General features: G+C 43.8%; 1 protein-coding gene and 1 pseudogene across 1 annotated transcript; both read right to left on the bottom strand.

Annotated features, from left to right (window-relative positions):
* Positions 1–73,146: 73,146 nt before the first annotated feature.
* Positions 73,147–73,938, bottom strand: LOC114702804 (annotated as a pseudogene).
* Positions 73,939–96,076: 22,138 nt separating this feature from the next.
* Positions 96,077–142,298, bottom strand: Zcchc2 (zinc finger CCHC-type containing 2). The gene is given in 15 exon segments (XM_028883382.2): positions 96,077–98,045; positions 98,977–100,464; positions 102,761–102,889; positions 106,389–106,483; positions 106,881–106,945; positions 108,439–108,571; positions 110,523–110,580; positions 112,016–112,099; positions 114,516–114,610; positions 119,258–119,370; positions 125,483–125,554; positions 127,364–127,440; positions 130,702–130,810; positions 141,239–141,976; positions 141,979–142,298. Coding segments are annotated over 15 exon segments (3,519 nt in total). The 5' UTR covers positions 142,174–142,298; the 3' UTR covers positions 96,077–97,977.
* Positions 142,299–144,179: the final 1,881 nt, after the last annotated feature.

Below are 144,179 nucleotides of genomic sequence, written 5' to 3'. Positions count from 1 at the left end.
ACTTTATTGATAGTATTCAAGAGAGGAGGCATACCTAAGTTACTCTGCTTCTTTTGGGGAGGTCTGGAGTAGAAATTGTGAAGGATGATGCTCAGGGTTGGGTGCTGAGTTGGGATAAGAGATTCCTCAACAGCCATCAGTCTCTCTCTTCCTCTTGTGTTCTTGCTGGAGTGGATGGTCCAGGACTTCTTACTCCTTGAAGGCCATGTCAGCCATGATCTCTACCATCTTGTTGCTGCAGTCAGCCATTTTCATACCAGAAAGTGAGCTTTACACAGTTGCCATTGAGAACAATGTCAGCCCCAACATTAAAGGTGGAAGAGTGGACATCATTGTTAAAGTTTCAGGAGACAACTTGGTCCTCAGTGTATCCTAGGATACCCTTTAGTGGGCCCTCTGAGTCTGCTTCACGTTCTTGACATCATTGTACTTGATGACTTTCTTCAGGCAGCATATATGATCCACAGCAGACACAATAGGGATAGGAACATAGGACAGGTCATGCCAGTGAGCTTCCCATTTATTTATGTGATGGATGACCTTGCCCACAGTCTTGGTAGCACCTTTGGGTACAGTAATGATGTTTAGGGCAGTCCCACAGCTACCACATCACAGCTTCCCAGAGGAGCCATCCATAGTCTTCTGGGTGACAGTAATGACATGGATCATGGTTGAGTCCCTCCATGATGCCCAAGTTGTCATGGATGATGTTGACCAGGAGGCATCAACAGTTGGCAGTGCAGGAAGCATTGCTGACAATCTTGAGTGAGATGTATTACTTCTCATGGTTCAGGCTTATCACAAAGTGGGAGTATTAGCATAAGGGGCAGAGATGATGACCCTTTGGTTCTATCCTTTAAGTGGTCTCTGGTGGTAAAGACACCAGTAGACTCCATAACATACTTAGCACCAACATTTTCTCCATTTGATGTTGGCATGATTTCACTCCTGGAAGATGGAGATGGCATTCCCGTTGACAAATTTCCCATTCTTAGCCTCAACTGTGCTGTGGAACTTGATGCAGGTAGAGTCATATTGAAACATGTAGATCTTGTAGTTGAGGTTAATGAAGGGGTCTTTGATGGCAACAATATCTACTTTGCCAGAGTTGAAGACAGTCTGTTGCCAAAGGTGCCTATGGTGGTATTTTATTTGTACTGAAATGTGATTTTATTTGTATGTTAATAAATAAAGTTGCCCGGGGGTCAGAGCTAATAGCAAGCCGTAGCAGAGCTGGGCTTTGTGGCACACGCCTTTAATCCCAGCACTTGGTAGAAGAGCTAGGTAGATCTCTGTGTGGTTAAGGATACAGCCAGCATTGGAGACACACGCCTTTAATCTCAATACCAGAGAAGACCTGGAGGGCTGTACAAACAGGCAGTGACGAGGCAGTCATGTGTTTGGGTTTATAACCAATGAGAAGGAAGAACAGAAAGACTATATAAAGACAAACACACAGGAAGTAGGCCTCTTTCGGAGAGGCTTGGCTTAAGAGGCTAGCTGCAGCAGGTGGTAAGGCTCTTAGCTCTGATCTCTTGATTTTCTTCTTTGCATTGGTTCTGTGTTTCTTATTTAATAAGACGGTTGGTTACATCTACAGGTGCTCAATACAGCCAAATTCAGTTTCTTCAAACCTTCACCATTGTGTCTCAGGGACCAGGCTAGTACTGCATGAGATGATGTGGCTGTCTGTAGAATGGTAGAAACACAGAGCCAAGAAAATACTTTTGATAAAATCAAAGAAGAAAATTTCCCAACTTAAAGAAGGAGGTGCCTATCAAGGTACAAAAAGCATACAGGACACCAAGTAGACAGGACCAGATATATAATAATCAAACCATTAATTGTACAGAAAAAAAAGATATTTAAACTGCAAGAGAAAGTGACCAAGTAACATTTAAAGGCAGATCCATTAGAATAACACTTAACTTCTCAATAGAGGTTCTAAAAGATAGAATGGCCTGGACAGGTGTGCTACAAACTCAGAGACCACTGATGCCATGCCAGACTACTTCTATACCCAGCAAAACTATCAATCACGGTAGACATAGAAAGGTATAAGTGGAGTCACTAAATAATAAGGGAGAGAATGCCCCAACAAATATCTCATGTCAACGACTAAAACCTCTAGTGCCAGGAATGGGTTACATCTTGTTGAGTCTTTGGCCAAAGGGGCCCAGGAAACCTCTCAAACATCACAAGCTACTGCTGCCCTCCTCAATCTGAGGGTAAGGCCCAATTGCTGAAGATAACACTTAGTAATGTCATCAAACATAGAGAAGTCAAGATGGTGCCTAACTAGAAGCTCTGCCCCTGCTGATGAACATTCTTGGTGCTGGAAGATGCCCTGTGTGTTACTGGAGGAGAAAGGTAACCATCAATATTGCCCAGCTACAAACCCTGCCTCCCACAAACATACTGGTGTGATATTGGCACAAACAGTGTGAGAGTAACAACCCTCAGGTTTGTTTTTAATTATCATCATTATTGACTTTAAAGCGCCATTCCATGAGATAGAGGCCATGCCTGACACTGCTAAAGTGACCAAGAGCCTGAAACAAGATATGCCACGGGCCTAGGAGAAAACCTACTATTGTGGTTCTTAAGGAACATAGCAAGAAAATGATTCCTAATGACATTGTCTGCTGCATCCATAGATCAGTGTCTCATTCAGCCACCACCAGAAGTTTCTTCTTGCAGAAAATGGGAACTAATACAGAAACCTACAGCTAAGCAATGTGCACAGAGTGAGGAGAGACTTTGAAGCATGCCATCTTTCTTTTTCCCCCTTTTTTTTGACACAGACTTTCACTGTGTAGCCCTGGCTGTCCTGGAACTCACTCTGCAGACCAGGCTGGCCTAGAGCTCAGAGATTCAAATATTTTTAAAGGTTATTGCATTCAAAAATTTCAGTTAAAAATGAACTTGGAATGGTCCAATGAGTTAGAATTAAACAACAAACAGAATCCAGACACTGAGCACAAGGGGGGAGCGTGGTGGGGGGCGGGAGTGGGAGATCCTCCATCAGGAAGTGGATGTTTTGGGTACTTCCTGGAACATGGGCATGGCCTTGTAGCTTGTTCAGAGCACTGAGCATCAGCAAATGTAAAGAGTGTAAATGCAGCATCCTCTTAGTGCAGGTGCCCCAGAGGCATTATGGGAAGTTAATGCAGTGAGAGGCCTTCCCATCCCAGACAAGGTCCCCACTAGAGAGGGAAGGCCCTTCAACACTGTCCAGCACAAACTGATCAGGACCAGTCCAGTAGAAACACCTGATAGCACCTGCCAGGAGTTGGTGTTTGCATAAGTCACCAGGCCTTGGGGTATATCATATAGCAAAACTACTAGATTCAGATAAAAACACAGAAGGAACACAACTTAGAGAAATGATGTGTAGATTTAAGGACATCAAAAGTGAAGCTTTCTGTTTAATAAGGTCCCTAACAGGAGAAGAGCTAGAAGATGCTCTGTAACACTGGGCAGATATAAAATACCCAAGGATCTCTTATAAACTAGGGAGAAAGCAGCTAAATGCATGGCTGAAACATTTGTTGATGCAAAACTGGAATGGCTAAAATAAGATGAGACTCAAACTCATTGTAAGCAGAGAAATGCAGATCGTGTTAAAAATGAGCAACTGCTTTATGGTACTGGACTAGTAAGAAATAATAGTTGCATGATGTGGAGGACAGGGTTCATTGCAGCACCACACACAGGCAGGACTGCCCTGCTGCTGTTTTGAGAGACTCGGGAAGTAGTGGAAACACACACTGGTATATCCACGGTCCAGCAACCCTGATTCTCGGGGGCACCTAGGTGATCTTTGTGATAGACCGCCAGAGACGCAGGTCAGCACGTGCACAGTGGCATCAACCGACACTGTGCACAAATGAGACCAAGTTGCTTTCTTATTATTCTCGACTTTCTGCGGAGAGAGGGTCTCATGTGGCCCAGGCTGGTCTCAGACTCACGACCTAGAAGAAGAAGATCATGAACTCCTGATCCTACTTCCGTCCCAGAAGTGCTACGATCACAAGTGTGCACTGGGACACCTCCCAGGCTCTGGATGGAGTGTCGTTAGTAGAGTTCTTCCACAGCAGGTATGAAGTCCGGGGTTCGATCACACATATGCACAAGCTTGGCTCAGTAACTGCCGCACTGGAGAGAAGTCAGGAGAAATGGAAGTTCAAAGTCATCCTTGTCTACAGAGCAGATTTGGGGCTAACTTGGGATTAGAGAGAGAAAAAGATAGAGAGGGAGAAATAGAGATAGGGATGGGTGAGAGGGGGGGCAGAGGGAGAGGAGAAAATCAAGGAGGCAGGAGGCAATTATGGCTGACAGGCTGGTGAGCGCCATAGCTGGTGAAATCTGTTTTATGTTCTAGCAACATAAGGAAGACTCTCCTGTTGCTCATGCTTTTTTTCTATTTGGCTTTTAGAATCACAACTCCATCAGTAAAGACTCTTGAGTTCATAAGCAGAAGGTATACTTGCAAAACTATTTTCCACAATGATTGTCCCTTAGCTACCCATCCAAGCTTATTCTCTTCTCCCATGAGTACCAATCTAGTTGACTTGAGATGCTGTCTCATGAAGCAAAAATACCAGCAGAACAGCAAGTAGCACCATGGGCATGCTTCTTCATCATTCAGGAAGAATCTGGGTGGTGACCACTCCCAGGGGTTTGGTGCTTAAATTGCCCATAACACTAAAGCATAATTCATTTCATCTGGTTTATATCCAAATATAAAATCCAAACTTCTTAAGTGTGTGTGTGTGTGTGTGTGTGTGTGTGTGTGTGTGTTCTCATCTAAAAAAGTTATTCATGCAAGAACCAATTATCCTTTCAGGGTTTCCCTGGCTGAAGCCTGGTCTTGTTACATGAGTTGGTGCATGCAGAGTAGCCCATAAAGAGATTATCAGTGTGAGTACAGTGAGTCTGGATGGGTGGGGCATCATCAGAGTCGGTGAGTACACCTATGCTAAGCAGGTGTGTGGAAAGAATCCAGAGGACGTCTATGGGGAGTGAGTAGAAGGGGGTGAGCCAGGGTTTATTGCTCTGCTGAAAATTGCTCTGCCTTTGACCTAGGGCTGTGCGGCCCAGGATCCATGACAATGACAATACAAAAATCATGTAAAGGAAGTAGATTTCAGATGTTACAGTTTCCAGTCAACAAAGCTGTTCTCACGAAGGGGGAAATCCCTAGAAAAAGAACCCTCCACCAAGACCAACACCAACACACATCACTTTAAACCACAGTGATTCACTAGAGCCTCGGCTATGTTTCGCAGAATGAGAAATAGTTCCATAGTGGAAAACAAACTCAACAAGGCCTAATTCCTGTGACAAGAATTCACAGGTAAAATGTGGTGCCAGGTTAAATCATGGATCCCTAAAGAAATCTCAGAGCAATGAGTAGGGAGAGAAGTGGGGTCCCTCACTCTGACAGGGTGGCAGGAGTCAGGCTCAGGACTCCCCAACCCCACTTAGCGTTTCTAACACTGCCATCATGAAAGGCAGTCACACATAACCTTTTCTGAATGAGGGTTTTCCTTAGAGAATGCAAGGAACAAGCTCTTCTTTCCTCTCCATCACACATCAAAGAAGCGTGACAGATTTCCCGTGCAACCACGATGAAGCCACTTTTGTCCAGACCATAGTAAGGCTAACTACAGACAAACAAGGACAAGAAATATAATCAGATCCACAAAAGATCTGAGTAGGTAGAAACAGAATTCTGGGGTTAGAAGGAATCTTGCAACTGTCTTTTGTTCTTGCTCGCAGGTCCTGAGCCACGCCCACACTCTCGAGGCCCTTGGGAATTCCTTGTACTGAAGACCTTCAAGGACAATGCCCGATCTGTCTCGGAGATTCATTCTGGTGTCTAAGAATACACACTGCCAGGAAATTTGGCTTTGTGAGTAAATTCGGACTCCTCGCACACCCATTTCCTCTGACTCTGATCTCTGGGGGAGATGGAGCACACCCAGGGAACACACGTGAAGGTCGTCACTAAAATAGGCCCTGTCTATGCGGCCACAGCGTCTCTGCTCCAGGATCAATGCTCTCAGCTCTTTTCATCTCTGCTTGAGCCTCACTCTCTGAACCCAGACCCACCCACGCCTTACCTTTAAACTGTCTCTTGGTTCTAAGCTGACCAACGGTTCCAGTTTGCCATCAACTTCCTGGCTTAGATGCCAGAATGTGGGACGTTCAGTGGGGAAGTCGGGGACGTCTCGGGCGAATGGGTGTGTGTTGGCTTTACTGACTGTTTCTAGAAAAGAAATGCTCCAGGGGACAAAGGACTACCCTGAGATAGGAGGGGCTATCTCAAGGAATACTGTGGTACTAATCTGGGTCTGGAGGCAAGGAAACTGATCTTGATCACTGTTTGTGGTTCTCTTTTCAGCCCAGACCTCCATCTGGGGAGGATAGGCAGAACATCCATCCCACCTCACTCAGCACACATGTCTTCTGACGTCATCGGAGGGAGTCAGGAAGAGGAGCAAGACCATCAACAGACCTGAAGTATTTGAGAGGGATGGGAAACAGCACAGCAAGAGGAAGGAGTGTGCCAGAAAAGAGAAGAGAGCCCGATGCAAAAACAAGGAAGTGAGTAAGGGGCTGGGATCGTGGCTGGGTTGGTAGAGTGCTTGCCTGGCATGAACAAACCCAGCACCAAATAAACAAGACAGGGTGGCACACACCTCTAGCCCCAGAACTCAGGAGCTAGAGGCAGGAGGATCAGAAGTTCAAAGACATCCTCACCTACTTAGGGAATTTGGAATGAGTTTTGGCTACATAAGTTCCTATAGAGGGACTGGGGAAGTAATTTTAGAAACATATGCAAAGGAAGGGAGAAACTGACGTTGACTAAGGACCAAATATATATGAGATTGGACAACACAGACAATATGAAGAGAAGTAGAGGATCTACCCAAGTTTATATCCTGGAACAGAAATAGCCCTAACCACTTCTGCTTGTATTTTTGCACATCCTTGAGGAGAATGGACCCTGGACTTTAAAAAAAAATTCAAGGTCTAATTTAAGGCTGCAAATGGCATGAAGTGTAAAGTCCTTCCTGTCAAGATCATCCTTTTTAAATGCAAAGCACATTGTATGTCATCGAAGAAAGCAAGTTGCTTCCCCAGAAACCCAGAAACAGCCTGCACCTTTGCACTGTGGAGTGGTCTGCATTTCTCCCAGTCTGCCGAGTGGTGTGATAGAATCCAGTTTGTCTCCTCCAAAGCTCATCTGAAATTCCACTTACATTGTGCAAAGCTGAGAAGCAGAGCCCGAGGGCTGGTTAGGGCACTAAGAGGGCATCAATGCCTTTCCTAACAGAATGAGTTCATATTCTCCAAGAGTGATTTGTTCTCGGGGCTGAATAGATGGCTCAGCAGGTAAGAGTGTGTGCTGTGCAAGCATAAGGACCCAAGTTCAGTTCCCCGGCATCTATGTAAAGAGACAGGAATGATGGCACAGGTCTGTAACCTCAGTGCTGTAGGGGAGAAAAGATGGATGGCTGCTGAGCTTGCAGCACAGCTGGGGTCAGTGAGAGACCCTGGCTCAAAGAATAAGTGATGCAACAGGATGCCTGGTTGACACCTCCTCTGGTCTCCGCACTCATGCAAGGGTGTACATACACAACACACGCATGCACACACACAAATAACAGTACGTTTAAGACAAAAGTGGGTGTTTGAGAAGGACCCTTCACGCCTTGCCACTTCTCCTTCGTCCTTACTTCCACCGTGCTCAGGAGCAGCAGGAGACCCTCACCACACGTGCCCCTCTCTTCCCAATCTTGGATTTCCGAGCCTCTAGAATCACACATCTAAGTAAATTGTTTCGACTTGTAAGTTATCCACACTCAAGTATTCTATTTCAGGCTCAGAATGTGTCAGCCACTGTCCTAACTTACCTATGTAGTGGTTTGAATAGGAATGGCAACCGTAGACTCGTGTGTTTGAATGCTTGGTCCATAGGGAGAGGCACCATTAGAAGGTGTGGCTTTGTTAGAGGAAGTGTGTCACTGAGGGAGGGCTTTAGGGATTCAGATGCCCAAGTCACACCCAGTGGGACCATCACTTCCTGCTGCCTGCAGATCCAGACATAGAAGTTTCAACTACCTCTCTAGTGCCACATCTGCCTGTATATTGCCATGCCTCCTACCCTGATGATAACAGATAAAACCATTGAATTGTAAGGCAGCATCAATTAAATGTTTCCTTTGTGAGAGTTGTTTTGGTCATGGTGTGTCTTCACGGCATTAAAACCCTAAGACAATCTCAAGACCCTAATTAGGTTACCATCTTCCAGGTTTAACCAAGGCTCAGGGATGGGCATGTAGCTCCATCGGTAGAGTGCTTGCTTAGTATTCACCAAACCCTGAGCTCATCATAAACCAGATGTGGTAGCACAGGCCTATAATCCTAGCACTCAGAAGTTGGAGGCAGGAGGATCAGAAGTTCAAGGCATCCTTTGCTACTGAATTGAGTTTAAGACTAGTCTGTGATATATGAGATTTGTCTAAAAAAAAAAAAAATCAAATAAGGCTCAGAGATGTTAGGGAGCCTCCCCATGACTGAGGGTAAAGGAAGATTTTAGTACAAATCTCATGGCTCTGGGGCCAGGGTTTATACTTTTTATAAACTTGCTTCTTGACATATGGAACCCAGATGTTCTGGATCTAGAATCTAGACAATTTGGAAATGGTTTCATCAGACTCTCCGTGGGTTTTTGGTATACCACCAACTGAAAAAACACGAGGGTTACCTCAAGACTCTCCTTCATTGTGTGTGTGGCAGGGGTATGAGTGTGAATGCACGTGGAGACCAGAGGTTGACATCGGATGTCTTTCTTAAATGTTCTGGGACAGGCTGTCTCCCTCGAGGCCAGAGCTTGTATATCAGACTGCTATAGTTAGCCAGCTTCCTCCAGGGTTCCCCTGTCTCTGCCTCCTAAGTGCCTAGATTTCTAAGCAGGTCACCATACTCACCTAGCATTTACGTAGGTTCTGGGGGTTTCAACTCTGGTCCTTGTGTTTTCGGGGGAAGTATTTCAGTTCCGAGCCAACACCCTCCCAAGCCCTAGGACTATCTTTCTTTCTTTCTTTGGTGCCTGTCCTGGATCTTGCTCTGTAGCCCAGGCTGGCCTCGAACTCACAGAGATCCACCTGGCTCTGCCTCCCGAGTGCTGGGATTAAAGGCGTGCGCCACCACTGCCCGGGTGGACCACCTTTCTTGAAACAAAAATGCTGAAGTGAATCAAATGCCCTGATCACTGGCTCCTCTGCAGTGGTCCCGCTGGGTCTACTCTGGGGTTCGATGCTTGTGTCTTGTATCCTGGCTCCCTGTCAGCTCCTCCTTTACACCCAGGGTGGAGGTCTGTTCTCTCAGCTGCTATTCATATCTATATTTGTTCAGGGGCTTCCTTCCTGGTTCCCCTTTCGCTTCAAGATCTCCTCTCAGTGGCTTTGGCTTGGATATCTAACTCCGAGTGTAACTCGAAATCCAAACCACAGATAATGCCAAGCAGAAGTTTGTTTCTCATTTTTCTTCACTGGGGACTTGGCCCTCATAGGATGAAGGCACAGTCAAAAGTTAATGCTCCTCAGTCACCCACAGGGGAGTAAGTGACAGGTAAAAAAGAAACTGGGCTTTCTCTCTCTTTGAACCAAGTGAACAGTATGTTACTGTTTTATCTATTTACTTCTTGTTGGTTGTGTTTTATTAACAATCTAGCAGTGAAGGAAGCTCCCATCATGTCTCGTTTATAGGTGTGAGGGACACAGTGTCTGTGTTCGTGCGAAGTGCTTGTGGGAGCCTGGGTGTGAGATCCTGGCCACAAGCTTAAAGTCGTCAGCTAAAACTCTCTCTCAGTCAGCTATTTTAGTTTGTCCAGTGCTTGATAACTCATTGTTCTGACATTCTCTTCCTTTAATACTAATCCTTTCTGGTGTGCTTTCCAAAGAAAAGGGCTCCTCTAGCCCAGTCTGCTGCTGAACTCAGTATTAGCCAAGAATGACCTTGTATTCCTGACCCCCCTGCCTCTGACTGGGAATACAGGCATGTGCCACCAGAGATGGCTTCTGTAGCACTGGAATAAAACCCAGTGCCTTACGCATGCTGGACAAGCACACTACCCACTGAACCACGTCCCTAGCCCTCTGCTACAGTTTTAATTGTTTTTTTTTTATGGGTTCCCTCAGCTGAATCAAAGAATCCATCACTGTGCTACTTTTTAGTAAATAGGAAGGATTATGTGTTAGATATATTCTGAAAAGACTGAGTGGGTTAGAATAAGGGTTAAGTATTAGATCAACTTTGCTGGGCATAGTGGCACATGCCTTTAATTCCAGTACTTGGGACGCAGAGGCAGTCAGATTGCTGATTTTGAGACCAACCCAGTCTACATAATGAGATCTTAAACAGCCAGAGCTACACAGTGAGACTGTCCTGAACCCCATCCCCAAAGTATTAGATCAACTTTGAACAAAAGAAAATCAAGACGAATAAAGTATCTAAGAAGAGAAAGTTGGAATACTGTTAGGGTCTACATATTCTAGGGCTTGTTAAGCTGTAGAAGGTTATAATTAAGAGACTTAAGGAGGAGGGTTAAGGATGAAAGAAAGAAGAAAAGATGCAGGAAAAAGGAGAATGCGTGAGATGCTGAAAAGCATAGAGAGGATGATGTCTTATGGTAAACAGGGTGGAGAAACACAAACAGTCCCCAAATCTGACTGGGTGACATCCGAACAAGAGTCACCACGAGACACAAATGCAAGAGTGAACACTAGACACTGGAAGGTAAGAGGAGAGAGAATACTTTTGGAGTGAATCCTGCTACCACTGCAGGGTCAAAAGGAGAAGTTCTCAGACCCTCCTGGCTCTACTGGGTCCCATGAAGTGGGGTGTAGTGGAGAGGAGGAGGGGACCATTGGTCTCTGGAGTCTGCGTCCTCAGGTCTGTGGGACTTTGGGGCTGGAGGCCTCCTTCCCAGATGTTCTCTGTGCTTTTCTCTCTGTTACTTAATGAAAACCCCACACCTGAAGAAGAAAGCTGCTTTTTTTTTTTTTTTTTGCCATTTTCCAACCCTTAGATACTACCCTTTCTGTTTTCTTTTTGAACACTCCTAGAATTAGAAAGAACACCACCTGTATCCAGCTCAGTAGTTTCAGACTTGAGAGTCAACATGAAGCCCTTTGGTGTCTTAGAGAGTGGGCTCCAGGGTGGGCAGTCTGAACAAGCTGGTGCTCTCCCCCGGTTCCCCGGGTGTCCTCGACTCTATCTAGTTCCTTCTCCCCTCTCCTGTGACTTGCAGATGGAGCAAGTCTAACAGGCACTCACCGCATCCTGAGCAAGGCCTTCCCCTGCGGCTGCCCACCAGTCATAAGAATTCCTTACGACTCCTTAGGCTGAAGCAAAGTTGACCGACTTGACATTCCCATCAACTACAGCAGCCACGGCCTCCAGTGCCGCAGTGGTGGTGATTCTCTCTGCAGCGTTTGCTTCGTGGTTTTGTTGTTTGTTTCGTTGGTTGGTTAGTTAGCTTGGGTTTTTTGAGACATGGTTTTGGGGCGCACTAGAATTTGCTTATGTACACCAGGCTAGTGTTAAAATGGCAGTTCTTCTCACACCTCGGTGTCCCAAATGCTAGGCTCACAAGCATGTGCCACCACATCCACCTGGTTTTTGTTTTATGAGACAGGGTCTCACTCTGCAGCTAGCCTGGATCTTTTGACATCCTTCCTGCCTCAGTTATCCAAATGCTGAGAGTGAAGGAATGGACCACCATTCCCAGCTGTCTTTCTCCTCACTAGCATTTCTCAGTCCTGTGACACACAAATTGTGTTTGCAGGAAAAACAAAGACAGAATAAAAAGTTTCTTTCTCCAGCGATTGTCACCTACATTGTGAGAACACATATCCAGTTGTCCAGAAGCTCTGGTTTAGCCATTGAAAATTAATAGAAAATACCTTAAAATACTTGTTAAAAGATCTAGTTCAAAGTCAATGTGGATCAGAACAATCCAGAAGGCTTATACACTAGATAGTGAGGTCTGCCCTCAGAGTACTGACTCAGAAGGGCTGGGTGGAGCCTGGGAACTTGGTTTTTTAATTAATACCCAGGTGACGGAGATGCTTCTGCTGGCCGTGACCCCACACACCCCACACTGAGTGCCCCTGCACTAATTAATGCATGCTCTGGGCGGTACTTCTTAGCTGTGGCGGGAGAACTTGCCCATCAGAGCCGACTGGGGAAGCTCTCAGCAGCTTGCACACTTTCCTACAAACCTGCCACGGCATCGGCATGACTGAGGTTTACTGACGTCTGTGAACTGACTGACGATGCTTTTCATTCTCTAAAGGCATTCAGATAGGCCAGTGGTTCCCAGAGCACCAGCACTGTGCAGGACATGGTTGAAAATGCCATCATGTTTTAACAAGCCCCCCACCCCAAGGGATTCCGCTGAGTGGCAAGGTTTGGGAACCCCTGGCAGAGACTAAGCTCAGAAAGGTGCCAACTGTCCCCACACCCCACCTCCTTATTTGGGTTCGCTTTCCCCCTGGAGAACATATTTATTTATTCTCTGGCATTTTCTAAACTTCAAGGCCTTAGCATACTAGGTGGAGAAGAGAGACTGGATAAACTTCTTTTATTTTTTTAGAGATCTCTCTGCCTCTGTCTCTCTCTGTATCTCTCCCCCATCTCTGTCACTCCCTCTGTCTTCCTCTCTCTCCCCATCTCTCTCTGTCTCTCTCTCTCTGAGTGTGTGGGGTGGTGGTGGTGGTGTGCTCACAGAAGTCCCTGGAGCGTACAGGTGGCTGTAAGGTGCCCGATGTGGGTGCTAGGAACCAAACCCAGTCCTGCTGTAAGAGCAGTGCTCATTCTTAACCACTCACCTATCTTCTCAGACCCCAAAATTCCGCTTTCAAAAGAACATTACTTGAAGAGTTATGTTTTAAAACATTTTCTAAAATATTGCTAAAAGAAGCCTAACAGAAAATTTACGACTTTCATGTTTTTGTAGATCTATGATATTGAGTATATTCACATTACTGTGATCATCAACCTCACTCACAATTTTCCCAAACGGAACCTGCACATGAGACATTAGCTCCCCCTTCAGTTCAGGGTGATTAGGGCACCCACTGCCATGGCCTTGCTCCGGGTTCTTCAGAAACTCTGTAGCTGTTTCTTCTCCTGTGTTTCTATGACATTTACTTCTTCAGGCACATCATATCTGTGGGACCATGTAGTTCTTTTGTGACTGGCTTCTTTCACTCAGAATGGTTTCTATTTTAAGTAAGATGGGTCTGCTCCTTCAGTTTGGAGACCCTCCTGGTGTCCCAGAGCCCACCTTTTTCTCTACTCAGGTCAGATATTTTGCCTGGTCCTGATGCCTTGCTTTTCTTCCACGCTGATGGCCAGCTGCAGGCTCAGTCATGTGTGTGCATGTGTGCATGCTTGCGTACGTGTGTGTGTGTGTGTGTGTATTGTACATATTATGTATCTTCCTTCTAGGACTTTGTCAATTCATATTCCTCACCTCCAGCTTCAACGCCAGTGGAGTTCTTAGCTGGGGACAGCGGCTTGCAGTCAGCCCTGAGCAAGCTGTCAGGCTTGGAGCTGGTGTCCTCTTGATCTGCAGCTTTGTGTTCTGTGTGCAGAGAAGTATTGCTGACGCCAGGCAGCAGCAGCGGCAAGCTTCAGAATGTCAACTCTTCAAGGCTTACACAGCTCTGGCCTGGGCCCACTGTGACAGAGACGGGAGGGGGGGGAGGGTGCGGGGGGGGGGGTGAGGAGGGGTGGGGTGCGGAAGAGAACACTGCCCAGGAATCACACTGCCCAGGAATCACACTGCCCAGGAATCACACTAGCGGTCCTGGGATTCCACGCCCCCCCCCCCCCCCCGCGATGAGGGGGGTTTCCCTTTGGAGGATATTCCCTCACTGGTGCTAAATTTGATTTTCAAATTACTTAGTGGTAGGAGGGGGCCCAGTGGGGACAGTGAGACAGCTCTGTGGGTCAAGTCCCTTGTTCCCAAGCCTGATGACCTGAGTTCCAGCCCCAGGACCCATAGGCTAGAAGGGAAAAAACCAACTCTTGCAAGTGACCTCCAGCACAAGTAACCCCGAACACAAGGGACCCCCAACACACAGAAAAATAACCAGACGTAATTTTTAAATATTACTAATATGTTAATGAAAAACAGTTCTTGCCAAATGAAACCTAGTATTCTGTAAGGAAGATGCCCCCTAGTGTTGGCACTTACCCATCAAGAGAGTTTGGTTTGATAGCAAAAACTTGATTTTTAGCGTTAGCTGGAGGGGGCTCTGGTCTCTAGCTCATTGGCAATTGTGCCGTTTCACTCAGCAAGACTGGCTCCTGGAGAGTCGGGAGGAAGAGGAGGGACCGAGGAGAAAACGATCAGGACTGGGGGCTTTGATGAAGTTAGTGGAATGTAAAGAATTTAGACTCAAAACATCAGCTGAAATTCTTTCTGATACCTGGAGGGTGTGCCTCATGGATGGGCCGGGCTGGACACAGTCTTTAAAATTATTCTCATCTTCACATTGCTGTGCTTCACACCACTGCACAGAAGCTTTTTATACGGCTGACTCGTGCAGCTGTCGTCAGTCATGGCCATGCCAACTTTAGTTTGTGTACTGAGTGAAAGAACAGAAACTGGTGAGTTTTAAGCCCCACCCTTTGGTTGCTGATAGGAGAAGGAAGTGTTCAGAAGAATTCATTTGACAGGCATCTTTTGCTGGACATATTACATCTAGTTTCTGTAGTGTCGCATAAACACATTAAGAAGGCTGTATTCTTGGAACCCATTTTCACACACACAGAGCTTGGAAGAGTGAAAAGGTTCGAGTGCTATTTTAGGGTCTGTATTTTACAGAGCAGCAACTCTCAGTAACAAAGAGAAGCAGAACCGATTTTGTAATTAAAGGATGGTGTGATGAAGAACGATGAATAAGATGTAGCCTTTTCTCCTAATAACCTTGCAGCCATTATGGATGAGACCAATGTGCCACAATAGTAGTGACCATACTTGGAGGACACACAGCCCCCAAAGAACGGGTGCACTTTACGGGGGACACCATGTTTGCAGTCTCAGCAGATGTCAGACATGGGGACGCCTCACTTAGCACAGGGCACAGAGGAAGGCAAGCTCCTTAAGGAGGTGTGTCTGGATTCTATGTAGCTTCCCAGGACAATACTTTATGAGTTCATACCTCAATACTCCCAAGATGGGTGACATTCAGCACTGTCTGCCCTTTAAAATAGTGACTATGATAAATGTCAGGACACGACACACACACACACACACACACACACACACACACAGCTTACCTTTTTCCCTCAATGCTGGGGATGGAGCCCAGGATCTCTTGCATTCCAGGCATGCCCTCTGTCCACTCTTCTTTTTTGGCCGGTCACGTATGTGCATCTATGAACTGGCTGGCCGGTCACGTATGTGCATCTATGAACTGGCTGTCTAGAGTTGAGTCTCGAAGAAACCTCCCTCTTTGGGTTCAGTTACTTAGGCAGGGAAGCTGTTGAGGCAAAGAGTCTCTGACACTTTGACATATCAGAAGCATACATTTATTTTTAAAATACATTTAGAATTTATTTGTATGTGTTATGAGTATTGTGTGTTCTGTCTGCATGTACACCTGTACAGCAGAAGAGGGCGCCAGATCCCATCATAGATGGTTGTGAGATATCATGTGGTTGCTGGGAATTGAACTCAGGACCTCTGAAAGAGCAGCCAGTGCTCTTAATTGCTGCGCCATCTCTCCAGCCCCTATTTTTCAAATTTTAAAATAAATTGTACACTTACTTATTTGCTTACTCATTTTTTTATGGTGGGCATGGTGTCTAATTGTATATCAACTTGACACAGGCTGAACTAGTCGTCTGAGAGGAGGGAATTCCCCTTGAGAAAATACATACATAAGACTGAGCTGTAGACAAGCCCATAGATCTCTTTCTTAACTAGTGATTGATGTGGAAGGTCCCAGCCTGTTGTGAGTGGAACCATCCCTGAGATGCTGGTCCTGGCTTCTATAAGAAAGCAGGTGGAGCAAGCCAGTGAACAACACTCCTCCATGTCCTCTGCATCAGCTCCTGCTTCCAGGTTCCTGCCATACTTGAGTTCTTGCCCTGATTCCCTTCAGCAATGGACTATGAATGTAGAAGCATAAGCCAAAGAAACCTTTTCCTCCTCAACTTGCTTTTGGCCATTGTATTTCATCCAGCAATAGAAACCCTAAGACTGTGGGAAGGGTATGTGTGTGTCATGATGCACATGTAGAAGCCAGAGGACAACTAGCAGGAACCGGTTTTCTCCTTTCATTAGGTGGGCTCAAACTCAGGTTGTCCGACTTAGTGGTGAGTGCCCTTATCCACTGAAACAACTTGCTAACCCAGAAGCACAAATGTAAACACAAATATAAAACAGTTCTTTAGGGACTGGGGATAGTTTACTAGTACAATACATGATTGGCATGCACATGGGCTCAATCTCCAGTGTAAACACACACACACCACCACCACCACCACCACCACCACCACCACCACCACCACCACCACACTGCACACACACCCTTCTTTACAGTAAGTACGCACCTATGAAACTGAGAAGAAAAGAAAGTATATGTTAAGCTGAGGGAGAGTGGTTACTTATATGTTGTTAGCCATACTAAAAATAAGTTTGCCTTTTAGAAAAGTAATCTGGTAAAATTTGACAAGGCATCAAATCTCTTGTATCCTTTGATCAAGTAGTTTTACTTTGGGAGACTGTACCTCAGAATAGAAATGACTGTATTAAAAGGAAATGACGGCAGCACTATTTATAAGATGAGAAGCTCCTCTGCACCTCATGTGCACCCCCACACTACAGGAGAGTGAGGGAGCTCCAAAGCAGCTGCCCCTGGGAGTGTCCTGTGATGCAACCACATGGCACTTGCCTTCCTAGGAAAGCTCTCTCTAAAAGCCAACTGTCAGGCTGAAAGGGGGTCCCCAGGGCAGCCACCCCACCCCATAAGAGAGCTGCAGGAGCCTGGAAGGGAGATGGCGGCCACCCAAAGGCCTTCTGCGGTACCTCCCCAGGACTGAGTCTTCCCTGAGGTCAGAGGCTGGCTGAAACTGCCCTGGATTATTGTGACCCGAGTTTGAATAGACTGGTCCCCCAGCCATGAGCAGGTCCCAAGAGTGACCGTGGCAGAGGCAGACAACTCAGCTCCCCAGCTCTGCTTCTGTGTCCAGTTGTACCTAAGGGCTTCTCACTGCTGGTGAGGAAGTGGAAGCTCCCCCTGGGCTTCCTGTGCTGATTCTGCACCAGGAGGAAAGACATGCATCCGCTTCTCCCTCAGAGCTGGTCTTTGTGAGGTGGGATCGGAATGGCCACAGTGGCATGTGCTCATGTCCCCAGCACTTAGGAAGAGGAAGGAAGAAGACTCGTTTGTGTTGTCGAGTGAGTCAGAGGGTTTCCTGGACTGCGTAGCTAGACCTTGTCTCAAAACTAAGTAGGCAAATGAATAGAATGTCCTGGTGGTGCTGTTGGGAAGGAGTACCCTGATCAGGAAAGAGAGTGGGAGGGGGGAGAAAAGCAGGAATCACAGCCCGTGGCTGGGGTGGAAGCATGGACCCAGGGCAGTGCTGGCCCAGGACAGCACGTCAGTCTCAGTCACAGGCTGTCCTGGAACCCCAAGGAAGAGCAAGAGTCATGTTTCCCATGAGTGTGAACATGGATAGGCCACCACAGCGCGGGCCAGCTGGAAAGTGGCTGTCATTTCTCACCTTGGTCTATAAATGAAAGCCTAGCCTAGCTGTTGGGGATGAAAGGGACCACAAGGGTAGTCGTCTGCAGTGTGCTGGGTCGGGGATATGTCCAAGATTCCTTGCTCAAAGGCAGTGGCCACCTATACAGTTCTGACCAGCAATATGGCCAGAAAAATTGAAGATCTCAGATAGGGATTGACTTGGGCAATCAGCCCCTCGGCCAAGCACCTTATTCTTCTGTCTTCTGTGTGTTCGTGTGTGTGTGTGTGTGTGTGTGTGTGTGTGTGTGTGTGTGTGTGTATGTGTGCGCGTGCGCACGGGCGCGTGTGTGTGTGTACCTGCTTGTGCTGTGTACATGTATGCATGTGTGTGGAGGACAGAGGTTGATGTGGAGTGTCCTCTATCACTCTCCACCTTGTTTTTTGAGGCAAGGTGTCTCATTAAACCTGGAGCTCACTGATTCAGCTAGACTTGAAAGCCCCAAGTGCTCCCCTGCCCCGTTCCTGGCTCCCTAGGTCTGGCTTTTTACACTGCTAAAGATCCAAACTCAAGCACTTCCCCAGCTGAGCCACCTCTCAGCCCCATCCGTCTTCTCTTCTGGTTTTCCTTCTGGGGCTCACGGCTTTCCACGTCACCGTTCCTTTCCTGTCTGTCTTTTTCCTCCTCACATCTCTGCTCTCTCCCCCTCCTGTTTCTCAGTGCAGAGAACTCCTGGTTATAACTAAACATGTGGTGCTTGGAGCCTAATGATGTCCAGGCAAAACACAAAGCAGACAGAGAAACCCACCCGCCCCTGCACCCACCCTCACCCTCAGACCCCCACAGCTGTGCTCCCAGGCTGCTGCTGCCCAGAACAGCTGCTTCCGATCTGTCTCAGCTCCCTCTTCTCCAATATGACATCTCCCAATATCAAAGACACTGCCAGCTGTCAAAATAAGGTCTCATATTTTCATATATAGGACAATTACTGCCAAAAACAGATTATGCAAACATAAACAGGCCAAGGAAGGAAGGGAGGTTGGTGGGCTGCCTCTCTCTAAATCCATCCCTTCTACTAAAACAGGGGCTGAAATGACCCAGAGTCTTCAGAGCAGCAGCTGGAAAAGCACATTCTCCCAGACAAGCTTGCATCAAAGGGAAACAGAGAAGAGCGTCGTGAGGAGTTTGATCTCTTGGCACAGTGCTTGAGACAAAGGACTGGCAGAGCCTGAAGTTAATTATTCATCTCCTCCTCCCTCCTGCCTCCAGCATAACAATATATAATGAGCACACAAGAAAGCAAAGTGAATTCCTAACCAGATAGGATGAGACAGTCAGGGGCCCAGGGAACCTGAGGATTAATCAGGGTGACCTTCTTAGGCATTTATGAGTGTCCTCCTCTCCTGGAAAAATAACACACACATACATGTTAGAATTGTGCTAGACATCGAACTAGAGGGTCTGAATAGAGTTTGAAGTTAGGAAACAAGGTTGTTAGTCTTGCCCTGCAACCCTAAACTAACCAGAGAAATGTTTTCTCTGCCCCTGTTTGCCTATTATTAGGTGAAGATCCTAAAATCAGACTGGAGGCTTGTTCTGAGGATGGGATCACGGTTGGGAAACCGGGTGAGACCAGAGGGGGCTCTCAGTGGGAGGTGTGTCACCAGGAGGAAATGTCAGTCCTTCCCAGCTTGCTGAAGTGCCCAGGTTTATTTTTAAATGTCATGGAATTTCCTACAACAGTGTATTCACAGGGTCTGCCCCACTCACAATTGTTATGGTTAAACCTCCTAGCCCACAGTCACACAGTAATGTCAGTATCTGATCAAGGAGGAAAAACCCACAGCTGGCCATCAAGGATGCCCTACCAGCAGGGAGGCCAGTCTGTATTGCTCAGCAGTGAAGGCCTTGGGACATGGAGCTTTGGGGCTCCAGTGTTGATCTAAGAGCTCATATTTTGAAAGAGTGTGATAACCCGGATACACAGGGAAGCAAACAGTGTTCAGCAGGAGACACGAGAATGGGAGCAGAGATCCTGTAGGATCATTATTAAAGTCTACAGCCTAATAAGAAAGGGTAGGTCACACTAATCGAAAGTTGCAAGGACAGTTGGTCCTTTAATTAATGACAAAACCTGAACAGAGCTGTAAAGCCAGCTTGCTCTCCTTGTGAAGTGGGCACAAGATGACATGTGGCACAACTTCCCAGCAGGTACAAGCTCCAGAAGTCACACTGAGCACAGAATTCATGTGACATCACGTGAGAACTTCCAAATTCTGCCACCATCTGTAGGAGGCAGTTTAATAATGGTGGCAGTCCATACTGTGAGCCTAGGGCGGTGTCTAAAAGAGTCCGAACTGGCTGGTGACATGTCAACAGGAATGATGCTGTCCCCAGCACTGCTGGACCTGATGGAGAGGGTGGGTCTTTTCTGCTCAGGCAGAGATTCTGTTCTTGTTTCACTATTGTAGAAAATCTGTATGGGCTGTGGTCACATCACTCAGTGTGTGAGTGCAGAATGGACAGAAATATCTGGAAGGGATTTTACCACAACAAGGGGAGAAAGATTTTGTGATGAGCAACTGGATTGAAATGTCTTGCTTTTCTACTGCATCTGGCCGAGAACTTAAGGGGGTTTTGAACAGAGGTTTCCAGCCTTGTGTTTCCACCTCAGGTGGGAGCGTATTTGAAACGTGTGCTCGGAAGCGTGCTCACAGAGACTCTCAGATCCACGTCTTTGCTGAGTGAGCAAGCTGTCCCTGCATTTAGCCAAGTCACCTCATCCATGAAACACCCTCCTGACAGCTGATTAGAACAGTTGGCTGGCACAGAAGTGACCCGATCCAGACAGCAGGCAAGATGATCACTGGGTCATATGAACTGTAACACCAACACCCCCTCCCACCCCATGCTGAAGCTGTAATCCATAAAGTCTGTGAGCAGGACTTCATCTGAAAATGGGAAAGATTCCTCTACAGCTCTCAAAGGGAGTTTGCCCAGGGTGATCCTTTATCTCGGACCTCCAGCCTCCAAAACTGAGGGACTTTACAATTGTTTTTTAGTAAAATAAAGATCATTTAATAAATGGTGTTGTAGCAATGGGGTACGACAAGGAGCTACGTAGAAGATTCTATATGTACCAAACTAAATGCCAGACAACTAAGTTAACATTCAAGAATGCCACCTTGGAAAACTTTAAAGTTTTTTTTTAATTAATTAATTTATTTTACATCCTGGTCATAGTTTCCCCTCCTTCCTCTCTTCCCAATTCCTCCCCCTACTCTCCCATTATTCCCACCCCCCACTCCACTCCTCCTCCATTTCTGTTCAGGAAAGGGAAGGTCTCCTGTATCAATACAACAGGGCATATCAAGTTGTAGTAAGGCTAAGCACCTTCCCTTATATTAAGGCTGGGCAAGGCAACCCAGTTATGAGAAGTAGGGTCCCAAAAGCCAGTAAAGGAGTCACAGACAGCCTCTGCTCCCACTGTTAGGAGTCCCACAAGAGGACCAGGCTACACAACTGTCACATATATGCAGAGGGTCTGGGTCAGTCCCACGTGGGCTCCCTAGTTGTCAGTTCAGTCTCTGTGAGCCCTATGAGCCCAGGTTAGTTATTCTGTGGGTTTTCTTGTAGTGTCCTTGACCCGTCTGGCTCTTACAATCCTTTCTCCCCTTCTTTAAACAAACCAAACCAAAACAAAACTAAACAAAAAACCAAAACTTTTTATTGATTGATTCTTTTTGGATTTCACATCATGCATCCTGATTCCACTCATCTCCCGTTCCCTCACTTCTGCCCTCTGCCATTGCAAGCTCCCCAGACAGTAAAAACAAAATTTAAAAATAAAACCAAAACAAACAAAAGTTTCTCAGCATGGAAGGTGTAGTGTGGCCTACTGAGTTCCACAGTGTACCCTTTAGTCCATACTTCTTAGCTTGTGAGTGCTCGTTGCCATGAGTCATTGGTCTGGTTCAAGGCCTCTGGCTTCTGCTACACTGTCGATGCTGGGTGCTCACTGGGACTCCTCTTGGATATCCTGTTGTTGCCCTGTGTTGTGGAGATCCTGCAGCTTTGGGTCTGCAGGACCAGTCCCTTCATGTACCCCAGCAGATCACAGATGGGGTGGATGTTGAGGTGGGCCAACACATAACCCTGATTCTGGGCCTGGGTAGTTGCAGGGTTGGTCAGCCTGTCCTTGTCCTCACCATGAAGGTGAATTCTCCTGCATTGTCCTGGTGAGTTCACCCCTTGCAGCAGTCCTCAGGGTGGGATCTCGAACACCTACACCTTCAGGGTCAGCTCTACTGTGTTGCCCAGGCGTGGCATAGGGGCCACTCTCCCGAGCGCTGCAGCTGATGAGGGCCAGAACTAACTTTCTTGCTCTCATGACCTCAGGACCAGCTCTCCCACCTTCCTCGGGCATTGATGGGATGGTGGGGAGCTCTTTCTCCTGCCTGTGCCGCCACATGACAGATGAATAATAGGAACAGCTCTCTTATGCTCACAACTTCAGGGCTGGCTCTGCCAATGGGATTGGCTCTGTTGTGCTGCCCATCCAGGTTCAGGGCCTGCTCTCCTGAGTGTTGCAGCTGATGATGGGGTGCAGGGCCTGCTCTCCCGAGTGTTGCAGCTGATGATGGGGTGCAGGCCTGCTCTCCCGAGTGTTGCAGCTGATGATGGGGTGCAGGGCCTACTCTCCTGAGTGTTGCAGCTGATGGGGTGCAAGCCTGCTCTCCCGAGTGTTGCAGCTGATGATGGGGTGCAGGGCCTGCTCTCCCGAGTGTTGCAGCTGATGATGGGGTGCAGGGCCTGCTCTCCCGAGTGTTGCAGCTGATGATGGGGTGCAGGGCCTGCTCTCCCGAGTGTTGCAGCTGATGATGGGGTGCAGGCCTGCTCTCCCGAGTGTTGCAGCTGATGATGGGGTGCAGGGCCTGCTCTCCTGAGCACACTCTTGTTTTGAGCCACTGAGTCTGTTGTGATTTGTTCTGGAAGCCCCGGGGAATAAAAAGAGCCACCCCCCAAATCAAGCTGATTCTAGAAGCCAGGTTAGAACTGTAATGAGTTTAACTGTATTCTACAAGTTCCTACATACATGTTATAACTCCTAAGACCTCAAATATGGCTTATTTGAGGGTTATTACAAGTGCAGTATGAATGTAGTCCTTACAAAAAAGCAAATTTCAACTTGCAGACAGAGGGACAATGGCATAAGAAGAATTCAGCAGTTTAGATTTACAAGGAAAGAATGGGGTAAGATTGTGAACAAATTGTCAAAAACTAGGAAAGAGGCCCAGCATGGAGTCTCCCCTCCACCCTACTGCCATCTTTTTTTCTTATTTATTTATTTATTTATTTAGTATACTGTGTTCTGCCTGTATGTCTGCCTGCAGGCCAGAAGAGGGCACAGGATCTCTTTACAGATGGTTGTGAGCCACCATGTGGTTGTTGGGAATTGAACTCAGGACCTCTGGAAGAGCAGCCAGTGCTCTTAACTGCTGAGCCATCTTGCCAGCCCTCCCCCTCCCCTCCACCCGCCTCCGACACACACACTGCCACCTTGATCTTGGATTTTCCAGCTTCTAAAACTCAGAAACAACACACTCCTTTTGTTTAGCCCATCCTGTGTGTGTAACTCTGCTGTCTGGCTAGAGGAGCCAGGAAATGCCATGAGAATAAAGCAGATCAAGGTGGATGGACAGCCTGTGAGGCTGTGGTATGCAGAGTCTGGAGAGCAGCAGGGGTCTCAGCTGGGCTGAGCAAGAGGATGAGGTGAGCTATTTCCCTGACTACTTGGGGAAAGTGGCTGCCATCAGGCTGCGGAACCCTCAGCATGACCTGACAGTGTGCTGCTCTGGCTGTCAGTCATCATGGGATCCACAAAGTGCACCTCCCTTTTTGGAGTAACTTTATTTGTCGACTTTGAGCTGGGGATGCAGCTCAGTTTATAGTTAATTTCTGCATGAACTGGCAGTGGTGCTGGGTGCTACTATAATCTCAAGAGGGTCAAAGCCATTCTTAACTACATAGCCAGTTTGAGACCAGTCTGGGATATAAGAGACTTTGTCTTAAAAAAGATGCTGACTTCAAAAGGGGTGCAACTGGAGTAAATAATTCTGACTAAGTTGGCATAAAAATGATAATATTCTATGTGGAACAGGAGTCTGGTGATACAGCAACTGCCCAGGAATTGGGCCTTCTGTGTTGTTATAACAGAAGAGGCCTGCAGAATTAGCATATCAGCCTAGGACACGCTGCACAAAGGATTGACATGGGTACTCCTCAGCCTTGTCACTACCAGTAAAATCAGGAAAGCATTTATTGTGGCTTCTATCCAGAGAGTTTCCAAGGTGACAGAGCGAGGAAGAAGAGAAGAATAAAGGTGGCGTGTTTCCTTCTCAGGCAAAGACCAAAGCTGGGAATGAGGGCTGGACCTCACCAGCATAAAATGAAAAGAGCGCCAGGCTTGTGTGAGCCAGAGAAAGGGCACTTCTGCTGGGGGCAAAGTCAAGGCTCTGCTAGCTATCCCCATGGGACGTTTGCTGCAAGGCTTCCCAGAGACCCCTGGGACCTCCTAGAGCCCCACTACCTTGTTCTAGGGAATCTCATCACATAGCAACTCCAGGACCAGGTGCTGTGGAGAAGGACACAGAGCCTACAGCAGATGCTAGTCTGGAAGGGAGGGGGCCCAGTCCTAAGGTCCCCATTTTTAAGCCTTTGGGAAGGTTAGGAATTAGGGGTGACATGAAGAGATCTGAGTTTCCCAGGAGCTCAAGTTGGGTGGTCTGGTGTTTTGACACAGAGTGGAAGTGATAAAACCCTAATGGCACCCATTCTTAAGGGCTAGGCACTCCAGAATGTGCCACATTCCTCTGGAATGAGAAAGAGAACAGGAGGAAAGCAAGATAGAGTCACTGATTGATGGCAACTGCCTGTTGCCATAGTGACAGATAATTGTCCTTGGAGCTCTGGTTCACTTAGACCACTTCCTTTCTTCTCTGTTGGCAGGCCTAAGCAAGCACTAGTATTTGAGAGTGTTTGTGCATGTAGACAGTAGAAAAAGAGCTAAGGAGTCCTTGCTGTGGCCATTCTGTATAAGTTGGGACAGGGCAGAAGTACCAGATCTATCTCAGACCAGGCCTGGGTTTTAGGACTTATGTTAGGTATCTACAGAAGAGGAGCCTGTGGGAGTGTCCCAGACAGAGCTAAATGACTGGATCGATGATGCTCTTCTCAAGGGCTTATTAGCAGGCAAGGAATATGTGCTTTGAGGAGCCCTAAGGAGGAACTGGATAGCACACAGTCAGGCCACATCCTGGCTCCTCTGGGGACCTGGCTCTGATTCGTTTTGCTGCTCTTTCCCTGGTGTGGGAATGCATTGCAGGGTACGAACTGGAGACTCTGCTGCCACCTGCTGAAGTCTGTGCCACTTTGGCAGTGGTGAGAGTCCACAGTGGTGAGGAGGCAAACGCTGGCATCAAAGATGACAAGCTGTCTTGTGAGATAGCAAAACTTTGGTAACACTGTTTTCTGTGATTACTCTAGACCATAGGCCTGCTGAGCAGTGGGGTCCAGGTGGTGAATAGGATGGAAGAAAAAAATAAGAAAAATGTTGTGGTTGTCATAGCAATATTTGACCAGCTGTTACAAGAGCAAGCCGGAGGGATGAGCCTGCCGTACAGGAGCACCCAGGAGGGATGAGCCTGCTCTACAGGAGCACCGAGGAGGGATGAGCCTGCTGTACAGGAGCACCGAGGAGGGATGAGCCTGCCCTACAGGAGCACCCAGGAGGGATGAGCCTGCCGTACAGGAGCACCCAGGAGGGATGAGCCTGCCGTACAGGAGCACCCAGGAGGGATGAGCCTGCCGTACAGGAGCACCCAGGAGGGATGAGCCTGCCCTACAGGAGCACCCAGGAGGGATGAGCCTGCCCTACAGGAACACCCAGGAGGGATGAGCCTGTTATATGCGGAAATGGGAAGAAGAAGCTTGAGAGACTTGGAGCTGTGGCATTAGCCAGGTTGGAAAAGCCTTTGGCTTCTGTATCCAAAGGAGATTTAAATGAGTTTTGATTGGGCCCAGAACTTGGCTCAGTGGTAGGAGTACTTACTCATGGTGTACAAGGTACTGGGCTCCACTCCTGAAAAGAAGGAAAGTTGTGTATAAAAAAATAAATTCGAATGGCAAAGTTCAGGGAGACTTCTTTTTCCAAGACAGGGTTTCTTTGTGTAGCCTTGGTTGTTCTGGAACTAGCTCTGTAGACCAGGCCAGCCTTGAACTCACATAAATCCACCTGCCCCTGCCTTGCAAGTGCTGGGATTACAGGCATGTACTGCCACCACCCGGCTCTCTGGAAGACCTCTTAATTGGGCACTGATGCTGAGCCCTGGCGGCTGGCTATGTAGCTTAGTCGGTAGAGTGCTTACTTAGCATGCTTGAAGCCCTAGGTTGGATCCCAGCACCTTAACTACGTGGTGTTATGATTCCTAGCTCTTCTGGGGTCACATGACTGTGCATGTGCTGTCAGCAGTCAGGCAAAATGCTTAGTCACTCAGGGCCTTTTGTCCTATGTCATCAGTGCACAGCATGGTCACGTAATCTATGAGCATGTGTGGCTTAGCTACGTCAGCCCTTACATGCATGTGCAAGGTAACCTGTGGAGGCAGGTCCACCTGCTCCCACGCTCTCTCCTCTTGCCTGCGGTAGCATGCATCTCTCTCTCTCTCTCTCTGTAGGCCTACCCACCTCTACCTTTTCCCGTCCCTAATAAAAACTCTTATAGTGGGCTCCATTGTACCTCGTGTTTTCTCACGCCCAGTAAATAATGTCACCAAATAAATAACATTGGTACCACGATCAAACAGGTCTGTGCTGGGATCCTGAACCAAGGCTGGTTCATATGCAACTGCCCACTTTCCATCTGCCCAGCTGCCAGATCACTTTGGACAACACTGGCTACCTCGATTGGTGAGTTTTCCCTGTAGCAGTCAGCTTAAACAGTTCCCTGGACCCATGGGGATGACTGTCAATCGTCCAGTGTCCCTCTGGTGTCCTTGGAACTGGGGGTACCCCTGCCCATGGTCTTTAGTGGCTACGGTTGGCATCCATCGCTGACCATCACTCTCAGCCATTCCCCACGACTGTGGTCTGAGGCCTCATTTTCATTCCCTTCTCGTCTCTCAGACCCTCGTCCTCAGGCTACCGCCCCAGCCCTCGCTCTTTGCTCGATGGAACACTGAGCAACTTGTGTCATTATCAATCCTCCCTTAATCTCTGGGGCGCCTGAGATATTATAGCCATTGGATCTCGTTTATTCTATTTTCTTTTTTTTTCTCTGCCACAGCCATGGGCAACAAGGCCTCCAATCCCATAAGCCCCACATGTCCTCTGAGATGCCTTTTAGAAACCCTCAAACCTCTCAGCTTAATGCCCTACTTACAGACTTCTAAGCTTATCCTCCTCTGCACACACACACACACACACACACACACACACACACACACATGCCTAAATATCCCTTAGATAACAATAAAAAATGGCCACCTCGTGGCTCATTGGACCCCTGATACTTTACAGAAGTTATCTAACTTCTGCCAGTGAGTGGACAAACGAAAGAGTTCCCTTATATCCAGGCTTTTTCTGTCTCAGCTCCAAACCCGCTCTCCTTGACTCCTACTCTCCGGCCCACATGCTCCTCACTGTGCAACCGGAACCAGAGGAACCTCTCGCTACTGCTCTAGTCCCTGCTAATGGACCCCCGCCTCTCTGACCTCCCACTCCTCCTCCAGCGACTGTTCCTTTGGCTCCTCCAGCCCCGTCCTCCTCTTCAATACCAGGCTGCTCCAACCGCCCAGCTCTGGCTCCCACCTTCACTCCTCCTGTCACGTGCTCTCCAGCTGCTAAGGAACCCCACCCTAGTCAGACCAACCCGGCGACCATCCTCCCTTTGTGAGAGATAGCTGGGGAGGATGAAGTGGTTAAGGTACACGTCCCTTTCTCACTGGCAGAACTCTCTCAGACAGAAAAGAAACTGGGTTCTTATACATCCAACTCACTTCTTTTATTAAACAATTCCAGTACATCACCTAATCCTATAGTTTTACCTTTCATGATATATACAAGATCCTTACCAACCACCTACTTCCGGAGGAGTACAGATGAGTCTAGGAACAGGCTGGGATACATGCAGATGAGGTTCACCAGACTAATAATGCAGCACATCTTCCTGGAGCTGAGATGGTCCCCAATTGGGATCCATGGTGGGATTATAATACCCCACGTGGCTCTCTAGCTATGGATCAGTTTATGACTTGCCCCCTAGCAGGTCTTCATAAGGCTGCTCTCAAACCAGTAAACTATGAAAAGCTTCAAGACATAGTTCAGGACAGGCAAGAGAATCCATCTCAGTTTCTGGAATGATTTACAAAGGCCCTCTTATGGTATACTAATCCAGGTCCTGAGAGCCCAGAGGGAAGACAGCACCTTATGACCTATTTCTTTTTGCAGAGCTTCCCCAACATTAGGGACAAACTTACGTGTCTGGAGAGAGGGCTCCTGACCCCACAGGCAGAAGTCTTAGCACTGGCTTTTAAGGTGTACCATGGGAGAGTTGAGAAAGTCCATAAACAGGAATACCAAGTGCTGGCCAAGGCTAGCCAACTGGCCGCCCGAGGTTCCCCGGGTCCTTGTTTTAAATGTGGTCAAAAAGGCCATTGGGCTCATACTTGCCCTGCCCCATGTGGGCCACTGGGACCATGTCCAAAGTGCCACCAAGAGGGACATTGGTCAGTTGACTGCCCCCGTGCACCTCATAGCATGGAAACATCAAATGCAGACCACCCTCCAGCCAGCCTTCTAGGCTTGGCCACGGATGATTGAAGGTGCCCAGCCTCTGGCCTGACAACTGTCATCTCCCATAGGGAGCCTCAGGTAGCCATTACAGTATGGGGTGATCCATTTCCTTCCTTGTGGATGACAGGGCCACTTACTCAGTCCTGAGAAAGTTTTGGGGACCCACCTCTCCTTCTCATCTCCCTGTTGTTAGGGTAGAGGGACGACAGCCTTACCTTATTGGAGAAATTATTTTGCCCACTCCACGTAGTTTAAAGGATATTTATTTAATGGCGTAACTCACAAATTAAGTAATGGGTAGGTCGCAGGGTCTGGGGAAGGTGTAACGCAGTCCAGCGGTGTTCTCCGGAGGTCTGCACAGTCCACCTACACCATTCAGCGTCCCGGCACTGAGCGAGTGCACAGAGAGAGCACTGGCCCATCCAGCTCTCGGGTCCCCAGGCGCCTCCCCTGGCCCCACCTCATAGGCGTGACAGTTGCCAGAGTCTCAATGGGGGTTGGAACTTCCAGATCCAAGCTGGAATGGCTACCCACTACATTACCTACCTCATCAGACCCCACCACTTAATTGTATTTTCAGGGGTATCCCTTTTACCCACACATTTTTGGTCATGCTAACTTGCCCTGTGCCCCTAATGGGAAGAGATTTTCTTAGCTGAGATAGGAGCTTCCATTTCATTTGCTCCCCCCATTTTCCTGACCCTAGACATGCCAGCAATTCCTCTTCTCCTCCTCCTAGCCTTTTACCCCATCCCCAACCCAGGGGAATTCCTCCTCATACATAGTTACACAAACAGGTTCCTGCTTTCTTAAGTTTCAGAGGACACTGAGATCAACTGCCTTGTCTCCAATTCCAGAAGAATGAAGTTTCATCCCACAACCATACTCAATCCCACTGGATTGGGAACCCCATATGTTTTTCTTCCTGACTCCTCCTCCAAATTCTCCTCTCTCTACCAACCACATTCTGCTTCATCAATTTCCTTCTGTGTCTCTAACAACATATTCAAATTTTTGATTATCTACTCAGTTAACTGTTACAGGACCACCATCAGCCATAGAGCTGGAGGCCCAAGGACCATCAAATACACCCAGGCGGCAAGAAACAGTAACACTCCAGAGGTGTTCATACCCCCCAGACTCAATAGGGTCTGGACTCTGCAAAAAACAGACTTTAATATAACAGTTTATTACTGTTAAATGCCCTCAGCAATAAATCACCTGCGTCTCCTGGATGCTGAAGTGGTACTGAGATAATAAAAGGAAACAGGTGCTTTAAGTTTTGTCTCTGGTGAAGATAAAAAACCTAATTGATAATAACAGAAAAAAAAGAAAGCATGTTCCAGGTTTCTTTCTCTCTCTCTCTCTCTCTCTCTCTCTCTCTTGCTATATGACTCCATAATTTTAACACTAATCAATAAAATTTTGATAGCAGAGTACTAAACACTACAATATCATAGCTACCAGCTCAGGGTTTTAAATTACCTTTGGTTGCTTCTTAATATGTCTAAAATTTGTCTCCTTCATAAACTTAAAAATTCTTCTGAGCTCCAGGGAGTTGGCTTGGACCCACCTGACAGGTCAGATCCACTTCAGTTCGTCGGGTCCCAGCTGTTAGATGCAAGCAGTGCTGGACGATTCCACAGCCTTCAAAACAGCAGCGAAGACAATCAGCTACCTCAGAACATCTGGCTACCCCAAGAAAAGCCCTTCCCCACCCCGCAAAAAAATTAACTGACACCCACCAAATCAGCTGGAAGCAGTTCTGAGAGACACAGTGCCCCCATTCCTGTTCACCAACACCCCTAACCCCTCACTGTTTATAACAAAAAGGGTAGAATACTATTATTCTTAGCCACTTCTGGAGTCACAAGACCACACATGCACTGTCAGCAGTCAGGCAAAATGCTTAGCCACTCACTCCAGAGCTTACATCCTGTGTAATCCATGCACAGCAATGTTATGCACTTGGCTCACAGCATGGTCATGTAATCTGCATGCAGCATGATCATGTACTCTATGAGCATGCATGGTGTAGCTACATAAGCCCTTATATGCATGTATGAGGTGACCTATAAAAGCAGACTCTACCACTCCCCACTCTCTCTCCCTCTCACCAGAGGTAGCTCACACCTCTCTCTCTCCTTCTCTGTTTCTCTCCCCTCCCCACCCCCACACCTTTCTTTTTGGTAGGCCCACCCACCTCCACCCTTTCCCTTCCCTAATAAAAACTCTTACAGTGGATTCCATTGTACTTTGTGTTATTTTGTGCCCAGGAAATAATGTCAACAAATAAATAACACTTGGTGTGGTAGCATGTGCCTGTAAATATAGCACCAGTTAGGTAGCAACAGGAGGAGCAGGAGTTCAAGATCACACTCAGTCTTGTTTGCAGCCAGGGTAGGCTACATGAGATCTTGTCTTTAAAAATAAACAACTGCCTTTTCAGTAGCTTATATCCTTATAGCCTCAAGGTGTCTCACTGAAGTGAGAGCAGATGATATTCAATGAAAAAATAAAAAAAAATCTACATCTAAAGAAGAATTTTTTTTGTAATATGTATTTATGTGTATGGATGTCAGTCTGAGTACCTGCAGAGCCAAGAGGAGGGCTTCAGGTCCCTTGGAGCTGGAGTTACAGGTGGTTGTGACCTGCCTGATGTGGATGCTGGGAATTGAACTTGGATCTCCTAGAACAGTAAGCTCTCTTAGCCACAGAGCCATCGCTCCAGCTTCTAGTGGAAAATTTGAACATGGCTGGTGGCAAGGAGCCTGGCCAGAAACAAACACACAAGAAACTTAACAAATTTCTGTGAAAATTATTACTGGAGAAACCACAGAGTTGACCTCACCCTCCTCAAATCTTTGAGTGAGTCAGGCTTAACAAGACCCTTTGGATTCAACACCCAGGAAGGAAGTTCACAGACCTAGAATGTGCTAAGGAGAAACTTGTGCCCAGGAAGAGTTCAGAGGAAAACCAAGGCTGTGCAGGAAATTGAGGTGGGGTGCCTGAGGCAGACAGGTCACAGAGAACTTCGGCTGTTGAAAATGTACTGGCAGGAGGAGAGTTTTCTAGAGGTACTGTAAGGATTATGACCTTATTACGTCACCAGCCTGTGATGGCGTCTTAGCCTAAAAAGCAGGTGTCTCCTCTCTTTCTTCCTTCGTATTCTCTCTCTCCTCGTATTCCCTCTGTCCTCCACACGGTCTCTCTCTCTCTCTCTCTCTCTCTCTCTCTCTCTCTCTCCTAATAAAGCTCTAGAAAGGTAACCATAGCTCGTGATTCTTCCGCCACCGCGGCATCCAGTGCTCTCTTCTGTTGGCATGGCTGCCGCAGGTGGCAGCCAGCCATGAGCCCCATTGCTTAACCAACAGGCACCTGTGCCCATAGTCCTTTGATGGTCAGATTCCTGAAACAACAGATCCCAAGGAATGCAAATTTCTCCAAGTATGTCATGCAGGAGAAAGGGAAAGGCTGAATCCCGGCACCAGCCAGAGGAGGAACTTGCCCCTTAAGCCCCAGGAAGAGATTCTTCAGAGTTCTGACAACTTATTAGACCACCTTGTAGGACAGACCAAGGGCAGAAAATGATGAGTCGATGATGGGCAGGGCTACCTGGCCCAGCACTGCTTAGCTTTTTGGTTCTATTTAAACTAAACCTTAACTCTGTTACCCCAGACACAGTTCTCAGGATCACCCCTAGAGCTGCAACAGGACCCCAGCTGTAGCTTCCCTCCCCTTTGCCCATGCCTCCTGTGGATCCCTCAGGCCATTTCCCCCTGGCCTCCCCTCCCCCAGCCTCCAACACCAGCAAGCATTCTTATGAACACACCAGGCCAGTAAAACAGGCAACATTCAGCCAACACACTCTCTGAAAATCCAGAGAGGAAAGAGAAATCAAGGAACAAAACACCCACCTGACCAAGACAAACCCAGAAATCAATACCTAAACTTACAATCACCCAAACCCAGATGCCTAGACACCAGTATAAGAACACAATCAGTAACAGCCAGGGCAATATGTCTCCAGTAGAGTCCAGCTACCCTACCACATCAGGCCGTGAATATTCCAACATAGCTGAAGCACAAGAAAAAGACTATAAAATCAACTATATGAAAATGATAGAGGTCCTTAAAGAAGAAATTAATAAATCCTTAAATAAATCAAGGAAAACATAAACAAACAATTGGAAATGAATAAATCCCTCAAAGAAATGCAGGAAAACAAACAACTGGAGGAATTAAATAAATCCCTTAAAGAAAGCCAAGAAAACAAACAAACAAATATAGAAGGAAGCAAATAAAACTGTTCAAGATCTGAAAATAGAGAGAGAAGCAATAAAAGAAACACAAATGGAGGGAATCCTGGAAATGAAAAATACAGGAATGGGAGCAGGCACTGCAGAGACAGTTTCACCACCAGAACACGGGAGAGGAAAAAGAGGCTCTCAGGCATATGACACGATAGAAGACATGACAGAAGAAATGGATGCATTGGTCAAAGAAAATGTTAAATCTAAAAAATTCCTGACACAAAACATCCAGGAAATCTGAGACACTATGAAAGGACCAAACCTACAATGAATAGGAATGAAGGAAGGTAAATACAAGCTCAAAGGCCTAGAAAATATTTTCAACAAAACCATAGAAGAAAATTTTCTTAGCCTAAAGGAGGACATGCCTATAAAGGTACAAGAAGCTTACAGAACACCAAATAGTTTAGAACAAAAAAGAAAGTCCCCTCACCACATAATACTCAAAACACTAAACATGCACAACAAAGAAAGAAAGCTGCAAGAGAAAAAGACCAAGTAACATATAAAGGCAGACCTATTAGAATTACACCTGACTTCTCAATGGAGACTCTAAAAGCCAGAAGGGCTTGAAGAGATGTGCTGCAGACTCTAAGAGATCACAAATGCCAGCCCAGAATACTATACTCAGCAAAATTTTCAATTACCATAGATGGAGAAAATAAGATATTCCATGATAAAGTCAAATTAGATAGATATTGTTTAATATTGTAGATAGATACTGTAAACAATAAAGTCAAGTTTAAACAATATCTATCTATAAATCTAGCCCTAAGGGAGGTGCTAGAAGGAAAAATCCAAATGAAGGAGGTTAACTACAACCATAAAAACACAGGAAATAAGCCAGGCGGTTGGTGACTATTCCCAAAGAGGCAGGCAGATATCTGAGTTCAAGGCTAGCTTGGTCTACAGAGCAAGTTCCAGGACAGCCAAGGTTACACAGAGAAACTCTGTCTTGAAAAATCAAAACAAACAAACAAACACACAAAAAATGCAGGAAATAAATTTCACATCATCAGAACCAAAAGAAGGGAAGCTCTCTTCTCTCTCTCTCTCTCTCTCTCTCTCTCTCTTTCTTTCTCTCTGTCTTTGCCCCTCTCTCTCTTACACACACACATGCACACCACCACTAGCAACAAAATAACAGGAATTAACAATCACTGGTCATTGATATCTCTCAATATCAATGGCCCCAATCCCCCAATAAAAAGACACAGACTAACACAATGAATATGAAAACAGGACCCATCCTTTTGCTGCATACAAGAAACATACCTTAACATGAAGTATAGATATTACCTCCAGGCAAAGAGCTGGAAAAAGATGTCCCAAGCAAATGGACCTAAGAAGCAAGTTGAAGTAGCCATTTTAATATCTAACAAAATAGACTTCAAATCAAAATTAATCAAAAGAGGTAAAGAAGGACACTATATATTCATTAAAGGAAAAAATCCACCAAGATGACATTTAAATTGTTTACATCTATGCCCCAAACACAAGAGCACCCACTTTTGTAAAAGAAACACTAATATAGCTTAAGTCACATATTGATCCTCACACACTGACAGTGGGAGACTTCAATACCTTACTGTCATCAGTGAATAGGTCATTCAGACAAAAACTAAACAAAAGTGCTGGAGCTAACTGACATTATAAACCAAATAAACCTAAGAGACATCTACAAAACATTTCACCCAAACACAAGAGAATATACCTTCTTCTCAGCACCTCATGGAACTTTCTCCAAAACTGACTACATACTTGGACACAAAGAAATTCTCAGTAGATACAAGAAAATTGAAGTAGTGCCTGGCATCCTATCAGACCACCACAGATTAAACTTGGATTTCAACAATAACAGAAACAACAGAAAGCCCACAAACTCGTGGAAACTGAACAACACTCAACTAAATCACCACTGGGTCAAGGAAGAAATAAAGAAAGAAATTAAATACTTTCTAGAATTTAATGAAAATGAATGCACAACATACCTAAGCTTATGAGACACAATGAAAGCTGTGCTAAGAGGAAAGTTCATAGCACTAAGTGCCTTCATAAACAAATTAAAGAGATTTCATACCAGCTACTTAACAGCACACCTGAAAGCTCTAGAACAAAAAGAAGCAAACACATGCAAGAGGAGTAGACAGCAGGAAATATTCAAATTGAAGGTTAAAATCAATAAAATAGAAACAAAGAACAATACAAAGAATCAATGAAACAAAGAGTTTGTTCTTGGAGAAAACCAACAAGATAGGCAAACCCTTATCCAAACTAACCAAAAGACATAGAGTGAATATCCAAATTAACAAAATCATAAACAAAAAAGGGGACATAACAGCAGACACTGAGGAAATCCAGATAATTATAAGGACATACATTAAAAACCTGTAATCCACCAAAATGAAAAATCTAAAAGAAATAGTAATTTGGTACCACTTACCAAAGTTAAATCAAGATCACATAAACCAATTAATTAGACCTATAATCACTAGTGAAGTAGAAGCAGACATTAAAAGTCTACCAACCAACAAAAGCCCAGGGCCAGATAGTTTTAGTGCAGAATTCTACCAGACTTTCAAAGAAGAGTTAATGCCAAGACTCCTCAAATTATTCCACAAAATAGAAACAGAGGAACATTGTCAAATTCATTTTATGAAACCACAGTTACCCTAATACCCAAACCACACAAAAACTCAACAAAGAAAGAGAGTTACAAGCCAATTTCCCTCATGACCATTGATGCAAAAATACTCAATAAAATGTTCACAAACTGAATCCAAGAACACATCAAAAAGATCACCCCCCATAATCAAGTGGGCTTCATCCCAGAGATGCAGGGATGGTTCAACATATGAAAATATGTCAATGTAATCCACCATATAAACAAACTGAAAAAAAAAAAACACTATCATCTCATTAGATGCTAAAAAAGCCTTTAACAAAATCCACACCCCTTCATGATAAAAGTCTTGGAGAGATCAGGGATACAAGGAACATACCTAAACATAATAAAAAGCAATACACAGCACCCTGATAAACCAACATCAAATTAAATGGAGAGAAACTCAAAGCAGTTCCACTAAAATCAGGAACAAGACAAGGCTGTCCACTCTCTCCACATCTATTCAATATAATACTTGAAGTTCTAGCTAGAGCAATAAGACAACTAAAAGAGATCAAGGGGTTACGAACTGGAAAAGAAGAAGTCAAAGTATTGTTGTTTGCAGATGATATTCTAGTATAGATAAGCAAACCCCAAAATTCTACTAGGGAACTTCTACAGCTGATAGACACCTTCAGAAAAGTGACTCTATACAAGATTAACTAAAAAAAAAAATCAGTAATCCTTCTACCTACAAACAACAAATGGGATAAGAAAGAAATCAGAGAAACAACACCCTTTAAAAAAGCTACAAATAATATAAAATACCTTGATGCAACTCCAACCAAGCAAGTGAAAGACCTGTATGATTAAAAGCTTCAAGTCTTTGAAGAAAGAAATTGTAGAAAATATCAGAAGACGGAAAGATCTCCTATGTTTATGGATTGGTAAGATTAACATGATAAAAATGGCCATCTTACCAAAAGCAATCTATAGATTCATTGCAATCCCTATCAAAATTCCAACACAATTCTTTACAGACCTTGAAATAACAATACTCAATTTCATATGAAATAACAAAAAAACCAGAATGGTTAAAACAATTGTGAACAATAAAAGAACTTTGGAAGGTATCGCTATCCCTGAATTCAAGCTGTATTACAGGGCTATACTGATAAAAACCACATAGTATTGGCATATGCTGATCAATGGAGACCCAGATATAAATCCACACACCTATGGATACTTGAGCTTTTTATAAAAACAAAAACAGAAATACACATTGGAAAAAGAAAGCATCTTCAATAATAATGCTGTTCAAACTGGTTGTCTGCATGTTGAAGAATGCAAATAGATCCATGTCTGTTACCCTGCACAAAACTCAAGTCCAAGTAGATCAAAGATCTCAGTACAAATCCAGGTACACTGAACCTGACAGAAGAGAAAGTGGGAAGTAGCTTTGAGTGGATGGGCACTGGAGACGACTTCCTGAACAGAACACTGATAGCACAAGCACTAAGATCAACAATAACAGATGGGACTTTATGAACTTGAAAGGCTTTGTAAGGCAAAGGAAACCATCAATAGGACAAAGAGCAGCCTACAGAACTCCATATCCAACAGATGGCTAATATCCAAAGTATGGTAAGATCTTAAGAAACTGGACATCAACAAACCAAATAACCTGATTTAAAAAATGGGGTACAGCTCTAAACAGAAAATTCTCAATAGAGGAATTGCAAATGACTGAGACACACTTAAAGAAATGTTCAACATCCTTAGCCATCAGGGAAATGCAAATCAAAATGACTTTGAGATTCCATTTTACACCTGTCAGAATGGCTAAAATCAAACATTCAGGCCCAGCGGCGGCCCGCTGAGGTAAACGGGCCCGGCGGCAGCGGCCGACAGGGACATTCAGGCCCGACGGCAGCCGGCAGAGACATTCAGGCCCAGCGGTGGCCCACAGAGGTAGACAGGCCCGGCGGCGGCAGAGACAAGCAGACGCAGGTAGGCCTGCGGCGGCGGCCCGCGGAGGTAGACAGGCCCAGCAGCAGCCCACTGAGGTAGACGGAACCAGCGGCGGCAGCCGACAGGGACATTCAGGCCCAGCAGCAGCCCACAGAGGTAGACAGGCCCGGCGGCGGAGACAAGCAGATGCAGGTAGGCCTGTGGCGGCGGCCTGTGGAGGTAGACAGGCCCAGCGGCGGCCTGCTGAGGTAAACGGCCCGGCGGCAGCGGTCGACAGGGACATTCAGTCCCCGCTGCAGCCGGCAGAGACATTCAGGCCCGGTGGCGGCCCCCAGAGGCAGATAGACCCAGCGGCAGCTGACAGGGACATACAGGCCCGGTGGCGGACCGCAGAGGTAAACAGGCCCAGGGACGGAGACAAGCAGACGCAGCTTGGAATAGGGACGCCCCTAACCCCAACATCTGGGGAAGAAGCTATCTCCGTGGGTCAGAACCAGAACGAATCTGAACACTCCGTCTGAGGACAACCCAGGGCTCAGCTGCTGATCCTGTGAAACCCAACAACTTGGAGGTGTTGGTGAGACTACCCTGCTCAACTGAAAGCCATCTGGGAGAGGATTCAGATGCCTACAGTTTAAAGACTGAAGAAACAAGATCAGCTGAGGAGTTGACAAATGAACAAAACGTGACCTGGGAACACAGAAGAAGGCGCTACCCAGACACCAAACCAGATCACCAGAATCATAAGTATATAATTCACCGATCGAAATCAGCTGCCCCTGAAGAAATAGCCCAATAGCACCAATTTAACCAAGAACCACTACTAAACCAAGACTAAAAATTAGAACAAGAGAGGCACTCTCAGACACAGACACCACCTGCACCTCACAGAGGAAGAGATGAGTAGACGCCAGTGCAAAAATACAGGCAACAACATAAAGACCTATATGGCAACATCAGAACCTAGTGATTCTACACCTGCAAGACCTAAACATACCATGACAGAAGAAACAGAAGAAATCAACCCTAAAAATGACATTAAGAAGATGATAGAGGCCCTTAAAGAAGAAATAAAACATTCCCTCAATGAGGAAATAAAAACTTTCCTTAAAGAGGAAATGAAAAACTACCTTAAAGAGGAAATAAAAACTTTCCTTAAAGAGGAAATAAAAAACTCCCTTAAAGAGGAAATAAAAACTTCCCTTAAAGAGGAAATGAAAAACTCCATTAAAGAGGAAATAAAAAACTCCCTTAAAGAAATGGAAGAAAAAACGAACAAAAAATGGGAAGAAATCAAATCAAGCCAAGAAAAAGCAATTAAACAGATGAAAGAAACATTCCAAGATCTGAAAAATGAATTTGAGACAATAAAGAAAACACATGCTGAGGGAATGCTGGAAATAGAAATCCTGACAAAACGAACAGGAACTACAGAAACAAGCATAACCAACCAATTGCAAGAGATGGAACAGAGAATCTCTGACGCTGAAGACACGATAGAGAAAATAGATTCGTCAGTCAAAGAAAACAATAAAGACAAAAAAGTCCTAACACAAAACGTCCAGGAAATTTGGGACACCATGAAAAGACCAAACCTAAGAATAATAGGGATAGAAGAAGGAGAAGAATACCAACTCAAAGGCACAGAAAATATATTCAACAAAATCATAGAAGAAAACTTTCCTAACTTAAAGAAAGAAATACCTATGAAGATACAAGAAGCTTACAGAACACCGAATAGGCTGGATCCAAAAAAAAAAGTCCCCTCGCCACATAATAATCAAAACACTAAACACACAGAATAAAGAAAAAATATTAAGAGCTGCAAAGGAAAAGGACCAAGTAACATATAAAGGCAAACCCATCAGAATAACACCAGACTACTCAATAGAGACTATGAAAGCTAGAAGATCGTGGACAAACCTCATGCAGACACTAAGAGACCACGGATGCCAACCCAGACTATTATACCCAGCAAAACTCTCAATCACCATAGGCGGAGTAAACAAAATATTCCAGGATAAAACCAGATTTAATCAATACCTGTCCACAAACCCAGCCCTACAGAAAGCACTAGAAGGGAAAATTCAACCCAAAGAAGCTAAACACATCCATGAAAAATCAAGCAATAGATAATCCTACACCAACATACACCACAGAAGGACAACACAACACAACCAAAAAAATAACAGGAATTAACAATCACTGGTCATTAATATCCATCAATATCAATGGTCTCAACTCACCTATAAAAAGACACAGGCTAACAGAATGGATAAGAAAACAGGACCCATCCATATGCTGCATACAAGAAACACACCTTAACTCCAAAGACAGACACTACCTCCAAGTACAGGGCTGGGAAAAGGTTTTCCAAGCAAATGGACCTAAGAAACAAGCTGGTGTAGCTATCCTAATATCTAATAAAATAGACTTCAAACTAAAATCAATCAAAAGAGACCAGGATGGACATTACATATTCATCACGGGAAAAATCCACCAAGATGAAGTCTCGATTCTAAACATTTATGCTCCAAATACAAAAGCACCCACATTCATAAAAGAAACACTACTAAAGTTTAAAACGCACATCAAACCCCACACATTAGTAGTGGGAGATTTTAACACACCACTCTCACCAAAAGATAGATCTACCAGACTGAAACTTAACAAAGAAATAAAGGACCTAACAGATGTTATGACTCAAATGGACCTAATAGATATCTACAGAATATTCCATCGTAACACAAAAGAATATACCTTCTTCTCAGCACCCCATGGAACCTTCTCAAAAATTGACCACATGCTTGGACACAAAACAAATCTCAACAGATACAAAAAAATTGGAATAACCTCCTGTATCTTATCAGACCACCATGCCTTAAAGTTAGAACTCAATAACAACAAAAATTATAGAAAACCCACAAACTCATGGAAACTGAATAATGCCCACCTGAAACATCAATGGGTCAAGGAAGAAATAAAGACAGAAATTAAAGAGTTCCTAGAATTCAATGAAAATGAAAGTACAACATACCCAAACTTATGGGACACTATGAAAGCAGTGTTAAGAGGAAAATTCATAGCTCTAAATGCACACATAAAGAAGATGGAGCAATCCCATACCAATGAATTAACAGCACAACTGAAAGCTCTAGAACAAAAAGAAACAAACTCACCCAGGAGAAATAGACGCCAGGAAATAATCAAATTGAGGGCTGAAATCAACGAAATAGAAAACAAGAGAACAATACAAAAAATCAATGAAACAAAGAGTTGGTTCTTTGAAAAAATCAACAAGATAGACAAACCACTAGCCAAATTAACCAAAAGGCAAAGAGAGAGCACCCAAATTCACAAAATCAGAAATGAAAAGGGAGACGTAACAACAAACAATGAAGAAATCCAGAGAATCATTAGATCATACTTCAAAAACCTGTACTCCACAAAAATGGTAAACCAGGAAGAAATGGACAATTTTCTGGATAAATACCAAATACCAAAATTAAATCAAGACCAGATAAACCATTTAAATAGACCAATAACCCCTAAAGAAATAGAAACAGTCATCAAAAGTCTCCCAACTAAAAAAAGCCCAGGACCAGATGGTTTCAGTGCAGAATTCTACCAGACTTTCAAAGAAGAACTAATACCAATCCTCTTCAAAGTGTTCCACACAATAGAAACACAAGGAACACTACCAAACTCTTTTTATGAGGCTACAATTACCCTGATACCCAAACCACACAAAGATGCAACAAAGAAAGAGAACTACAGACCAATCTCCCTCATGAACATTGATGCAAAAATACTCAACAAAATATTGGCAAACCGAATCCAAGAATACATCAAAACAATCATCCATCACGACCAAGTAGGATTCATCCCAGGGATGCAAGGATGGTTCAACATACGGAAATCAGTCAATGTAATACACCATATAAACAAACTGGAAGAAAAAAACCACATGATCATCTCCCTAGATGCTGAAAAAGCCTTTGACAAAATCCAACACCCCTTCATGATAAAGGTCTTAGAAAGAATAGGAATACAAGGAACATTTCTAAACATAATAAAAGCAATTTATAGCAAGCCGACAGCAAACATCAAATTAAATGGAGAGAAACTCAAAGCGATACCACTAAATTCAGGAACAAGACAAGGCTGTCCACTCTCCCCATATTTATTCAATATAGTACTAGAAGTTCTAGCTAGAGCAATAAGACAACAAAAGGAGATCAAAGGGATACAAATTGGCAAGGAAGAAGTCAAACTTTCACTATTTGCAGATGATATGATAGTATACATAAGTGACCCCAAAAACTCTACCAGGAACTTCTACAGCTGATAAACTCCTTCAGTAAAGTGGCAGGATACAAGATCAACTCAAAAAAATCAGTAGCCCTCCTATACACAAATGATAAAAGGGCTGAGAAAGAAGTCAGAGAAACATCACCCTTTACAATAGCCACAAATAATATAAAATACCTTGGGATAACACTAACTAAACAAGTGAAAGACCTTTTTGATAAGAACTTTAAATCTCTAAAGAAAGAAATTGAAGAAGATATCAGAAAATGGAAGGATCTCCCATGCTCATGGATAGGTAGGATTAACATAGTAAAAATGGCAATCTTACCAAAAGCAATCTACAGATTCAATGCAATCCCCATCAAAATCCCAACACAATTCTTCACAGACTTGGAAAGAAAAATACTCAACTTTATATGGAAAAACAAAAGACCCAGCATAGCTAAAAGAATCCTATACGATAAAGCAACCCTTGGAGGCATCACCATCCCGGACCTCAAACTCTACTATAGAGCTATAGTAATAAAAACAGCTTGGTACTGGTATAAAAACCGACATACGGACCAATGGAATCGAATTGAAGACCCTGACATTAATCCATGCACATATGAACACCTGGTTTTTGACAAAGGAGCCAAAACTATACAATGGAACAAAGAAAGTATCTTCAACAAATGGTGCTGGCATAACTGGATGTCAATATGTAAAAGATTACAAATAGATCCATATCTGTCACCATGCACAAAACTCAAGTCCAAGTGGATCAAAGACCTAAACATAAATCCAGTTACACTAAACTTAATAGAAAAGAAAATAGGAAGCACTCTTGAATGCATTGGCACCGGAGACCATTTCCTAAATAAAACACCGACAGCACAGACCCTGAGCACAACCATTAATAAATGGGACCTCTCAAAACTGAGAAGCTTTTGCAGGGCAAAAGACACAAGTCAATAAGACAAAAAGACAGCCAACAGATTGGGAAAAGATCTTCACCAACCCCACATCTGACAGAGGATTGATCTCCACAATATATAAAGAACTCAAGAAACTAGACATCAAAGCACTGAACAGTCCAATTAAAAAATGGGCTAAAGAGCTAAACAGAGAATTCACAAAACAAGAACTACAAATGGCTGAAAGACATTTAAAGAAATGCTCAACATCCTTAATCATCAGAGAAATGCAAATCAAAACGACTCTGAGATACCACCTTACACCTGTTAGAATGGCTAAGATCAAAAACACCAATGACAACCAATGTTGGAGAGGATGTGGAGCAAAGGGAACACTCCTCCACTGTTGGTGGGAATGTAAACTTGTACAACCACTGTGGAAATCAGTATGGCGGTTTCTCAGAAAATTAGGAATCGAACTACCTCAAGACCCAGCCATTCCACTCTTGGGCATATACCCAAAGAATGCTGATACATAACATAAAGATACATGCTCAGCTATGTTCATAGCAGCACTATTTGTAATAGCCAGAACCTGGAAACAACCTAGATGCCCATCAACGGGAGAATGGATGAAAAAAATGTGGTACATATACACAATGGAGTACTACTCAGCAGAGGAAAACAATGAAAGCATGAAATTTGCAGGCAAATGGATGGAACTAGAAAAAATCATCCTGAGTGAGGTAACCCAAACCCAGAAAGACAGTTATTGTATGTACTCACTCATTGGTGGATTCTAGATATAAAATGAACAATCAGACCACAACCCATAGAACCATGGAGACTATATATATAGCATGGAGGTCCCTAGGACGACTGTGGCATATAATAAATTTCAGTTTTACTCAATTATTGAAAAAAAATAGCCAAATGAATGGAAACACATGAACTATGAACCAAAGGCTGAGGGGCTCCCAGCTGGATCAGGCCCTCTGAATAGGTGAGACAGTTGATTGGCTTGATCAGTTTGGGAGGCATCTAGGCATTGGGACCAAGTCCTGTGTTCATTGCATGAGTTGGCTGTTTGAAACCAGGAACTTATGCAGGGACACTTGGCTTAGCCTGGGAGGAAGGGACTGGACCTCCCTGGACTGAGTCTACCAAGTTGATCACAGTCCTTGGGGGAGGACTTGTCCTGGAGGAGGTGGGAATGGAGGGTGGGCTGGGGGTAAGGGGAGGGTGTGGGAGGGGGGAGAATAGGGGAACCCATGGCTGATATGTAGAACTGAATGGTATTGTAAAATAAAAAATATATATCACAAAAAAAAAAGAATGGCTAAAATCAAAACCACAAGTGACAGCTCACACTGGGAAGGATGTGGAACAAGGGGAACACTGCTCCAATGCTGGTGGGTGTGCAAACTTGAAGAGCCACTATGGAAACCAATATGGCAGTTCCTCAGAACACTGGGAATTGATCTACCTCAAGACCCAGCCATACCACTCTTGGCCATATACCCAAAGGATGCTCCATCCTATCACAAGGACACGTGCTCAACTCTGTTCATAGCAGCTTTACAGAAACAACCTAGATGCCTCTCAAAATGAAGAATGGATACACAAAATGTGGTACATTTACACAATGGAGTATTACTTATCTGTTGTTGCTTGTTTTTGCTCTTTTTGGGGGGACCCACCTCACTGCTCCCAAATAAATCACACACAGGGACTTATTTTTAATTATGATTGACCAGTCTTTGTTTGGCTTAGTTTCTAGTTAGCTTTCCTTAACATATCCCATCTATTTCTTGCCTCTGGGCTTTTCCCATTCTCTTACTTCTGTGACTCTTACTCTTACTCTGTGGCTTGCTGTGTAGCTTGGTGACTGACCCCTGGAGGCAGCTTCCTTCCCTGGCTACTTCTTTCTTTACTCCATCTCTTTTCTTCCCAGATTTCTCCTTCTATATATTTTATCTGCCTGCCAGCCTCACCTATCCTCTCTCCTGCCTTGCTATTGGACATTTAGTTCTTTATTAGACCATTAGGTATTTTAGACAGGAAAAGTAACACAGCTTCATAGAGTTAAACAAATGCAAGATAAACAAAACTAACACACCTTAAAATAATATTCTACAACATTTCCTCCTTTCTGTCTAAATAAAAGAAAGGTTTTAGCTTTAACATAGCAAAATTACATACAACTAAAACAATTGTCAGGTAGGAATTACATTTACAATATTATGTCCATTTGTAGTTAGCATATTCAAGGAAAATAATGCATTATCTATTCTATTATTTACTTTAAAATAATATTCTACAACACTCGGCTATTAAAAAATGACATCGTGCAATTTACAGGCAAATGGATAGAACTAGAAAAAAATCATCCTGAATGAGCTAACCCACACCCTGAAAGACAAACATGGCATGTACTCACTTATAAGTGGATATTAGCTGTTAACTAAGTGATAATTAAGCTACAATCCACAGACCTGGATTGGTTAGATAAAGAGGAGAGGTCTAGAAAGAACGCATGGACCTTCTTGGGAAGGAGAACTGGAATAGTTTTTGCAGGTGGACTGGGAGCAGGTAGGGATGGAAGTGAGAAGGATTAGCTGAGGGGTGGAGGAAGGGATGGAGGAATACAATGCAAAGAGAGACTGCTGGAATGGGGGAGCATTTTGGGAGTGGTATGGAAACTTCCTGAATTTTATGAGGGTGACCCTAGAGAGGACTCCTAGTAATGAAGGATGCAGAGTCTGAACTGGCCATCTTTTGTACCCAGGCAAGGCTCCCAGGGGTGGGACTGGGTTACATTTCTTTGAGCTGTTGGCTTAGGGGGTCCTGTGGAGAACCCCAAACAATCCAGGCTGATGCTAGGACAAAGGGTCACTCTCTGAAGACTGAAAGTGGGGCCCCATTGCCAAGGATAACATCCACACAGCTCATGGAACAGAGAAGTAGAGCTGGTGCCTGCATGGAGCCTTCACCCCTATGTTCTAGTCTCTTTGGTGTGAGAAGGCACTCCGCAGGCTATGGAAACCTGGACACCAACCCCGCCACAAAACCCTAGACCTACAACAATCTGTCCTGCCTGCAAGATGTGCTGGGACAATGGTGGCACAGAACTTGTAGGCATGGCCAACAAATGTTTTATATAACTTGAGGCCCACACCATGAGAGGGAGGGAGCCCATGCCCTACACTGCCTGAATGGCCAGGAACTGGAGACTGGATAGCTGAGTGACCTAGGATAGGACCAAAATGACTGGTCAAAAAGAAAGGAAGGAAGGAAGGAAGGGAGGGAGGGAGGAAGGGAGGGAGGGAGGAAGGGAGGGAGGGAGGGAGGGAGGGAGGAAGGAAGGCAGGCAGAAAAGAAAGAAAAAATCAATGAAAATGATTCCTAATGATATCCTGCTATACTCATAGATCAGTGCCTTCTCTAGTCATCATTAAAACATTTTCTTCTGACAACAGATGGGAGCAGGTGCAGAGACACACAGCTGGACATTGTTCAGACAAAGAGTCTAAATTGGAAGTCTGCATCAGTTCCCTTCCCTTAGAGATCTGGAAACACCACTGAAGAGGGGGAGGAGAGATTGTAGAAATAAGAGGGGATGTAGGACATCAGCATAATATGACCCATCAAATCAACTAACTAGTCAGGGCTCACGTGGGCTCAGAGACTGAATTCAGCAAGCATGGGGCCTGCACAGGTCTGTACCAGGTCCTCTGCATATATGTTATGGCTGTTAGCTTGGTGTTTTTGTGAGACTCCTAACAGGTGTTTCTCTAACTTTTTGTCTGCTCTGGCACTCTTCCTCCTGTTGGGTTGCTTTGTCCATCCTCAGTAGAAGAGCATTTGCCTAGTCTTATTGTATCTCGTTTTGTCCTGTCTGGCATTGTCTCTTGGAGACCTGCTCTTTTCTCATGGAAGAGGGAGGGGGAATGAATCTGGGGGAGAGATGAGATAATAGGAAGATGAAATGAAGGAGAGCAAACTGTGGTTGGGATGTATTGTATGAGAGAAGATCTATTTTTAATAAAAATAGAATATAACACACCTCATGTCAGGACCCTGAAAACCCACTTGGAAGGTCACTGGTCTTATGTACATCTCTTCCTAATGTGGCTATACAAATACATCTCCTTTCTCTGCTTCCCAGTATTCCAGAGATACACAAATAGCCATGAGCCTATGAAAATATGTCTGACAGCAGTGACCATTAGGGAAATACAAATCAAAGCACAATGTATATTCAGGAAGATGACCATTATTGAGAAACAGACAATAATAATAAAGAATAAAAATTGGCAAAGATGTGAAGAACTTGGAAGCCTTGTGAACTGCTGGTGGAAAAGTAAAATAGAAGAGTAACTACAGAAAAGAGTGTGGCAACTCCTCAAAAGTCACAGGCCAGGTACTGTAGGTGTGTAACTCTGCCTCCTCCAAGAAGCACCCAAAACTGATGGGAGGGTCTTGAAAAAGGTATTTACAGTTCAACATTCACGACAATATTTTACTTCAAGTCAAAAGGCAGAAACAACTCAAATGTCTGTTCTTGGATGAACTGATAAGCAGAATATGAGATATACATGCAGTGGGGTCTAACTTAGTCTCAAAAGAGAAATCCTGACATATATCACATAAATGTACTCTGAGGACATTTCATTTTGCTAAATGAAATAAGCTAGTCTCAAAAAAGTAAATTCTGTGTGATTCTACTAGTCCAGAATCTCATGAGTAGTGAAATTCAGACAGAGCACACAGGTGCTGGGACCAGCAAGATGGCTAGGGGGTAAAGGGCTTACTACATAAGCTTGGCAACCTGATTCAACGCCTGGATCCTGTCTGGCAGAGGGAGAACAGACTCCGGAAGCTGCCCTCTGACCTCCATAAGTGCACTGTGACATGTGGTGCATCTGCCACACTGACAATAAATAAAATATTTTTTAAAAATGAAATGGCCCAGGCATGGTTACCGTTAATCCCTGCACTCAGGAGCTGAGACAGGTAGATCTCTGAGGTGGAAGCCAGTCTGGTCTGCATAGTGAGCTCTCCAGGCAAGCCAAGACTACACAGTGAGACCCTGTTTCAAGAAAACAAACAAAAGAAGCAAATAGTGGTGGTCAGTGGCAGAGTCGGGGAGGGAAAGGTTGGGTGAAGGACACAGTTCCAGAGCTGCAAGGTCAAAGACGTGGAGTACAGCGGTATGGATGTGCTTCACACTACTACACTACACTCCCGACGGTCAAGGCCAAATGTTGTGTTAGATTTATTTTACCATAATTAATTTTTTAATTAAAAAGGTAACATGAACATCATTAAAACATGACAAAGTATAGAGGAAGTTAAAAAATCATCCCCCAGAAGCCCAGTAACATTCTTTGTCACATAGTCAAAGTGGACTTCCATTACAGAGCATTCTCCAGGGCTGGGGCTGGACTTCACTTACTGTTGCTGGAGGACTTTTGTTGTTGGAGGGCTTCTCTCCAGGTTCCCCAAGCCCCGCAGTCCCACAATCCACTTATAAAATAATCACTCAGACGCTTATATCACTTATAAACTGTATGGCCGTGGCAGGCTTCTTGCTAACTGTTCTTATATCTTAAATTAACCCATTTCTATAAATCTATACCTTGCCACGTGGCTGGTGGCTTACCGGCATCTTTACATGCTGCTTCTCCTGGCGGTGGCTGCAGTGTCTCCCCCCTCAGCCTTCCGCTTCCCAGAATTCTCCTCTCTCCTTGTCCCACCTACTTCCTGCCTGGTCACTGGCCATCAGTGTTTTATTTATATAGAACAATATCCACAGCACTTCCCTTTTTTCTTTTTTTTTTTAAAAAGGAAGGTTTTAACTTTAACATGGTAAAATTATATATAACAAAACAATTATCGAGCAAGAATTACAGTTACAATATTAAAGATGTCTTATCTATCTTATATTTGTGAGTTTAAGGTTTTATATCTAACTTATATTTTATCATAACTGAGGAAATTACAACTATCTAGTTTTCAACCACATCAAAGACCTGAGAAGGAACATAATGGTACCTGAGACATGGTAGATGGATGCAAGCAACTTTCGGGAATCTTGCAAAAGTAGACCAAGACAGCTGGCAGCCTGGACAGTCACCTAATGTTTTTCAGCATTGTTGGTGCATTTAAATTGGCTACAGGCCTAGAGTATCTGACAGACCATTTTTAGAAGCAGGAATTCTGAGAGACCGTCTTACCCTGTCTTGGCAGAGTACAGTGGTCGCTTTCCTTGTGTCCCGCTTGTCCAGAAAGGACAGCATTGCATTTGTACTGTCAGTCATCAAGGCAAGGGCAGTTCTTTGCCCAGTAGGCCATTTTGTGCCAAAAAGACAAACTTCCAAATGGAAATGTCTTAGAAGCCCAACATTCTCTCGGGATCAATTGGTACAGCCAGGAGCAATTGTGTCTCACGTCAACAGAATTTTAAGTTATTTAAATGCCATATTCTCTAGGTCTATGAAGTGTTTGAAGATTACCTATCTATCTGAAATATATCTATGTATACCTAGAAAACTTAACTAACATGGCTACAGATATGATTATCATAGATGACTAATTATTAATCTATTTTTTAATTATCCATTACAATTTTAAATGAGTTACACAAACACAACACCTCAAACAAGAATAGAAATACATATATACAGCATAACAAAATTAACTTCAAGCTTGCATCAACAAACTAAAATCCACACCAATGTAAAACATTTTAAACAAGTTGTTCTTTAAAAGTAGATTCATTAATCTACCCTTTTATCCTATCTCTATATCCTCCTATATATTTATATCATATCCCCTTTTCTTTTTTAGAAAGAGATCACATTTATAATCAACCTGTTTTAAATAAAAATATTGGTTTTTCTCTGTCCCACACCAGAGGGCTCTTCTGATTTGGGACACAAGAATCTCTTAACCATTTTTTTTTTTTTAAGCAATATGTCTGGGTTTAGAGGGGGAGTGAGCCAATTCCATCTCTAAAGCCAGCTTGGTATATTTGGGAATTTGGGCGTAGCATCTCTTACTACTTCCTGCTGGAGGGGGGCGCTGTATCTTATGGGGACGCAAAAGAAAATTTTAGGCCTATGGGGTAGTCCTTGAGGCTGTATTGTGGGAGCCAGTTGCCTTGAAACTGATCTGGATGTTGGATCATCTGGGCCATGGTGTCATCGGATATCTTTCAGGGGGTCTTGGCTGGTCAAACCTGATGTATCTTAATCTGGAACAAATCCACAGCCTCTGGCTTTCTGTGGAAACAAAAGCATAACCTCTTTTCCAAAGTAACATATCCTTAAATCCAAATTTTGAAGTCAAGTTACCTTTAAAATATACATATTGGTTTAATTCAACATCTTTTTTGATCAAATGTTTTTTTGCAGTTAAAAATCCCAAAGACAACACAATCCAGATTATCTGTGTAATATTCATCTTTACGTGGCTTTTTACATTAATTTTTTTTGTCTCTTTCAAGCCTACGTATATTTTACACACATTGTAAACGATGTTATCTGAATCAGTCTTTTTGTGAGCCTATTGCTTTAAACTGCATCCTTCTAAGCCTGAAACAGCGCTGTGGCTGCTGGCTCCACCCACTTCAGCTTCCCAACATGGCAGTGGTACGTTTTCCGCCAGCTCTGGGAGTCATCAAGTCTCAGAAATAGTGGGTCTAAGCTTTTATCAAAGCAGCATGTAGCCCAGAAACCTTTTTTTAAAAAATACTAGTAAAGACTAAATCTACTACACAGCATAATGTGCCACTGGCAGACGCCTCATTCTCGCCATACTGCCGGTCAAACGCACACGCCAGGAACCCGCCAGTGTTCAAACCTGCGTTTTGCGGCGTCTAGCTGCTCATATGAGACAAGAAGCAGGAACCTGGTTTTGGCTCTGTTTAGAATTGGTTATTAAATATTCTCAGGTTTAAGGTGGAAACTCGAGCCGTTGGGCGCCATTTGTTGCTGGAGGACTTCTCTCCAGGTTCCCCAAGCCCCGCAGTCCCACAATCCACTTATAAAATAATCACTCAGACGCTTATATCACTTATAAACTGTATGGCCGTGGCAGGCTTCTTGCTAACTGTTCTTATATCTTAAATTAACCCATTTCTATAAATCTATACCTTGCCACGTGGCTGGTGGCTTACGGGCGTCTTCACATGCTGCTTCTCCTGGCGGTGGCTGCGGTGTCTCTCCCTCAGCCTTCCACTTCCCAGAATTCTCCTCTCTCCTTGTCCCACCTACTTCCTGCCTTGTCACTGGCCATCAGTGTTTTATTTATATAGAACAATATCCACAGCAACTTACTACAGTGTTCGCCCAGCATGCATGATGCCTTTGCCTCCCCATCACTGCTGTGTGGTGATTAGTGCTGTAATCCCAAGAGTGGGAGGCTAAGACAAGCGTGTGTACCTTAATGTATGAATGTCACACCTTAATAAATGGAAAATACCCCTTCTCAAAAAAAAAAAAAAAAACATAGGAAAGGGGAGTATGCCCTCCAACCAGGTGCAAGGAATAAACTCCAAGGCCTATGGGGAACAGTTTGGAACAGCAGGAGACCCACACATGGAGTGCAGGGGGTGAGTTATCCCCAGGAGAGAACATTTTAGCACTTTAATATTTAACTCTATTAAAATATTGTTATGAGCATGCCATGTTTTATGTATTACATTTAAAAATAAATAAAGAAGCCATCTGTTTTTCTTTGCAGAAAGTCCTTCCTGCCCTTCCCACCCTGTGTTAAAGGAAATCTAAGAGCTTTGAAGGTCCTTTTCTTGCCTCGAGTAGGAAAAGTGGGTCCACAGATCTATAGATCCCCATAATCCCATCTCATAAGAGATGTGGTTCTCAAACATCCACTAGGAATGAACGCCATTTCATTTTTTAAAATTCTTTTTTAATTTAATTTTATTTTTCAAGACAAGGTTTCTCTGAGTAACCCTGGCTGTCCTGGAACTCATTCTGTAGACCAAGCAGGCCTCAAACTTGAAGATCCACCTGCCTCTGCATCCTGAGTGCTGGGATTATAGGCATGTGCCACCACTTCCTGGCAGCCATTTCATTTTTAAAATATTTATTTAATTATTTTAAATTATATGCATGGGGGGAGGTCTGTGGACATGAGTGCCAATGTCCATAGAGGCTAGAGGCCTTGGATCTCCTGGAGCTGAGTTACAGGTGGTTGTGAACTTACTGATGCAGGTGAGGAGAGCTGAACTCCAGTTCTCCAGAAGAGCAATGCACTCACCTTTTTAAAGACGAGAGGCTAGAGAGGTGCTCAGCAGTTTAGAGCATTGTCTGCTCCTCCAGAAGGCCAGGGTTTGATTCCCAGCACCTTCATGGCAGCTCATAGTCATCTACAGACCTCTGGCATCCACAGATGTTACATGAATACAGTGTGTAGACTGCACACAGGCAAAATACCTATACACATTGTCTTAGGGTTTCTGTTGCTGTGAAGAGACACCACAGCCACAGCAACTCTTCTAAAGGTGACTTACATTTTCAGAGGTTTAGACCATGGTGTCATGCAGGCAGACAGACATGGTACTAGAGAAGTGGCTGAGTGTCCTACATCTTGGCTTGCAGGCAACAAGAAGTGGTCTGAAACACTGGGCATGCTTGAGCACATATGAGACCTCAAGCCCACACCCACAGTGACACACTTCTCCAACAAGGCCACACCTCCTAACAGTGCCACTGCCTTTGGGGGCCGTTTTCTTTCAAACCACCACACCAGCAAAACATTATTTATTTATTTATTTATTTATTTATTTATTTATTTATTTAGTTCACATTCTGGTCACAGTTTCCACCTCCTCCTCTCCTCTCATTCCCTCCCCCACACCTCCCCTCACCCCTGCCACCCACTCCTCCTGCTTCATTTCCCTTCAGAAAATGGATATTAGCCAAGCCATGGCATATCAAGTTACAGTGAGACTAGGCATCTCCTCTCCTATTAAGGCTAGAGGGGGTAACCTGGTAGGAGGACAGGATCCCCAAAGCAAGCAACAGAGTCACAGACAGTCCCTGCTCTCACTGTGGGGAGTCCCACAAGAAGACCAAGTTATACATCTGTAACACATATGCAGAGGGCCTAGGTCTGTCTCATACAGGCTCCCTGGTTGTCAGTTCAGTCTCTGCGAACTCCTATGAGCCCAGGTTAGTTGATTCTGTGGGTTTTCTTGTGCTGTCCTTGACCCCTCTGGCTCCTACAATCCTTTCCCCCTTCTGTAGGATTTTCTGCTCTGCCTAATATTTGGCTCTGGGTCTCTGCATCTGTTCCCATCAGTTGCTGGGTGAAGCCTCTCTGGTGACAATCGGACTAGGCAACAGTCTTTGAGTATAGCAGAATATTATGAGGAATCATTTCATCGACTTTTTTTTGGTCACTCATGTTTGGTTCTATCCTATGTCTCTGGGCTGTCCAGCCTCTGGGTCATGGCCCTCCAAGCAGTGTCAGGGATAGGCTCCATCTCATGATGTGAGCCTCAAGTTGGACCAGTCATTGGATGGCCACTCCCACCATTTCCCCAACACATCTTGTAGGCAGGACAAATTGTAGGTTGAAGGTTTTGTGGCTGTGTTGGTATCCTCATCCTTCCACTGGAAGTCTTGCCTGGTTACAGGAGGTTCTGTACCTCTGGTTACATGTTCTGTACCTCTCATTGCTAGGAGTCTTAGCTAGGGTCACCCTCATAGATTCCTGGGAGTTTCCATTGCACTAGGTTTCTAGCTTGTCTTAGAGATGCTCCTGATTCTAGTTGTCTCTCCCAGTATTCTCTCTCTCCATCTTCCGCCCACCTGACCCCTCCTGTTCCCATTCTCACCCCTCCCCATCCAGGCCCCTCTCCCTGTCCACCTGTGATGTCTGTTCTATTTTCCCTTCACAGTGAGATTCATGTGTCCCCCCTTGAGCCTTCCTTGTTACTTAGCTTCTCTGGGTCTGTTGATTGTAGCACGGTTTTCCTTTACTTTACAGTTAATATCCACTAATAAGTGAGTGCATACCATGTTTGTCTTTCTGGGTCTGGGTTACCTCACTCAGGATGATCTTTTCTAGTTTCATCCATTTGCCAGCAAATTTTATGATGACATTTTTCAGTCATCAGGGAAATGCAAACCAAAAGACTCTGAGATTCCATGTTAGTCAGAATGGCTAAGATCAAAAACACAAGTGACAGGTCATGCTGGTGAGGATGTGGAGCAAGGGAAACACTCCTCCACTGCTGGTGGGAATGCAAATTTGTACAGCTGTTGGGGTCCACAGAGGTTTCCTAGTGAGACCTGAGCTTGCTTTACACAACAGGGCTGCATTAGGGGATGGCTTGAACATGTGCAAGGTCACCAGGTGGCTGGAATGTTCTGCACTTGGCTGTACTGGGGGGAGATATGTTGCTCTACCTCTTTGTATTCATTTAAAAGCCCTTTGGCAGAGACAGTCAGGGCCTGATGGATTAGGATCCAGGCCTTCCTGGGGCTATTCTGTATTTCTCTCTCTCTCTCTCTCTCTCTCTCTCTCTCTCTCTCTCTCTCTCTCTCTCTCATTCTCAATATATATTTCTATCTAATATTTCCTGCTTCTCCTACTCAAGAGCACCCTGGGGAAAAGTGGGGGTGGGATTGCCCCCCACAGATGGCACCTGTGAACAAGGAAAAAGAAAAAGACAAAAAGAAACCAGGTACTAGGCAAAAAAATAGGAGTTAGGCCCTGCCAGAAAGCAGTTGGAGCAGTCCAGTTTTGTAGTGAACAAAAGATAAATGAGGCAGGGGGTTTTATCCTCAGGAGAAAAAGAAAAAGGGCACTGAAAGGATGCCCAAAAGAAGGCTGTAGATTAGAATCTTCTCTATTAAGGTTTCTTTCTTTTTCTCTCTATCTATCTTAAGGACAAAATGTAAGTAGTATAGAAAAAATTAAGAAAAGTAGGATATAGGAATATAGGGTAAGAAAAAATATGGAATAGAATTTCTATAGGGTTAATATAGTATAGAAAAACTGAGAGAAGTAGAATATAGAAATATAACATAAAGAAAACTTAGAATATGATAAGAAACACGACAAAGAAACTATGTCCTTGATTTTCTAACTATGGGGCTGTGAACACAAACTGGAAAAGATCATAGAAAAACTCTCTCAAAAACTGAAAACTTCCTTGGGAAAAACTTAGTATCTCTAAAAATCTAAAAGCCTTTCAGAACTTTCTTTCACAGTTTCTCTTTCTGTAAGAGCAAAATTAGATTCACCTGGACCTCTGTGGGAAAATCACCTGTGGTTCACTCTAAGAAGAAACAACAAATCTCTTGTAACAGGGCAAAAACTCTCTGCTAAGTTCTGTCTTTCAAGCCAGGAAAAACAACAGTCAGAATCCCCTGAGGCTAGCTAGAACTTAGCCATAGAGCTCAAGTGCAGGCAGAAAATGGAGCAGGGACAGATTCCTCCCCAAAAGGTGCAGGACCCGGGGAAAGCTGCTAGAGTGAAGAAAAAAAAAAAAAAAAAAGGCGGGGCTTAAGTTCCAAGTGGTGGCTGCAATGGCAGTGCAGGAAAAGCTGAAGCAGATTCGGGAAGAAAAATCCCTACCTCCAGAAACAGCAGAGGAACAAAGCTGTGGTCTGAGACATCTGAGGCTCTGCATCTGGGGGGTGTTAGTTATTTAGCTGCGTTGTGTTCTCACCCTGCAAGGAAGTGTCACGAAACACGACAGAATCCGCTTATAAGAGTTTATTAGAATTAAAGGGACAGAGTGCGCAGGCCTGTGGGAGAGACACTTGCGTGGAGAAGAGGAAGAGAGAAGAGAGAACCGGGAATATGGCGCTCTGCTTAAAAACCGGCTGGGGGCGTGGCCAGGTCACGTCAGTACTCCACGTGTGTGCATAGATCACATGGTCACGTTGCCCTTACGTGGCCATGTAACATCACGGATCCTGGTTACGCGAGACGCCTTGACCCGGAAATGGCTATCCTGACTGGAATTGGCTAGGCGGAAGTGTCCGCCTGGTATATGCAACCATGGGGGTGTGTTGTGAACCCTTCAGGGGAAGGAACAAGTGGGACAAGATAAAGATCTATCAGGGAAAAAGCCTCTCTGAAAGGGCTGTGAGAAAGCTTTGTTTCAAGTACTTTCATTTTCTCACTAACCCAGTAACAGGGAAGAGCAAGCTCCAAGGGAATTTTGGTTCCAGGGGTACCTGTCTCTATGGGCACTATGGGTGGGTGCAACTCTGATCTGAGGCCAGTATTAGATGAAAGAAAAACTCCTGTTAATGCCAGCTCAGGGAGATCAGAAATCTTTTGACTCAAGAAACCTCCTGTAGTGAAGAAAAAAGCTCCTTTGTTCTTTATTTTCAATACGAGAACAAGCCTGTTAAATGGAACTGGAAGTTGACTCTTTGACCCAAAAAGAATTATGGGAAATGGAGTCCAAAAGGTAGCTCATAACAGTGGGGCAATATGGAAAAGAGAATTATGGGAGATGTAGTTTTCTGCTAGAAATGGCTGTACTGCCCAAAACTCGGTTTTTTGTTTTTTCAGCTCAAAATGAAGTTTCTTTCCTATGCACTTCTAGAAAGCTTAGATTTACTTCCCAAAAAGCTGAGAGCAAACAAACAGCTTGCCTCATAGGAGAGAATAAAAATGCTAATATTATGTATCAACAAGCCACTTTAAAACCTTTAGAGATTACTTCAGATGTTAAAAAAAAAGTGATTTAGATACACTTAAGATTCAAGAGAGAAACATTAACATCATTATAAAAAATGCTCATGGTAAACTTAACACAGTTTAAAAAAAGGAGGGGGGAAATTGTCTGAGAGTTTGGTGATGAGTGTGGAATAAAGGAATATCAGCTCCAATGACAAACTGAAAGGAAATGGAGCTTGGAGCTGTGCGGCTTTTGACCAGCTGGTAGATTGATACAGGCTCCTTTGAGAAAGTGCCTTATATTGCTTAATAGCTGCACAGAGTGTCTTTTACAGAAGCTGGGTGAAGTTAGCAATGGTCACCTGAATTGTGATGATGGTGGAGATGCCATAAGCTTGGTAAAAATGAGTCTCTCACTAAGAAGCCATCTACCACAGGGTACTTCTCTGCTCATTCTGGAATGGCTGAGAGAACCTTGTGGGAAAGGTGACTGGGGAAAAATAGCTTTAACCCAAGGATTACAGCCTTAGCAATGACACTATGCTGTACAAAGGGCAGTGAAGTCACTTAGAAATACATTAAGCTCATAAGGCAAATAGTCAGGCAGGGGAACCAGCTGAATGAGGCAGGTTTGGAACCTCATTCCCACTTAGACAATCATGAGAAATTGACTGTTGTATGCTGTGGGACGGTCTGTATGTCAAATTGCTCTGATTGGTCAATAAATAAAACACTGGTTGGCCAGTGGCCAGGCAGGAAGTAGGTGGGACAAGGAGAGAGGAGAATTCTGGGAAGTGGAAGGCTGACGCAGAGAGACACTGCAGCCGCCGCCATGACCAGCAGCATGTGAAGACGCCGGTAAGCCACCAGCCACGTGGCAAGGTATAGATTTATGGAAATGGATTAATTTAAGCTATAAGAACAGTTAGCAAGAAGCCTGCCACGGCCATACAGTTTATATGCAATATAAGTCTCTGTGTTTACTTGGTTGGGTCTGAGCGGCTGTGGGACTGGCGGGTGACAAAGATTTGTCCTGACTGTGGGCAAGGCAGGAAAACTCTAGCTACAGTTGTAGATTTGCTACCTGAGCAATTCAGAAACAGAATGTTCCTTAGGAGGTTTTTCTTCTCATCCTCTTTTCTTCCTCTTTGGGTTTCGTGTAAGTGGACATAGCTCCTAATAGAGGTTTTTATAAGATATCTGGAATGCATAAAGTACTGCTTAGCAACAGCACTCACTAAATCTCATGGTTGAGGGAGAGTCATTAAAGAATTAGGCTTTTGTTTCCAACTGTCAGGAGGACTTTAAGAATGACTATAAACTCCGAATTTACTATAAATTCTGACCTTTAGACATGATTTTTGTACTTCTTGTCTTGATAATAGTTTAGCTAAGAAATTTCTTGTAGGTGTTAAGAAATATAATATAGATGTTTACTAAGTGAGTTTTTTCTAATGGTAGCTAAGAGATTCTTCCTAGTGTAAGCTAGTTCGGTTAAGAGAGTCTTTCTAATAGTTCTTATAAATATAAATTTGTAAAATAGAAAGTAGATCTATAGAATTTCCTTAAGAATACAAGCTTGTAAGAAGTATAAATAAGTATATGTTGAATGTAAGTTTGTGAACAGTGTAAATGTTGGATGTAGGCTAGCAAAAAGGTATAAATATATATTGAGATAATAGTTCAATTAAGAGAGTTGTAAATATGTATGGTGATGTTTATAACAGAATTATGTTGAGGTTAATGAACCAGAGTTTGGTAAAAAAGCTAAGGGAATCTTTAAGTTGGATGTAGTTTATTAGTTGCAGTTTGCATCAATAATTAAAGTGGAAAAAGGGCTTGGCACAGCTAAAATTGTTATGGACATCTTAAGACCCATTCCAAAAAAGAAATACCATCTCTGTCATCCTCTGTTCCTGTACCAGGAGCTGTGGCAGCTATGGAGATCACTGTGGTGGTTGTAAGCTCAATAGGAACCTAGTCCAGAGCTGAGTTAAGCTCAGTACTCCCTCCTACCAGAGGCTGAGGGTCAATGATGGGCAAATTTCTCTTGATAGCTTCCAGCCTAAAGCCGAGTATGCTTGATGGAAAGCATATCTCCATGATAGGTAATGGAAGAAATAATCATGGAGACGTTTCTTAGATAGACCTCTGTCTATCTGATGGGGCCTGAGGGGCTCTTTAAAAATTTAAGAAGAGGGAATTGTTTGGGTTCACAGAGGTTTCCTAGTGAGATCTGAGCTTGCTTTACACAGCAGGGCTGCATTAGGGGGTGGCTTGACCATATGCAAGGTCACCAGGTGGTTGGAATGGTCTACAGTTGTCTGTGCTGAGGGGAGGCCTTTTGCTCCATCCTTTAGTATTTCTTTAAAAGCCCTTTGGCAGAGACAGTCAGGACCCGATGGATTAGGATCCAGGCACTCCAGAGGCTATTCTGTGTTTCTGTCTGTCTGTCTGTCTGTCTGTCTGTCTCTCTCTCTCTCTCTCTAGATATATTTCTATCTATTATTTCCTGCTGCTCCTACTCAAGAATACCCTGGGGGAAAGTGGGGGTGGGATAGCCCCCCACATACAGCCACTTTCAAAATTAATATGGTAATTCCTCAGAAAACTGGGAACCAACCTACTACAAGACCCAGCTATACCAGTCTTGGGCATGTACCCAAAAGATGCTCCACCACAGCACAGGACACTTGCTCAACTATATTCATAGCAGCATTATTCTTAATAACCAGAATCTGGAAAAAAATACAAAACTTTTTTTACATGTCCCTCAACTGAAGCATGGGTAAAGAAAATGGGGTACATTCACACAATGGAGTATTATTCAGCTGATAAAAACATTTTTAATGAAAAAAATAAGGTGGAGCATTCACAAGATAACTTAAAGAGTAAAGTGCTTGCTGTAAAACCCTGGCAAAACTACGTGAAGTCCTTGGTACCCACTGATGATGGGAAAACACTGGGAAAGTTGTTATCTGGCCTCCGCATGTACATTGAGGCACAAATATGTCCACACTCACATATGCACATCTTACACACACACACACACACACACACACACACACACACACACACACACACACACTAGCAGCAACAACTATAAATTATTTAATTTTTTAAACATTGACCTCTGATCTTCACATACATGTGAACATACATGGATACAGTCATGTACAGACACACACACACATCACAAGGGAGCCGTGGGGTAGAAGGTGCCTCATTCATTAACAATACATTGTCATAGAAGGAAGGTTTGCTAAATACATACCAGAAACCTGGCATCACTTCTTTTGGAGACATTTTCCAATTTTCCAGATCTCTAGTTTGTGATAAAGCAAAACCAAGCCTGCAGCAACTGAAATTAGGTTCTTGGACAGCTGCAGAAAGGGTGAAGGCATCCAGGAGGGAAGGAGTTTCCCTGGGTATAAGGCACTGCCTGATCATCTTGGGCCCAAGGCCTTCCAGATCAGGCCCCAGAGAACCAGATGAAGGAGGCAGACATAGGAGCAATGTGGTGAGCTGCGGTGCCAGAAACATAGACAAAATTGTGTCTTTCCACAGGTTGGCTGTGATTTGTAAATAGTCCCAATTTTCATTTGTAGTTGGCAAATACAGGTTCCTTTTTTCCAATTTTAATTACTAATACAAACTCTTAGGTCACACAGAACACGTCACACAGTAACTGTATTTGTATTTAGATGCACACAGGTCACTTACAAATGGTTAAAGAAGGACCAGAGGCCTTGCTGGAGGCAGAGCAGAGAGTTGGCACAGATGCAAGAAGTCACTGCCATGGTCAGACAGCCTAGCAGACTCAGGTGAGAGAAGCTGGAGACCAAAGCCAGGCTGAAGGGGCAGCAAGATCACAGCAGTCAGTGGTCCAGGCTTCTGGGTTGAGTTGAGCTGAGGACCTTCATAGACAGAGTAGCCTGTGTCACAGTGAGGAGCAAGCTGATTAGAAGCCCTGAGAGTCGGGAGCTCTCTGCCCGTGGTCCTTTCAGGCACACACTGAATATCACATCGGTGGGGCCACTGCCATCTCAGTGCTGGAGCCTTGGGGAGAGTGCTGCCACCCCTCCTCAGTCTGGCGTGGTCACTGAGTTCCTGGAGCTCACATAGATGATCCCCACATATTTTGGTAACGTTGTAGGGTGGCATGGCGGTTAATGTTGACTGTCAACTAGATGGGACAGGAATGAATTGAGAGATGCCTGTGGGTGGGTCTGTGAGGGCATGTCTAGGCAGGATCAACCGAGTGGGGACGACACTCCCCCAGAGTGGGCAGCACCTCTGGTGGCAGCATAAGCAGAAAGAGAGAAAGAATTGCTTGCCTGTCTGCCCTTCTGGCTCGCTTGTGAGTGTGTCCCATTGTGTTGCTGCTGTTATCCTTTGCTGCCATTGGAAGCCACCTCATCACGCCCTTCAGTGTGGACTAAGGCCATAGGCTGTCCAGTAATCTCACTATGTGGAACAAGCTGTCTTTAAACTCACTGTCCTCCCAACTGTGTGTTCCACCATACTTACAAGCCTCTTCTGACAGCGAAATTCCTTTCAGATCTATCATGTTATTGTGGGTTTCATAGCTCATACATGCTATGGGATTCTTTTGTACACTGATTTAATAAAACACCGATTAGCTAGTATCCAGGCAAGAAGTATAGGTGGGATAAGCAGACAAGGAGAATTCTGGGAAGAGGAAGGATGAGTCAGGAGACACCAGCCTGCCGTCCAGGGAGCAGCATGTAAGGGCACACAGGTAAAGCCACAGAAAACATGGCAACATATAGATTAACAGAAATGGGCTGAGTTTAAGTGTAAGAGCTAGTCAGTGGTAGGCCTGAGGTAATGTCTGAGCAGTTTTAATTACTATAAGTCTCTGTGTGTTTACTTGGGTCTGAGTGACTGCAGACTGGGCAAGACACAGAAAAACTTCTGACTACACATACCTTCCACTGTTAAGTAATAATCCACTATTCACCTCCAAATGGAAATTTAAATTGTTTCTGCTTTCTGCCTAATGCAAACAAAGCTATGACAGACATTCCTTGTATTGGCACAATTTTCACATTTTGTGGGTAAACTATTGCCTAAGAGTAGGACAGCTGGATCATGGGTAAGCATATATTTAACTTAAGAAATTACTGGACTTTCCAAAGTGGTCACAGCAGCTTACATTCACACATAAAATAAACCGGTTCTAATTGTCCCACATCCTGGGCAATGTTTTGTGTTGCCATGTCTGCCCTGGTGTAACTGACTGTGGTTTTAATTCTCATGTCCCCAGTGACTGATTCTGTTGATTTGGATGCCTTTTGTATGGCCTTCCTTGCTGACATGTTCAGATCTTTCGCCCACTTTGGTTTATCTTTCCTTCCCTTTCCTCCCCATTCTTCCCTCTCCCTTTCTTCTTCCCTCCCTCCCCCTCTTCCTTCCCCCCACCTTTTTTGGACAGTGTTTGCCCAGGTTGGCTTTGAACTTTGAGCTACTGCCTCTGCCTTCCGAGTGTTATGTTATATGTGTGTACCAACATGCCTAGGAATTATAGGGTTTTTTGTTTTGTTTTGTTTTGCTTTTTGTTTTTGTTTTTGTTTGTTTGTTTGTTTGTTTGTTTTTTGAGACAGGGTTTCCCTGTATAGCCCTGGCTATCCTGGAACTCACTATGTAGACCAGGCTGACCTCAAACTCAGAGATCTGTCTGCCTCTGCCTCCCAAGTGCTAGAATTAAAAGCATACACCACCATGCCTAGAATTGTGTATGTTTTTTAATCACTAAGTTTTTAGGGTACTTTATATATTCGGCACACAAGTCCCTTATGAATGAATGATGTGTCAATATTTTCTCACATGCTACAACCTAAGAAGAGAGCTTTGTGATCAAGTCTAATTCATTCATTCCTTCATTGTCCTGTGGACATGATTCAGTGTGATCTTTAAGACATCTTGGGAACCCTAAGCCACCAAGGTTTTCCCTTATGGAGTTTTGAGGTTTTCTTCCTCCTTTCAGATCTAGAAGCCACCATGAGCTGATTTTTACTCACAGTGAATGGTGTGGTGATGTTTGGTTTTCTTATAATTATTTCCACTTTACAGAAAAGAGCAAAGACATTCAAACATTTGCCCAAAGGTAGCAGGGTCCACATCCAAACTCAGGTTCTTGGTCTCTGATGTTTGCAGGTATTTGCTTTGACTCTTTGTTTTGTTTTTGAGGTCTCATGATGTGGCACAGTTTGTTATTAAACTCCCTATCCTCCCAAGTGTGTGGACTACAGCTGGGCAAATTCGTGCTTTTGACTGAAAGAATGTTAGGTGTCATAAACATCATGCATCTGAGTGCCTGGGCTCTTGTGACGTGTAGTTCAGGCTGTGTAAGAGAGCTGGGCCCCCTCAGAGTCAGTGGATGACATACCCAGACACCAAATTGTTAGCACAAAGGAGATTAACTACCCCAAAGGGGGAGAGGGAGAGCTGCAAAGGAGAGCAGGTGTTTCTGCAGGAGTGGGTTTTTAAAGAGAAAAGGGGGAGTCTATGTTAGGTGAGCTGGTAAGTCCTGATTGGACACATTGGTCAAATAAAATTTTTTGATCGTTGGACCTTGGTGTTTTGTTTCAGGGATGAGTCAGTGGCCCAACAAGGGAATGGGCCTTGGGGGCTAGCTTTAGGAATGTGATCTAATGGTTTTAGCAAGGGAGAGAAGAGTAAGAGGCAAAATCTGTCTGTGCCATGTCTGCCATGGGCTTTTCCTCCCCAACAGACAATAGAAATGTATTGGTTCTGTCCCATTGATAAAAATGGCTTAGTTCTTCCTTTTACTAGTTTTTGTTAGTTCTCTGAGAATTTTGTAGAATGTGTTTTGATCATATTCATATCCATTTTTCCTCCATCAAGGCCACCAAATATTCTTGGATGTGTGACCGTCCACTGGAGTAGTTGACTTGATTGATTTTTGAGACAGGGTCTCACTATGTAGCCCTAACTGTCCTGGAACTTACTATGTAGCCCTGGCTGCCTGAAACTTACAAAGATGCATCCGTTTCTACCTCACAAGTGCTGGGATTAAAGGTGTGAGTCACCACTCCCATCTCCAAACTTTTTCAATCAAGAATCGTTATCATTCTTTTCTGGAGTTGACTCAAAGCTCTTCTTTGTACTAGATGGGAACAGTGATTTAGGAGGCAGCTGCCAGTTAGAACAAGCTGGGCACAGCACTTTCTTTTTAGTGGATTGGAGAAACCTTCCTGCATGTTTTCTAACATACTTCTATCTTAACTGAGCTCTGGAGAAAATGTGACTCCATTCTAAAGGACTGTGACATGAAATAACTTGCCAAGATGTGGGTGGAGTAGAAACCCACAGGAAGAGCCCTGTATGGGATGAACTTCCTTCTCACTGCCACAGAATAATTTTCCATCTTGTGAGACACAGATGAGAGGAACAGTCTCAGACTACTTGTCCCACCAAGGCCTGCCAATATCTGCCTGTGACTCCCAGAAAAGAAACATCTCTGCATGGACAGCATAGGCAAGCCCTACAGCCCTTCATGAAACCAGTGCTTGATGGCTTGCACACTTGGTCTTTTAAGACCCACACCAGTCAAATGTGTCAATTATAAGGTGGGAGAAAACTTAAAGGGGAAGTTCCCACAGGCTCCCTGTCCCTGTTCCCTCTGAGTCATCAGGAGTAAGTGCTGGGTCTGGCCCTGACAGTGCCTGGCTGTCCCTACCAGGAGGAAGCCCCGAGTCTCCGTGTGTTCTGCCAAGTGAGCTGTGCCAGCTCTGGGCAAAGAACTTGGCAACCTTTGAGGAATCTCACTTTTGGCAAGATGCTGCATGCATAAAGTGGCCCTTGTGGAGGCTGCTCACATTTCCTGAGGTAAGAATAAAAATAGGCTGCTTTCTGTCCTGTGGTATTCATGATTTTCTGTTCCATTACAAATTGGTGGGGGGGGAAGCACTGGTACTGAACACTGGGTCACAGGCTGAGGGGAAAACATCTCCAAAATGCATGTCCTAGAGACTGGTTCCAAAATAACATCCAAAGAATTGTTAGAACTCACCAGTAAGAAAATAATTCCCATGCTGGCAAGTGGGTAAATGCACTTGCTAAGCCCAATACCCAACTTTGGTCCCTGGCACATACTTGGTGGAAAAAGAAAAGTAGCTCCCATAGGTTATCCTCTGAATTCCACATATACAGCATGGCATGAGCATATATGTGTGTGCTTACACACATGATAAATATACTAAATAAAAATGAAAGAGAAACAACCCAATAAAAAATCAGCAGAAACCTATCTGGCCTACCTTACCAAACACAGCAAATTAGCATATGAAAAGATGTATAGCTTCATATATCACTGGGGAATCAAAAATTAAGGCAACAGTGGGATGCCACTGCAAACCTGTTACAGAGGTTACACTCTGCACTGACATCGTCTATTGCTAGCATGGATGTGGAGCAACGGGAACTCCCATGCATGACTGGTGTGTACACAGAATGGTACAGCCTCTTTGGAAGATGCTTTAATGGCTTACAGAACCGAGCATATCACATAACCCAGCAGTTATAACCTTTGTACATTTTCAAAGAAGCGGAAAACTTAATGTCAACTCAAAAACCTCTACATCAACATCTATGACAACTTTATTTACCATGCCAAAACTCAAAAGCAATCAAGATGTCCTCCAACAGACATGGATGGAGAATCCTGTATAGCCATACAATGGAATATTACTTGTAAAACATCTATGAAGCTATGAAAACACATGGAGCAATTGCATTTGCCTACTGCTAAGCAAAAGTCAATCTAAAAAGCTACATGTATGTCTCTGACTAGAGGCAGTCCCCATCCTATGATGGTTCCATGTAGATCTTACTCATGGTGTAAGTGGGACAAATTCAGTAGGAAGCACACATTGAATGTCTATTTGATCAGGCTGACACAGTGCAGTATGACACTCTCCTGCCACACTGGACAGGGCAGCATTCCAAAGCTTCCACTGAGCCATCCATTCACAGGAAGCAGTTGATTCTCCATAGTGTGTCACAGTGCTATGCTGTGGTGTTTGGCAGGCTATGTGAGTCAAGTACACTTTAAAATTTATGAAGTGTTTGGTGTATGATGTGTTTACAAAGATGTAGCCTTATGATGAGTGCATGTGATTTTTGTGTGTGTGTGTGTGTGTGTGTGTGTGTGTGTGTGTGTGTGGGTTCTGACAAATTAAGCTTGCTTGGAGTCAGATGGCAGAGCTAGCCACTAGTTAACCATAGAGATCTGGAGGTCTGTACAGAGAGAAAACAGGAAGTGGCAAGGCAAGTTGGAGAGAGGATTTCAGCCTTTTTGGACTGAAGAATGGAAGAGCTAGGAAGTGACTGTGGCTGCTCCCCTGCTTCTCCAATTTTTCAGGTTTCTACCCCGATATCTGACTCCTAGTTTTTATTGATAAGATTAATTAGATTTATGCTTCATCTGGCATCCAACTTGTGGGGCACAAATTCACACAATGACCTTGTTGCCTGTGACTTTGCAGCTACTGGCACTCACTGGAGTTGCATTCGGGAACTACATCTGGCAGAGTCACTGTGCCACCAGCTGGTTTTTCCTTTCTTCCCCAAGGCCTCTGAGTGACTCTGGGGTTTTCTTGTTGCAGTCTCTCTACAGTAATCCCCACAAGACCCACACTCCACAGGTGCCTGGGCTCCAAACGCCTCTGGAGTTAGTCCCTCACCACCAGCCAGCTCTGCCTTCAGGCAGCTCTGTGCTTTCACTTCCTGCTGGTCACATGTGCTGCTTTCCTACATTCCCTGTGTCCACTGTTCATATGGCTGGCTCTTTGGTTCCTTTTCCCTGTGGGTTGCGGGCTTTCCTTGGACCCCCTCCTTGGGCTGGGACCACACTAGGTGGCTGCCTTGACACCAGCTCAGGCTTCTGCTGTTCTGTGCAGCAGCAACCAGCCTCACACTTCACCATCATTGTCAGCATATTTAGTGAGACAATGCAGAATTCTTAAAGGGGGGAATAAGTTTTAAAAAAGAGACATCTCCTTACATTAAAAAATGGGAAACACTATTAGGATGGAGGGCATTAGGTCTCTGTATGATTACACAAAGGATTGTTTAAAAATGGAACAATAAAATAAGGGAATAATTAACTATGATTGACATAATGTTAATTTTAAACATTATTAGTTAGATTTGTTTTATTCCTAAAAAAGTTGGTTGATATGAAAGCCAAAATACAGGCCTTAGAAAAGGTTATACTTTTATATTATATTATATTATATTATATTATATTATATTATATCATATCACATCATATCATATTATATACTAATAATAATATACAAGCTCTATAACTAATTATGAAAGAAAATAATTCAATTTTGACTGATAAGTAGCAAGCTATAGAAAAACTTATTAAAACAGATAATAGAGATATTCAGACACAGACAGGAGAACCAACCTCACCTTTACATTATAAAATTAGAGAGGAACAGCCCAAGGTTTTCAAACAACCAATGTTAATTTATCCAGTCTCCTTATAGGAACAACTGCCAAATGACAGGCATCCCCACGGCTGTGTAAGAGCTGACCGGACCCCTGTGGAAATGTTAGATTGAGGAGATTTAAGGAAGTGATAATCTCAAATGGTGTGCATTCACTTTTTGTGAAGCAGGTGTTAAATTCATGGTCAACTTGAAACAGAATTGTCCCTCAAGACTGTAGAGATTTGGTTACAGCAGTCTTGGAGCCTGGTCCTCAATTACAGTGGAGGACCTGGTGGAAAGATGAGACTAGGACCATTGAACAATGAAGTAGGTCTAGAGGTGTAGAAATCTCCCAAGACCAACCTCTTGGGGAGGGCAATTATGGTGATGTACAAAGACAGTCTCTATATAATGACCACACCCTGGCTCTATGTCATGCAGCAGCTTTGAATGCTTGAGACAGAATCGAAGAAGTTGGAAAGAGAACTGAGTCATTTACCAAAGTTATATAGGACTCAAAAGAAACCTTCACTGATTTTTTACAAAGACTGACTTCAGCTGTAAATAGAATAATACCAAAATCAGAAGCTATACAAATAATAATTGAATCTTGGCTGGGCGGTGGTGGTGCATGCCTTTACTCCCAGCACTCGGGAGGCAGAGGCAGGTGGATCTTTGTGAGTTCGAGGCCAGCCTGGTCTCCAAAGCGAGTTCCAGGAAAGGCACAAAGCTGCACAGAGAAACCCTGTCTTGAAATACAAAAAAAAAAAAACAAAAAAAAATTGAATCTTTGGCTTTTGAAAATGCTAATTCACAATGCAAAATGGTAACTAGGCCTTTAAAGGCAACATCAGTGCCCATAGGGGAATGGATCTGAGATACAGTCAATACTAAATCTCATAATCATGATGATTCTTGGATAGGAGAGATGATTTCCAGAGGCTTGAAAAAAAAATGTCAGGTGTTTTAAATTGTGGAAAACAAGGTCACCAAAACCATATACCCTACTTATTGAGAAAGTGGGCATCATGTTTTTAAAATTACTTCCTGTTGTCTGGAGGGTGATGGTATCTCTAGGGGACCCTGTAAGAACCAAAACAATGGTTAAGTCTTGGGAGAACTAGCTGCATCATTTGTTACTAGTTTATGAGTAATGGAAAAATTCTGACTGGAGTGGTGCTTGAGGTTGGACCATTCTAGCTAGCCACCTTGGAATTGTCCTGAGCAGTTTGTTAGTCCAAAGCTCATCTTTGAGTGGTGTTTATCAGCTTAATGGCATTATAACTATCCAGGTAGAATCATCATTGTGGGGCCCCAACATCTTATTGGAGACTTCAGAGATTTTCTAAGGAAAGCTTAATGTTCACTATGGAAAACTTAAACATTATTAGTTTCAAAACAGAAAGTTTAAATTTTAAGATAGCACTACACCTAAAGAAAAGTTTTAAAGAGTCAAAATAAATTTGAGGGGTAAGACATTTGTGACAATAATAGTACCTAGATTTTAGTTTTCTTTTGTCCCATACCAGGTGGCTCTTCTGATATGAGAAAGAGACTCTGAATTTTCTTTTAACAACATGCTAGGGTTTAGAGGAGAGAGCCACACTCCTCCAAAGCCAGCTTTAGTTTTTTTTGTTGTTGTTTTGTTTGTTAGTTTTTTTTCAAGACAGGGTTTCTCTGTGTAGCTTTGGAACCTATCCTGGACCTCGCTCTGTAGACCAGGCTGGCCTTGAACTCACAGAGATCCACCTGCCTTTGTCTCCCAAGTGCTGGGATTAAAGGTGTGCAACACCATTGCCTGGCCAGCTTTAGTTTTTTTTTTTTTTTTTTTTTTTTTTTTTTTTTTTTTTTTTTTTAAATGCCAACATTGTATCTTTTATTTTCTATCATGTAACTTTAAACCTCAAGACATCGATAGCTAACAGAGTAAGACATTCAGCATGAAAAGACAGTACTATGCTCAAGTCTGCAGATCAGTCCATCGAGGTGACGGAATGCAGTGTGCCATTCTAATATCAACTCCTCTTTTGTTCTTTGTAATGACAGTTCAAGTGTATTTTTAAAATGTTTCACTTGTAAACAACATGAATCAAAATGGACAATGAGGCAATCAACTACAAGATAATTTTAAAATACTAGATAAAACACTGTATTAAAGACATATAGAAATCAGGGTTCACTTTGGTCTTTATATGGCTAGAGTTGTTAACACCACAAAACCACACACACACTAATTAAAGCCAGCTTGGTGGTAGGTGCCTGTGGCTGATAAACAGTGACTGACGAGGTAGTCCACACCATCCTTTTCAAGCTGGGAACTGACAGGGGGTAAGCCACAGGTATATTAAATATTGGAATACTTTCTTACAGTACAGTGCGTTGCTCCAAGCATAAAGATCCACAATGAGCCATAGGTCACCCTCTCACACTAATGAACAACTAGGTCACAACTCACACAGGCACATCTTGAAGAGGCTGTTGACAGTATGTAAGACAGAACTGGATGCTTTCAACAAGTTGTTCTTTTTCTAAAACAAATAAATCTCATTAAGACATCTAGAAAAGTAAAGTCGGCACAGTTGCGCTTGCACATAGTTTCCTGGATTTTATACCAAAGGTGAAACTACATATATATTTTAAGATAAACATTTCTTAGAGAGAACAGATAAATTAATTTAAATTAACTTTAAGACTTAATGAGATTTCCCCACATCCTGGCTAATTCATCTTACAGTGAATGTTACAAAGTCTATTAACACTTGGGGGCTTCTATTCACACACTACATACAACCAGCGGCAACTCAGGCCTGCACTGGTGCAAAATAAATCTGAGCCGGAGTACAAAAATAATTGGCAATAAAAACATCCTATATTTGGGAGGTGGACTGATACTAATAATGTGATGTCTTTATCTTTTCCTTTAGATTGCACACTAAAATTTCCACGTTATAAGCAGATAAAAATCTTCCTAAATCTTTCATTTGTAAAAATACATCCAAAGAATAGAAATGCAAGTATAAAAATGTCTCCACTATGGCCTGCTGTGTAGAGAATGAATAGTTCACAGGCTAAAAGGCTGGTAGTGCACCATTTTCAGGAATTACATTTGTGTTGACATGGGGGGGGGGGTCAGAAGATGGCTCAATTCATAGACCATCGGTGCACTGTTAGGAACCCCTGAAAAAACGGTGCTCCACAGACCCTTCCCTCCTGGCTGTCAGGGGCCCTGCACCCCATGTTCCCTCCATGGCAGCTGGTGCTGGTTAGTTATGTGCCCGGGGATGGAATGCTGCAGTGTGCTTTGCCTTCAAGACAGCAGATACCAGTGGAGGGGTAGGAGTCTTCATTCGCTTGTCAGCAAAATACAACACCACGTTTACTTCTGTTAGCCCTCCTGCCCCCACCTCTGGGCAACAGAGCTATTGTCAAGATTATCTCTGTGTGGTTTTGCTTGGGATAAAGAGTGCCTGTATTTCCTTAAACTCAATACATGATAACTCTAAGGAAATGCTTGGAGACTTTGCTATCTAACATGAGAAGTCCTATTATTCACAGGCATTTCCCAGAAACATGCAGTTGTAAATGCCTATCTATGCTACAGATTAAAAGTGTCTGTACCAGAGAATTACTGGCAGCCTCTAAGGCTGCAGCAGCATCAAGGTGTGCTATGTAGGGGCTAGGAGGTAGCCATGTGCTGTAAACAGAATGTTTCACTCAAGTGAATGAGCAAAGTGCTCACATCAGTGGATTCACATCTGCAAGGAGTGGGAATGTTGCTTTACAAGGCTCTTCACGTGAAATGAAAACAGGAGGACCAACATCTGATATTCAGAATTATGATCAATGTCAAACTCAGAGGTAGTTACCAACAAGTACATGTACATACATAAAGACCTAATTTATTTGGCTTGTTTTGAGTAAGCAGGACTATAGACTAGTCTGTAAAGAAACAATAAAAACATTATATTGTATGTTCCCTGAGCAAAATTCTTTGTCCTGAGCATGTAATAATGACAATATTTTCATATAAAAAATAAACCCCAACTTTTAATCATAAGATAGGTTTGGTATGTGCTCTTAGTAATTCCATCTGGTCAGATGCTGAAAAATGTCAACTGCACCCATAAGGTCTATAGTTCAAGTGTTTCAGAATTTTCTACTTTCATTTTTAAAAATGATCTCAGCTCTGATTTTTATATGTAAACAGAATGTCCAATTTTCAAGTCCATAGTTTCCTATTTTTATAGTCAAGGAACTTTGGTTTGAACTTTCAAAGTGACCTATCATATTTTGCTTGTACAAGTGTTACTTTGTTCATTATACTTGGGTGACACTTTGATTTGTCTACATAATTGAAATCCTCACGTAAGGCAAGGCAGTACTTCTCTATGGCTACATCACATTCAATATCGTCAACAGTAAGCTCTGCATTACAGCACAATGATACATCAATAAAACACTACGGAAATTCTCATAAATACTGTCAAAAGAGTCAAGCTAACCTGGAAAGGACTGGCATACAGGAGGAAGAAATTCCTCAGTAGAATGCATCTCATTTGAGTCATGATGCTTTCTTGTTTGATTATCTGAGCTTATACCAACAGGCCCATATAAAATTATATTTATTGCCAAAATTATTCACTGTAATTCCTTGGTACCTTCTTGGAGATGTTTCAAAAGTTTGCTCATCACATTTAGAACTAGGCTAACTCCATTTTTTTTAAACATGATGGAAAACAGACCTATACTACGATCAGTCCCTAGCCAATCTGTTAGCAAACTGAGACTTCATCTGACAAGATTACTAGTAGCCCTGAATGCTCATCCTGAATCCATAACTTAGGTTACTTCATCCTCTATACTCAAGGTAACTGCCATCAGTGTTATCACATAGAGCATTCCCAGCCACATGGCAGGGAGGGATTTGGTAACTGCTCCCGGCTCGTCATGCTAGCGGCCGGCCACCAGACACTGTTCTTTTCAGTATCAGTCCTGGGCTGTATCTGCTGGGCAGTGTGAGCATCTACTTACTTTTCACTCTAAGCCCCACTATTTTATTCACTTCTATGGTGCTATTGTTTGTTTTAGAAACAGGTCTGAGGACTCTATTGGGGGAATAAAAACAGTCACCAAAATATACCCAAATATTTAGTTTCCTCTAAGGCTTCAGTAGTGAGTAAGGAGACCTTCCCGTTCTAAGTGATAGTTCAGAAGCTGCTTAGTCAAGAGAGGCTTCTGTTGCCATGGTCCCTTAAACAACTCGGAGACATGTAAAAGAGCTGGTACCAGAACACCACTGAAAAGGATCAGACCATGATATTTATACATTACCTTCCCCTTCATTTTTCTTAATAGGCATGTAAATTACAATCAAAACAAAAAACAGTGAAATATCAGCCCAGAAACTTCACATTCGTTGTCTTTTCTGGAGTTGTTACGTAGCTAAAAATGAAAAGCTTACGGCAGTCAGAGGCATTAAAGTTAGGTTACCACCTTCAAACAGGAGAAGGCAGAAAACAGCAATAGCAAAACACTCCATCAGCACCAGGACACAATGATGAATCCAGACTCTGGAGGCACCAAGTATCCCCAAAACCTTTAGTACCATTTGACTGGCAGTCTGAGATCTGAAACATGCTTTGGTTCACATGAAAGGTAACAGTCAGGAGGTTATTTTTAGGTAATATAAAAGAAGTGGTTGCCGGGCGGTGGTGGCGCACGCCTTTAATCCCAGCACTCGGGAGGCAGAGCCAGGCGGATCTCTGTGAGTTCGAGGCCAGCCTGGACTACCAAGTGAGCTCCAGGAAAGGCGCAAAACTACGCAGAGAAACCCTGTCTCGAAAAACCAAATTAAAAAAAAAAAAAAAAAAAAAAAAAAAAAAGAAGTGGTATTTAGGAAAGGGTTAATTCTGAAACCACCTCAAATGCTTCACATGGACTTTCAATGCTTGGAGATGCTCATTATCTGAGGGAGAGTATGTGCTTATATCTCCATACATACATGTATAAAGACAGGCACATACATATATGTATGTATGTGTATATGTATATATGTATATGCCTGCGTTCCTATGTGAAACCCTCACACACACATACAGCCTCAAGTTTCCCCTCTCACTTACACACATACTGTATGTAGTATCTCAGTTCTATAAAACATGACACCCTGCTTCAATGTCATTTGCTTAGGAGTGATTTGTCTGATTAAAAAAATCCACAGTTCCTCAACAGTAGTTAAATGACGTCGGCTGTTCTCTGGAATACTATTCCCTGTGCTTGCGTGAGGTAGACTTCCCAACCGGGTGAAGAAAACGCTGACAAGTACTAAGTCTTTTTCCGTTTCTGAATCGAAGGACCCTTTTTGTTTTGCTCTTCTGGTGCTGCAAAGGCCTTCACAGAAGAAACTTCTTGGGGTGACCTGTCTGGCGGCTCTGCCGTCTCTGACCTCGCCTCCTGAGGAAAGGGTGATGTGCAGCCACGCCCCCCGCCCCCTTCCCTCGGTGAAGCAGAGGTGCATGGCTGGCACTCCGCCTCCTGTCTCCCCTGAGAACTGGGGGGCAACTGGGCGACGATTCTGTGTGGGCAGTTGGCCACCATGTGCATGATGCTCTGACAGTAATGGCACTTCTTTGGCTGCGGAGGTAGACTACATTCTTTAGCATGATGGTCAAGGCCACCACAGTTGTAGCATTTGGTGTACAAATACATCCACTGGGATATCCAAGGGGTTTCCCTCTCGGTTTATCATGGAGATGAATCCGAATCCCATGCGCACATTGAACCACTTACAGTGGCCAGTTCCGTGCAGAACCTGGGATTCCTCCTCGGCCAGCTCAGGCAGCTTTTCTGGCTCTTCACCTTTGCTTGCCCCGCCTGGGGCTGATGAAACCTGGTTGAATGACCTCATCGTCTTCTGAAGTACCTCCGCGGCCTCATGGTCGCGCCGCCCCGGAGCCTGTCACTTCCTGAGGGAGCCCGGCCGCGAGGGCCCGCACATGGCGAGCCGCAGGGCGCGCGGGGTCCGCCCCACCCCCGGGGGGACGAAGGCGGGGTGTGTGAGTGTGTGTGTGGGGGTGTGCCGGGCGGCGTGGGCCCCGGGCGGCCGGAGCCGAGCCCTGCGTCCCGCGGAGGCTCGCACACACACCCCAGCTTTAGTTTTTAATTGAGTTAGGACTACAAACATTTTGAGAGGTATATGAGATTGTACCCTATATAAACTAGTTATACCATCAGGCCAGATTATTTCTTTTCTTGGTAATTTTTTCTGGACAGTTTTCTCTTCTTCTTTAGATGTCTATCTGTCCAAGTGTCTGACTCCTTTAAGATGGATATTTTTATTTTCCTGTAAGAACAAAAATGGAACCCTGCCCCAACCCTAATTTGGTGAGTTCTTCCTTTTGACATGTTGGATCCCCACATCACTTGATGAACTATCACCTCTCATAATCAAGAGGTCTCTCCTGTTCAAATCTAATCTTTATTAATTTTGATGGTATCCATAGCTTTTCTTCTCCCATGGAAACAAAAGCAAAACCTCTTTCCCAATGTAACACATATCCTTGTTTCAATTCTGAGGTCAGCAGATCTTTAAAGTATACAGGCTGATTTAATCCAGTAGTTTTTGTTTTCTACTATCCAATGTCTCTCTGCAGCTTTTGTTCCTTTTTCATTAGCATTTAGAAAATTTAAAGTTAATAAGGCATTATGCAATCTATCTTTGGGTGTCTTTTTACTCCTTTCTGTTTATTTAGCATTTCTTTTAAAATGTGATTTTAAAACTGCTTGTCCTGTGGGATTGTGTGGTATACCTGTAATATGCTTTATGTTGTAACATGCAAAAAATGTTCCATTTTACTAGAGACATATGCTAGAGCATTGTCAGTCTTAATTTGTATAGGTATTCCCATGATGGCCACGACTTCTAATAGATTTGAAATTACAGAATCAGCCTTTTCAGAACTCAAAGTAGTTGCCCATTGAAATCCACAATATGTCTCTATGGTATGGTGTACATATTTTAATTTTCTAAATACTGCTAATGAAACACATTCATTTACCAAATTTCTTTTGTTTGAGTAGGCCTTTGGGTTACTTCCTGCAGGTAGTGGAGTTTGGTTATAAAATGAACAAATAGGACATTTTCTTATAATTTCTTTGGCTTGTTGCCAAATGATGGAAAAATCCTTTTGCAAACTCTTGCTGTTGACATAGTGTTTTTATGAAATACTAAGGCCTCCAGCACATTTCCTACTAATAACTGATCAATTTCATCATTACCTTGTGCTAGAGGACCTGGCAGACCTGTATGGGATCTAGTATGCATTCTATATATGGGATGATTCCTGTTTCTGACTATTTCTTGTAATTGTATAACAAATATGAATCATCAAGAATAAGTTAAGCAGTTTCAATATGTAAAACAACTCTTTCTGCATATTGAGAGTCAGTAACTATATTAAGAGGTTCTGAAAAATTGAATAATACCATGAGAATATCATATAATTCTGACTTTTAGATGGAATAATAAGGGCTTTGAGCCAATGTATTCAAGTTCCCTTATTTATAACCTCCATTTCTGGATTTATTTGCATCAATATAGAATGTAGGGACTCCAGATATTGGTGTTTCCCATACATTGTAAGCAAGAACCCAATTTATTTTTTAAATGAATTGAAGTCTTTTGGGATACTTGTTGCTAATGTCTCCAAAGAAATTGCTATAAGCTCTTTGCCAGTGTTCATTTTCTCCCCATCAAGAAGAAATTTCAGCATTAGTAAAAGATATTACAATTTCTGTTGTGATCGTTCCTGTCAATTGATTAAGTCTTAATTTTCCTTTTACAATCAACTCAGAAACCTTTTCTATATAGTTCTTTAATTTTTACTCTATTTATGTGGTAAAAATATCCATTCTAAGATAGTATCTTCCCTCTGCATTAAAATTTGTGTAGGGAAATGCATAGAGAATAAAATAACCAGAAGGCAATCAAGCTCTGGATCCAAACAATTCACATATGCATCCTGTAATTTCTTTTCTACCAAAGCCAATTCTCACTCAGCTTCTGCTAATAATTATCTTAGACTATTTAAGTCCTTGTCACCTTTTAAGGTTTGAAACAAATCACTCAGTTCTTGAGTTGTTAATCCAATTGTGGGCCATAGCCAATTAATGTTTCTCAGGAATTTTGAAAGTCATTAAGAATCTGAAATTGATCTTACCTGATTTGTACCGTTAGGGGTTGAAATTTTTGTAAATCTTTTTATAGCCTAGGTAATTAATAGAATCTCCTCTTTGTATTTTCTTAGGAGCTATTTGTAATCCCCAACAAGGAAAAAATTTTTCTTTACTTCTTCAAACATTTTCTCTAAACTATCTACATTTGAATCAGCTAATAAAATATCATCCATATAATGGTAAACTATAAATTGAGGAAACTGTACATTTCTAACAGCTGTCATATAAAATATTAGCACAGGGTGGGGTTGTTTAACATCCATTGTAGGAGAACCTTCCATTGATATCTCTTAACAGGCTGAAAATTATAAGTAGGCACTGTGAAGGCAAATTTTTCTTTATCTTTTTCTTGTAAAGGTATAGTGAAGAAAAAAGCTTTTAAATCAATAACTCTAATAGACATCCTTTAGGTATTAGAGAAGGCAGGGGAAATCCAGGCTGTAAAGAGCCCATTGACTGAATCATCTTATTAGTAGTGCTTAGGTCTGTTACCATTCTCCATTTTCCAGATTTCTTTTTAATAATGAATACAGGAGGATTCCAAGGACTGATTGATTCTTCAATATGTTGAGCACTTTGCTACTCCTGTACAAGCTGTTCTAAGGCCTGTAACTTTTCTGATGTGAAAGGCTATTGTTCCACCCAGACAAGTTTGCCAGTTAGCCATTTTAAAGATAGGGTTGTTGGTACCTTTGAAATATCAACAGCTGTTGTGCCCTATTTTTGTACAACTTGAATGATCAGTGACTGTTCTTTATAATATCTTTTAATAGTTTTCCAGAAACACACATTAGTTTATGGTTTGTTTCTGAGATTGGAGGAATGACAATCAGGGTATTCCATTTCTGTAATAAATCACATCCCTATAAATTCATTGCTATATTAACCACATATGGCTTTAATTTTCCTTCTTGTCCTTCTAGAACTATACATTTGACCCCTCTCATGCTTTGTTTTTACCTGAGATAGGGTTCTAGTCCCTAAAAGCTGTACATTTTCCTCCTGAAGAGGCCAATTTAGATGCCATGATTCTGGTGCAAGTATTGTTATATCTGCTCTTGTGTCTAAAGACCTTCAATTACAATGTCATTCATTCATATTTTTAGCTTTGTTCTTTGATCATTATAGAAGTTTGCCAAAATATTTGCTTCATGTTTTCTCCTGAAGTATTTGTTTTATTTTCTAAAACCATTTTACCATCCAGAGCAATATGGTTTTTTACAATAGGCATTAGGTCCTTTAATTGTTCTGGGGAGGAGTTTCCCCATGGTGACAGGGAATGACTGAACCAAAATTGACATGGGGGCCTACAAAAGGCCCCTCAAGGCATTTCCCAATGGTAAAGGGTTGCCTTGCCTGTCCCTTGTTGATTTGCATTCAATGGTCCAATGTCTGCCTTTGCCACATCTTCTGCACAATCCATGAGGCAGGGGCCTTCTCTTTGGATTATTCTGAGAGAAAACATTGTTTCTAGGAAAACCCTGCCTACAATCCCTTTTTAAGTGACCTTGTTCACAACAATTAAAACATTTGACATTTTTATTTTTTCCTTAAGCCATTGGAAATCACCTCTCATATCCATGTATCATCATGGATAATAAAAGACTCCATATTGATTGTGTGTTGGATTCATTCTTCTATAGGTGCTGATCTAATCTTTAAAGGCTCAATTATCCCTCTGCATTGTGAATTAGCATTTTCAAAAGCCAAAGATTGAATTACTATTCATGTAGCTTCTAGATCTGATATCATTATATTTACAGCTGAAGTCAGCCTTTGCAAAAATTCACTGAAGGTTTCTTTTGGGCCTTATATAACTTTAGTAAATGGCTCAGTACTCTTTTCTGATTCTTGAATCTTGTCTCAAGCATTTAATGCCACTGTATGACATAGGGACAAGGTGTGTTCATTAAATGTAGCCTGACTATCCATATCAGAATAATGACCCTCACCAGGGATTTGATCTTGGGAAATTTTATAACCTCAAACCCTACCTTGTTGTTTGAGGGCCTCAGCTTCTTCTTTCAACCAACTGCTCCATTCTAACTGAGGACCATATTCCAATACTGTTGCAACTAAATCTTTCCAGTCCTTTGGAGTAATTTTGTTCTGAGAAGACCATGTATTCAACATCTGCCTCACATAAGCTGAATGCATATCACAGTAAACTATTATTTCCTTAATTCTCTTTAAATCCAACATTTCTATAGGACCCCATTTAAATTTTCTATATTCTTGGGGATACTTATCTATTGGTAGTCTCTCATGATAGTAACTGGATAAATCATGGTTGGTGTTTTAATAACCATAGGCCACTCTTCTCTAATTTCATAAGGTAATGATGAGGGTGGTTCTCCTCTGAATTCTTCTGTGTCTGAACGCTTTCATTATTAGTTTTAATAAATTTTCTAAGGCTTATAATTTACCAGTAGTGTTTTTTTCCCAAGGCTTGTATATTTTGAGTAGTCAGCTGTTCTAAGGCTCACATTTTATCAGTCACTTTCTTGTTCTCTTCATTGATAAATACTTCTAAAGACTTTATCTTATCAGCCAAAACTGTCTTATTCTCCTTACTATTTGTAAGGCATACACACCTTTTTCTAAGGTCTGTATCTTTTCAGTCAATCTCTCATATCTGGCACTGTTATCAAACCATTTTTAAGGATAAGATATGAATTGCCAGACTAATAACAACTATGACAAAAATTGTATTGATCCCAGCTAAGTTGTTTATCTCCTCAGTTAATTTTTCTAGAAACCCATCCACAGTAGCAGTGAGCAGGGTCCTAATTGCCTGCATTGTAATATTTCCAGTCATTGACCTTGGAAAGGTTTTAAAATTGTCCTTTGCCATTATTCTTTACCACCTTTTTATTATTAGTGTACCATTTAAAAGTTGTCAAGTGACTCAAGAGTTGTTGTAGATGTAGTAATGATTTTTGATCAGCAGGTAGAGCAGGTGCTGCAGCTCAGACTCTGGATGTGGATTGAATGCTCAGGAACCAGAACTCACCCAGTGCTTGTGCCCAGGGAGCAGGCTGTTGCAAGGAGCGTCAGAGCTGCCAGCACACATGGGAATTACTAGAGTGTCAGGCTTGGGGATCGCAAAGGCTGAACTTGAGGGTAGTGGCCCACAGCATAAATGTGCAAGGAGACGGACCTGAACCTGCCCAGGAAGACAGTGCCTGTGTGTACCAAGCAGAACCTATCTGGTATGGCAGCTGTGGATTGAGAGTCCTTGCCCAGGGAGGCAGAAACTCAAAGCAGGGTATTCGCCCTGAGAAGATTCTGCTAGACTGCGGAGTGGTTGTGCCTGACTGGGAGTGATCCTGCATTTTTTGGCTATAAGCACCCAGACCAAGGAGCCCCCACAAGCAGGGATTGCTAGAGTGGGGGCATGTAGTGCATCCCTGGGGGATAGGGTGGCCAGGCTGCATGGGTGAGCACAGGCAGCCATTGGACACCAGGTAAAGAAGTAAGTCAAGGGAAGGCATTACCTTTTATTAATAGGCAAAATCCATGCACAATAATTATAAGACAGAAACAAGATTCTGGGCCACATCCCCAGCTGCTGTGCTGTTCCTGCTGGGGATCCAGTTCTCCACTACTGCCACTGCCCCTTTCTCCTCCCCAAGTGGAATGGGGAAGCTCACCAAGCTGTGCTTTTTCCCATGGCTCATTGCCAGCTCCTCCACCTTCTAAGATAATGTGCTTCACCCTGCCTTCACAGTGCCTACTTATAATAATTCTCAGCCTGTTAAGAGATATCAATGGAAGGTTCTCCCACAAGGGATGTTAAACAGCCCCACCCTGTGCTGATATCTTGTATGATATCTGTTGGAAATGATTCATGTACAGTTTCCTCAATTTATAATTTACATTATATAAACGATATTTTATTAGCTGATTGAAATGTAGGTAGGTTTGAGAAAATGTTTGAAGAAGTAAAGAATTTTTTTTTCCTTGTTGGGGATTACAAATTGCTCCCAAGAAAATACAAAGAGGAGATTCTATTAATTACCTAGGATATAAAATAGGTTTACAAAAATTCAACCCCCATATACAAATCAGGTGAGATCAATTTTGGACTCTTAATGACTTTCAAAAATTGCTAGGAGACATTAACTGGGAGACATGGCCCACAAACAACTCAAGAACTGGGTAATTTGTTTCAAACCTTAAAAGGTGACAAGGACTTGAATAGTCCAAGGAAATTATCAGCAGAAGATGAGTGAGAATTGGCTTTAGTAGAAAAGAAATTACAGGATGCACATGTGGATCATTTGGATATAGAGCTTGATTGCATTATGGTTATCATACTTTCTATGCATCCCCTACACAAATTTTAATGCAGAGGAAAGATACTATCTTAGAATGGATATTTTTACCACACAAACAGAGTGAAAAATTAAAGACCTATGTATAAAAGCTTTTTATGTTGATTTCTAAAAGAAAAATTGAGACTTTGTCAATTAGCAGGAATAGACCCAGCAGAAATTATAGTATCTTTTACTAATGCTGAAATTTCTTCTTCATGGGTAGAAAAATGAACGTTAGCAAAGAACTTGTAGTAATTTTTTGGTAGAGATTAACAACAAATATCCCAAAAGCAAGAGACTTCAATTTATAAAGAGAACTAATTGGATCCTTCCTCACATTGTATGGGGAACATCAATTTCTGGAACCCCTACATTCTGTACTGATGTGAACAAATCAGAAAAGGCAGGTTATAAATCAGAAAATTTGAATACAGTGGCTCAAAGTCCATATGATTCTGTCCAAAAGTCAGAATTATATCCTCTTCTCATGGTATCATTAGATTTTCCAGAACCTCTTAATATAGTTACTGACTCCCAACATGCAGAAACAGTTGTTTTACATATTAAAGCTGCTGAATTTATTCCGGATGATACAGAATTGACTTTGTTATTTATTCAGTTCCTAGAAATAATTGAAAATAGAAATCATCCCTTATATATAATACATATTATATCTCATATGGGTCTACCAGGCCCTCTAGCACAAGGTAATGATGAAATTGATCAGTTATTAGTAGGAAAGGTGCTTGAAGCCTCAGAATTTCATAAGAAACACCTTGTAAATAGCAAGGCTTTGAAAAAAGATTTTTCCATCACTTGGCAATAAGCCAAGGAAATTATATGGAAATGTCCTACTTTTTCCTTGTATAACCAAACTCTACTACCTGCAGGAAGTACCCCAAAGGGCTACTCAAAAAATGAAATTTGGCAAATGGATATGTTTCATTTTACAGTTTGAAAAATTAAAATATATACACTACACCATAGATACATATTACAGATTTCAATGGGCAACAGCTTTGAGTTCTGAAAAGGCTAATTCTGTAATCATACATTTGTTAAAAGTTATGGTTGGGGCAGGATTTTGTGTGTGTGTGTGTGTGTGTGTGTGTGTATGTCTTTTCAGGAGAACAAATGCATCCGCTGAGGAATCTGAAGACTAGTGGACAAATGAGACATCTGAAGGAAAAGGATGAATCATTCAGAGAAAATATCCCAAGAAAAAGAGTAAATTATCCTATGGGCATATCATATTTACAAGATAAAATTTCATATCTTCCAAAATGTTTGTTTCTGCTGTTTTCTACAGACACATATTGTAAATGGTCTTTTTGTAGTCCCAATTCAATTAAATAATTAAAGCTGGGTTTGGAGTTGGATTATGGCTCTCTCCTTCTCTAAACCCAAGCATGCTTGTTAAAAGGAAAATCCAAAAATCTCTGTCTTATGTCAGAAAAGTCACCTGATATGGGACAAAAGAAAAAACAAATTAAGATACTATTCTATTGCCACTAATCTCATAATCTTTGGGTTTTATTTTGACTCTTTAAAACCTTTGTTAAAGTATAAATATTATCTCAAAATTCATAAAATATATATATTTTCAACTTTTTATCATCACATTAATGATCATATGGAGTACTAACTGACTCTAGAAAAGGGCTTCATCTAACTTCCTGTATATGATTTCAGGTTTAAATCTTCATCAAGTAACTAGGGATTAGTTTTGGTACTCTAGATGTACATAACAAATATTGATCCTTTGAGCTCTTTGAGATCTACTGCATATGACATATAAAATGTTTAAGTTTTCTGCAGTGACTCATGATCATGCCTAACAGTGACCTCTGAAGTCTCCAAAAGGAGGATGGGGCCCCACAAAGATGATTTTACCAGGACTATGGTATAGCTGAAGTTTTTCTGTGTCCTGCCTGGCCCGTGGTCAGGACAACACTCTCACCCCTCACCCACAGTCCCACAGCCTTTTATAAAATAATCACCACAGAGGCTCATATTAAGAAAAACTGCTTGGCCATTAGCTCAGGCCTACCACTGACTAGCTCTTACACTTAAACTAACCCATTTCTGTTCATCTATATGTCGCCACATGTTTCCTGCCTTTACCTGTGTGCCATTACATTCTGCTCCTTGGACGGTGGGCTGGCATCTCCTGACTCAACCTTCCTTCCCCAGACTTCTCCTTGTTCATGTATCCACCTATACTTCCTGCCTGGCTACTGGCCAATCAGCATTTTATTTACTAACCAATCAGAGCAACACATTCACAGCATACAGAACATCCCACAGCACCTCCCCTTTTTCTATCTAATCAAAAAGGAAGAGTTTAACTTTAACATAGTAAAATTACATATAACAAACATTTATAAAGCAAGAATTAGTTATAATATCTAGTCTATTTGTATTTGGGAAAAATTAAAAAAATATTCTATCCCATATTTGTGAGTCTAAAGTTTTAGATCTAATTTATCTTTTATCATAAACAAAGAAAACCATAATTATAACTATCTAGTCATCAACTACATCAAAGACCCCAGGAGGATATAATATTACCTAAGTAAACAGGAAGAACATTGTAAGTAGCTTCCAGAAATCTAGAATGACAGAGACAGCTGGGTGCCTGGACAATCACCCAAAGTTCCTCTGCAATGTTGGGGCATCCATTCTTCAGCCTACAGGCCTAGAGTCTCTCAGTCACTTTTCTCTGTGTCGTGTAGAATGTCTTGCAGTTTCTTCTGTGAAGTAAGTGCCTGAAGGACCATTTTGTCTTGCAAAGTTCAGTGGTCACCTTCCTATGGGTCTTGCATGTCCACTTTATACAACAAATTATCAAGCAGTTGACACAGGGTACTTTTTTGCCCAGTGGCTAACTTTTGCCACAAAGAAAGCAAACTCCATAAAGAGTTTCTTCAGTGCCCATTATCTTCTCTGAAGTAGACTGGTGCTGCCAGGAGCAGACATGTCTCAATGTCCAAGAAGTCAAAGTTCTTAAAACATTTTAAATACCATATTCTGTAGGTCTTTGAAGTGTTTGAAGATTACCTACCTAATTGAAATATATCTATGTGTATCTAGAAAACTTAACTAACATGACTACAAGTTTGAATATCATAGATGATTAACTATTAATCTGTATTTCTTAATTATCCATTACAATTTAAATGAGTTACATAAACATAATACCTTAAATGAAAGTAGAAATATATATAAAGTATAACAAAATTAACTTTAAATTTGTATCAATAAACTAAAATGTATAGCAATGTAAAATTTTTATTCTATATTTCTATATCATATCTCCCTTTCTTTTTAGAAAGTCATTGACTATGACCAATAACAATTTGTAACCAACAACCTAAATAAAGACAAACATCCATAATCCATTTTTTGGGGAATGTTGGCATAGTTTTTTCTAGACTACTTCCTGCTGATAGAGGGTGCTGGTAATCTTATGGGGGACATAAAGAAAATTTTAGGATTATGGTCAAATCCTGACTGGAGTAGTCTGTAAGGCTATATTCTTTGAGCCAGTTGCCTTGAAGTTAATTTTGGATGTTGGATGATCTGGGCCATGGTGTCATTGGAGACCCTTCAGGGGTTCTTGGCTGGTCAAACCTGATGTATCTTAACCTGGAACAAATCCATAGCCTCTTGCTTCCTATGGAAACATAAGCAGAGCCTCCTTTCCAAAGCAACATATCCTTAGATCAAAATTTTGAAGTCAAGATACTATATATATATATATATATATATATATATATATATATATGCTTAATTTAGCAACCTTTACAACCAAATGTCTTTCTGCAGTTAAAAATATCAAAGACAACACAATCCAGATTCTCTGTGTAATATCCATCTTTACATGGCTTATTTTTTATACTACCTTTACTATCTCTTTAAAGACTTTATTTTTTAAAACTATTTCTTTATATAACGATCTATATTTATTTTCTTCTCTCTTCCAAGCCAACATACATTTTTGCATACATTGTAAACCATTTAAAGTCTTGTTCCATCTGAATCTACCTTGGGAATCTATTGCTTTAAACTGCAGTGGTCAGTACTGAAGCAGCAGTCTTGACTGCTGGCTCCACCCACCTCAGCTTTCCAATATGGCGGTGGTACATTTACCACCAGCTCTGGGAGCCATGTGTATCATCAGCTCTTGGAAGCAGTGGGTCCATGCCTTCATTAAAGTAGTGTGTAGACCAGAGACTTTTTTTTTTATCTGTACTAGCAAAAACTATATCCACCATGCAGCTTACTGCACAGCTTGAAAATGCCTCTGTGTACCATGGTGGAAATCCACCATGATACACTCAAGCCCACATGCCACTGCAAACCCGCCATACTGTAGCTCACAGCTTGCCTGAAAGACACAACTAGGAAGCTGTTTTTAGCTCCCTTTTAGAATCTTTTTTTTTCTTTTTTTATAGCTTTCTCAGGTTTTAGGTGGAAACTCTTCCCCCAGGTTTTGGTGTCATTTATAGGTGAAGTTTTTCTGTGTACCCCCCTGGCCCATGGTCAGGACAAAACTCTCACCCACAGTCCCACAGCCTTTTATAAAATAATCACCACAGAGGCTTATATTAAGAAAAACTGCTTGGCCATTAGCTCAGGCCTACCACTGACTAGCTCTTACACTTAAACTAACCCATTTCTGTTTATCTATATGTCGCCACATGTTTTGTGGCTTTACCTGTGTTCCATTACATGCTGCTCCCTGGATGGCGGTCTGGCATCTCCTGACTCAACCTTCCTTCCCCAGAATTCTTCTTGTTCAAGTATCCTGCCTGTACTTCCTGCCTGGCTACTGGCCGATCAGCATTTTATTTACTAACCAATCAGAGCAATACATTCACAGCATACAGAACATCCCACAGCAGTATAGTAGTGCCACTAAGTTGAGAAACATCACTCAAAGATTGGCTTTGGACTACAAACTGCTCAGGACAATTTCAAGGTGGCTGGATGAGATGGTCCAGCTTCACAGACTATTCTAGCCAGAACTTGATTCAAGCCCTGCACTTTCCCATTACACAGAGGCTGGACAACAAATGATACAGCTAGCTTTTCCTGGACTTGACAATTAAACCAATTTATTTCTGGGTCCCCTAAAGATGCTGTCACCCCTAGACAATGGGAAGTAATTTTAAGAATGTAATGCCAACATTCCCAAGAGGTGGGGTGGGCGTTTTTTTCAGTCATTCAGTGAGTTATGGATATTTGTCATTGTTTAGGCATTTGGTTACAAGTTGTTATTGGTAATGATTAGGTAAAAAAGCTGAACAAAGGAGATTAGATTCAGGGATCTTGTTCCGGAAAAAAAGGGGGGGGGGATATAGTAATGATAGAATAAAAGGGTAGATTATTGAATCTACTTTTAAATTTAAAAAGCAACTCCTTGTCTTAAATATTTTATATTGGTATGGATTGTTGCGTATTGATACAAATTTGAGGTTATTTTTGTTAGAACTTACTGTACATACACTTCTACTCTTGTTCAAGGTATTGTACCTATAAAGCTCATTTAATAGTGTAATGTAAATTTCTGGTTTTTGAAAATTATTATTACAAACTATTTAGGATAATAAAGAAATATAAGTTAATAGTCACCTATTACAATCAAACTTGTAGTTATGTTAGGTATGTTTTCAAAGTCAAACAGATGTATTTTAGATAGACAGGTGGTCTTCAAACACTTCAGAGACCTACAAAATATGGCATTTAAGATGTTTTAATAACATAAGGTTCTTTTTTTATTTTTCATGACAATGAGACATGACTGCTCCTGTCAGCACCAATCTACTTCAGAGAAGATGATGGACATTTTTGTGGCAAAATTTAGCCACTGGGCAAGAAACTGACCTTGCCCTGACTGCTGACAGTGTGCTGCCCAAATTGGACAAGAAGGACACAAAAGAAAATGACTGCTGAACCTTGCCAAGATGGGACAATCCTTCAAAAAACCTGCTTCACAGAAAAGTCTGTCACATATTCTAGGCCTGTGGACTGAAGATGGATGCCCAAACATTACAGAGGAACCTTGAGTGACTGTCCAGGTAGCCAGCAGTTTTTTGCCATTTCTTATTTCTGGAAGTTGTTTGCTCTGCACTTCCTGTTCACTCAGGTAATATTATATCCTTCTCGGGTCTCTGATGGAGTTGAAGACTAGATAGTTATAGTTTTCTTTGTTAACTCAGAAAAGAAACTCACTAAAAATAGGTGTAAAGTGTATAAAATTGAAAAACATAAAAAGATAGTTTTGGTTGGTAATGCAAGTTAGGATAGAAAGTGAATTAGGTACAACACTTTGGACCCACCAAGATAGGATAGTTAAATAAGGAGTATTTTCCCTGAATTTGTCAAATGCTAATGGATTAGACATTGCTAATATAATTATTGCCTGTATATATTTGTATATAGTTATTGCACTTATTGTATAAATTTTTTCTGTGTTAGTTAAAAACTTTGCTTTTTTATTTAGACAAAAAGGGGGAAATGTCTGAGGTTTTGTTTATATTCTGACAGATAAAGCTTGCTTGGAGTCAGAGGGAGGAGCTAGCCACTGGTTAACCATAGAGATCTGGAGGTCTGTACAGAGAGGAGCAGGAAGTGATAAGGTGTGGCAGAGAGAGGATCTCAGCCCTTTTGGACTGAGAAATGGGAAAGGTAGGAGCAACTGTGACTGCTCCCCTGCTTCTCCAGTTTTTCAGGTTCTTACTTGGATATCTGACTCCTATTATCTTTTATTGATAAGATTAATTAGATTTACACTTCGGGATATCCCATGATTCTATAATAGTAATACCCACTATACACCTGTCAATTCCACAGAACTGGAGGGGTGAACCCTAATCATATGGACTTTAGTAAAGATAGTATCAATTGAGTTATCAACTTTAAGGACAGATAATGCCAGTATAGGATGTTTGTATTGAAAATAAAAAGAGCTTACTCCAACAAAAGGACAAAGCACCCACTGCTGGGTGCTGTGGCACATGAACTCTCATGAGGATGAAGCAGGAGGATTGCCATGAGTTCCAAGCCATCTAGGCTGCAGTAAGACCCCCATCTCAGTAAAATAAGATAAAATAGGGCTGGGTGTGTATGTGTGTGGCATGGTTGGTAAGTGGTTGTCACAGAGCATGAGAAGTCAAGTTTGGTGGTAGATCTTGTGTTAAAAACAGCTGGGTTTGATGGATCTGTTTCTAATCCCAGTGCCAACAAGCAGAGACAAGTCAGTCACCCTAGCCTATCTGGTGAGAGAGCAAGAATGAGAGAGAACAAGACATTGTGTAGTTCAAAGAGGGCATTCCTGATTTCTACAGGCCTTAAGATAGGAAATCAGATTTAGAATGTGTCAAAGGGAAGAATAACTATGCCTTAATAATCCTGATATGTTATCTTACTCAACTCGACACACACCTAGGATGTGGATGCTGTCATCATCTTTATTGACAGGCAAGGGAGCTCAGGTAGGTCCTGTGGCCTCCGGATCCTAAGGGAATGTCCCTTTCCTTCTCTGTGGTTTGATATTTGAGTCAATGAGCTAAACTGGCTACTACGCATATCCACTTGCTGTGAGCAAGAGACCACGACTCAAGCAAAGCCCAGCAGACTGCAGGTCTTCTGTGCAGAGAAGAGTAGGGCTGTGAGAGGGTGGAGGCCCGCGAAAGGGGCAAAGGTGAGGAGAGCCCTCAGAGCAACAGGTGACAGGACACTCCATGGTTATCTTAGGGAAGGGGTTCTCAACCAGAAAAGGCAAGAGGAGGGGGCCTTGAAGGAAGCCCGTCTGCAGGACTCACTTCACCAGTATGGCTTAAGAGAGGGGCAGGCTCGCTCCTGTGCCTGAAGTTACCTGGAAGAGCCATCTCGAAAAGATGCTGAGGAGGAAGAGGTACATTTTGGAGCGGCTTATTCTAATTCTCACACCAATAACCCTATGGACTATTGCTTAAAAGAATCACCCCAGACTATGTTCGTTAAGAGGCCTTTGGGAAGCAGCTTATCTTGGGGTTTCACACATTCTCCAGAATTAGATTCTCGGTTCCATGTTTAGGAACCTCCTTGCTGTTCCTTGACCTTCTGGCAGCAGGAGGCCAATTCCATCCATCCTCCATGTTAGCAAAGTTCAAGTGAATTCTGTGACATGTATAGAGTTTAGTGGGTTGCCTGCTGTGTACACTCGGTTTGTCTACACAGAGACAATCCTGAAGGGCCAGGGCCACTCTCCTGCCCACAGTTTGTTTGACTGGTGTGAACTGATAGAGGCTGATCATTAACTAGTAGGGAAGGTTTGAGTCTCCGGAGGTGAGTCTCTTTTCACAGTGCCCTGGAAGCTTGGCCAGGAAGTAGGTCTTGGGCGAGTGAAGCCTGCAGAGGTGGAGGCAGCAGGATCCGGGACAAGGTCTCCGTAGCTGGACATGAAGTGATGAGTCAGCCGTGGTGACAGCAGGAACAGCCCTGGTTCAGCAAAGCATTCTGGAAGGTAAAGGAAGGAGAAAGGGACTTGCTGGCAGAGCAATGGTTGGGGAGCTGGAAGGCCCCAAAGAGGTTGATGACTTCAAAGACTTAAATCAACAGACTGCAGGGAGTCCACAGATCCCTACCCTTAACCTTAAGCCATTGTCCTGCATCGTTAAAGAGAAAAGCAATAAACAAAATCCTTAAAGTGTGCTGTGTGACTGGCCACACCAGTTGACCCTGGGGATAAGGGTGGGGTAGGGTGGGCCTCTTACTAGCTGCTTCTGGGCAGCCAGTTCTGCACAGTAGTAGTTCCAGGCCTGGGACACTAGGGCCACTTCCTCCTACATCACAGGAAAACAGAGGCCATGGGGCCATTTTCCTCCTCCTGCACTGACTCCACTAGCACTGCCGGCCTGACAATGGTCTGCAGGTCTCCTCCAGCTCTGCCTAGTGCCCTTCCCAGCACTCTTCCAGTGACCGCCTTGTTACCAGTGACCTCACGGAACCATCCCTTACCCCCACTGTCCACCATGCTGCTATTTCATACTGTTTACTATGTATTTATTTTGTCTTCAGTGTCTGAATTCTCATTTTCAGTCTTCTTTGAAGACCCTGATTTCTGGACATTTCCTTCCAGTAGGAATGCCTCGTGTGTGTGTGTGTGTGTGTGTGTGTGTGTGTGTGTGTGTGTGTGTGTGTGTGTGTGTCGGGTGGGGGTGGCAATGATGGTTGTGTTGCAGGAGACCAAAGCATCCCACTTTGAGAAACAGCCCTAATGGATGCCACACTGCCACAAACTCAGCATGCACAGGAACCCGTTTCTTACAAAGCTGTGAGGCCTCATGCCTCTCCACCCCAGGGCTGGACTCAGCCTGTCCTTCCAGTTTCTCATCTTCCCCACCCAACACTTCCCAGGGCATTGGAAACCCAACGTTGATTAGTCCACTCTTGATCATCTTCTCAAAGTCTCCACTCGGGAAACCTCCCTTCTTCCTTCCCAGTCCAATTAAAATGTGACTTTTATGAACCTTCCCCAATTCCGTGCTCGTTCTCCAGTCCTGGAGAACCTGGGCCGTTTACTCTAGTGATGATGTGCCCACCCCTGGAAAGAGGCTCCCTGACAGTGTCTGCTGAGAGACAGAACGTGCACAAGCACCATTAAGAAGGGGCACGGATATCTGCTCCAGAACACCAGGCTTTAAAGGCAACGGAAAACACATTTTTATTTTACAAAAGAAAGTCAAGTGTATGCGCAGCTCGGCAAGCTTTCTTTGTAAGGACATAGGCACTGCCTGCTCTAGCTTTAAGGGCCATGGGTGCTCGTGACAATGACTCAGTTACAGTTACAGGTGGCAAACAGGCGTCTGCTCTAACACACTTTACCCTGGACACTGAAATATTAAAGTCTTTGTTTATAGACAGGGTCTCACTATGTAGCTCAGTCTGGTCTTAAACTCAATCCACCTGCATCGGTATTTCTTTTTCAACTATTTAGAGGGTAAACCATCTTAGCTTGCAGAATCATGGCTTTCTGACTTTGGCAATGTATTGCCAATCTTCAAATCACAGGCAATTTCACACCAATCAGCACGAGCCTCACGTTGCCAGCACTCAGCTCTTCTCCCAAATGAAAATTATACTTCTGAGAAAAGCCTAGAGACTGTGACAGAGGAACCTGTCTTGTGCAGTCTGCAGTCTGTCCTGCCATCTGCTGGCGGTCCTTCCTAATGCCAGTCTTTCCTTAGTTCTTGCCTTTTCAAAGCTCGCTCTCAGTGCCTGTCCACTCTCTCAGCCATGGGTATCACTCCTGCAAAGTCATTGAACCAAACACAAACACAGGGGTACAAATGACACCCTCAGCAAATCACTGGAAGGGGCAGTCAAGCTTGAAGCCACACGGCCCTGGAGCTGAAGGGGACTCCTGAGACCATACCGCTCAGTTCCCTCCACCCTCCCTGATCATGTGCACAGCATTCGGCAAGTACTGGCCTAGTGCGCAGGAGGGCCTGGGTTCCATCACTGGCATTGGAGGGAAGAGGGAGGAGGGAGGAGGGAGGAGGGAGGAGGGAGGAGGGAGGAGTAGGCATGGTGGTGCTTGTGACCCTGTCTAATAAAACAAAAGGCCCAGGAAGAACTAGTGCTTAAGATGGCCTGACCAAAACATGCTATTGGCCTGACCCCACAGCAGGCTTGTCTACGTCTCAGTGACTTCTCTGACATGGACACAGATGAGTGGGACAGCACCCCTGACACCCCACTGCCTGGGCTGTCCCTTCACTGCTCTGTGTTTGGGGATCCTTACCCTTAGTGAGTCCATGTCTATAAAACGGAAGCACAGTTCCTACCTGGAAGTGTTGCTGTGAGACTGACGTCCGACCTGTACTGAGCACCCAGGTATTGTGAGTTCAGACTAGGAGTCCACAACGTGTCAGAGATTGAGTGCTTGAGTGAGTGTCGCCACTCCCGTTTGTCACCCTGTCAATCACCTGACAGGGTCAACGTGGCATGGGTGGGCACTCAGAACAAAGCCAGGCTAGCACCGCCTCTGGCAGAGCCGACTTTGTGTCTGCATTTAGGGCACAGTTAAGTTCCACAAAACACATAGGATCTAGCTCCAAGATGCCAGCAAGAATGTGTTGGATAGCTGTAGTTACAACAGTAGGTCACCTGGTGGCACTCTTGCCATTTGGCAGGCCTTTGGGGGTGGGGTGGAGTGATTGCCATCACCATTCCTGGGGCTTCAGATGGTTTGGGGGACATGACAGCCACTTGCTCTTCCTGCTTGTACCACTACTTCACTCTTAAACGTTTGGCTTCTTCGAGATGGTCTTGCTGGCTGGCCTGGGACCATTATGCCAACCAGGCTGGTCTTGAACCTGATCTTGTTGCCCCTTCCTCCTGAGTGCTGGGATTGCAAGGGTGTCGTTATATCTGACCTCATATTTACAATTCTTAACGGAATATTCACTTAATGCTCAAGATGTACAGGTGTTGTTTGCAGCTTAGTGGCTACACCTGCATCCACTGATGTTTTAACTACTGTCTCCAGCCCCATCTTGCTGGTGCCAGCCCTGTCATGGCCACCAAATGCAGTTCTATCTACCATAGTCATAATTCAGATGCTGGAAAGAAAACCTGTTAGATCAGAGAAGCTGAGAAACAGCCAGTTGACTTTCCTTTTCAGCTAGAGGCCCAGCAAGAGAGCGTCTCTCTGTTCTCCCAAATCCTCGAACCTCTAAGTCCCTCTCTACTCCTTCCTATGTCTTCTCTACCCATACTCCTGGCTTCTCTATGGCTAGTTCTTGTCAATTAGTCACTGGCTCCGTCCCGATCCAAGGTTCATTTATTAAGTCTCAGCGTTTCACAGTGAGATCAAGTATCCCACAACACACAGGACAATCAAAACCTTTGTAAAGTTAAGCAGTCCTCTGCTGGTGGAGCTCTGTGGACATTTAAAACCTTCACTTATGGGTAAGCCTTGACGGTGTGGCAACTTAATACAAATGCTTAAAGCCTGGCTGTCAAAATTCTAAGGCTCCTATTTGTGGACATGTTTCCCCATCCCATGTCCTCCAATCCTTCAGCACAAGAGAACAGACTCGGCTTGACTGGGACATGGCCTGTGTGGCATGCCCACCACCAGGCCCGGGCCCCTTACAGGAGCGCCCTACAGATACATACCATTTTGTTTCAGTTCAGTGTTGCAGTGGGGGTGGGCAATGGCGCAGGGGTGAGCACTGAAGTAGAGGCCCGGCCTTCATCACTGATGTGTTTGTGGCACATCACATCCCTGAAGCTCCAATTCCCCACCCTTAAAACAGGAAGACGGCACTCCTCTCGGAGCTAGCACAGAGTAAGCACCTCGAATCACTTTATGGCCAGATGCAATTACAATTTTCTCCAAATTAGGTCAGTAGGAAATGACATGTTTGCTTGCACTGTTTTTGTCTCCCACCAGGTGGCACTGCTTTCCAACGAGCATTTTTTCCTGGTGAGTGATCCCTTTCACAGTGGCTCTGGATCTGAGCTCCAAGAGGAAAACCAATGAAGCACCTTGCACCCTACTGCAACCTCCCTACCCCACCTACCTCCCACCCCACACGACAAACGCTGCAACAGAACTTGGGGATGAAGAGCTTCTGGTGACAATGGCCAGTGGTTGGGCCTGTGACTTGGAGGGAAGGGCAGGCCTTTGGAAGCCGGGTGCTGGGCATCCAGCACTGCACAGAAGAGCTGATACATTCGTCCTTCCACACACCTTGTGCCAGGCATGACATTTTCAATAGGGTGGCACTGGGGGAACTATACACTTCTGAGATTTGGCAAAAAATACTTTTACATGAATAGGCACAGTAGCTGAGATTTATACACAGTAACAACAAAAAATACTGGTGTTAAAGTGACTTTGGGAATCCAAGCTATGCAAACCAGTAATGAAGCTAGACAAGAAAGGATGGGCTGGCTAGCACGGCCTGCTGTCTCTGCTCGAGTTCACAGTGGAAGTCAATAGCAGAGCTCTTCACTCAGGGTCCCCTGGTCACAGCTGCGGCTCCTTTCTGGGACACCAGAACCCTTCTCATTGTAGCTGTCCTTGCTCCCTGAAGAGAAGGAAGACAGAGATGCAGGTCCACATTTCCAGTCAGAGTTCATTTTATCCCATCTCGTGTCTCAACCACTGTTCTGAAAATGAACGGGTGTGCTGTGTGTATACACGCATTTGCATTATCTTGAGAAGAAATTCCTGAAGGGTTATGGGGTTGGATTTCTGTCAAAGCCTGCTTCTATGTGTTTCATTGCCTCAGCCTTAGAATGCTCTCCTCAGCATACAGCACGGAGTAAAGATGTCTCCCAAGCTTAGAAAGCTCTCATAAACATACAGAACTGAGTAAAGATGTCTCCCAAGCTTAGAATGTTCTCATCAGCATACAGAACTGAGTAAAGATGTCTCCCAAGCTTGAGTGGATGAGGATCTTGAGTAACGATGCTATTAAAATTTGAAGTCTTTTAAAAACTGGAACCTTTTCAGAAAAAGAAGAAAGTATATTTTTAGTATATAAAAAGTTGAATGTTAAATTCACCTACTAAGCAGACTTATTTTATGGAGTAATGATGGAATAACAGACATACACCTTGGCTATGTAAAACCTTGCATATCTACCATTAACTGGGAGGTTCCCAACTAGACAAACTCTTCAAGGTAGGTAAATTTTGTTGGCACATGGGGCAGATTTAACCAGCTCTTCCGACGGGTTTCTAGGTCCTCTTCCTCCTGTTGATAGAAAAGTCACTGCCTGAGACCCTCGTGCTATTATGCAGATCCTCCCTTCTTTCTCACTCCATACCTCCCTTCTCCTTGAACTAAGCTGGTTTTTACAGGAAAGGCTTAGTCTAGCCCCTCTGATCAAACGCTGAGCTTCCCGGCTTTCTTTCCTCAGACACCAGAGGCAACATGTTTTTCCTCTTTAAAACCTTCAGTCCACTCCCGTTCTCGCCCCATTCTATTGTGTGCACACCTACCCTCCTTGTTACAGCACCCTTTACCATGAATGTTGGGCTCCTTCTTCCCTGACCGACACCACAGCCATCTGTCTAATTTTCTGTCACATGCTTCCTGTTCCCCCATGCAGTCATGAATCCTGTCACAGCATGAATCTGGGCTCAACTCACCTCTCCCACAGGCCTACAAAACCCCTCTGGGGTCACGTCCTGTGACAGCATCCTGGGAGTCGGGCAGGATAGCATTTCAGGAGCCCTTAGTGCACAGCAGGAGCGCATCACTCGGAAGAAGCTATGGAGAATCTTGGAAAGCCAATGTATCTGCATGCTACAGTATGACTGCACACCTAGTTACATGCTCTGACAAGCTCTGACACACAAACCAGGGCAGCACAAATCAACATTCCTGGCATCACTCACTGTAAGTTGAAAAGAAAAAGAGAAGCCACCAGGATGTCCATCGACAGAACAATGGATCCATTTATCAATACTCATCCTTGTGAGACCATTTCAAGGTGTGAAAATGAGTGTCAGGAGGGCAGCATGGGTCACAAACCACATGAACAGAGCTAGGCCCAGCGGGCTGTGTGAGAAGACTCCCTTTCAGACAGGTCAAGAAGAGCACGAGCAGATGGACTGGTGGCTGAGGGGTGTGAGGCAAGTGGGAGGCCGGTTAATGTAAAAGTTCATCCCTCCTGGGAGGGAAGCTGGTGCCCGTTGTGGCTTGAACAATAATGTCGTCCAGTCTCAGGCACTGGATACTTAGTCCCCAACCGGTGACTAGTGACAGTCTGGGGAGGCTCTGGTGGAGAAGTGTGTGTCACTGGAGGCGGGCCGCGAGAGTTCACACCTCCTGTCGTTCCCAGTTTGCTCTACTTCCCGATTGCAGTTGAAGACATCCCTCAGCATCGCATCCTGTTCTGGCCTCCAGGCCTTCAAGGCTCTACCATTATGGATTCTAACTCTCTGGAATCATAAGTTCAAATAAGTTTTTTCTTCTGTAGGTTGCCATGGCCATGTGTTTTGTCATGACAGTAGTACAGTAACTAACACAGTGCTCTATGACAACCAAACACACATGTGGCCAGACAATGGTGTGATACCCTCCACAGTGTCCTGCCCACGCTGAATACTGGGGGTAGAGGCACTTCAGAAAAACCCTATCAGCACAGCGGGCACACTGGTCTCCAACATGTTAGAAATGCCTGATGGCTTTAAGACTTTGACTTAAACTGGATTATAGAAGAACAAACAATAAGAAAAAAAACTCAATACTGAACACCATGATAGTTGTGTGCCTCCCACAGCCAAAATAAAAAATAAAAAATAAAAATAAAAAAGGAAGAAATCAACAAAATGGAAAAATTGGGTCCTTTGTGCTGTGATTAAGGGGGATCCAAAACCAGATCTAGTTTCTCGGGAGACAGGCTTCACCCTGTTGACGAAGATGGCCATGACATAGTCTTCCCTTCCTTTGGAAGCTGCACTGCTGACCTGCACCAGGGGAAGACTGAGGAACATCCAGGTGGTAAGTCACGCTGGGAGACACTGCCTACGTGAGGAGGGAAATGAACTGTTTCTTTAAAAGACAAATTACCATGAAAATCACTTCCAAGTTTATAAAACTTGCAATAAGGCACGATTCTTAAGCTGTTTTCATTTTTTTATTGCTGTTAATTCAAGGAAAAAGGTTGCATAAAATCCAATCTGTCCTAGAAATATAAGTGGCCTTTCCAGTACATAACATTTCAAATATCAAAGTATATGGTAAACATACAAATAAGGAGAAGGTAACACACCTCCTATGTACAGTACAGTATTTGAAATCATAAAATAAGCCCCATAAAGTACACCTGGCAAGTGAGTCACAACGACCTGTACAAGGCTTACTCTCCCCTGAACAACTCAACCGCAGCTTAACAATTTAATAATGTGGTCCAAAAATATCCGGATCAAATAAAATATATTTAATCAAAATAATTTCCTTTACTTGAACTTTTCCTTTCTAAATTAAAGCTTTCATCTACCCGGTCACGCTCCCCCCTTCTCTCCCTATAGCGCCTCCACAGCGCCTACCCCTGAAAGTTTCAGAATGTACATTGGTGCTATAAATATAAATGCTACTTTTGAAGTGTTGAACTAGCTTCTTTTTCTTCAAGTTTTTTTTCCCTTTGTCTCACAATGTCAGGCTTCTGAACCCAGACCAAACATTTCAGTGCCTCTGCCACAGCCCAAAGGCATTCCCCATTACACCAGCCAATCATTTCCACTCTTTACCAAGGAATGGAAACCTCTTACCCCCTAAGCTTATGACTATGTGGTGGTACTTTCTCACTGCTCCTGAGTGTAGCAGTCAATGAAGATACATCCAATCTCCCAGATAACCTCAGTGCACTTCAGGAAATCAAATTACCTGGAAGCAATTTAGTAAATAGATTGGCTTTTTTAAACAGTCAAAAAAACAAAACAAAACAAAAAAACAGCAGCATTAAACTTAGTTGACACGACACTGACATGATTAAGACCATCTCAACACACTCAGTCTTTCACATTTTAGTCAAGCATAGTGGTCCACGGCTATGAAAGGGACTTGCTTATGGCGAGGGAGCAGACACCTGACTGTAGAAACCCACAGCTTCTGTTCAGCTGTGACAAACCACACACATGGAAACAGTGTGACACTGTGACAGCTGGTGCGGCAGAAGACGACATCTTCACTCAGGTGGTGTCTCATCAGGTCAAGGTGGTAGACAACAAGTAGAACTGGCTGCTGACTGTCGTCACAGACACACGCATACAGAGAACAGCATTCACACCAGTGTGTTCACTGTGTCTCTGAAGCAACAGGCTACAAAAGTATGCTGGGAGGAAAAGCTCTCTCCTCTCAAGGAAACAAGGTTTGTCCAGGTCACATTCTCGGCTTCCTGCAGTCTGACTTCCTCTCTCCCACTTGTTTTCATGGCATTTGGACAAGTGCTGCATATGTGTATTCGCGTGAGGTTTGTGTGACATATGTACACATCTCGGGAATCTGACTTCTACATGTGTGGTGAGACATGTTGCCCTTGGTTCATTTCGTACCCAGAGCAGGTTCCAGAGTGCAGCAAGGACACTGCTGGGCACTTCCGCAGCAGGCCGGGGACAGGGTCGAGCGAGAAGGCCACAAGCAGCACAGCGTTTTCCAGACCATACGACTGTCACCAGTGTCGTGAGAACAAACAAGGTCAACACAGTCTCAAGATTCAGTAAACATTGCACACAGCAAGTATTCAGTGTAAAAAAGCACACATCAATATTGTTTGTTCGAGAGTCTGTCTGAAATTTAAGTTACACATATCATACAAGCCTGCTGTGGAACCAGGGGACCAGAGGCTCAGGAACATCGCATTCTTTCTTATTTTGGACATTGGTACAAGAGAAATGAAAACTCCCAACTGCATAGAAATTTAGGAAATGTACAAAGAAACAAAATACCTTTCCTTTCCTCCCCTCCACACCCCATGACTCCCCACACTTGAGTGCATTAAGTAGGCAAGCTTTACTCGTTCAGTCTGCAGAATCCAACGTATCATTAGAAGGGGGGAGGGGAGGTGCGTATCTCAGTCTGTAAGTGCCTAAAACAGGAAAGACAGACGGCTAAGTCACCGCTCATGACTACACACATCACAAACCACTACACAAGACTGCAAACGGGCATGCTTTCCAAGGCCCTTCCTCAGCACTAACTCTGGTCCAAAATGGCAAGTAAAGCCCTCTCCCAAAGCAACGGCCAGCCTGTGCTTCAAGGATAACCTAAAGCACTCTCCCAAAGCAACGGCCAGCCTGTGCTTCAAGGATAACCTAAAGCTACTGAACTGGATTTTCCTTTGAGGATGCCTAACAGTGTCCTGATCCAAGACGACCTTTTCCAGGTAACATCTGGCACAGAGACAAAGCTGGCCCACACCCAAACCTAGTTAAGGGCATGCTCTTCTTTCTGGTGTTAGCACTTCTCAGCTTCACTCTTGTTTCCTAACTCCTAAACTGGTGTTCAAATGATGCTGTTCCTGTAAAAATTCAATGGACTCTGGGAATTCCTTCTCTTCTGTGTACTGAACTAATGGCAGCATGGGCACGTACGTGAGCCAGCTGGTTGACTAATCAAGACTAAAAACCTTTCATGCCAGATAACTAGCTTACATCGCGTTTTCAGTATTTGAAAACTCTGCTTCCTCTGTGAAAGAGGACTATAACTCTTAAAATACAGCATTGCAAGCAAGGGACGTAACATTTTAGAATTTAGATTTCCATGATATCCCCTGAACCCTTGAAAAGCGCTTCTGGCGTTTAGTCCTTAGTGACAAACTAAACTTCCTCTGACCTTTCTTGTGCTACGTGGATCTACACTAGCATTTCTCTGGTTGCATTTTGATTTGTCACTGAAACTACAACCTCTGTAAACACACACACAAACGGATCTTTCTGCTAAGACAGAATCACATAATCAAGAAGGAAAAAGAAACGGGGGACCTCAGAAACAAGTCCTCTGGGAGTTAGTGTGATTACCTTGTTGACTGGCCTCCATGGATGACTGCTTACAGTCCTGTGCATAATGTCCGCTCACACCACAATTGTAACATGAGACATTCCCATTCTTCTTGGGCCCAGAACCACTGGTGTTGGCAACTACATTAGGTGCTGGATATACAGGGTACAATCTCCCAAATCCTGCCATCTGCTGCATGCCATAGCTGGCTTGGCTCCCCATGACTGGGTCATGCACCAGTCCATTTGCATATGGAGTCTGAGGCAGAAAAAAAGGAAGTTGGTTCCCATTGCTCTGATGTGCTTGGTTGAGGTAGCTGCCATTGCAAATGGATGGCAGAGTAAAGAATGATGGGACTCGGTACACTGGTCCAGGCATTGGATTGGGATAATAGTAACTACTTAGCTGAAGGTTTCCATTGGTCCCACAGCTGCACCTTCGCCCGCACGAACCACAAGGACCTGAGCCCATCTGCTGTGGTGGCACTAGGGTCCCATTAGCGTTCGTGTTCCCCACAGCATTGATGTAAGATGTGCTATCGCTCTGAGCAGTACTGTGTGTCAAGGCGGGGCTGGGACTTGGGGCAGGGCCCGGGGTGTGGGTAGGGACAGCAGGAGGAACCGTGGACTGGGCTTGACTGATGCCTGCACTTGTCGGCTGGGCAGAAGTGGCTGTGTTGAGCACACTAGAATTCTGGGTGGGTAGCACACTGGCAGCAAGGGGTGAGCCTGGAAAGGTGTAGGAAGCTGGTGGCTGTGCAGCTGGGAGGCCAGCTGCTGGAAGAACTACCTTCACATTGGTAGGCTGAGGGACTGTTCCTGGGTTTCCCTCAATCTGAGGCACCATTTGATTTAGTCCTACCAGTTGGGATGCAGATTTTGTGATGGGGTCCGTGGTAGCCACAGGAGATCCCGGGAAACTACCTGGGTTATGGACAGGAATAAAGGCAGTGTTTGGTGATCCAATGCTCAGACTTCCGCTTGGCTGTTGTGGAATATTAACTGTGCAACTCTCAGACGATCCCTGTGGTGGTGGCAATTTTAGCCTCTGCAATGTTAGCTGCAAAGCAGGAGTACTACTGTGTGGAAGAAAGGAGGATGGGATAGGTAAAGGGGAAGCCAACAATTCCAGGTGTTTCTCTGATTCTCCAGAAGCTGCGGGGCCTAGGATTCCAACAGGGCTTGAATTTGTGGACTCCATCACTGTAGAAATCGCCATAGGGTTAGGAACAAGCATCCCTATTGCTTTGCCATCTGCAGATTTGGGTGAAGGAATGACAACTTCTGACTTCTGGGCACCATTGTGCATGACACAGTGTAGAGTTGGCATAAAGGGAATATGCGGATACTTGTGTGAGGTCAGTGGGGCTTCTAAAAGGCTTCCATTCTCGGTCCCCAGGGAGACAATCTGAACAGGTGGCTTGACAGTGACAGTCTGGCTGAGAGAGCCATAGTCTGTAACCCTGGCTGCTGATGGGCTCCCAGAATCTTCAGAATTGCTGTCCGTGTCTAAAGAAAACAGCAAACACAGATTAATCCAGGCTGAATTCCTATTTTCTTACTAGCACTAAAATTTCAGTCTATCTAAAATTAATTCAAGTCTGCTATGCTTTGCTCTGCCACAATTTTCAACTGCCCGAGCTTTCAGTATGCTTTAATCTCTAAAACAACAACAAAGGCCATTGGAGTGTAAGACACAAGAGATATGCATGCACTACTACTTGATTACTGAGAAAAGCATTAAACAACAATTTTAGGTAATCTACTTAATTCTGTACCATCAAAACCTCGAATTTAAATTATCTCATGATTCAATTTAAAGATGATCAGAACAATATTTAACTCAACTACTTAAGGTAGGAAATGGACTACGTACTTGTACTACTATATATTCAACAGGAAGCATTTAAAGCTACCTGTATTCGTCCTACAATGAATATTCTGGAGCACAAAAGGCAGGATAAGAAAGAAAACACCCCCACTGCTCCACAGCGACACAACACTGCTGCCCGTGTCCTCTTGTAGCACACAGGGCACACACACAAGTCACGCCAGCTCCCAGATGGGGCAGAGAGGAGCCGAGGCACTAGCTGGTGCGGTGTTGACACATGGTCAACACTGCACTGCAGTCTGCCCGCTCACTCAGACAGGCACTAACTGTGAAAGTCTTTCTGCTTGTGAATTAAGTAGGATTACACCTGGGACTTAGTGTTCATTAAGTCAAGAACTGGTTACATGTAGCTAGCAACGCTAAACATCCTTGAAACAATTAATTAACCTTCCTACAGAAAAGCTAAACAGAACCCACTTGACACAGAATATCAAGTGTTATTAACTGAATTGTCTCAATTTATATTAGAGGGAGCCGAATTAATGAGTGAATGGTTTTATCAAATATGGCCCCTAACATAAATTATTATACTACTCATTATTAACATTAGAAAGACTCTCCCTAAATTAATAACCTCTTCAAGGCACTGGAGGTGTATTATCCATCAGTGCAGAGTTCAGAACAAAAATCAAGTTCAAAAAGAAAAAAGAAGCCATCTTTCAGATGCTCAGTTAAATTTCCACATGAATTCAAACCTCTAGTCTCAGGCACAGTGATAACTGATTTTTGGAGCACTATAGGGATCAGGGGGAAGGATGTTTGTGTACTAACTTTGGAAAGCAGAAAGTCTCAGAGCATCATTACAACAACAGAAACACACGCTTCTGAAGGCCTTTGTGTGTACTCAGAGCTTTGCATCCCAGTGTGTGCCTGGGAGCACCCTGAGGGACTCTGTCTCTGGGGAAGCCGTCAGGAATAAAGGGCAATGTCCTCCACACAGGCCTATCAACTATAGATCTGAGAACAAGAAGGGATGCTATCAGAGTTACCCACAGATCTGACAACCAGGTGAAATCTGCTCAAGACTCACAGAATTATCTGCACACTCCACAGAACCAAGTACAATGTGCACCACAATACACTGAAAGCCCGTCTACTAGATAAGGAATAAAGATCCTCTCAACGTCCCATAGCTCTGAGGTTATTTTTTCTTTCTGACCGTGAAACAAACAACGCAAGGTAAAGACCGACTCCACTGTCTGCAAAGTCGCAGTGTCCTGACACGCTATGACAGCGACACAGAAGCTCAGGTCCCAGCGAGCTTAAAACTGTGCAGCAAGAAGCCACATCTGGCTGAAATACCACGGGTTAAGAATTTAACAGAAAAACGGTCTGAGACTGCGCTCAGCATGGCACCTTCGCTGTCATGAGGTCAGCCTTCAGCTGTGGTTGGCATATCTGAAGGACAGCACCCTCACTACACACAGACTGTCAGACCAGAACGGTAAGTCTCCAACGAGAATAGCAGAAATGTCAAAATCAACTTTCTCAGAAAGGTGAAAATTAACTAAAAGCCTGGAGCGATCAGAGGGTGTGTAAGAGAAATCGGTCAATCTCTTATGAACAGAGATCCTTGCCCTACCCTCATCCCATCTCCTCCCCAGTCCACAGACAGTAGCTCTGAAGACCACTAACACAAACATCACTAGAGAGATGTAGTGTGGAGTCCCCCCAAACACTACCCCACAAGACCCACCCCCACGTGAGCGGAGTGGCCGCTGTGCGGACCACGCCAGTCCCCATCCATAAGACAACCCTGTCTTGGTACAATCCCTTTCCCTGTCTACTGATTTCATATGCAGTGAGTGGTCTTTAAATACCTTTAATAACAAAGTTTAAGTCAACAGCGGGCTGTTTAAGAGATAACAGTTTCATCTGCCCCCACCTCTTTCTATCCCTCTGCTAAAAGCAAACCTCTGTCCTTTTCTTCTTCACTTTCAAAACTTTCTCTTCCATCATGTCGTGGACTAGACGGAGAACTGTAACTCTCTGAAGATGTTTCTCCACATGTGTCATGTCCAGATCCAATGTCCAAATTCATATCTAAAAACAACAGCTCTAAAGTTATGTTAAACAGTTATATTAATTTTCAAACGGAACCATTAGAAATTTGTCTTTGATCTATGTTAAAATTCATTATTAAGTAGCTGATAAACACATATTTAAAACAAAGGCATAGAACAAGTCAATTTTACTAACTTAATCAGAATTAGTAGTTTCTTGTAGGGACAGTCCAATATCACCACTTTGAGCTATGTTCTAAGTCTACAGAGTCAATCTCCCTAGAGCTTGCTAAAGAAATCCTCTAAGAGTAGGTGGTATATCATATACATGTTCTGTTAAAACCACTAGCCATGCCAGAGTATTTAACACAACAGCATGCTTCTCATCGACCAGACTAGGCAGCCCCTGAACTTCTACCCAGAGGCCATCCCTCTGCCAAGACAAGGAAGGGCTGACTGCAGTACGGGCAAGTATCAACTAGTGGCATTTGTTGTGGGCGTACTAGGACAGAATATTCTTGTGTCCACTATGAGTCATTCATACACCAAGCCAGACTGTCAACTCCACTTCTGTAAACCCCACTGCTAACACAGCTTGTGTTACGACACATTTACTGCACAGATCCATATAAGCAACTATGTCTGTGTGTGTACATGTGTGTGTATGGGCATGTGCCTGGACACATATGCAGAGCCCAGGAGGGCACCATGTGTCTTCGTTCACTGTCCACCTACGTCCCCGAAATGTAGTCTCTCCCTGGTCTGAGGGCTCAGGTTTTCTGTGAGGCTGGATGCCAGAAGCCTCAGCACAGCTGCTCCTGCTCCTACCCCCCATTTCTAGGGTTAAAGGCTCCTGCAAGATCATATCCAGTTCATTTTGTGGGTGCTGCAATAAGAACTTGAATCCTCATGATTGTGCAGCCAGTGTTCCTAACCACTGAGCCATCTGGACAGCCCCCAAAGCATAGGTTCTTAGTAAGTTCTTAATGGTCTCTGTGTGGTAATGATCTATCTCTTAGAACAGAGTTATAAAGTGTGTTTTTTTTTTTTTTTAAGGACATGATTTTACTGAGTAGTCTAGTCTGGCCTTGAATTGATAATATTTGTGCTTCAGCCTATAAAGCCCTGGGATTTCAGGAGTGTGTTACTACCATCGCTACCACTGAGACATCCAAGTTTTCAAAGAAAATACACTGCCAACAGAGATGACTAATAGCGCAGGCTGTTTCCTGGAAGCAGAAAACATAGAAGGGAGCAGTGAAAAATCCTTATTTTGTTCCCTTTCCTATTTCTGAGATGCATGAATATACTGTCAATCAAAGGAGAAATTAAAATTTAAAATAAAATTTAAAAATTAAAAGTAAATGACATCCATCTTGGATGCAACAACGCACTAACCAGAAGGACCACTATCTCAGCTCTCACACACTATCTGCATTTCGTGATAGCAGCTGCTGCTAAGAATCCAGTTTATTGAATTCTTAAAGGCTGTTCTTTCTTGGCACTGTAATCCTTCAGAGGAAAATAAACAGGTTTGTTTTCTTAGGTTCGGGTTGTCATACATCTGAATTACATAAAGACAAGATGCTCAGAGTACACTTTATTCATAGTCCTTCCTGACAAATATGAGTCAATTACACATATCTGTATCTAGATAAACAAACATACTGAAAACAAACAAACAAACAAACAAACAAAAAAAAAACCAAAACAACCCCCAAATAGGACAAGGTTTGACTTACTCAAAAAGTCTGATTATCATAAAACTTGAAAATTAGAGAGATAAAGGGGAAAGGAATTGGAGTTTGAGATGCTTCAAGGCTTGTAATGACTTAAAAATGTGTATTTTCTTCTGCTTTAGTAGCACAAGGAGCAAGAAGTAAATCATTGAGCATCTCTTCAGTCAGTACTCAGTCTGTTCACAGGCTGTTACATGTGACTTACAATTAGGGGAGGAAGACGTTATTCCTGGCTTATACACAACAATGATACAACTTGAGAGGCCACACATCTAAGAAACAAGGACACAGAACCAAACCTAGGGATGGCTCTGACCAAAGTGCTTTCTGGGCCGAAAAAAGATAACAGCTGCATTGCCGCATCTGGGGGAGCCCGAGTTCTAGAAGTGTGTGAAATCAGAGTGGGACCTGGTAAATGGTGGTGCACACAGGACTTGCCCAGGAGAGTACCTCAGCTAAACACGTTCTTTGAAAACAAACATGAAAGCAATATGGAGAATGAGCCAGGGGAACAAGACAGGAAACCCTCCCTGGCAGGAGTGATTTCTAGTCAGCCACCAGCAGATCAACCTTTTTCACCATCTGGAACATCAGACATCAAAGTGCTACCACATGGCATGCTCCTGGACCACATCCTTATGTAGGCAGGAGGGGTTTTTCCAGGTCATCTTTACCCCTTATGGTGGTCTGAATGAGAATGGCCCCGGTAAGCTCATACGTTTGAATGCTTGGTCCCCAGTTAGTGGAACTGTCTGGGAACAATTAATTAAGAAGTGTGGCCTTTTTTGGAGGAGGTGTGTCACTGGAGGTAGGCTTTGAAGTTTCAAAAAGTCTACACCCCTTCAAGCTAGCTCTCTCTGCCTCTGCTTGTGGATCAGGATGTAAACTCTCAGCTCCTGCTCCAGCACCCTGTCTGCTTGCCTGCTGCCATGCTCCCTGCCATGGTGGTCACAACTCACCCTTGGAAAACTTCACACCCTAAATAAAACAGTTTTATAAGTTGCCTTGGCCATGGTGTTTTATCACAGCAACAGAAAAGTGCAGTCACTTACAATTTAGCTAATACAATAAACTGGCATGATCTGAGATTCAAAATATAATCATTTTTCTTTCTATACTATTTAGTCTGTCTCTATGATCTCCTAGCTGCAAATACATCCTAATTTAAAAATATTCTTGCTACTTTTGTTATATCACAAATTAATATGCTGCCAGGACAGTAAGATTTAAAAAACAAAACAAAACAAAAACTAAACCCAAACCAACCATTTATGGAATCAGCTAGTTATTGTCAGGTGCACACACAGAATTTTTTTTCTAGACGTCTATGGCTTTTTCCTCTTTTTCTATTTTTATAATTATTACTACAGGCAAATAAAACACAAAAAGCAACTGATGAACTAGAAAAAGAGGGCTTTTCCATCAGATGAACCTTAACCCTAAACAGAGGGACTTCAAGTCCCTACCTTAAAGATGGTTGGTAAATGGAAACTAAACCACCTAGTCCAACGAAGCTCCGTAAGTTAAGTCATCAAATATAAAAATGTCAGTAACATTCTAAAATTGACTCTGCAAGAGTATGTCTAGATTTCCCTGAGGGTGCTCCACTACGCTGAGAGAAGACTGCCATAATGTCAGAACCAGCCAGCTCTGCAGTAGAGACTGGCTATTGCTGACACGACCTCTAAATTACCGTTTTACCTTCAGGAATATCTAATAATGGCCTGATGACAGCTCAGGGTCCACTAAGATGTTACACTGCAGATGTAGAGAGGACACTGGAGAGGAAGCCTTCCTTACCTTTCCCAGGACTGCCATGAGCGTGCTGAGGAGCAGAGAGTCTAACACCATTTATTCTACTGCTCAATCTGTTCTCCGTCTTCTTAATTTTCTCCCTAATCAAACCGATATATATAGAAAATCAACACTTGTAAGGCCCTCTATCAAAACATTAAATATGGTATTACTAAAATCCTCCAGATATTTGTATCATTAAAAACAAACTCTATGAAAAACCTAGAGTGTCACCATTCAGTGTGCTTTTGAGAGCTCTGCCCTCCACACCAAATGCATTCTTTGATAGAAGCTTTCCTTCCATCATGTGCATGATGATAATTTCAACTACAAATGTTAACCCCAAAACTAAAAGAAAAGTAAAAATCAATGGAATATACTGTACACACACACACACACACACACACACACACACACACACGCTAAATACATCCATAACCAGATGCTAAATGCTTATCTTTCCTAATTTTTATTACTGAAAACATTAAATTGACCTACTTTTCTATCTGTGGCTTCCCTTTCTTCTTATTTACTGAAGACAAGCTCCGTTTTTCAGCACAGTGCTAGTAGAAATAAAAAAAAAATAGACCTCAGCTACACCATACATTACTGTAGGTATCCTTATTCTAGTATCAAACATAACAAAGACCATTCTCCATCACAAACTAACAAATTTTGATTTCCAGCCCACTTCTGAAGTTACCTACAGAAGCACTAAATAAAATGTACACATTCTATGACAAATACTTAACATTGATCATGAGAAAACTGTTCTAAAACAGATCTCGACTTTCCTTTATCTGACTGCAGGTCTCCTTAATTGTACCTTGACTTTCCAAAGTCAAGCAGTCAAAAGCATACTAATGCATACTTCCAGAAGTGAACATGCCCTGTGTCTTACACTCCTGCTCTGAGCAGCGTGGTGAAATCTCACTCTGTTCCACCCTCCTGGGACACAAGCATCCCTTGTCTAGCACATCTATGCCACATTCACTGCTGGCCTGACAGCAGCTAAGCACATGAACACAACCACATAAACCATGATACTCTACTGTTACAACTTATTTTATAATGTTACTGTTGAGAACCTTGTACTAGGCCCACTTATAAAGTTTATCATAGCTTTGCATTCATGTATAGGAAGAGACAGGGTTTTCAGGTACTCTACTGAGTTCTGGAAATGTTACCTCTGTGGACAAGGGAGACTACTGCCCCAAACAGACTATGATCAAGTGACTGGTATTTGCTATGGGTCTTCACATGCAGCTCGGGTCAATAAAACTGACATATTTGTCACACTTAAGAGAAGCCACAGACATTGGAATAGAGGGAAAGAAGAATCAGGTGGCTTTAACAAGGAGACCATTAATTATGACAGTGATAACTTACAATTTCTCAAAATATGCTTTTGTCCATATAAAGAGATATGGATCTATGTATTGGTCAGAAACATAATAAAGTTCACAACTCAGTCTTCCAGACAGAATACACTAGCAACACTGGAGTTTTCTGCCCCAGGATGTGGTGGTGTATTATATGAATGCACCACCAGCATCCTCCTCTCATCCCAGCAGTTCCGAAGAAAGCAAACACTCGCTTACCATATGCAAGGAAGTGGGTGAACCTGCCTAAACACTACAAGGAAAGGTCAGCATTGAGACAGTGATTTAACAGGTCAATAATCCTTTTGAGACCAAAATAATAATAATAATAATAACAAATTGGAACAATTTAATGAACCCCTAGAACTAGAATAAAGACTTGAAGTGTCTTATTAAATTGTGGTAGTCTTACACAAACAATCAAAGTTTGATCCACCTTTTCAGACCTCAGGAATTCAATTACATATACGGGTTAGAGGCTCCCACGGAAACATTTCCTCACTTCTTACCAGAGAAGCAACCTGACCAAGGCTCACAACACTCACTCCTTAGGAAAGAGAGAGCGGCAATGCGCTAGCCAAATGGCACCAAAGCCACCCTGACACATACCTGGTCAGCAGAGGCCACACAGGGCTCCGGGTGCTGGATGGCACCAAAGCCACCCTGACACATACCTGGTCAGCAGAGGCCACACAGGGCTCTGGGTGCTGGATGGTGGCACAGCCTTGGCTCCTCCAATCCACAGTTCCATTCTGTTCTGCATACTGCAAGGTGAGCCCATCCAACGGAGAACAGCTCGTACCACCACTGCTAACACAAGGAAAGACAATGACGGTGTCAAGTCTGTCCCCTAACTCAACCTACTCTCCCACCTCAAGGAAGAAGTTACAGGAGCCTTTCTCTAACTCTCCTTTCTGTTTGTGGAGTGTCTAGTCATCCGCATATAGGCATACGGAAACGAGTACACTCGAAGAAGTAAGTGGCATCTCTTTATAATTTATCAGCAAGAGTCTACTTGCCATCAGTGCCTGTGTGACTGAGGGGTCCCCGCATCACTGTCGGTCAGCTCAACAGAGTGTGATAGGGAACCCCCTCAAAATACAGACAACAGGACAGGCCTAAAGCATCCAGAAAATGAAGTTATTGGGGAAAGACTGGGTGTTGAACACTGTTAACCAATACAGAAGACTGAGGATTCTTCAGTGTCTGAAAAACCAAATGTGAAGTCTTCAACTGCAGAAATGGGGAGAAGAATTCAGTGGATGGGGAGCTGAACAGGAGAACTGAAAGGAGAAGAAAAAACTCACATAAAAACATCAAAGACAAGCAGGATGTGTGAACAGCCCTACTCATAAGGACCTCAGTGACTTTTACAAGATGGCTCAAGAGAACAGAACAGAAGGAATATCTGAAGACATAAGCTGGGAATTTTGTAAAATCAAGACATAAGTTACAGATTCTAGAAACAGAATGCAAAAACAACTACAAAATCTATCACAGACAACTGAGAGAAACCCAAAAGCCCCAGGAGGAAAACACCAAAAGAACAGCAGAGATCATTTCAACAACAGGGTGACGGCTTCAGATCCAAGAGCAGGCTAAGTGACAGCCTTGATTTGAGAGGGACTCTCCGAGAGGAGGACCAACACCATCTATACAAACAGGAAGCAGGCGCCCCCCAGAACCAGCAAGGGCCCTGGTGCAGAAAGCAGGAAGCCTTGTGGCACTCGAGTGAGCAGGGCAGTATTGTTGCTATGTGAGCTCAAAATCACATAATGATTTTATGTGGTCTGCCAGAGATCAGAGGTGGCTGACGGGATTTGTACACAACAGGTGACCAGGAGAAAGTCAAGTATAGACTCAAAGAGCTAACGGCAAATAACTGCCAACCTAGAATCACTATCAAGAAAAAAGACTTAAAAAAAAAAAAAAAAAAAATGAAGGCACATGTTTTGCTGAATCCGTGGGGGGCCTGTCCCTTTCTGAATGGGGACAACAGAGATGGAGGAAGAGTGGATGGGGGGAGGGGAGGCGGAGAGAGGGAATGGGAGGAGAGGAGGGAGGGAAGACTGTGGTTGATAGGTAAAATAAATGAAAAAATTTAATAACGAAATTTTAAAAATGAAGGCAAGCTACATTTTTTTCCTTCAGATTAAAAACAAACTGCACTCAGGGTTAAGTGTAGAGGGCTTGCCTAGATTTGTGAGTAGCTATGTCCAATATCTAGTAATACAACACACACACACACACACACACACACACACACACACACACACACACACCCCTGCATTTACCATATACAGATATATTTCATTTAAAAGGAAAGCCAACATGGGTGGATGCTTAGGGACAAGAAGGAGCAAAAAGGGACCAAATCAGCACTGGAAAAGGGTGTCACAAAATTCAAAACTGTGAAGGGAATGAAAATGCATGATGATTGTGATTTATAACTCAGAAAAAAAATGAAGTCACAGCGCTCCAAGTTCCTCCAATTACCTGAGGAATGCTGCAAGTACAAATTTACACCAGGCTCTACGAGGTGAACGATGCACAATTTGGGGGGGTGACCACCAGAAAACAAAACACATTAACTATGACAGCTGCCACAAAGGAACTTCCTCCAGAAGGCTGCAAGGAAGGGGACAAAAGGAACAGGAGGCGAGACCACGGAACAACCCGTCAAGAGACACCCGGAAGCTTCACTCAGTGCTAGGTTAAGGTGCACGAAGGCATTCTCGCTTTATCGTCAGATACCTACTTCCCAGCGGGGCTCTTCCCAGCGTGTTTCTTGTGGATTATGGTGTGCTGTAACGCATCTAGGGCAGAAAACAGAATTACTTCAGGACACTATACGCTCGCCTAACTGCAGCAGCTCCCCAGTGGTGGTCCCTGCGAGGACTGCCACCCAGTTCCCAGCACGAGGGGAGTTTGTGCTTGTTTCTGTGAGACAGGGGTCTGCTACCCAGTCCAGGCTGACTCAGAGTCCAGCTCTGCCTCACACTCCTGGATGCTGGACTACAGGTGTGCACCACCACACCCAGCTTACAGAAGATACCTTAACACATCTTCAAGTACCTAATACGCTACCAAATAACCTCAAATGTGCATACCAATCTTGCTCAAAATTATGCAAATTTAATATGAGCATGTTACTTCAAACTGTATTTACTTCAGGTAAAACTCTTTATTTCCATTTTAAAAAGGATGCCCATATTTTTTGAGTCTGTAAGAAACACACATCCATGTACCAAACCACTCTCCAGTTGCTTAAAAAAGGAAACAGCCTGTGAGATAAGGGTCCCCCTTCACTCCACTCCTCCCCTCTACAGAGGTTAACTATCTCTAACTTGTTAAGCACTCCAGTGGAAGCTCCACTTTAGCTACTTGCATATGTACGTACATTCATAAACTCATACAGGGCTGTGGAGTGTTGAATATGTTACAAACATCCTTTTACTCCTGCCCAGCACACATATCACTATTTAGCTGAAACACTCAGGCAACTCTCTGCATCTGTGGCAGCCAGCACATGGGCAAGTTTCAGAGATGCAGAATCAGCAGGCAGCAGCCATGATCTCCAGCTTCACTGCATCTTGCCAAATTCTGTGCAAACACGTTGGCAATTTACATCTTGTCTGTAACGTCTGCGCTCTCACTGCCATTGTGTGCGGCGTCAGACTTGAAAATGACTCACAGGCCTCAAGAATGTGCACTGTTGTCTGCCTGTCCTTTCCTTCAATTTCTCAATTACCTGTGAGGCTATATGCCTATCAGCTTGAGGGGTTTGTCATCCATACATTCCTTAGATCTGTCTTTTACTCACATTTCTGTTAGGATGGCTTTTTCACTCATTTCTGTTCAAGGATCCTTCTATTGTCTTCTTCCTGTCAAATCCTCGCTAGTATCTCATCTGTGGACTGTCTTCTAAAATTATCTGGCTCTTTGGTCATATATTAAGTTCTTGCTTAGATTAGTCAAATGTATGCTCAGGATCTGCTTATTTAAAAAAAGCATTCTCTCCCCAGGTTTACACACCAAACTTTAAACTTTACCTTTTACAAAGAGTCAAAGTTTTGTGCATGACAGATGCTGGGGTCTGATTAGCACATAGGTCATACAGAAAGCCTCTTCCCTGCCCGCTGTGCTGCAATGCCGCTAACACACCCCAGGCCCTGTCTGCGACTGAGCTCTGGACTCTCTTCTGACGCGGTGTCAGTGTGTGCAGACTTAGTCTAGTGAGGCTACCATTACCTTCTTCTTGACTTGAAGCTTCTGAGCTGTCTTCTTTTAAGTGTTCTAATATCTTAGAAGTCTTCAGAGAGGACTGTAAGTTATCTGCAGGAAATAATTCAATACTACTAACTCTGGGAAAATTATAATGGTGAGATAAAGAAAGTAAGTATAATGACTATCCCTCTGCCCCAAGAAGAGGAGAGCGAAGGGTCACTGGAGGAAAACCTTCCTTCAAGAGTGCACAGGTCTGCTGGAGTCCTGGAGCAAGGTGCTCCGAGGCTCCACTTGGCTGGAGCAAGCCACCCACACCTGTCAGTCCCAGGACGCTCACTCACCAGAGGAACAAATGGAGAGTGTGCCTCTGCTACCTACTGTCTAAACTTTTTAAGACTTCCAGTTTGTTGTACACTCACTTTTTAAAACCCCGTAACAACACTGTGGTGATACTGAACTGCTACAACACCCCAAATTTCTGTTTTGTTACAGAGCAATGATTGTGGGTCAGCCCTGACGCACGGGACACATTCTAACAGCATTGGATCCCAGACAAGGAAGGCTTAAGTCACTGAAGTGTGGAATACTGTTTGCTCAACAGTTATCTATCAGCATATGGGACACTGTTATCTTCCCCAGGGTAACAAAGGTGGAGGTTTTTTTTTTTTAAGGTGTGCAAATGAACCCTGACAACACTGTTATTCTTCAGCAAAACAACTCACACACGTATTGACTGCTGACAAGTTTCCCCACAATCCAAGATGTATACATTCAACAGTATTTTACATGTTCAATCTTCAGACAAAATCTGCCAGGCTCCTTAGCATTGCTCATGAATTTAAAACCTTGCCAAGCCTCAAGAGACTTTGCCTTATGTATATGCATACTTCCCAAGTGGGTAGCTTTCCTGGGCAGGGTGATAATCTGGGTTAGAAGCTTAACTTTGTTTCAACGCCTTTTTAGAATGAACCAGGTGCTACTGATAAGAGACTATTAAAAAAAAAAAATCTCACACTTTGACTTGGGGGGAGAAGTGTTGACTGTTAAGTCTACAGAGCTCTAGAATAACCATGACTTTAAAAAGCACTGTCACTATTCAGACATAAATTCAGCCATGGAGTCACATAGTTGTACATCTTATTTCAGTCAACTAGTCACAGAATTATACTTTTGATCCTCACCGCTAACTAGGTCCCAAACATTTAAGGCATACACATGCACACCACATGTGCTGTTCCAGCAGTCAGTGGAACTTTGAAAATTAACACACTGTTTAATAATTAGTCACCCTTTTCATCTCTAAAACTGAGGAGGCATGCATTTTCTTTTTCCTTTAGGTATAGGAAAATGACAACTGAAAACAAAAGGAAAGATTTAAAGAAAAAGTGTTCCTCAAAATATTGGCTGTGCTTAAAGTGAGTAGAAAATATTTATGGGACATATCAGCATTACTGGCAAAATATCTGTTTAAAAGTCAGGCTGAGGAGAATTTGTAGGAAACTGAACACAAGACAGGATTGATGAACACTGCAACACGAAAGCAAAACAACACACAGAAGCGAGGTGGAAACTTCCCGAAGAGGTGACGTTTCGGTCTGTACTCCACAGCCGTGGGCTAAGGGCAGTGCAGGGACAGCAGTGGACAGACACCACACCAGTAAGTCGCAGGCTCTCCAAAGAGCTGGGCTTTCAAGCAGCTACAGCCTAAGGGTCCAAGGGAAGCTCAAAGACTTTCACTAACAACTGGGTTTCTTACCAATTTTAGTTTTTAATCACAGAATTAACAAATACAACTTATCCCCAGAATAGTCCTGAGATAAGGCTGCTTTTATGTGAACAGCAGTGGGTTGTGGTTTTTTTCTGTTTTTTGTTGTTTTTTTTTTGGGGGGGGGGGGGTCCCCAGACAGGGTTTCTCTGTGTAGCTTTAGAGCCTGTCCTGGATCTCGCTCTGTAGACCAGGCTGGCCTCAAACTCACAGAGATCCACCTGCCTCTGCCTCCTGAGTGCTGGGATTAAAGACATGTGCCACCACCATCCAGCAGTGTTTTTTAAGTAGTAGTTCATGAACAAAACAAAACCTATCTGAAAACAACAGAAAGGTGGGGAAGGGACAAGAAAGGACAGCATGCGCTGTCTAGCACGGGCTGGTCTTTAAATGTTGACTATCTCGAGTTGCATGAGATGGGTAAGGCTAAGGGACTGAAGTGCCAGCACCGGACAGCACAGAGGAGGAAGGAACACTGCACCCCAGTGCAGCCAGCAGCTCTGCAGCCAGACTGGAGCTCTGCCAGGGAACTGGAGGGCCGACTGTCCTGGTGGTCAGTCTGGTGGTTCACTAAAGAGGCCCAACATTTCTTAACTGCATGTCTCTATCCCTCAACTTTTAACTAAAATTCTTCAAGTCTGAACAACAAGATGGCACAGTAAGACACAAACACCAAGCAGACAAACCCCATAAAAAAACAAAACACAAAACACACAGAAACACTTCCCAGATCACCACGGAGGAACAGAGGGCACTTACTGAGGCTGTGCTGAGACTCCGAGGACATTGACCGGAAAAAGCTGCGTACTTTCTGACTCTGAAGAAAAGCCTGGGATGAAGTTGAAAATAGCTGCCTGTGTAAGAAGAAGAGTTACATGAACTTCCGCGTACATATCTGTGGTCTCCTTCAGGTTACAAAGCCAGCTTAATGACCGCTGCATTCAAGCAGTGTGCTCGCGTGTTCGTGTGTTCGTGTGTGTGTGTGTGTGTGTGTGTGTGTGTGTGTGTGTGAGAGAGAGAGAGAGAGAGAGAGAGGGGGGGGGGGGGAGGGGGAGAGGGAGAGGGAGGGTGGGGTGGTCAAGCACCAGTATATATGGGGGGTTTGGGGGGTAGTAAGCCAAACCTTCCCCCAAAGAAAGCACTATTTTCTGATGTATTTCCATAGGAATGAGGAAACTTTAACAAAACCTATTTGTAAGAATCTACTAAAAAGATTTCTTTTTTATGGGGAAGTTTCAACCTGACCCCAAACCCACCCAAACAAAAGTTTTATTTCAGCTGTTTGCTTAGATGGCCCAAAAGCTACCTTTCTACGCAGAAAGAGGCCTGCCAAGCCTCCCTCTTCCTCATGCATGCTACTGCTCATCATCTGGCTGTTCTATCAAGGAACCTCCTCACATTCTGAGGAGAGGCTGGGAAACCTGGGATGTTAGGGATTCTGGAAGACAGAGCAGTGGCGGGTTACCGCCACATCACAAGGCACGGTAAGTCTGCACCACACCTGACTCTAACTTGCCTTAGCACACAAGGGTCCTGCAGGAGGGCTGGGAACCGGACCTGCAGCCTCAGTCAGGGAAGAATCGGCCACAGACTGTCCCCAGCCCTCTACTTACTTACTTTTCCTAATTCTTTTTTGAGACAGGGTTTCCCTGTGTAGTTTTGGTGCCTGTCCTGGAACTCACTCTGTAGGCCAGGCTGGCCTTGAACTCACAGAGATCCGCCTGGCTCTGCCTCCCGAGTGCTGGGATTAAAGGCGTGTGCCACAGCTGCTTGGCTATTCTTGCTAATCCTTATTTTGAGACAAGGTCTCAATAACAGTCCAGAACTGCCCTGAACTCTTGTAGCTCATGCTAGCCTGGGTGACTGCAGGTCCATGCTGCTGGGCCGGGCTCCTCTTGCTTCTGCTTATTTAGATTCTGTTTTCAATGTCCGACTCGTAGAAGTTAATTAAGAAACAAAACAACAACAAAAAACCATTCTAAGTACTTTTTGGAGATAGGATCTCGTGTTGAACTCCTGAGCTCAAGTAATCTTCCCGTCTCAGGGTCCCAGTGCTGAGGACTATAGGTGCATACCATCCATGTCCAGCTTTTATAATTAACTTTGAAGTAAGAAATGACATAACATTCCATTATGTCCTTTTTCCTACATGGCTACTGAGCTATCCCTGACAGTTAACCAACAACCTGGAAATTATCTTCCAATCTTCAAAGAGATAAATGAGACACAAAAACAGACTGATATACCTAGCATCTGAAATTTCATTTTAACCATCACAGCTAAATAACACAAAGACAAATTGTCACTGTTAATTCCTGTTTCATTAAGAGCTAAGAAAGTCACAAAAATCTAAGCAGATATATAGATTAAAAATTCATGATTCCATAAAAAAGAAACAAAAACTGCTAGCCTTATAGGAAGATAGAGTGAAAGCAAACCTAAGCCATGAGACAATTACCCATCTATGAAACCAGCCAGTTCTTAAAAATGGGGCTCAAAGCTTGCCCAGCTATGGAATGCCCTGCTTTGAGCAGGCACTGCTCTGAACATGACGATCTTACTATCTTAGAAAGTAAGCCAACTTCAAATCACCTCTCCTCAGCAATTAGCCATACATCTGGGAATGTTTTAGGTACAAACACTGGGTTACAAGGCAGATGGGATAGACTTTACAGCCACTCGAAATGGTGTAAAGATGGATGTGCTGGTGCTACATATAGCCTTGGTACTTGAAGAGCACCGGCTAGCGTCTGATGGCCCGCACTGGTCTACACCAGTAAGTTTCAGGCCAGCCAGGATTACACTGTATGACTGTCACAAAACAAAACAAAAACATTTTAAAGAACTAAATAATTTTAATTTGAGAACTAACTTAACTGCAGATCTTAATTAAAGGGCAAAGAATAAATTAAAAGGCCAACAAAAATTATCTGGGCAAGAGGGGTCTTTTTCTTTCTCTTCTGAATTTCCTCATGGTCTTTATTGAGTACCTGGTAGATTTATCATAAACCACAAGACTATCCAAGGACAGAGTCATTGTACATTGAGCACTATGCATTAAGACATACCAAATTGAGATTATGAAGCTGCATCTCTCTCCACTGAGAAGCAAAACAGTGGAGCTTCTGTTGACTACTAGTTAGTATAGATGGTCTAGCGAGGTCCCAAGTACATACTGAGACCAAGACAGACAGGGACCAGTGCACACCGACCTTGTGGTCCATTTAAGGGTCATATTCTGTCACCATTCATACACTAGAGGCTGTCATCTGGCTGGTCCATGCTCAATCCCAGGCAGGCCCCAGGCCCACACCACTAGATACACCCCAGCCCTACAGTTCAGCTGGAAGCAGTGCTCTGAGTACTGTATCAGCCGCAGAGGCCCTCTGTGAACCATCAGCACCTCCTGGAGCTTGCTGGAATCAGAATCCTCTGCCCACCCCCCAGTACTGGAGAATAAGGACCCACACTTTCACAAGGTCCCCCAGAAGTATACAAGCCCTCTGAAGTCTGAAAACACAGGCACTCAAGAATTCAATTATCAGGGGCTGGAGAGATGGCTCAGAGGTGAAGAGCATTGGCTGTTCTTCCAGAGGTCCTGAGTTCAATTCCCAGCAACCACATGGTGGCTCGCAACCATCTGTAATGAGATCTGGTGCCCTCTTCTGATGTGCAGGGATACATACAAGTGGAACACACTGTATACATAATAAATAAATCTTAAAAAAAAAAAAAAAAAAAAGAATTCAATTATCCACCTGCTAAACCTTTCCACGGTGTCATCTGAGACTTCACAAATTAGCTGTAGAGCTTGTATGTCCTTATTCTTAAACTCAAGGCTGTAGCTTTCTTCACAGCTGTCCTGGTGGAAGGTGTACTCATGTGCCTCTAAGCCCTCGACCTGCCAATCAACCTCTCCTTCTCCATTTTACCCAGTCTACAGCCATTAAGTCACCTGCCAACTTTTAGATCCACCTTCCACATTCACATTCAGTTTCGGAACCAGCCTCAGTTTCTCTCCTACCCTAAGTCATGGATCACTTGGTAATGATGTAGGTGTCTGCAAGGGTAATCACTCTGGGATCCATCTCATCCCAGTCATTTTCTCCCAGTCACACTTTGGATTTCGTGATTCAATGGCAATAGGTCCCATCCAGATTCTTGCCTATCTCTATTGGGGAGCAAGCACTCTTGCCTTCCCCCTCTTTGGGGGGTAAGCTGGTAACTGTCACGACCACGCTCTAACCCCCAGCATGTAAGCAACTGCTCCACTCCAGGACGGATGTCTCAGACATCCCATGCTGATACTCGATGTGATTCTTTGTGCTCTATGACCCGGAACATATTCTCAGCACTGTATGTTCCACATAACCGATTCACTTACTCCACTCTTCTCAGTTCAGTTTAGATTTGAATGCTCACTTTTGCAAAACTGAACTACTGTTCTAAAATCACTTGCCTTGTGCTACTGTTCTACCTAGGAAAGCCTCCATTTAGGACAAATGCAACCATCCACTTTCTTTATACTTAGACTGGAATTGCTGAAATGATGTCTTCTCATGAATACAACAGGGAAGCTGATGTCATTACAAACCTACTTACTTGACCTTCAGGTCATCCCCATTCCCGCATAGCTTCTCAGTTTCCTTCACTCAGATATTCTCTTAGCTTTTTTATACATGGTGCATTTTTTTTGTTTTGTGTTAAAGACTAGGTCTTACTATGTACCCTTGGCTGGCCTCAAATTCTCTAAGTAGACAAAGCTCACCTCAAATTCAGAGATCCATGTGTCCAAATTCTGGGATTAAAGGTGTGGGCCACCACATTCTGCCTACAGAATCGTAAGTCCCCTTTCCTCTCCAGCATTTGATCCTTCAGTCTCTCCACTCCTAAGCAAACCTTGTATGCCAATGTAAGACACCTTTCAAATTCCCATCATAAAACACGTTAACTTGTTTGTACCTACACCTGTGCATTTGTGGGGGAAGGGGAGGACCCTGTATCACTATTGCCCTGTCGGCCCCTAACCCTTGGGACACGGCTCTGGGAGTGAACACAGGGAGGGTTTAAACACACCAGCCACCATATTTAACCTTCATCTAGGCGACACATATACTTCCAACGGTGCAGCAGCTTCACAAGAGTAAAGACCTGACCTTAACCAGCACTGGGTTCCAAGAAAGCAATGGCAGGGAACACGTGCTGGGGAGGGTCACTTCCTTTCACTCCCTGGACTACTCAGTCTCTCCCAAGCCTAGCTACTAGACAAGGACATCTTTAATAAAAGTTTATGGAAAAACAACAACAAAAATCGAAGAGGTTTAACTCATAATTCTTCAGATTAAAAGAATCAAACTTATGTTGTTAGAGAAAGAAAGAATACAGTAACAAACAGGGCTGCTACCTTCAACTTTGAGCCCAGGCCTATCCAGAGGAAGGGTCTCTGAGCTCCCTCAACAGCCTGTCCTAAGCACTTGTGGCCAGAGGCTGGTGGCTGTTACCTTAGGATGGGCTCCAGGTCAGGGTGCCGCCGCTCTTCCCTTTTTAAAGAACCCTGATTCAGGGCTCTTAAGATGGTCTTGTCAAAAGTCTCAGAAGACAATTCCTTTGGAAGCTACAAGAGAAAAACACAATATCCAATGCTGAGTTCTTCACTTAAATATATGAACAAACATAAATAAACTTCAAAATAAATGCCTTCTCCTCATTTGCCATCCCAAAGCACTCTTTCCAAGGCATCAGGCTGAAGTGGCAGAAGTCTAGTCTACAGGAAGCAGACCTCATGGGCTTCCCCAGGTGCACAGCATGCCTTCAGTGTGCAGCAGGTGGACCTCACACTCAAGGCCCTCTCCCCCATCGGGGGACATCCACACAGCTGCCAGCTAACCAAGCATTCCACACAGTACAGCTGGCACTTTAACCCTGGAGCACTATTCTGAAAAGTGTTATCTCTGCCTCTACAGTTACCAGTTTTGTGCTTCCTGCTTCTCACACTTTAATCTCAGGCAATGTTGGACAATTAAATGCTACATGCCAAATAAAGAACAAAGTTATGAAAGCTGGGTCAAATTCCTGCAATTTTACTGACATCAAAAACACCCATCAGAGCTCGTGGTGGTTCAGCAGGTAAAGTGTTTATTTGTTGCTCCAGTGTAAAGACTTGAGTTCAATCCTTAGAACCCAGGTGAAGTGACTTCCATGCTGTCCTCTGACCTCTCCATGTACCAGACACTGCACAACCCACACCCACAATTATAAAAACCAAACAAAAAAACATGGCGGTCGTGTCCAATAATCAGCTGTGCTAGACTCTGTAAGAAAGTACCATTTGACCAAGAAAAATATGTAAATGAAACCAAACTCTTATCACATTATTTAATTTGTTTAACTAAAAATATTCCTAGAAACTGAGTTCTAAAACTAATCTTCTAAGTCTGTCAAGAGCTCAGTCTTAGTTTTTGTGATCAACTTCTGAACCACCGTCACTTCCACTAGAATCAAGACAACTGACGGAAGAGCAGAGTGGCCTAAGGAGCCAGAGACACGCATCCGCAGAACTTGGTTTAAAGTAAACATTCTTCTAGGTAACACAGTGCTCAAACAGAGCCAGAGAGGGCAAAGGTGGCGGTACTGAGGTTGGGCACTGCGACTAGGGCACTGGGATGTTTGGACAACGTCTGCTAACCACTATGGGGAAATCACAAAACCAACAGCATCTACACCCTACTATGGAAATCATGTCCTCCAGCCACCAGCCTGAAGAAACAAATTCTGAATTGACACATTTTCCAAATAAAGAAACATTATTAATTTCAAAATTGACACTTTGACCTTAGTATACTAATAGAGATTTTTGACAGTAGGTATTTATAACAAATTTGGAACATTAGTAAAAAACGTTCTTTACTTAGTGTGCACAGTGTATGAGCATGTACGTATGTAAGTGTGTATACACACAGGGACGCCACAAGTTGTGTCTTCCACTATTGCTTCCCACCTCATCTTTTGAGACAGGGTCTCTCTCACTGAATCCAGAGTTCACCAATTAGCTAGACTGTATGGCCAGTGATCTCAGAGTGTTCACCTGTCCTTCAACACTCCAATACTAGGGCCACAGACATGGTTGACTACACTCAGCTTTTACATGGGTGTCCTTGCTTATGTGGCAAACGCATCTATAAGAAAACTATCTCCCCAGTACACTGACAGAGAACATCAGCCGTGGCAGAGAAATCTACTTCAGCTGAGGATTCTATCATGCAAAGTGCCTCTGAGTAACGACAATGTTCACATTACTGGTCTGAGTAATGGACATGCTGTCATTAGTATGCAATCTACTTTATTCTCATGTTGCTTTTGTCTTTTTTTCCAGGGCCCACTCAGTTGGAAGGGAAGTTTATTTGCTAAAAATAAGGCATTAAAGTGTGTCTTTTATAGTCTATTTTATATTGGATTTTTCTCCTCTTTATATCTTAGTTTTTAACAGATCTAGTCCTGCACTGGCCTCTGCACAATCTCAGAGTAATGAAAGGTTTTGTATCTAGATACAAATTTATCTTTGAAAATGCCAAAGCCTAATGTGCAGCCATTTATCATTATTTGATTTTTCTTGTTAACAAAGTTAGCAAGAATAAATGGTTGATTCACATTAGGGAGTTGCAGCCTTCACCTCAAGGAGTCTCCTAAAAGGGTCAGTGGTACAAGTGGGAAAGAAGTGTCCTTATTTGCAACCATCTTAATGTCCCGTTTTGTGGCTTTAGATCTAATCTTGATGACAATTTTCTTGGTCAACACACATCTTTTGATTATAAGCCTCAAGACCATCACTGACATCACAGGCAGGTCACCCATCAACTGACAGTCTTTCTGGGTATGATCCGCTGTCCTCTCCTGTGTATTAGCAGCTTTGCGGGGAACTAGCTCATCATGACTCTGGCATCCAAGGATCTTCAACACAACAACCTAAGCTGACCAGTCTTATCTCCATATTAACGCAAGTCTGTATCTCTTCCCTGACTTCATGAAGTAGTGCACCATAAGGCCGGCCCTCACTGAAGAAGTCCTTTACTCTGAAAAGGGACCATTCAACTTAACTGTGCTATAAATGCCAAACCTGTCTTTCCTACTGATCCATCGCCTACACAATTTAATAGCCTACAACTGTAATGTCAAGACCTTGAACTGAAAGCCAGGTTGCCACCTTTCAACATTTAGAGGAGAGACCTTGGGCTGAGGGCAACACTGTCAGCTGAACCACAGGCTTCTGATTTGGTTTCTAAGCCACACAGTCGGTTAGATCCAGTGCAGCCTTGCCAATCCTATTCTTCAGCTCAGGGGTCGCTCAAGGAGACTCCAGATGCCATGGAGTGGTTTCCTCCTCGTTGGACACGGCTGGGCCCGGTGTGATGAGTCGCCTCAATCCGGGAACTGCTGTACAGCTGAGGAAAACACTGCACGTGCACCAGCAGCTGGTCCGTTCTAATGCCAGGACAGTGAGTTTTGATACTCTTCAAGCACTGCAGTTTGTCTACAACTGTTCCTGTACAGTCATTATAAAACCTCCCTCCAATGCACAGTACATCCCACTCACTCTAGTTAGCAACCATCCAAACTCCTACTCTGTTCTCAGAAACTGTGGATAAGACAGCAAAGGAAGAAATAAAAACTGAGCTACTGTGGTAATATGAAAAACAAAACTGGAAGGGGCCAGGACACGGAGGGCAGAAGCTGCTGTTCCCCGAAGAGAGAACTCAGCACCTCCCAACACCAACCCCACATTTCTGGAAACCAGTGCGGCTCGACAGCAAGCACACCCATTCACAGTACACTACCCAGGGGCTCGGGAGGACAGGTTCCGCTCTGGATTTCTACAAACAATGCTGAAGACGGGAGCAGGCAACTTGAAGATTATCTGACAATATGTGACTATATGAATGGCAATTCATTTCTATAAAGACAGTGAAGATTATCCCGGGTAAGAGTAGTGTTCATACATTTAAGAAAAGCACTTTAAGAAATGCTGGCTAAGCAGAGGGATTAATTATCACAACCCTGAAGAATGAATTAGGCATTTGGGGGTTTTGTTGTTGTTAAGCACTTAGCTTTTAGAAAAACTATGTGACAGAAGAAATGTAATCTGTCAAAACACACCACTGCTGAAGCTTGGGGAGACACAGAAGAAAGGAGACTGCCAGAAGCCAGGCCACAGCCTGGCAGAGGGGCTGTGCTGCTCACTGAACTCTTGCAGGAAGAGACATAGAGAGGTGTCAACCTCACACACAAGCTGGCATCAAGTAACCTGGCCTTGATAGGTGGCAGTGTCTTTAGCCCCGGCTCTGTATCCCGTGGAGCTCACTCTCCAGCACTGGAGTTGTGCCACTGAAGAAGAAAACAGAAGACAGAAGGAAACAAGAGCATCCTGTTGCCAAATCCAACCGGTGGCTGCTCATAATTGCTTATTTAACTTACATTAAACCCTGGTAAATGTATCCTATCAAGACACAAGAGAGCTAGCGATAAGCAGAAGAGGTTCACAGATGTATGCAAAGGAAAGCAGGCCAACCCAAGTCCTCTGCTTAGTCATCAGAAGCCAGCCAGCCGCTCCTCTCCCTGCTGCCGGCTCTCAGCACCCAGCAGGGCCACGGCCATTCGCTTCCCTGACACCTTTCTGACTGTTCCCCTAGGTCTGGCAGGAAGAGGCCAGTGGTCAGAATGCCCACCCTTCTCTCACAGGCTTCTCTCCCACCAAACTGTGTAGGACTGATAAGTCAGAGAGACACAGCCCCGTGACTGGCAATGAATGACGCTCACCCCATCTTTACAAGCCATCAGTAACTTGAATGGGTCAGGGAGTTCTCAGCCATTAACTGAGAGAACCCAGAAACCTACATAAAACTAAGTACTACTGGTCAAAACAAACAAACATATAAACAAACAAAAACAAGAAACAAACAAACACCAACAAAACGACGTCTAAGGGCATTCTGCTATACTCATAGATGAGTGCCTTATACAGTCAGCATCAGAAAAGCTTCCTCCTTTAGCAGATGGGAACTAATACCCACAACCAGACATTATGCACAGAGATCTTGGAATACACAGTTCTAAATGGAATTTCTCTATCTAATCCCTCTCCTCTGGGTTCGGGGAACCTCACAGAAGAGGAGATAGAAAAAAAATTAAGAGCCAGAGGGGGCAGAGGACACAGGCGAGCAAGGCTCACATGAACTCAGAGATGAAGCAGCACACACAGGCCAGCACAGGTCTGCACCAGGTCTTCTGCAGACATGTCACAGCTTTCTGTTTAGGGTCTCTACGGGATTCCCGAGTGTGAGCAATGGGTCTCTGATTCTCCTGCCTTCTCTTGCAAACTCCTTCTGTTGGTTCGCCTTATCCAACTTCAATGTGATGGCTTTTATTTTATTTTATTTTGTTATGTTTGGTTGTTATCTCTTAGAAGCCTGTTCTTTTCTAATGAGAGACAGAAAGGAGTGGATCTGGATGGAAGGGGAGGTGGGGAGGAACTGTACCAAATGGAGGGAAGGGAAACTAATCTGGTTATATAGTATGACGGCAAAAAAATCTTTTGTTTGTTTGTTTGTTTTTTGAGACAGGGTTTCTCCATGTAGTTTTGATGCCTGTCCTGGATCTCGCTCTGTAGACCAGCCTGACCTCGAACTCACAGAGATCTGCCTGCCTCTGCCTCTGAAGTGCTGGGATTAAAGGAGTATGTCACTGCTGCCCAGCCCCCCAAAAATCTATTTTTAATAACGGGAGGAAAAAAAGAGAGAAAATTCAGTTTAAAATAAGCTACAGGAAAAAGAAACTATTCAACTGACTTAATCTAGACACACTAACAAATCCAGCAAACTAACATTTTGACAGTGTATCAGAGAATCAGTCACCAGCATTCTGCTCAAAGCCCTCAGACTGGTGAAAAATCAGTCCCTTGCAGAGTTAAGAACCAACTCACACACATGATCTGAACAGAAGACACACAGAGTGACAAGCACACAGTGTGAAACCCAGCAAAATCCTCAAGTGTCAGGTGCTATCAGTTCAGTAATGACACTCTCACACAAAACTTGGTAACTGAGTTAGGACTATTTCCTGTGTCTGGATTTTTCAGTTTTATCTCCCTGTTAACAAACTGTAAAGTATTTGCTTACTGAGCAATAGTCATTTATTGATTACACAGACCTAGTTCCCCTTTTACTGTTTCTTTCATTTTTCAATTAAATCTAATTAAAGACTTTATTCAATGGAACAGGTAAGGATGTGCACAAAACACATCTGCAGAAGACAATTCCATCATTATCTCTTGTTCTGGATGGGTGGGAGAAGGACAGACTCCAAGGAAGAAAAGGAACAAGATTTAAGAAAAGCCCACAGATGGAGAGCTTCACACAGTTGTTAGGTACCGCAGGAAATAAGCCTCATAAGTCTCACTGCAGACAACTGTCTCAGGGGAAGAGCCCTTACCTTAAGAAGAAACATCTCTGCAGGGAGCCAGGAATAGGGACCCATTTCCTAAAGTGAATCCCTTTGCCATTTATGCTGGCAGAGTAAGGTAGGAGATACACAATGTAACATTTTCTACAACTCACATTCTTTCAGTTTGGAGTCAACCTATGTGTGTTTTCATTTCTTGCTGATTCCTTTGACACTGAAATTTTAGGAATCTTTATATCATATACAAATCTTAACAACAAAATCTATAATTTTACCTTCAGTAGAAATTCCTGTAGCTCTTGGTAGGTTTTTGTTACTGTTGTGACTGAAAGGTCAGACCAATTTACCTGATTTAAGAAAACACACATATTTTATGGTTATTGCTTAGGCAGGAACTGGCTAGGGAAAAAGCCATGTGTAAAATAAAAGGCCTTACTTAAAATTTTAAGATTAGCAATTAGAAATATAAAGTCCATCCAGCATTATCACAGCTTCTATAAATGTACACTGACATTCTACTGAAAAAAGTTTTCCAATCATTTCTTTTAAATTGCACTTTTAAAAAAGCAGTGTTAAAACGTAACTATATTTAGTAACTCTCAGGAACGTTTTGTTTTTCTGGTTAAGTACAAAAATGATACAATGACAGAGTAAAGCCAACAGATAAAATCCTGTCCCTGATGCTCACTAATGTACACTTCCAGGAGAAACAGTCAATGCAGACTGTACCATTTTACAGTTGAGGGAGATTTATCTTCTGAAAAGATATCACTTTGATTTCAGATGTTTTAAATCCTAGCAAGATGCTTTATCAAGTCTGATTACCTCCATTTTCAGATGGAGAAAATGAGCTAAGTGTGATCCTGAATGAACACAGGATCTAAGACTGGGCTCAGCTGTGCTGGCTCCTAGACACTAAGAATTCTGTGGGCTTTAATTTCTACTGTACAACTGTTTGACTTAAGCAACTACCTGAGATATGCTAATATCTAAGTCGTATCACTAATCGTATCACAATTAGATAATGCATACAAAATTCCACCTAGCAACCCTGTTTATTGGCTGGTACATTTCTTAAATGATGATCACCTACATGGATAGGTAGGTACCAGGGTAGACATGACAGCTGAGTCTGAGTTCAGTTTCATGTCAGAGTCACATAAAGCCCAGCAAACATGCAAGAGTTTCTACCAGTCACCATTACTTCAAAGACTGGGACTTGGGCCTGAAACATGAGTAGCTGGGTGTTAAGAAGGCTCTCTAGAGAGGGAGCATTTGAGCCAGATGTTAGCGGTGCTTTGGTCCAGGGTAAGGAGAAAAGTCTTACAGAAAAGCTGTGCACTCCAACAGCTAAAGGAGAAGCCAGCATGCAGAGTTTCAAGGGCAAAGAGCCAAATATGCCAAAAGTGACACAAATGGAAATTGGAAATGGAAACCACAAAGTCAAGGGTTTTTCTCCTTCAAAGTAGAAGTTAAAGTTTTAAAATCCATTCAACAAATGTACTGAGCAAGGCAGACACTGTAGGATGGCAGGAGATGAGGATGAGTGCTTCCAGAAGATGATCTACTCAAGGATGGGTAGGAGCTGTAGTGGTAGCAGTCTGCAGAGGAAAGAGAAAACATTCTACCAGAGGACTAGAAGAGTCTTCAGGAAAGAGGGACAGCCAGAACGTGGAAAGCAGTGTCTGTGGGAAGACCTGAGTGAAGAAACTGCAGAGAACCCTGGCTTCACTCCATGGAGCTGCAGAGTACGTGAGAGCCAATCTCAGAAGGCTCCACAGTGAAGCTGCAGTCCAGAGGGAAGCAGGTGGAAAGTCTGACCCTGGCAGTAACAGAATCTGACCGGACCTGGGGTTCACAGCCAAAGATGACAAAGCCACAAAGCAGGGATGAGAAACTCCACGAGGAACAGGGAAGCGGGGCGGTGATGCCAGGGCAGAGAAGGGCAGTGATCTGCAAATACTTGTGAAAATATTTGCTTTTACTTTTTAAAGATACACCTTACACCTTTAATAGTCCTCCCCAAGTCTAAGGTTCTTATTTTTAAAAATTACCATATCTATCTGCCTGCCTGCCTGCCTATCTTTTGTCTTTAAAGTCATAAACCGGCTAGCAGTTAGTTCTTCTAACTTCTTTTGGGGGTGAGCATAGCTTACTTTGAAAGTGTACTCCCAATATTTGTCAGCCCTTTTTCTCTGGACTCCTTTCAACATTATCTTCTCAATGTGTACAGCTGAAAGAAAAAAAAAACACACACACATTCTGACTGTGTTAGAGATCACACACATATTTAGTTACGTAAAGTAATCCTGTAACTTGACAAAGGCTAGAAATCAAGCTGCTTACTTAAGCTTCACAACTGGCCTCAACTCACAAAACAAACAGATACACACCAATCTGCCACATATCCATGAATGGACGTTTCCTATGTATGTTAAGACACAAATGCCCAAGAATGTCAAACAGTCAACAACAAAAACAAACAAAACACCCAGAGACATTTCACTGAAGATTTTTCTCTAAAGGGTAATAATGAAAATTCTTATTCAGATTATCACAATACAGTACTTTGGGATCAACTAAATATGTCTGGCTTATTCAATTATTAGAAAATATCTAGTTTCTTGTTTTTTATTTGTGTAAGTGTTTTGCCTGCATATATGTATGTGTACCATAAGCATGCCTGTTGCCCACAGAGGCCAGAAGTAATTTTGTATATCCTGGAACTGGTAAAATGTACTATAAACTGAGCACTGTAAGGAACAGGAAGTCACTACAGAGATGGAACAGTGGACACAGGTGACAGTGAACATAAAAATCAACAGTCTATTCACAAACTCAGTAACCATGCAACCCCCCAGACACTCACTTTATAGCTCCTTCAGTAAACTGTCACCATAGAAAAGAAAACAAATGGGGTGTGATCTAAAAAGGCCACTCGACAAAGTACACCGCACGGACTAGAAGACAACAGAGAGACCAGGGAAACAATACTTACCTGATGCTGAGGCTGCAACATCAAAGCTGACAAGAATGAACTTGGTAATGGTGGCAGAAGAGGCTGGGAAAGGAATGCACTGGGGGTGGGGTGGGGTCACTGATGATTCAGGGGAAGGATGGCAAAGGGACAGGGTGGTTCGCTGTGCTTTAGAAGAGGTGTAAGTAGCAAGAGCACAGGAGTGAGAATCAGACTGTCACACACCACGGAAGGTGAGCAAGCGGCACAAAACAGACACGCAGCAGCAGGGAATGCATTTAGGATGAGCAGGGAGAGTAGTGACAGCACTCTGTCCGACTTTCAAGACCTACGATCTGATGGCCTGCTTCAGGCCAGCCTCTCCTTTGTGCTTCAGAAATATTGAGGGTGAAGGGAGGGAAAAATTCTCAAATACCAGATGGTAACTCTCAGACCTGTGTAATGTTACAATGACCGAAGAGGGATAGAAAGTTTCCAAAAACTGCCGTATGAAATCACATAAAGGATGAAGAAAATAAAACCTTCCTGAACTAATCTGTGTTGAGAAACAGAGCAGCCGCCGGGGCTGTGGATGGAGCTGCCCTGGCAGAGTGCCTGTCTAGAAAGTACTAAGTCCTGGGTTTATTTGATCCCAGAACAGCACAGGCGAAGGCATGTGGACTGTGGACAAGGCCAGCTTGGGTCATTTAGTATGCTGTTGCAAAAAAAGAAGAAACAATACAAGAACAGAGGCGTGTGTGGTTCCATTTCTGCAAACCATTGGGTTCTTGGCTTTCTGTCTGGCTGTCTGTGTGTCTGTGTGTGTGTAGGGCAGAGGTCAATGTGGGCTGTCTTTGTTAATCATTGAAATGTTTGAAATGTTATTTTACTGAACCTGGAGCTCACTGATTCATTCAGCTAAGTGTTTCAATGGTCAGCCAGCTCCAGGGACCCTCTGTCTTCATCTCCCAGGACGAGAATCATAGGCTGTGCCTTGCTTTTTGCATGGGTGCTAGGGATCAGATTTCCAAGTCCTCATGCTTGCAAAACACTTGATCAACTGAGCCATTTACGTTCCGAGCCCTTAGTGTTCACTGTTAAGTGGAGGGGGGCATGACGCTGCTCCTCGATGGCAACGTGGCTTTAGCTTCATCTTGGATTTCAAGTTATACCTGCTGTCACCTCTCTTAACACTCATCAACTAAAACCAGAGCATGTATTACATATCATGCTTTTAACAGAAATGAAGGACCATACACATTTTCACCTTAAAATTAACTGCTATCATTTTAAATAGTCTTCATTTTTCTCAATTGTTTTATGAGAACAAAATATTATAAAATCAAGTTCTACATCAGGTCACTCTATGTTCAGTGAGCTGAACTGAAGTAGTTTATGGTTAAAGCTTAGTTGGGGGAGTACTATGATTGTCTTAAACAGAGGTGGTCATTTGATAAACATTCCTTCATAACTAAACAGATGTAGTTCTACCCAGGAACACCGCACATCAAAAAGACTGTAACTAAGAGGAAGCATATTGACACAGATTCAGAGTTGTGACTGAGTATGTCTTAAGCATCCTTGGCTCATCTACAACCTACGTACATGGCAGCCCACATTTTGTTTCAAATTTTCTCTTAATATGGGCTTATGGACTCCCCAAATGCAAAGAAAAAGAGCACTCAAGCTCATTTCTTTTCAGATGAATGTGCTTTCATTCCCATATTAATGTGGGATATGAAAATGTGCCATTCCTCTTTAAAACTGCATGGAAAATGGATTTGTGAACAAGTTCTTCATCCTCTTACTATGGACTCTGTTGATTCTCTCTCTCTGTCTCTCTCTCTCTCTCTCTCTCTCTCTCTCTGTCTCTCTCTCTCTCTCTCTCTCTGTCTCTCTCTCTCTGTCTCTCTCTCTCTGTCTCTCTCTCTCTCTCTCTTAGTAGACACTGACCACGTTAAGTAGATGAAACACTTTACTAAGTACTTAAGGAGTAGGATAAAGTCTTGGCCCTCCAGAAACACAGAGGTTTAAGAGAGAGCCAAAAAGACAATTGTCTGTGACACAGGCCAGCACATGTGAGAGCACATTCCAAGGCTGCAGAGAAAGGAGACTCCACAACACTGAAGGCAGAACACTGGGAGCATTGCTTTTGGGCCAAAGTCCAGGGCCAATAATAAATAGGATTTCTCTACAAAGGAAAGAGTTAAGAATTAAATAGTACTGGGGCTAGTGATGCAGCTCCGTTGACGGAGTGCTTACTTGGCATGTATGAGCCCTGAATTTGCTCCTGAGCACCACATAAACCAGGTCTGGTAGCACAGGCCTGTAACCTAGCACTGGGAGATGGAGACAGAGGGATCAGAAGTTCAAGGCCAACTTTATTATATAGTAAGTCTGGGGCCACCTTGGACTATGTGAGACCCTGTCTCAACCAACCAACCAATCAACCAACCATCACCAGCAGCAGCAACTGCAACAACAAAACCCTGAGTGTAAACAATGCCCTGCCATAAGTTCACAACAACTGAAGCATACCTTCCCGCTGAGCTCTGTGAGGGGCCACGGCGAGTCCGCCTTGAGGTATTTGGGCTTGTTCTAAGCCAGCCTCATTACTCTGTATATAATCACCACAAGCAGAGTCGTTCTAGAAGAGAAGATGATGTGTTAGTCTCTATCAGAGTAGAAATTTCTGGGTCAAGTCCTACCATCTGAATAATGACTGTACTAGTTACAGTGATCAAACATTAAGGGAGAGAGACACCAAGTTTTAGAGTCACATGTAGCAGTATCAATGTTCACTGTTATTTAACAGTAATAATCGCTTCAAATATTTACTTTCCCAGCTACTTTAACACACACAATCAAATGTTGCTAATCACAGCTGACAGTGGTGTCCATTCTATACCACATGAACCAGAATCAGAAGGACATATAAAATGAATGGGACACTTTATGTTAATTTCCCAAGGTAAGTGCATTGGTACTTTGTATGTTAATCACTATATAAAATTTATTTACTGATTGGTTTTAGTGACAGTCTATCAGGATGCTCTGTTAGGAAAAAGTATTACCAACAGCAGCACCATTAACACATACCAAATCTTTCTAAGAAGCACTATGTATGGATAGTTTACCATCAAAGTCAAGTCACTCAGAAACTATTGGGAGTGCTGACCCTGAGTCCACTTGGTCCATTAGTAGTGAAGGCACTACAGGTGTGTGCCTCAGAGACTGAATGTTTACAATAAGAAGAAGCACGCCAAGCTTACAGCTCTCCAGAATTAAAGCAGTGTTGTGTGTATGTTGTCATTATAAGATGCTGGAAAAGCCAAACCCCAGAAAATAGCCCTGTCATTTCTCTGTCCTAACACCTTACCTCCTCCTCTCACCCAGAATCTCAAAATACCACTTACATCAAGATCCCTTGTTTCAAGAGCCAAGCATGGTAAGTAACACACTGACTTCTTAATTAACACAAATAGAAGACCTGCAACTTCCCAAGGATCTCATGTAAGGTGCATCACCCTGCTGCCGAATGCCCCACACGGGTCTGACAATGAGTGTGGGATTCCGCTGACAGTCTACTTACGGGAATAAACTACATTAAGTACTCTTGGGAACTAAGACTTACATCTGCTTTCTAGAAAGCCGAGGCACTAGGATTATTTACAAAGAACCACATAATGAGGTGAGCACAGATCTCTTCAGAGCCAACAGCTGAAACATTTGGGCCTCAGAGTCTTTACCAACATGCAATATTATCGGTTTTTTGTTTTTTGTTTTTGTTTTCCGAGACAGGGTTTCTCTATGTAGCTTTGCGCCTTTCCTGGAACTCACTTGGTAGCCCAGGCTGGCCTCGAACTCACAGAGATCCGCCTGCCTCTGCCTCCCAAGTGCTGGGATTAAAGGCGTGTGCCACCACCGCCCAGCTATATTATCAGTTTTTAACAATAAACTTGTATTTATCCTAACTCAGATCATAAAATGATTCTTACAGTCAGCATTTGCCAGAGAGATTTTGGTAATTAAAAATTCAACACTGTTCTACGTACTTTAAAAAAATCAACAGCAATACAGTACTGACGATATGGCTCAGTGGCACAGTACCTGCTTAGCATGTGCAAGGTCTCAGGTTTCATCCCCACCACCATAAAAAACAAACAAAAGCAGAATAAAGCATTCTAATCTTCTCAAACAGCTATTACTTCAAAGAGCCTTTCAGTTTCAATTACTTCTTCTCCTTTTTATTCCTTACAATTTTATTTTTAATTCCATGTCTGTATGTATGGGTATGTGCACATGAGAACGGGGCCCAAGGGGCCAGAGGTGAGTTTCAGAGGACGTCGGTCCTCTGAAGGAGCGGTGTGCACTCTAAACCTCTCGACCACCTCTCCACCCTCACTCCTTTTCTCATAGCGGATCATTTTTCTAAAATTATATACTTTCAAATGTAAACAAATGAAAAATATGCAACAGTAAGTTTCTACAAAGAGATGCAAATCAGAACCACAATGAGATCATTTTACATCTACCAAAATGGCAATTGTCTAAAATAGGGGGAGAAGAGCTGGTGAAGAGGTGGTATAATCAATGCCACCAAACACTCTAAAGAGAAAGGCAGCAAATGTGTAACAAATATCTTAGCATAGTTCATCAACAATACTGCTTCCACAGCATTCTATTCAAACCACAGGAAAGCAGTTTGCTTCCCAACTGAAGTCACAAGTCTAAAAAGTTAATTTTAAGAACAAAAATGTCAGCCATGGTGGCACACGCCTATAATCCTAGCTGCACAGGAAGTTGAAGCAGAAGGAGCTTAGTTTCAAGGCCAGCCTGAGCAACTTAGCAAGTCTCTGCCTCAAAATAAAGTGAAAAGGGGCCAAAGAGTGCAGCCCTGTTTAATAAATTAGGACCTAAGTCTATCAACCCATGAAATATCTGCAAATCATTTCTTTTTATCCCCAAGTCTCAGGAGTTTCACCAATACTGTGAAAATCATTCAGATTAAATTTAGAAACTATTTCTAAAGTTTACAATGAGCTATGGAAGAACATAATTGTGGAGTTTATTAGCACCAGATGTGAAAGGCTGTCAGTTAGGCTGTCTCCATCTTCACATGTCACACAATATGACATTCAGTGGAGGAAAGATGCCGTGTAACCTGAGAACTACTGTTTGATGTCACTGTATACATAGGAACAACAGCTACCTCCCCCATTAAATTCTGGTTCCAACCTTTGTGGAAGAAATAAGCCAAGGAGAAGTTGAGAAGGACTTACTGCCTTTCTGTTCTCCCCAGCAGCCATGGCACAGGAGGCAAGGGTAGTCTAACCTCTCAGCTCAACCACAGGCAGAGTCTTGAGAACCCACAGCATCTGTATCTTAATTGAGCTGCGCCCGTAAAATGGACACATCTCAGAACAGGCATGATATGGACTTCCGCTATGACTGTGGACTCTTCTTCTGGTGGCTTATTAACTGGGTCTCAGGTGACTCAACAAGCAGGTGGCAGAACTGCTACTTCAAAGCTTGGGTAAATACACCTACTACTGAAGAAAGTATCGACGATATATACTCTGCCAGCACAGTCCACACCAGACAAAGCCACAACAGCTTCGTTATGTGTGCATTCTTCTCAACTTGAAACCTGAGATAACAATGGCAAGCTATGCAGGACTGGAGGGGACCAGGATGGCAGGGACACTGACCATTCTCTATGCACCTTGGGGGACTCTGCGCACTTATTACTAATTTAAAAATTAAAATTGTTGATCTCATTCCATCAGGTGGGGGGAACGGAATGTGTTAAACTGAACCATTAAGAAAGCTCCAGCACAATAATGCTGATACAGAAGTTTATGGTGAGAAGGAAGTGGGAAATCAGGGCAGCAGGTTTTACCCAAGAATTCGCCCTGATATTTCCCTTGTATCACTCTTCATGCTTCTGCTCCTTCAATCTAAATCCTGCCAGCTATTAAGATGTCTACCCTGGACACAAGATGACAAAGACACAGGAAACCAACAGGTAGTGAGTCCTCTGCTGTACCAGGAACGAGGAACACGGACCAAGGGTTGCTTCGCTCCTGTGCCAATTTGATCCCCACAGCAAGATGTTCCAGGGTGAGGTGACAGGAACAATCTTAGGAGTACAAAAGGACCTAGACACGCACACATCCCCTCCCTAGTCCACACCTACGTTCCAACTTTACCTTCCCAACCTTACCCCAGGAGAGAGGAGAATGCAGAAGCCCAAGGAGTCCTAAGTAGGAAGCAAACTAAACTCAGAGCATTGGCAGCACAGGCCTTCGAGGGCCCCAGCAGAGCCACAGCCCCCCCCCCCCACTTCAGTCCAGATGAGTTCTTGCAATCATGTAGACATTTAAGCTTATAAATTTAAGGGGGCCTTGACCATGATACACAGACAGTTAAGTGTGTACAGTTTGGGGAAATTGTATTAGGATTGGACACTTAAGCACACCTGTGAGAACAGCCACTTACTCCCAAATAAGCAAAACAAACCATTTTCTTAAAGCAACAGCTTTTCTGTTCACCACTGCACTGAGAACCTCATTTCAGGATGGGCTTGTTCTCAAGCAGTACTTTGGTTCACACAGCCACACTTTCCCCTCCAGAACCATTTAAAACAAAAAAATCTACTTTGTTGTAGAAAACTATCACAATTTAGACTGTCTTAATAACAACCATAAAAATCCCACATGACTTCCCTGAGTGCTCATTTCAGTGACCAAAGTGAAGTTTTTCGCTTTCTGAGCACAAGCATTCCCCATCTCGCCCCCTCTACCACTCATATACACACCACAGCTGGAGACCCTACACCGTCAATCACCCACACAGTAAGACACGTTCAGAACTAGGACCTCTCCTACCAGTAAACCACCACTTCCAGGACTGCCCCATTTGTGTATCAATACAAATAAGACCAAAAAACAAAAAACAAAAAACAAAAAAAAAAAAAAACAAAAGATCACTGTTCAAGGCAGTCAACAGTCTTAAAGCAATACTTTAAGAGCTATATTTGAAAGCAAAGCTTAAGAAATTATGACTGAGCAGATTATGATACAATCATAAATAAATAAAAATGGAAAATTTAAAGACCTAGCAAGGAAGGTCAATTATATAAGCTTGAAATAATAGTAAGAATTCTAGAACTACCCAAACCTGAAGAAAACATATGTCCTAGGGGAATTCTGAATTGACAGACTCTCAGAAGACTGGTAATCCAAGAACACCACAGGAATGGAGACAGTATGAACCCTGACTTGAATGAATGACAGAATGTGTGAACAGAGAATGGGCAGCTGGGACTTTAGTTAAGGACCTATTAAAGCCCAGGGTCCATCAGTCACTGAAAGCAAATGTAGTGTGACTAAAGGCTGACTTGCAAAGATGTGTCTGGTGGCAATACCCAAAAGTGAGGTGGGAAGTCAAAGCCAAGGGAACTAGTTTGGGGATTACAGCAGACACCTTGCATCAAGACCCCAAAGAACACGGCATCAGCCCTTCATGAGCAGGATAAAGAGGAACGACAACGAGGGGCCGAGGTACCTAAACACAGCATGGGGACTCAAGTACAACCGGACCACTGGGTGAGTCTGGAAGTTCTCTGAATCAGTAAGTGCTTTTATTACTTAATTAATGTATATTAAGTTTAAAAAAAGTGACAGTTGGCCTTCAGGGGGATAGAAGCACAGACTGGCACATACAGTTATTTTCATTAGCTCCCATGCAAACTGGGGACAACCCAATCCTTTAATCTGACCTTCAAAGCCTTCTGTAGCCCAACGCTTACTACCTCTCCAGATTTCTCTTCATCCACCACACTTCCTGTGCTAATCAATCTCTGACTAACCCGTGTTATTTCATACATTTTCCTCACGTCACACCCATCTTCAGGACAGTTACACAAAACAAGAGGAGGAGGACAGCTTGATCTTATGCTGGGCACTGTGAAGCTTGGAAAGTGACCTTTTCAAAATCTCAGTGTGGACTGGAGAGATGGCTCAGTGGTTAAGAGCACTTACTGCTCTTGCAGAGGACGGGGGTTTGATTCTCAGCAACCACATGGCAGCTCACAACCACCTCTAACTCCAGTTTCAGGGGATCTGATGCCCTCTTCTGGCCTCCAAGGACACTAGGCACACACATGGTACCCATACACACAGGCAGTGAAACATAAAATACACACATAAGACCTCAATGGCACTACTCCCGGATGAGCACAAACACTGCTAAGGAGCTACAGGCAGGCAATTGAAGGTCAAACACTCTCCAGAGCACAGGAACAAGAGGAAATGGACTCAGGGCCTGTAACAAACACCCCACCAACGGGCGAGTGTCCTTTCACATTGACTGCTTACAAAGACAAACCAGAAATTACCACAGCAGCAGAGAACTCTATAAAAGCACTGTCACCCAGTGTTCCATCATGAGAAATGGAGCCAGTAACATGAAAAACACTGCAATATGGTCTCACTATAAAGCCCTGGCTCCCTCACCCTCACGGCTTCAATCCCAAACACTGGGATCACAAGCATTACAAGCATGAGCCACAATGACTGGCTCTGAGGGGAAAAAAAGTTAGCTTAACATTTCTCAAGGAGTGGAAAATATTAGACAAGCTAAAAAAATTATACAACAGCTTTGATGCAGAAATGCTCTTTAGTTCGCAGAGATCCCAACCTGTGCTCTGAACTGATGAACTATGTAACGTAACTATAAAATGGCTTTTTTTAGTACAGGCCAGCCTGCCTAAGCCTCCTGAGCTGCCAGCTTATAGGCATGCACCACCATGCTTCACCCCACATAAATTTAAATTACAACTTCTTAGTTAAATGTGAAAACAGATGAAAAAATATAAGTAGATTACAGATGCACAGGAGTTAATAACTAACTCAAATTATGTATTTCCTTCCATTTATAGTCTCAAATTCAACACTAAAAGAAATGATTAGTAAGAGGATTTCATCTTTGGGGTTTTAAAAGATTTTTTACAATGTAAGTATTGAGAAAACAGTTTTCCTAAATAAACCTCTCAAATACTATCTTTTCAACTATGTAACCTTCTTGAAAACAAAATACTACCTTTTCAACAATGTATCCTTCTTGAAAACCAATCTATTTAGAATCAGCAATAAGCATATAAAGCACTGTACCTTGTGGATTTTAAGTATTAAAAACAAAAAGACCCCACTTTCCTGAAAATAAAAAATCATGATGTAGTGTTCAAGAAAACTGCACTAGCCTGAGAATGTGTTCAAAATAGTATGTAAATTATTTTGCAACTTGCTACTTAATCCGATCACCACAACCTCAAAAGGAAGTAGTCACTCGTTTTACAGACAGTAAGAAGCTCAGGTTTAGGTTGGCTGACTAAGTCCCTGAGCTGGGAAGGCAAGCTCCAAGCCCCCTCCCCGTAATGGCTTTTATGGAGCATGCTCTCCTGCCCCTCCTCTCTCTGTCTCTGAGATCTCTACAACGACAAACCCCCATCCCTCTCCACAGAACAAAGGCACAGTGCGGGGGGGGGGGGGGGGTTGCTGGAGGGAGAGCACTTGCTTCCTTCTACACCTCCCGCATCCCAGGAGAAAAATCACTGTATAAGGAACCAGGTACTTATCTTGGTAATTATCTGCCAACTAAAATGATGACTACTTTGACTACTTGAATATAAAAAGTCTCTTCCAACGGTTTCTATATCACAGCTGCTGCTTTTATTCTTTGCTGCAGCCAAGCAGACCAAATGATAACCAACGTGGTTTGTTTCTTACATCTTTGCATTCCTAGTCAAGGGATAAACTTCTAAAATCAGGCAGTGCATGCCCATGAAAAGTTTGAGTGCCTTTATTCACTCAGACACAGGAGCATACCTGTCTTTTCAATGAACTAATAATAAAGCTAGTACCTCTAAAGCTACACTAGGTTTTGTTCCTAAGTCTTTATGGTTTGCCTTCCTAATAGCAGGAAAGACTTATGTTTAACATCATGTGTTTTCAGCTATTTTCCACTTATGAGAACTCCAACAAAGAACTATACAAGTTTCCTAGGACACCGTTAATAAGTATTCCTACTACTGTTCCTTGGCCTATTTTATTTGTGGAATCCCATACGAGTTAATGGCTGTCCACTGCAGCTGGGAAGAAAGTGAGATTTACGTGCAAGTCTCCTAAAAGGAGCACCAATACTGAAATTTTAGTACCACTAACAGAATTATCCAAATCCCATTTTAAAAGCTATAAACTGTCACTTCTAGGAGTAAAACCACACTGTACTTGCTTCTCTGATGTGGACTAGTGTGCACACTCTGGGGATAGCTTGGGGACTTGTCACCAAGTACTAACACAGCTGATGGAAAGACACTGTGTGCTGGACTTGATGGCCTTCAGGCACAGCACTAATATAAAGCTGGCATTACAGCACATGTTCTACCCATAAATGCCATTAGCTTTAAAAAAAATAAACAAATCCGCTATATAGTTATTAGGTACAATTCTAAAACTAGGTTCAGTATTCTAGACCAGTATACTTTAGCAAAACAATTAAGAGTTCATTTTTTTCGTCATCCATTGAGGGCAGGTCAACACGCTTCCCTTGGTCACAAACACTAATAAAAGACAAATATGGTCCTTAAGCAATGAGAAGCTGCATACCTGTAACCGAAGTTACTTCCGGGGCAATTAGATGCATCCCCACCAACTTCCCCTTTCCCGGTTACCGGGTCTAAACCTTCCCAACCGTGGGCCCACGTGGTTCCCCACCTCTACCACCAGCCGGGCCGGGGCTCCGGGCCAGGGCGGGGCCAGCGCTCGTCACGTGGGCCGCGCGGCCGCCATCTTGCCGGGCGGAGGAGGGGCAGCCCTGCCGGGCGGCGGGCGGACCCTGCGCCCCACGGCGGCCGGCGGACCCTGCGCCCCACCGCGGCCGGCGGACCCTGCGCGCCCCAGCCCTCTCCCTGCGCCCCACCGCCCTCTCCCTGCGGATCCGCCCGCGCCCTACCCTGCGCGCGCTTTGGTCAGCCAGGGCCGAGCAACAGCTGGGCTGGACCGCGGGAATCCGCACGTAACCAGCCCACCTGCACCAGCAGCCTCAAGCAGGACGGCCGAGCATCGAGGTCCGCTCAAACGTCAAGGCCGAACCAAGCGTCAGCGGGAGGTGGGATCTTAGCAGTTTCACCAGACATAAACAACTGCTGGAGAAATATGCTCGGCATACCACCAAGTGCTAAGCAATAGCCCCAGTGTCTCGTGTAGCACATACAAATAAATCCCTGTAGGATTTATTCCCTACTCCCACTTCCTGAGAAGTGATGATGTGCTGAAATTAATGGCAGCATGCCCAATCTTTGTCCACTCCTCCCAGCATTCACTGGTGGCCAGAAAAGGCCATGCTCTGCAGTCAAGATAAAAATCTCATTACTCTGATCAGCACATGCCTATCCCTCAGTCTGCTTTACAACACTCACTTTAAAGGCAAAGGAAGGAGACTCCTGGCAGTTAAAATCCTGCAGTCAGTAATGTACCTGTGTTGGTATAGTGTGAATGGAATGATGTAAATTGTTCCATTGTGGGGCATTTTCATCGGACCAAATTTAAGGTTATCTTTATATTGTCACAAGAAAGCAAGTTAAAACATTTGCACATTGATCCTGAATTCATGCCTTCATCTCTAAATTTAGCAGCTCAGGGGCGTATCTTTTCAGGCATATTTAGTGAGTAGGCTTAAGGGTGAATTAAGCTTTTACCATTACTACACACACGTACGTGTATGCTGGTAATAGAAGATGGTATGATTTTATAATCACCAAGAAAATGCACAGTACTAGCTTTAGTACATCTGGGTTTTGTAACATTTATAATAAATCATGAACTTGTCACTTCAAAAAAGCGTCGTGGATAAAATGAAGAGCCTGGCCTAGATTGTCCCTAAGGCCATTTGAGATTGGTCCTAAATGCCCTGGGTCCTTGGGTAATGAGTCTATCCAATCATTACCGAAACACAATGCTCAATTTGAGTTCTAGGATACTGAATGATTTCAGATACATGTTAACTTTCAAGCAAGGAGGGAAGGGAAATCATCCTTCTTAAAGTGGAAAAGCATGACATCCAAATCTATACCTTTCAAAAGATCTGATCCACAAAAACAAAACCTTAATCTAGTTTTTACTGCAACTGAAACCTATCCCCAATCCTCCATTAAATCGCATCCTTACGCAGTTTTTGGGCCTAAATTGCTTTCAAAACTGTAAAAATTCTTTAATGCTTGCGACAAGTGGATTCCAACGTACTAAATGTGTTTTAATAACTCTTTTAAACATCGTTCATGCCTATAGTAAAGATCTAAGATCACCAGACCCAAATCTGGAAGCAAAGTCAAGCCCCTTAGGAAAGCTTACTTGGCAGTTTTGTTAAAGGCTTGGTCAGGCGATCCCAGGCCTTTTACCCAGATGACCAGTGTTAGACCTGGGTCAGCCAATTCATACGTCTCCATAGATCCCCCCCCCCCCCCCGAGAATAACAAAGTTCTATGAGTAGAAGCCAAAAGACCTATTCGAACTTTTTTTAACTGGTACACACTAATCATGAAAAGCCCCTTATGGCATAGGCAAGGTCAGTACCCTGGGAGTGCCAAGGGTAAGGCGGTTTTAAGCAGGCTGACAGACAGACCACCCAGGGCTAGACTGCGGATGACAGGCCCCTCTAGCGCTTCGTTTTTCCCTTGCACCTAGCGCCCCCAATGCTCAAAGCCCAAAACGTTCCACAAGCCTCCTCATCCGAGGTCTCGGGTCAGGGAGCTCCACGTTTTCCGTGGCAACTCGTGCACGTAGAGACTTCTAGAGCATTCTGTTATGGCGGGTGGCTTGTATGTGTATGCGGGTGACTGGAACTGAGCCGCCCAAGAAAATGAGAGGGCTACCCCGGGGCCGAGGGCCGTGGCGTGGTTATTCCAAGACACCTGCAGAGGCTGGGGTCGGAGCTGGATTCTGGGGGCTCCGAGGGCGGGGCCGGAGCCGCGACCGTCCGCACCGCCACTCCTTGGCATCTCCGAGTGCCTTACCTGGGCCCTGGAGCCCGCAAAGTTGCACGGCTCCACCTCCGCGTCCTCGGGCTCCACGCGGAGCGCGCTGCGGAGCCTCTCCAGGTGCTCCCTCAGGGTGACCCGCTGGTGGAAGGAGAAAGCCGGGTGCAGCGAAGCCATGGTGAAGAGCAGCAGCAGTTCCTCCTGGGCCCTGAAGCCAAGCCCGCCTCCAGTCCCCAGCTCGGCACAGCCGCCGCCTTCCGGGCCGAGGCCGTCCTTCTCCGCGTCCTGCTCGCCATCGCCACCCGGCTCGTCCTCCACGCTGCCCCGCGAGCCCTCGGCCCCAGTGGCGCGCAGGCTCCCGAGCACCGCGTCCACCTGGGGCAGGAGGCGGTGCAGGCGGCCGGCGGCCTCCCGGTTCTCCGAGCCCAGCAGCGCCAGGTAAACGATGAGGCGCGAACGCACGGCGGGATCTCGGAAGTCGGACAGCGACCCTGGGTCCGAGAGGCCGTTGGCCTTGGCCTCGGAGTCGCGCAGGTAGTGGTAGTCCTTGCGCGCCAAGTCCTCCAGGCACGAGCCGAGAAAGCGCAGCTCCAGCGGGTTGCACAGGTCCAGCAGCCCGCACATGAACTCCAGGCGCTGCGCCGAGCCCAGCACCAGCCCGAACCACTCGTACACCCGCTCCTGCTCGCGCAGCGCCGCCGCGTGCCCGCCGCCGCCCGGCATGCCCGCGCCCGCCGTCGGCCCGTCAGCAACAGGCGGCTCGAGCCCCCGGGCGGCGGCGGCGACGGCGGCGGCGGAGGGGGGCCCCGCGACAGGCCCGTGGGCGGCGGCGGCGGCGGCTGCGGGCGGCAATCGCGGCGGCGGCGCAGCGGCGCCTTTGCGCCCGGCCTCGCGTCCGCCTCGGGCTCCTCCGCGTCGGGTGGCGGCTCGCTGGGGTGCGTCGACTTCGGCGGCAGCTTCATCCTCAGCATCCTCGGCTACGGCGGCGCGGACATGCGAGCGAGGGAGCGGGGGCGGCGGGAGGAGCCGAGAGCCCGGGCGGCGGCACGGCCGTCAAGAACGCGGCCCCTCCATGCCGCCGGGGCGGGCCGGGGGCGGGTCTCGCCGGCGAGGGGGGCGGTGGCCGGCCGGCGGCGTCGCCCCTGGCCGGCGGCGGGGCGTGCCCGCGGCGGCGGCTCCTCCCCCGGGCGCCGCGCCTGCTGGGGAGCCGGGTGCGGGAGGAGCAAGCGGACGAGCGCGACCTCCTTCCGCCTCCTTCTCCGCGTCCGCACCGGGCAGGCGGCGACGGCCTGAGCGGTTCCTTCTCGAGCCAGCGCCGGCAGAGCGGCTTGGAGAGGAGGGGGAGCTGCGGGGCTGGGCGGAGACGCTGGCGGGCTCCGCGCACCGCACTCCAACCAATCAACGTCCAGAGTCGGCGTGACGTAACCCCCGTGCCTCTCCCGGGAGCCGCCCTCTCCGAGAAGCCACGCCCAGTTTCTGCTGAGCTGCCGGGCTCCGGCGGCTCCCGCGCGGTCCTAATGCTTGGTGTGTTCCGGCGGGGTGAGCACTGCCGGGAGCGGCGAGAAGCGTGCGACGTTCACGTCGGGGGAGAGAAATCGGCTTTTTTTTGAGGGATCCGGTCCTGTCCTGGCTGCTGACCATGTCGCGTCAGCCGCCGCCCGGGAGCAGGACCAGTGGGTTCCGCCGGGTGGACTTGGCGAATGTGAGCCCACATTCTAAAACTTTACCAGGACCTTCGGTGTGCACGCTGGGACGCAGACCCGGGAGCTGCGCTGGCGTGCAAGCGGTCCGGGGCGGCGAGCGCCACGCTCAGGCTGGTTGCAAGGTGTTGATTTGAACCGGCCACCCGGCGGAGGGGACCTTGCGGCCAGGGTTGCCTGGGCCTAAAGGTTGCTTCTGGCTTGCAAGGTTCAGTTTAAGAACACCCTCCTGCCCCAAGTCTATGATTAAAAAGAACATGTATTGGCTACGTTTTAATTTCTGTCAGCGAACATTGGAAATCCTTGTGCTGGGTGTGAATTTTCTGTAACTCAAAGAATTTACTAAGATACGGTCCTGACAATGCTTTTAACTTTTCAAGTAATATTACATTTTAACGTTTGGAGACCTCCGAAATGTCTCTTTTATGGTGATTTTATATATATATATATATATCAAGAGGCCTTGATTCCTCTCAGAGTCCCCCCACCCCACCCCACCCCACCCCACCCCACCCCTACCCCCCGTGGTGCTCTCTCTGGTGCTGGGGCCTAAACTCCCATCAGAGTTCCTGCAATGTTTGTTTTTTTTTTTTTTTTTTTTTTTCAGCAGTAAATAAATCTTGTGGCCCGGAGGGGCGAAAGTCAGGATTTTTTTTTTTTTTGAGGGTTAATAAAAAAGCAGGCTTTAAAAAAAAAAAAAAATCCCTACTGTTTTAAATTAAGAACTCATACTACATAGTCTTAATAGGAGTGTGAGAAAAGTAAAATCCACACTAAGGCTTTCTCAGAGTGCAGGGACATCTACAGGGCATGTAGAATCGTTATCTCACAACTCTGCAATTTTACCATTCCGGACAAAGCCAAGCTAAACCCTGAGTCAGCTTCAGTGATAAAACTGGGAGGTGGAGAATTACGCAGCACATTTTAGGTTGACAAAAATAACTGAAAGCTATCCCGTCATGTAATTTTTCTGTTCCCTTGTGCTTCTTGGGTATAACTTAAATGGAGTAAAATGTCAGCTTCAGCTCCTAGCTGCCCTGGAATCTGCTATTCCTGCCTGGTCTCCTGGTCACGTTTCTGAAGCTTAGGATGGAATGCTTTAAGTGACAATAGTGTGAGGACCCCCCACACCCTACATTTGGATGCCTTGTGTAATGAGCAAATGCTGCACCTCCAAACTGAATTTTATATGTGGCCAAGGCTTTGGATTTTTCACACCTTTACATTTTCCTTGGCATCAGAAGCTACTTGATATCAACTTACAATGCCCAATCCAC

Source organism: Peromyscus leucopus, chromosome 15 (genome assembly GCF_004664715.2).
Source record: "Peromyscus leucopus breed LL Stock chromosome 15, UCI_PerLeu_2.1, whole genome shotgun sequence".
Taxonomy (NCBI): Eukaryota; Metazoa; Chordata; class Mammalia; order Rodentia; family Cricetidae; genus Peromyscus; species Peromyscus leucopus.
This window is presented reverse-complemented; position numbering and strand designations above follow the sequence as displayed.